Source organism: Podarcis muralis, chromosome 3 (genome assembly GCF_964188315.1).
Source record: "Podarcis muralis chromosome 3, rPodMur119.hap1.1, whole genome shotgun sequence".
Classification (NCBI taxonomy): Eukaryota; Metazoa; Chordata; class Lepidosauria; order Squamata; family Lacertidae; genus Podarcis; species Podarcis muralis.
Window position 1 is genome coordinate 52,951,895 of NC_135657.1, and position 121,896 is coordinate 53,073,790.

At 43.2% G+C, this 121,896-nt stretch overlaps 1 protein-coding gene across 2 annotated transcripts; it reads right to left on the reverse strand.

Moving 5' to 3' along the window:
• Positions 1-33,053: 33,053 nt before the first annotated feature.
• Positions 33,054-121,503, reverse strand: FNDC1 (fibronectin type III domain containing 1). Of its 2 annotated transcripts, none has more exons than XM_077925858.1 (19): positions 121,183-121,503; positions 84,193-84,397; positions 81,628-81,745; positions 80,084-80,271; positions 78,599-78,706; positions 75,363-75,551; positions 71,255-74,320; positions 70,147-70,265; positions 69,939-70,050; positions 68,918-69,274; positions 64,305-64,370; positions 61,532-61,678; positions 58,256-58,486; positions 57,005-57,113; positions 46,255-46,334; positions 42,308-42,337; positions 37,957-38,118; positions 35,828-35,950; positions 33,054-34,042 (listed from the first exon to the last, which is right to left on the reverse strand). In XM_077925858.1, the coding sequence occupies exons 2-19, from the start codon at positions 84,245-84,247 to the stop codon at positions 33,927-33,929; spliced, it is 5,376 nt and encodes a 1,791-aa protein (XP_077781984.1). In that variant the 5' UTR covers positions 84,248-84,397; positions 121,183-121,503; the 3' UTR covers positions 33,054-33,926. The 2 variants fall into 2 exon arrangements, with proteins under 2 accessions (XP_077781984.1, XP_028579648.2); XM_028723815.2 differs by having other exon boundaries at positions 84,193-84,402; positions 121,183-121,427.
• Positions 121,504-121,896: the final 393 nt, after the last annotated feature.

The following is a 121,896-nucleotide window of genomic DNA, read 5'->3' on the forward strand; positions in this document are numbered from 1 at the left end:
CTGTTTAGCTTGGCTTTGAACCCCTGCTCATTACTTATTACCTAGCACATTTATAAAGCAGGGAAGATGAAAAAGAAATACATGCTTGCTTCTCTCTAGGGTTAGGTTCAAATTCACCCAGCCAAGGTCATAGTTTGCACACCCTCTTCTCTATCAGGCTTACTGCTTCTCTAGCAGTAAATGCAGAGGGGCTGTAGCTCAGGAATAGAGCACATGTTTATCTTGTTGAAGGTCCTAGTTTCAAGCCTTGGCATTTCCAGTTAAAGGATCAAATCACAGGTGATACAAAACACCTTTCTGCCTGCAACCTGACTTGTTGTTGCAGACACTATTGAGTGAAATTGGATTATAACGTTTGACTAGGTTTAAGACAGCTTGCGTGCTCAAATGTAAATTTCTCTGCTGTGTCTTTCTATCTGGTCCACAGGGTACAGCCCTATGCAATACTTTTGAGTTCTTTCCCATTGCTCCTCATAGTCCAGGTCTTTCATTAAAGAAAAGAAGCAGTTAGCTTCTGGGTTTAATTCTCCAGTACCAAACAATTGCACAGATGCATTATTTGGTGTTCGTGAAATATTTTGGCAGGTGCTTCATGAACATCTGTGGTCTAGGGCCGGGAGGAATCCAGGTATTCTCATTAAATGAGAGCAGCAGTAGGCAGGCAGTCGGATATTCTGCTAAAGTTTTAACCATCCTCCACCCTCTGCGCAACGTCCTCAGTCAATGTCAGTGCCTCCTAAAATATGAAGAACAGAATAGAGACAAGTAGCTGTCATCCAAGAAGATTCAACAAGTCATCTGGGATTCAGTCTACCTCAGTATTGTCTATGCTGACTGACCAGGGAGATGCTTGGGATTGAACCTGGGACCTGTTAAAATTCCTGCTCCATGATTGCAGTCATGGGATTTTTGTCTATCACATGACGGTGTGTGTTTTGACTCCACAGAGTGGAAAGTGACGGAGACAGGATGTTTGTGTTACTGTGTTCCGTGAAGTGGGACTATTGTCCTTTGTTCTTTACGTCTTTGCTGTCTGGTGCTAGAGAGAGAGGGAGCCATGTTGCAGTGCTCTGTGTGTGTATATATGTAAATAAAGTAGATTAGCCAAAATGCTGAGTTGCTGAGGTCTGTCATGCAAGATGTGCGAACTCTGCGGATCCCTAAGTGTGCCAGTGTCGGTTGGCATCGGTCGCTGTGATGTTCGGGCTGAAGAAAGCTTTTGAAGCTCCCGAACGATCAACCAGGAGGGAGAGAACATGCCCGTTGGGCATGTGTCTCTGCCAGGGTCCTACTCGAGTGTAGGCTGAACTCCTGACAGGACCTGCATGCAAAGCAGATGCTCTACTACTAAGTTATGACCCTCCCCCAAATTTATAATACTGGCGTATAGTATAGCATTAATGTAAAGAGACTGAGAGATTGCCAAGCAATGCCAAGAACTTAGAGTTGTTACAAATGGCTGATAAATCATTGTTCTGAAAAACATGGGTGGAACATGAAGGAAGGAAGGTCTATATAAGAGGAAACAATTAGGTGCAGAGCAATGGAAATATATTTTCATGTTTAATGTAGGAAAGCAGTTAGTGAGCAAGGCAGAAATTTCTGTGCAAGATATTGTTATGAGAGTTTGGGCAATTTTGGTTTGAACTTCTTTTGACCTATTTAGTGTTTATGGTCTGCTCCTTCCTGTAATCTCACAGTTAATGAACATCTATTCCCACCCCCCTTTATGTTGATGCACACTGTGCCATACAAGGCTAACAGGCACAGCCTATACACAGGGTGGAATGAAGTGGCAGATTGGACCATAATACTTCAGACTGCAGGGGGAAGAAAATCCAGAGGCATATTTCACTGTCTCTTGAGACAGACGAATGCCAACAATCCAGAAGGTGCTGAACCAAATAAGTACTGTGTCCATGGAGAGGTCACTGAAATTAAAAAAATGAAATCTAACCACGTGGAATGCACCCCATTGGCTCCCTTTGTGCTAATGTAGCTAACACTTTTTGGACAAGAAGAGCAAACACATTTAGTGAAATAATGTTAGATAGTGGCATATCGTATATATGTTTTGCTGCAGATATTAAGTAAATGTTTGTTTCTTAACTTGTGTGGGTTCTGAAAGCCATTACGATTCAGAAATGGAATCCTGCAATACTTGAATAAACTTTCACCTAGGTCAACAGCCACTGTTTAACAAACTGATCCTATAATGCAAAATGTGGCAGTGTATAAAAATTAAATGGTTACAGCATGATAAACAGAAACAGTGCCAAGAATATCAAAATTGTTCTTTGTCTTAATAGAGCCAGAAAACTAACTTTTAACATGTTGTAGATTGGCAGGGGGAAAGCCTCACTGCTTCCTTAGGATTTTATGAACCCAGAAGCCTTTTAGTCTTAATCTGCCTTTCTCTACTTGTACAGAACTCCCACTGGGAGTTCAAGGACGGGGCAGACTATTTGTTCAAAATAACTGAAATAAAGAAAGTACTAAAGCAGCAGTAAGCAAAATGTTTTATAGAAAGAAATTCCCTGGTTGCTGCAGTCAGCTGATGGATTGTCTGTAAAAAGTGATGTGCTTGATTTAACTTGACCACTCAGTTATCAGAATGATATTTGGTATGCACATTATGTGGATGGTCGGCGGGGGGGGGGGGGATATATAGTTTGGCCTAATTCACACTTCCTGAAACAATATATGAACCAAAACAAATTCAATTCAAACTTCTCTGAATTTTCTAGTGCAGTTCTCCAACAAAAAAATTGTATAAAATGCAAACATTTGTGAAAATTAAATGCCATATATTAGGGAAACTTGCTTCCAGAAATATGTATATCAGGAGACTGGCACACTAAAATGAGTACAGTGGTACCTCGGGTTAAGAACTTAATTTGTTCTGGAGGTCCGTTCTTAACCTGAAACTGTTCTTAACCTGAGGTACCACTTTAGCTAATGGGGCCTCCCACTGCCGCGCGATTTCTGTTCTCATCCTGAAGCAAAGTTCTTAACCTGAGGTACTATTTCTGGGTTAACGGAATCTGTAACCTGAAGCGTCTGTAACCTGAAGCGTATGTAACCAGAAGCATATGTAACCCGAGGTACCACTGTAAACTTGGGTTTCTGAGTGATACTATTTGATTTAGGACAGATGTTGCTGGCACTACCTCTGGTGGCAGGGACTTTTGCATGCCATGCAGGTGCTGAGTGACAAGTAATTTTCTTTCCATTGATTTGTTGTGCATTACTTTCACACGAAAGGGAAAACTCTTTGTAAGGTATGGAGATAAGCCCGAAAGGCAACACAATCACTCAGGTTTTATTTTGCGTCTGAGTTTACAGAGGTGTCCAACACACACACACACACACACACACACCCTGAACTGGCACAAGTTCTTTAGGTCACTGTAAGGCATGCATGGAGCCTCACCTCAGCCCCACTCCCACATTTCTCCAGTGAATTGAATCTTCGACTGAATATCCCGATGAAAGGAATCTAACATGAGTTTAGCAAAGGGCTCTGCATTTTATTATTTGTCTAGCCATTGCGGGACAGGAATGAGGGTGTGGGTCATTTGTGTGGAGAACATATGAATCCAGTTCTCCATGCCCAGCTGTACAGTGGAAATGTTATTACTTCAGAATCATGTGTTCATTTTTGGTCAAAGGCATGGTCTGCAATGTGAACAGCCATTGTTTAGTTTGGAGTTGGAAAGAGGAGGGCGAGACTGCTTCATTTGTGATGCCAACCCACAACTGGCTTTCGCTGAGTGAGATATAAAATACTTCCAAGCATTTGTCAGGCCTGTATTCAATCACTCATTCAAACATATAAGAAGAGATACTCACATCTAAATATTATTTTCAGTCAGGAAGGCCACTCCCTACATGTGAGCCTACAAGCCTTTTGACTGAGCTGGAAGATTGCCTGCAAGGGAGTGTGGTACTTGGGCTCAAAATGGTTCACCCCCCCCTCCTGCCGATCTATAGGTGGCTGCTGACTGCTTTCATCATGGGGTTTCGACCTCTGTATCTCCACTGGATCCAAACCAGAAGAAGCTGTGTCTATGCTGAACTGGAGGCTGGAGGTATAATGGGCTGGATGAGGGCCATTAAATTCAAGATGAATCCTGACAAGTGGGAGGTGATGGTGGGTGATAGTTAGGTCTGGGAACTAGGTGTTTGGTCTGCTCTGGATTACCTAAAACCTCTCCTGAAGATCCTCAATCCGTTACTGTCATTGGAAGCCCACTTGGCTTCAATAGTCATGAGTGCCTATTGCCAGTTATGATTGGTTCAGACTTGAGATAGCTTGGCCAAAGTTTTGCATGCTCTGATAACTTCTCATCTCAGTTACTGCAATGCACTCTACACAGGGCTACCATTGAAAACAGTCTGGAAACTACAGCTAGGGCAGGATTCTACTGCCAGAGTTATGACTAGCAACTCATGTGGTGCCATGTAACACCTGTTTTCAGATTATGCATTGGTTGCCTATATATGTGACTGAGCTCAATTCAAGGTCTTGCTACTAACTTATAAAGCTGAAAGCATCCCCCAGATTGACTAGGGCCTTCTCAGCAATTGTGCTTTCACTATGGAGCTCCTTCCCTTTGGACGCATGGATGTTACTGATGAACACCATCACTTGATGGAAACATATCTGTCTCCGAGGCTCAGCCTTGTCTGGGGTGCAGAATTCTTTGTATGATATAAAAAAAGGTAAAGGTACCCCTGCCCCTACGGGCCAGTCTTGACAGACTCTAGGGTTGTGCGCCCATCTCACTCTATAGGCCGGGGGCCAGCGCTGTCCGCAGACACTTCCGGGTCACGTGGCCAGCGTGACAAGCTGCATCTGGCGAGCCAGCGCAGCACACGGAACGCCGTTTACCTTCCCGCTGGTAAGCGGTCCCTATTTATCTACTTGCACCCGGGGGTGCTTTCGAACTGCTAGGTTGGCAGGCGCTGGGACCGAGCAACGGGAGCGCACCCTGCTGCGGGGATTCGAACTGCCGACCTTTCGATCGGCAAGTCCTAGGCGCTGAGGCTTTAACCCACAGCACCACCCGCGTCCCTCATTTGTATATTGCTGCTGTAATACTGCGATCTTTTAGCTGTCCTTTTGCTCCATGCACTGTGTTATTTTGTTTATCATTGGAGACTGCTTTTGGACCACATCTGCGGTGAAAAGTGGCCAACAAATTCTATAACTATATAAATATGTAACACTGATGGTTTTGTCATGCAAAGTGAAAACAGCAGAGGACTGTAGAATCACAGTAACAGCCCGATCCAAAATATATTTTTATTGGAAATAAAGTTTCCTTAGTTTAGCAGGATGGATTCCCCATTTTAAGCCCTTTCCCCCGGCCACTCTAGACCTCACACAATCAGACTGGAGCGGGGGGGGGGGGGGGGAGAGAACCTGGGAGATGTTTGCAGGCCCTGCATCCTTTGTTACATCCCCAATGCTTGTGTTGCACATGCCAGGAGGTCATGATCTGCAGCAGGAAACCTGATGTACATATGTAGAGTCCCCACATGAGTCCTGTGTCAATAAGGTTCTAGGCATGCATAGAGCAGGCTCTCTGTGGCAAAACTTGACCCTCCAATGTGGAGGCCCACATGACTAGACAACATGGATGCAATGGGTGGGTGGGGGAACTTAGGGCAAGTGAGCATGTACCCCTCTCTTCCCTCGTTGCATGACAGATAGAACACTTCTTTAGCTAAAATGGCAACCTATCTGTTTTGCAGACACCTGTCTGTCCTATGGCAAAATCTTCTTCATTCATTTCAGTGGAGGAAAGAGGTCTGTGCATGAAAATGGATGTACACACAGCCAAATACACATGGGGCTCTCATCTGAGGATGCATGAGAGTTTCCTTCCTTATCTTGTGCAAGACCATTAGACAGATTGGAGAATCGGGTTCCGCCTCCTCCCCTGACCCCCCCCCCCCAAGTTAACATCCACACCATCCATTTAAAGCACATGGCTTCCCCCAGCGAATCCGTGGGACTGTGGTTTGGTTTGTGTGCATAGTTTGCTTTTTCTGCTGATTTGAATAAGCAATTGCTGGTGAAAAGAATCATGCCTGCAAACTCTGACGATAAACCCAAATCCTAACCACTGAGTATCATAAAACGTTTAACACTCAGCCCAGAACATTTATTTCCCTTGCATATTCCTTTGGCTGAACATGTCATTTTGCTGCTAATGAAGAAACATGGATCCACGGCAGTGATATAATTTCTTCTTAATTAAGACTCAAGCTGGCCAAGTGCTTCCTGTTGTTTTGTTTAGCCACTCTTGTCTCCAACCGAAAAAGTCGGGGTTGCCAAACGTTGTGCTGTTTTGGACCAGCAACTGGCACAAGGCATTGCTCTGTTGTCATGAGAGCAATACCTTTAATGAAAACAGAAATTAAATAGTTGACCCTCAGAGTCTTCCTTTTTAATGCCAGATATTGCATCAAAGACTTTTTGACGCTTATAAATAAATTAGGCCAGAATACAGTCTCATGTGTTTCTTTACTCATATGACATAATCTGCTTGTAAGAGTCCAACATATTTTGATCACTTGGGATTTATGAGAGTACAGTATGAAGAAAAACCTTCTCCTGCCCAGAAATCAGTTATTCCATTATTTTATAAAGTCAGATGGATTTTTAGTCTCCTCATCTGTAGTGTCCTCCTAAAAATAACTGTTAGTTTTTTTAGTAGTTGATGAAAATGGATTGATTTGTCTGGGCTGCGGGAAATGGAGTCTCTTTCAGTTTTCCATACAGAAAAGTGTGTTGATCCACACTATTACCTGACTTACCTGTGCTGCAGAAAGCTCCCCCTGCAGATAAAAAAGTGCATAGTTTAAGGTGGTTGCTACACCCAGTCTAGCTACTGTCTTGATTTAGTGTAATGGGGAACCTGTAGCCTTCATAACGTGCTTGTGGCTGCAATCTGATGCACACCTACTGGGGAGCAAATGCCATTAAACTGGGTGGAATAAACTTCTAAGTATATGTAGGATCATATTGTAAGTATGTTAACTATTTGAAACGTTTCTGAAACATACACATTTATTTGCTACATAGATGTCCAGCTACTGCTCACTTTCAGTTTCAAGGTGTGTAGCAGTGTATGCTCTGTTTGGCAAGCATGTTGGCTGCTATGATACAGTTTGCCACTGTTACAGAGCACTCAGCATTCACACTAGAGTTCTTCCTCCTTCAGTTAGTCATAGAGAGTATGTGTCTTTCATGCTGGATTCGGTACATGTGGAGCCCTGCAACACAATGTTGCAGTGGGGAATGTTGAAGATTCCGGAACCTCTTTTCCATTCCTTCCTCGAACAGTGTGTGCCCATTGAGCGTGCTCAGTCCTCATTTTGTAAAAAGCAGTGCCACAGAGACTTTCCTGCAGACCACAGCAATCCATTGGGCGCATAATGGATATGACTCTGGATCCCATTAAATGGGCCTAGATTTTTCAAAACATTTATATAGTCACTGTTACCTGGTATTGTGCCGCTCTACTATCAGCTGGTATGATTGTGGCAGCCAAGGTAGTTCTGAGAAAGTCTTAGAAAGGTATGTAAAATGCTAAATTCTCAGCACTGCCTCTATAAATTACCCAGCCCCCTTTCTGCAAATGATAACTGTGCCAGGGTTTATAATGGCCCGTCTCATATATGACACTGGCCCTTCAACATCCACATTTGAGTTCTTCCTCCTTCAGTTAGTCATAGAGAGTATGTGTCAATCACTCTTAAGCCAACCGAATTAGACACCAACGTCTCACACTCCCTGGAAAGATGTAGCGCTGCAACAAGCACTGGTTGTCTAGAGCTCATACACAAAAACTAAATCCCCTCAGATTTTCAGGATTTCCTGAACAGGGTTTCCAGCCCAGGAAGGGGATAAAGGATTTTCAGCGATGGCTGTGGAATCCCCACAATTCATCTCTTGCCGTCACTGCAAGTGTGATTAGAGTTTACAGTTCAATAGTTCTAAACATTTAGTCTACCATTTTTGTGTGTGAATAAGACTAATAAACATCTTAGCTAGAGTCTGAAATGGCCATCGTCCTGTGTGGCTGAGGTAGGGGATGGTCACTTGCTCCACCCACCTCTGGCCATGCTGAACCCTCCATTCAAGGTGGACCTTACCCACAAGGCCAATTAGGGCAGGGGCATGGGGGCTGGGCCTTGCCCACCCCTGCTGTATTTAAGAGGGTTACCAAGTATAGTCCCCCCTCTTTGCTGTATGTCATGGGATTTCCCACCCACCTAGTCTGTTAGAGGCCTACGGGGGGGGGGGGCAAGTTGGCGTATGGGCCTTGCTATGGTTTATTTGGTCACCATGCTCAGGGTCAGGGAGGAATTTTCTCCGGCAAGCAAATTAGCTTGCAGGTTTGCGCCTACCTCATAGCAGCTGTCACAACTTTGGTGGGCAAGGCATTGGGCTAGATCAGGGGTCCCCAAACTAAGGCCCGCAGGCTGAATAAGGCCTGAGGGACTCGTTTATCCGTCCCGCGGCTACCCCGCCACCTGCTGCTGCTACCTGCTCTTACCAGCACTGCTCTGCGCGGCTGCCCACTTCCAGGTTGAAGGAGCACCAGAAATAGCTTGTGTGCATGTGCAAGCGTTATTTGTGCATGCGCAAGCGTTATTTCTGGTGCACATCCGGGTCGCAGGAGGCCCATGCACATGCACACAAGCTATTTTCGGTCCTCCTACGAAATGGAAGTGCACCAGAAATAGCGTGTGCGCACGCATATGGGCACGCACTCCCTGCCCTCTGGCCTGCCACGCGCTCAGCGCTGGAGACACCGGCCTGAGGCGGGGTAAGTTTGCTGATCCCTGGGCTAGATCCTTAGTCGCAGGTGTATCCCATTAAAGGGGTCTAAGGGGGTGACTGTGTCTGGGAGTCCACACAGGCACCTCTCCCAATGATGAACTGTGCAGGGTTGTGGCACCCGATCCATGTTGTGGGTCAACTCCCCAGCACGGGGTTCCCATCAGGTAGCCCATGGGCTACCTGATGCTGCCAAACCTACTCTTACCTATAATCAATAAACTTGTGGCCTAGTTCAACCCAATACCAGCCTTCTGTGTTCCTTCTCTCAGCCATCCTTGCACTGGTCGCAGACATCATGTGCCTTTAGTGGCAAATATTATCCCCCGTCCAGAGCTCAGCAATAACAAATGAATATAATTCTGCATCAAAACTTCACCAGATTATAAGGGATGATCTTTTAAGAGGTTTTTTTAAAAAAAATGGCAAATAATCAAATAAGTCATGTATAAGCTAATGGGAATTTGGCCCAAGTAAAACACATTTTTACTGGCCTGATTTTGCAAGTTTTGGAGCACTTCTTAGGCTCGTTTCTCATATTTCAAAGTCTTGAAAGGACTCCCTTGGCCTCTCTGCCTTAAAAGAAATACAAATGTCTCCACTGAGCAGGCCGTGTATGGTTCTGGCTCCAAGACAGTCCTGAGTACGTCAGTAATCCAGAAAGGATCACTTCAATGGCCTGGCTTGGAGTGGATGTCCTTTGCCTCAAGTGGCAAAATGTTTTGAGCTGGCCCAGATGTCAAAGGTATACAGGGCTTAATATACAATTTGGCACAAGCCCTCTATTGTCATAACACACATAAATGTACTATTTGTCCTGTATATACATCTTTTGCAGCAAGTCACCATGTTGAATGTCTGTCTCTACTTAACTGCTCTGGGCCCAAGCAACAGGTGTGTCAGTACATCTGTGTGTCCGTTTGCAGCTGGCATTTTCAACTCCTTCATAAGAAAGTCTAAAGGATGCACTTCTGAAAACATGTGGCTTTAAACTGAATTAATATAATCTGTGTTTGGTTTCTAGTGAAATGAAGCTGTTCCAAAGGTAGGGGGAAAGCCTTGTTAAAAAATTTTTAACCAAAGGGCAGTATATTTGCTCTCATACCCTGATGCAAAGAGCCACAGGGAATAAATGGTGAATTGGAAACTCTTACATGAATATGGCTCAAGTCCTAGCTGTTCTTAAAATATACATTGAATGGTCTACCGGTATGGAAAACACATCACTGTGAACTGCAAATGCTATTGAAAACCTTAGAGAAATGGCTTTGACCATCCGTAAACGGACAACTCATTTTTAACAAAGAGTATTTTGAACTAAGCAAGGGTTGAAAGGCTAGCAAAGGGTTCTTTTGATCAATACTTATTTACATTTTCTATTTATTAAAACATTTCCCATTTCCTCCCCATCCCTACCTATGAATGCCATAAAAACAAGGTTTTCAAAAGCTGACAAATGGAAGGTGAGTAAGTGGAAGGGCACCAGAGATGCTCTTCACCTGCAGTGCCATTTGGTCTCAGACCAGCCGTGTCTTTTGGGAGTCAGACTGAGCCCCAGGCTGACAGGTGTCTATGCTTAATCTAGGGCAAAGCAGATAGCAATTACTGCAAACAAACAAACAAACAAACAAACAAACAAACAAAACAAAAAAATAAACCAGGAAAGTTTTAAAAGTATTCAGGGTTTTTGCAAACCTATTCTCATTTACCTAGAAGGAGGTTTTAACTGAAGTCCTTTGCAGTGGTGTCCAAACTTTTTTCAAAAAGAGCCAGATTTGATGAAGTGAAGGGCTGTGAGGGCCAACCAAGGGGCTGACCAAAGTTGCTGACGCTTTTTTAGGATTGAAGTTGTTCAGCTTTTTTTAGGGTTGAAATTAACTGCCACAGGGGCCGGATTACGCCCCCAAAATGGATTTTGGACATACCTGCCATACACATGTGTGTTTTTATAAGGACTCGTTGCAAGGACGGCATGACACAAGCAACACCACCATGTTGTGTGTGTTTTTGCCACTTAAAGAGAGCAAGAAATAAAGATTTGATTGCAACAGTTGTTGGCCAAGCCTGCTTAGGAGCTATTTAAAAGCAACACATATAACCAAGTTCCTGTTATTTTTCTTTCCAGCATTGATCTAGGAGAATTCCTGTTTGCAGAGATTATGAATGCAAAATTTTTCCACTCACTCCTGTGCACTATTTAATCCCATCCCACATATATGAAGTGAATAAACTTCCAGAGGGAAGTGCTTTGGAATGAATCAAGATTGCACTGCGGTATGTCCATTAGACTGGACACAAGCCCATTAATTAAACTGTCCTTAGACATATTGTCTTTGTCGTTCTATTTTATTTTCCACTTTAATCAAGTCCGAGACGGCAGCTTGAAGATAAATGTGTTTATAGACTGGATTTGGGCTGGTATTCCAAATTCCTTTTAGCTGTGAACAATGACATGACTTCACACATTGGCCACGCTGTCAGGCGGTGGGGTGGGGGTGGTGACAAAATATTGCCAGAAAGCTGCTCTGAGCAATGTGTACTGATGCATATGGAATATTCACTTTATCCACACTGAGAATACTTACTCATGACACATGCCTCCACTTTGTTCGGAAAGCTCAGAGTAGCTTACGTGGAGTTCCCTGGCAAGGCTGGGATCTGCTTGATCTCAGCAACATCAATTCTCACAGTGTTCCTTGGGCCCCCATTCAAGCTACAAAGCACTTTCAAGAAAGTGATGTGCTCAGAAGTGCAGAATCGCATTTTCAAGAGTACACTGAAGTTTATTTCAGCTCCTTTCAGATGCTGCTAGTTTTGTATTCGTATTTTTAACTGCCCAGTTTCAATAGATAACAGAACTCCCACTGAAATTTTATTTCTCCTAATTCTTCAGTCAGCTACTGTTCACAGTTCTCCTGAGCAGCTTCTATTTAACCTCTGTTTTTGCACAAAGTAATGCAAAAGGGGAAGGGTGGATTTGACCCTGCCAAAAAATAATATATATATATATCTCTCAAGTATTTCCAGACATTATGGAGTTTTGATTTTTTTGTTTGGTTTTAAAGATGGGGGGAATAGCCATGATATAAAGAATATAAGCAGTATACCTGCAAAGTAAATGAATTATTTAATTGTACAAGACAGTGTTTTTACATTTAGGAATATTCTGCATTCAGCCGAGATCCACTCAGACCAGAGTATAAATGATACAGCCAAAGTTTGGGGCTTTTAAGTCACATTGACTGGAAAGTTAAGTAGATTCTCAAGTCTCTGCCATTGAAATGGGATTTAAAACCTATAATAACAACTAAGCAATAATAGCTTTTTCTGTGGAGTAAGCCCCTTTGGATTCAGTGAGACTGAGTTCCAAGTAAGCATGCTTAGGATTATGTTGTCCAGAATAACTTAAAGTGCTTAACTTTGGTTGAGAAATGCTCTTGATTGAAATACATACATGCATACATACATACATACATACATAGTCTATTTTATTCATCATAGCAATAAATAGCAATAAATTCTCTTCTATTGGTAACCTAATGTTGGTCGCCTTAACAGTAATATTTATCACATTAAAAGTCAAGATAAAAGTAAAAAAACAAAAACAAAATACCCTTAGGTGCCTACAATACAGTTGGATTTATTTCATTTCTAAACAAAGCTAAAAATATCCCAAACAGATTTTCAGCCATATTTTTTTTATCATCTTGCATAAAAGCAGAGAGATTTATATCTCCAAATCCTATGAAATCTATTTTTCCTTGTGGTTCACCCCTGCTGAGATATAATAAAACAGGTGTTTAGATATACATTCTTTTGTGAAGGTTTGTATGATAATTTGCCTACCCTAGGGCAGCTAGTAAAGAGTGAATGCTGGTTTAAAGTCCATTAACTCAGAAAAAAAGGCAGCCTTTGCTTTCACACAAGACTCTACATTCCACCTTGGCATTGGTCAAATTGCCTGCAGGGTGAACTACGGACACCCAAAAGTACTTGATCTGCAGACAGCAATCTAACTGTCAATGCTTCCTCAGGTAGATCTGGGGGAAATGAAATGGTTAGTTACTCATTCTGTTATTCATCAGCCAAGGAAATGTTGGATAAAACTACATTGTGTTCATAAAGCTTTGTCACAGCCTCCTCTAGCCTATAGGCATTCAGGAGGAGTGTAAATGCTGAACCAATATAGCATTTTATGATATTTCCCCCCACTGTTAATTTCCTGTTTCATTTCAAAATGAGAAGCTACCTGGCTCCCCAAACCCATTTCAGCAGAGCCAATATGTTGTGATTTTCCTATGCATGTGACCATAAAATGCAATCAATCCTCTTGCTATTCAAAGGGGTCCCGGACAAAAATAATAGGAATTAAAAAGTGGCACTTCTGGTTTAACATGGAGGAAGTCCAAAATAAATTTCCTTTTTCTCACCACATTTGCAAGACTTAGAATGGAAATTATTCTCGTCAGCAGTTCTGGGTAAATGTTTTCATCCTGCAGAACATTATATATTAGGTGGTTTCTGCTCTTGTTTTTAACAACTTGACGACCAAGTACAGTAAGTTGCCATTGTACCGTAACGAGAGGCCCCCTTGGACACCACCACAATCCTACACAGGTCTATTCAGAAATAGGGTAAGTATATGTAGGATTGGAGCCTTAATCTGCTTACTACATGCATGTGTTACACACCAATCTGGTCTTCACATTTCTGCAGCAGTTTGCAATTTTTTTTAAGAAAAAGCTTCTCACGAAAATTCAACAGCATTTTAGTGCAAATTTCTCCTGACACATTTTTGTATACAGTTTTGTCTATTAGACATTTTTGCAAGCAATTTCCCCGTCCACAATACATTTTAAATGCTATTTTAACTAATAAATCTGTTGTTATGCACACTTTCCACTACTATATGCATTTTGTACACACTGCGTGTCAGGACCCTGAGGCCTTCCCTTTATGTTGAATAACAACACGTGGACGCCATATTTTAGGTTAATGGGGAAAAATTAAGCCACAAGTTTATTGGTTACAGAATGTGAGTGGTACAGTGGTACCTCGGGTTACATACGCTTCAGGTTACATACGCTTCAGGTTACATACGCTTCAGGTTACACACTCTGCTAACCCAGAAATAGTGCTTCAGGTTAAGAACTTTGCTTCAGGATGAGAACAGAAATCGTGCTCAGGTGGCGTGGCAGCAGCAGGAGGCCCCATTAGCTAAAGTGGTGCTTCAGGTTAAGAACAGTTTCAGGTTAAGAACGGACCTCCGGAACGAATTAAGTACTTAACCCGAGGTACCAATGCTTAGGCATTGGAATAGAACCAACTGTATCTGACTCCTGCCCACCTGCAGCAAGTCTCAGAAGTGTTAACCACCGGTAGGGGGAGCCCTGCTGATGCACATAGACTAGGATCTCCCTCAGGGTGTGACCGCACCCCTTGGACTCCTTTAACAAAATACCCTTTAGTATGGAGGGGCAGGTGATGGCCACACCTGCGCTCCCCCGAACAAGGTTTTACCAATGCCTAACCGCCAAACCTTACAAAGTTGTGACAATTGCTACAAGGCAGGTGAAAACCAAATGGCCAGTGCCAATTTGCCAAGTGGAAAAATTTCTACCAGGCCCCTCAACGGCGACCGACCGAGGTCCATAGCCAGAACAAGAGGGAGATCCCCTTGCTGCACTACAGTTTAAAAGGGGGTAAGCTACGCCCCCCGGCTGACCAGATTAGCCAGCCGGGGGCCATGATGTGGGGCTTCGCCAGCCCCCGCTGTGTGTGGAGGCCACGTGATCTGACCGCAACACCATCCCACTCGGAAGTGGAATGGCTTTCTTTGGTTAGAGAATGGCATCATTCAGAAAAGTACGAATTTAGAATGAATTTTGAATGATAGCCATGTTTCAGTTAATGGACTGTCTTTTGGTGAGCGTATTAGTTAGAAAAACACGAATCAGCTAGTTTCTCATTAAAATGCAAACAAAACCACATTCCTCATCCATCCTTAGCTGTAGAACCGTAGGGTGGAATTCAATACCACGTTCTTCCAATCAGCGCAAGCATTTCAGCTTGCCAGGTAGAAAGACCCCCCTTTTGTCCGCCTGCACACTGTTCTGGGGGTTCTCCTGACCCCCCCCAAGCCAATTTTGAGAGAAGCACAAGGGGGAGGAAAACCTCATTGTTCAAATGGAGAGGACTTCTTTTGATGAGACTGGTTAGGTGAATCCCACCTCTAGTGTATTAACACTAGGCCCTAGTGTGGTGACATAGTTCAAACATTATGCCAGAGCCATGAAACCCTGCAGAGGTGTGTGTGTGTGTGTGTGTGTGTGTGTGTGTGTGTGTGTGTGTGTAAAACACCCTAAGTCATGCTTAAACCAGGCCTTATTCACATATGATTTTTCTAATTACATTGCCACTATAGATTTGATTCCACTATCCAATGAATTTTGGTGCATGTCAGGAGTGCAAAGAAGTGAGTGGCTTGGAGAGGAAAGAGATAATGAGGCTTTCCCACATTGGATGTGGCACTAAATATGAGATGAAGCCTTCACAAGTCCCATCTCATAGGAGGTTGCCTTGCGTTATCCCATCTCAGACCATTAGTTTGTCTAGCCCAGTGTGGTACATTTTAATTAGGGTAGCCGGTACACACAGGTTAAACTGTTTTTAGTGCTGGATTTATGAGACTTTCATACTCATTTGGGGCATTTGTTTGTAAATACAGGATAGCATCCCAAGAGCAAAGAGTACTGGGGCCTCTCCAAAATGTCCCTTGCTTAATATTGGCTTCATTTAGGCATGCAAAGTAGAAAATTACAAAGTCAGTTTAGGAAGGTATAATAATGTCCCCATCTTATGGAATGGCAGAAGTGTAAACTGAGATGGTAATTGCTCCCTACCACATTGCAGTGACATGTACAGTGGTACCTCAGGTTAAGTACTTAATTCATTCCGGAGGTCCGTACTTAACCTGAAACTGTTCTTAACCTGAAGCACCACTTTAGCCAATGGGGCTTCCCGCTGCCACCGCACCGCGCGGAGTGCGATTTCTGTTCCCATCCTGAAGCAAAGTTCTTAACCTAAAGCACTATTTCTGGGTTAGCAGAGTCTGTAACCTGAAGCGTATGTAACCTGAGGTACCACTGTATTCAAAACTGGCAGGGACCTATAGCTCCTATATTTCATGAAGAAGGACCCAGGTTCAATCTCTGGACTCTGCAGTGTGGTTGCTTTTAAAGAATGAGCTAGTGACTGATACAGAAGACATCTGCCTAGAGATCAGTACTGGTCAGAATAGACAGTATTGGGTAAAATTCTGGTCTACTATGAGGCAGCTTCCTATGTATTTATGAATCCTTTGGCACACATGGAACCCTATCCTACACATGGTTACTCAGACGTAAGTGCCAGAAGAGTTTTCACCTAAAAGTGCATAGGATTTTGGCATCAAGCTTCTAGCTCTGTATGAGCAATCACTCATATTGGTTTTGATGACTATGGACACCCAGTCCACCTAAAATTAAACACATATAAGTCTCATTCATTCTAGTGAAAAAGATTTAGCCACATATTTAATTCTCCATTTTAAAAAAAGCTTGAGTTTGATTGGATTGTGTCTCATAACTGTCATTTTGGGCTATTTGATTTGTCAGCTGCATAAATGTTGTTATGATGAATAAAGCCCTTGGAACAGTGTTTCAAGTACTGTTGAACCAATGACAAAAAGAAAATGTCCCAGTACTGTAGATTAGGATCTGGACTCCAAAGTCAATTAACAGTCAGTGTTTTCCCTGGTGTTGGCTGAACAGACATGACCTCATGCTATTGAACGGCAGTTGCAAGCAAAACAGTTCAAAAATTATCAGACATATTACAAGCACATTCCAGAAATGAAGACAGTTGCCTTAACTGGACTGGGCACAGTTTAGTACAGAATGCCAAGTTCCTTGTTGCTATCCATGTTCTTCGTGTTTGGAGAGAAAGGGCCTCCTTTGCATTATTTCTGGATATCTTTGTCTATAAGACATTGGATCGGGCCAGCATTGCACTCACTTGTCCTTGATGGGGATGGGGAGAAAGCTGGTTTAGTTCCCATTTTAATGTGACCTTACTTAATTCACACTTCTTTTTTTTAATATTTTTTTTATTAAAGTTTTCACAATACAATAAAATAATATCTAGATCAGATAGAATCAAATAAACAAGAAAGGAAAGAGAAAGTGAAATAGAAACGTCCCACCCCCTCTGTTTCTCCTATTGTACCAGCTGATCTGTGCTTTTTGCCTCTGAGCTTTCTGTTCTACTACTCTTGATGCATGCCGGGTCCTAGGAGAAGGGGGTGTCAGGAATGCTTTCTAATGATAACGTGTCAGCCAGTTGCTCCGGTTCTGCTGCTCCCGCCTCCTCTTCCATTATCTCCCAGCTTTTTCCCTCTGCTGTCTCAGAGTCATGACCTTCTGCAAACCACCGTTGTAAATCTATACTGCCCTCCTCTTCTCAGGAAGGTTCGGGAGAAGGGGGGGTTGTCTCCACCATTCCTCCTCCGATGTCCAGTCCCTGACAGTGTATATAGATGTAAAATAAACCACTACAGTCTCTGACGTGCCTGAAATCTCAATGGAAACATGACCCTGGGTAAGTACCTGGAACCCCTTGGAATCTTGCTACCACTCGGCAGAGATTGGGCGTGGGGGTGGGGCTGCAACCTTCATAACAATAATTGGGGAGGAGGAATGCAGATGAAGCTGCACACAGCATCTTTGATGTAATGTGCAGTTGAGTCCTTTCTGAAATCTAGATTTTGCTCTTCCCGCTGCACTTCCCAGCCTGTTTCCCCTCTTCTCCACCCTTCGTTTTGCATCTACTCCTGGAACGAGCCATCTTGGCTATGCAATATACCAAGCCCCATGGGGGCAGCGGTAATGCTGTAGAAAATTTCCCTTTGCAGAATTATTATCAGTGTATTAAACAGGAGGGATATACAGCTTCCTCAGCAGACAGATAGGCTTATGTACTTTGTCTAGCTGAGATGAATACCCTGTCCTGTGATCCATCATGCCCCACCTGACCAGGCTCAAAGCTCTGACAACAGATGGAAGATGGAAAAATGCCCACATCTGGAATGCACATGACTGTCTGGTGCAGGTGTCTCTGTGCAGCTTTGCTGCCCTCTTAGCCTTTTTATACAGGTATCCAGATCTGCCAACATTAAATGCCCTGGAGCACTGGGAATTTCCTTCCTATCTTTTTTTCCATGCCTGGATGCAACTTTGTGTTATTGTACCATTCATTTTCATAAGGCAGAGCTTCATCTATAAAAAAGGATACTGTGGGAGCAGACCTCCCCTTTCTTCATTAAGTCTCATTATGTCAGCCCACTGATACTCTCTCATAGTATTTATATGCAATTTAGATGTTCATTGTATTTTAAAACCAGCAGTTGGGCAATGCTATTATCGGGGATAACCAAACTATCACAAAATACTGAACTAGCTTTCAGATTCTCCAGAAGTCTTATTTATCAGGCTAGTTGTTACACAAAATAAGGTGTGTGTATGGAAAACAGGAAACTAGGAAAACAAAAAATAGGATAGATATTCTTGCCATGAAGCCTGCATTTAGATTCAGTCTCAAAATAGAGTTTGAGTTAATCTCAGTTAGGTGCTTCAGGTATCAAGATACACCTAGGATTCTAGGATAATGAAGCAATGGCTGGTCCCCATTTCCCCCATTTTTTTTACAAAAAGTTAAGTCTAGCTGTTACCCAGATTCGTCCTACTTCAATCATTGTGTCCCACCAATTAGTATACACAAGGTTTGCTTCTACAATAAATCCCCTAAAGTTTCCAGGCAAAATATGTGGTGAAGTTGACAAGGGCCTTGCCAATGTCACTCAGTTCTGCTTTGAAACAGCAGCAATTTCAGCTCCAAGAGGAACTCCATACCTGAATGATAACACCGTAATGGTGGAAGGGGAAGCAGCTAATGCAGTAAGCAAGGCTACATACACCATCACCTCCCAGGTGACAAACCTCACCTCCAAATCAGATGAGATAATAGTATATGTTATTCAGATCTCCAGTCATGATGTCATATTTGTGTCCACTGCTAAAACCTAGCAGTTTTCATTTGTTTATATGAGATGGAAAAAACATCTGTATCTGGGCAGGAGGGAGTGCTATGGGGCACTATCAAACTGGGAGTAATCTAACTGATCAAGGGGTGGAGGAAAGGTTACTACATTTGGGGCCATTTATTTTAGAAATAAGGTACATAATAGAAGTGTACAAGAGGGTGGATAATAATAGCAGAACTCATAATACAGTGGTACCTCAGGTTACAGACGCTTCAGGTTACAGACTCCGCTAACCCAGAAATATTATCTTGGGTTAAGAACTTTGCTTCAGGATGAGAACAGAAATCGTGCTCCGGCAGCGCGGCAGCAGCAGGACGCCCCGTTAGCTAAAGTGGTGCTTCAGGTTAAGAACAGTTTCAGGTTAAGAACAGATCTCCAGAACGAATTAAGTTCTTAACCAGAGGTACCACTGTACCAGAAATGAGGCCCATCCAATGAAAGTGAATGTTGGAAGATTCAGGGCAATAAAAAGAAATACTTCTTCATACAGTCTGTAGATGCTCTTCCACAAGATGTCGTCATGGCTCCTAACTTGGATGTCTTTAAAAGACAAATTCATAGAGGATAAGGCTATCAGTGTCTGCTAGCAAGAGGTGCCAATTTGTGAGGGAGATTTGGGGGGGGGGGATGTTGCATCAGGATGGCTTGCGTCACATCAGGACATTACGCACGTGACACACCAACATTGCCTCAGGTCAGAGGAGCTAGAGATGCTGTGACAGGGCAGTTTCAATGGCCGTCAGCTCCTCCTCCTCTTGCCGCAGAAGGGAAGGAGGGGAAGAAGCAGCCCCTGGTCAGTGGTGGAGGATGAGGAGTCGGAGCCGGCAGCCAGTGAAGCCACACTGCCGCTGGATTCCCGACTCCTCTGACTTGACTTTTTTTAACATTGGAGGGGCTGTGCCTCCCCAAACAAATATGGAGGGAGGCAAAAGGGTTTGGCCCCTGGAGTTGGTGCCTCTGCTGCTAGCCAGGATGGCCATGTCCTGTCTCCACTGTTGGAGGCAGTACCCTTCTGACTTGGGTCCTGCTTGTGGGCATGTAGCTGACCATTGTGAGAACAGGATGCTTGGTAGCCTCTGGCCTGATCCAACAGGGCTTTTCTTATTCTTGGCCTTCCTGTGTTCATTCCTTTCCCTTTTTTTAATTGTTTCTGTTTATCGTAAGCCTGTAGGCAAGGTTTAGCTTCTTTCTTACCACTTAGGCAGTGGTAAGAAGTGATTTAAAAAGAGTCTAAATAATAAGATGGTGGGAAGTCATGCACAGGGATGGGACAATTGTCCTCTTCCGCCGAGCACACAACATTGGGAGGGACGCACATGGAGCGGTGAGGGAGGGAGGGGACATCTGCCTAGCCAGCTAGATCAGCTGAATCAACCCTGGTGATCAGTGGGGTGACAGATGTCACAGCCAGATCACCCTCAAAGGCATTTACTATTGTGCATGCTCAGTGTTTTGCTGCTCACCAAAGAGAATGTGGAACAGCCTGCATATGTCAAGCACCATGAACATGACCATCACTGGAAATGCCTGTTCACAGGCAAAGACTTTGGGTAGCCAAGGCCATTGCTGAGGGATAGTGGAGGAATTATAGAAGGAGGTGACTGTGAGATGGGGCTGCCATTGTTTTATTGCCTTTCTCATAGCATCAATTTCCTTTATCCGCCCTTTTTACATGCTTGGATTTCGCCCTACTTAATGAGCGTCATTCACTTTAATGTATACGAATAAAATAAATGATACCATGCAGAAGAAGATGGGAGAAATCCCTTTTGGAACCATACCACTTCATTTTGTCCAGTGTTTGGACAGCTAGAGGGATAGTCAAAATATTTAACCTCTTCTACTTTGTATTATATATTTTGATGTTTTAAAAAATACAATTTAAGCTCCACGGCATATTTGAGGAAGCCTTACCAATGAAATTCATTAGTGCTTTAAGAAGAAAAAAGCAAAGTAGTTATTTGCCAAGCACATGTTATAGATTATCCATATTTCTTCTTTTTTTTCATCATTTTTTCATTGTTCATAAGTCTCAAGACTGGAAACAAACCTTATGACATCTGGGCTTCAAGACAGAGGAATTACTGCATGTCTGAGACACATAACTGTTTTTTTGTTTTGTTTAGTTTTTTTGGTCCTTTGCTCATAATATACCTACTTTACTTAGCTTTATGCTTTAAGTAACTGTGTTACAAGCAAATCTGCTGAAAACAAGGAGTCAGTAAGGCAAATAGCTGATGCCCTTTCATGACCTTGTGGGGAGGGAAAAGGAAGGATATGGCTTAGCTAGGATGGAAATCAAAACTATACAATGACTGGTTCAGGTTGCTAGCAGCGAACGCTGGCTCTCTGCCACTGTGCTGCTTCTCACTGTGTATCCCAAGTTTTAATGAAACCAAGTCATAACAAATATTTCAGCTTATTCCTGTTAATATGAAGGTTACCAAATTCCCAGCTTATTTGCCCAGCAAGGAAGCACTTTCTCAGACATTTCACATAAGGTTCATCTTGGGGCTATAGCTGTCATCTGCAAGGTATGATCCAGTCAAAGTGAAACACTTTTGGGGAGCAGAGGTGGAACTAGCTGCCATGGCATGCTGTGTACCTGGGGGCGGGGCGGGGCGGGGCCATGGGGCAGGGCCAGTGTACCAGGGGCGGGGGCAGCATCCCAGGGGGGGCGCCGCCCACGGCAAGGGTCCTAGGGGGTGAGACGCCCATGGGGACAGAGTGAGTCTCCCATGGGGGGTGGAGCAAGCTGCCCATGGCAGGTTACTTCCTGGGCCCCCACCGGGAGGGAGCCGTGCCGCTTTGCCAGCAGCCTCCCTCCCTTCCCTCTTCCTTTTGACAGCTTGGGGGAGGCTCCCCCCCAGGAAGCAGCCTGGGAGCGGGGGGCAATGGTGTGCTGCCTGCCTGTCACTCTCAAGCCTCCCCTGAGCTGTCAAAACAAAGGGGGAAGGGGGGAAGGCCGCCGGCAAGGTGCCGTGGCTCTGCCCCTTCTCCCGATGGCTCGGGATAGGCTTGGGAGTCATGGGCAGGCGGTGCGCCGATTGTCGCCCCCCTCAGTGATGACACCCAGGGCAGTCCGCCCCCACCGCCCCCTTCCTCCGCCCCTGTTTGGGAGCCATTTATTTCAATGGGAGAGTTGAAACAAGTGATGGGATCTCTTTCATTGATATCCATGGGTCTTAATATATTAGTTTAGTATTTTGTGTAGCTCATACCTGTTCTTCTTCTCTGCCAATACAAAAATATACACTGTGCATACTGGTGTGTGTGTGTGTATCAATTTTCTTTTAATTCATTTCCGTGTCTCTCATCTAGGCCAGCCTCCTTGACTCACAGTGGCCAACCAGGTGTGCAAAGAAAGCCTGCAAGCAAGACTTTACAATTCATTAATTGCTAATAAGTAAGCCCGCATTTTGCATTTTTCTGGATGGAAATTCCAAGTGTAAGACAGGCAGTGACTGCTAATGGCCTATCAAACCCATACAAAGATGACACAATGTGTACTTTGGAGATGCTGGGTGATTACCAGGCCTAATTAATTTATTTTCCTTCTATAGTTCCCTATGTTCCTCTCTTGCTTTTTTCCAAGACAGAAATGATTTTGATTAAACCCTAATTAAATGAAGATATTTCTGAGGGAGGTTTCTTTATCAACACCAGATGCTTCTTGTCACCATCACTGATGGCGCTTCGTTCTAGGCTTCTCATTTAGGCTGATTCACAGCACCAGAAGGAGCCAAAGGGAATCTTCTGCTCCAGCCACCTGCCCTATGGCAGAGCCATGCAACCCAAACAGGCCATCATAAATCCATGAGATCTGGATCATGTTAGGATGCCCACCTTGCAAAACAAAGCTGCAGATGGTTAGTGTAGGTAGCTTCACACAGTGCAGTAAAGAAAAGGAAGAGGAAATGCCAATGAATTGCGCTTCCTCGTATTGTTCTCCTCATTTACAGTATGAAAAGGGCAAAGACTGGCATCTATTCAAAGGCAAGGATGGAGGTGGCAAACAAACAAAGGTTAGATCACTGCTGGCATTACGAAGGGTAGAAAAGGTGGAGAGGCCACTTCCTGATGAACGTTTTCCGGTCATGCTTCAAGACCTTGTACTCTCAAGGTGTTAACAAGCAGATCTAAGGTGATCCAGCTAGCTCAGAACAAAGGTGTTGACAGCTGCCTTGTTGGATATTAATAACACCTGTTGCACTAAGCCATTTACTATTTCCATTAAGTATGAAAAACACTGAATGCTTGACCTGAGCGTAGTGGGAGTCAGGCCAAGAGAGATTTAACTTTTGCTCAACAGTGATTCCTGCTTGAAGTGAAAAGCAGCCAGCAATGGTAACTACTTTGATTTCCACAAGAATTAGCAGTCACAACTGTGTTCCTATGAATATTGGGATGGAGGTTGACACAAATGGGTTATGGAGAGAAGGAGGAAGTATTAATTCTGATAAAAGCTCCATTCATGGGGAGGGGGAGGATGGAGAGCTTTCAAGCATGAATAACTTGTTTCATTTACTTTCGTCCTGTTTTTTAGGCATCTACAGCAAAAGTGCAGTGTAGCGGCTAGAGTTTTGAACTTCGAATGGGGAGACACAGGGTTGTTAGGGTTTTTTCAGGGGGAACTCACAGGAACTCAGTTCCGACACCGCTCAGGTGAGTTCCGGCAGCTCTCAAGTGGGCACCATTCTAAGAGAACGAGGGAGGTGTTCGTGTTGAGTTCCAGCACCTTTTTTTCTAGAAAAATAGCACTGGGACCCAAGTTCAGATTTCTGCTCACTCATGAATCTCAGTGGGTGACCCTGAGTCAGGAACTGTCTGCTTAACCTGTCTCACTCACTGGCTATGTGGTGTAGTCATGAAGCCAAATCTGAGGGAGGGCATTAGATTTTCAGTCTTTACGCTTCATATCGTGGAGGTAGAGAGTTGGGGAAATGGCACTCAGCAGTTACAAATGGGAATGTGGCAGCCCCCCTCCCACTGCAATGCCAAATGGAAGCAGCCTTTTTCATAACTTGTAAATGGTATTCGGAAACAGGCCTTGAGGTCAATAACGTCGGTTAATTTTTGGCTGTTGCTTTCTTCACTTTTGTTAATTTTTGATAATCTCCCCACCCCCCATAAACTTGGTGTTATCTTGGAGAAAGTCAAGCCTGGCTGTCATTCAGTAGTATCTGAAGAAGTAATAAAAAAAGATACATTCTGGAGTTTTTAGAATTCAACTTTTATTCTACTGCTGCATTGTATTTGGACTGTGTCTTATTCAATGGATGTATAACATTAGAACCATTTGTTACTTCACTCAGCTGATACATACTATTTAGACTATTTCTTACTTTTGTTTCTATGCCTGTTTTAGTTGCTTATTCCACTGAGACATGGCTTTCTATTCTTTTCTTCTTTTTATATATATGATATATGTATTTCATTACTAAGTTATTATCAGGGCTTTTTTCAGCTGGAACTCACCGGAACTCAGTTTCTAGAAAAATACCACCGGTTATTATTGTCACCATTCATTGGTTCGTATCTGCTTTTGGGGCATTTGTCTCCTCCAAATTATAGACTGTCAAATGGCTTGAATAAGGAAAACCAAAAGGAGACACTCAAGAGTGCACAAAAATGAACATTTTATCGGTGCATTATACAACCAGGGCCACCACAAATAAGAACAATAGGTGGATTTTCTCCCACTCTATGTATGCTTCTAAATGTCATTGAGTGTGACATTAAAGAAAGCATGTATGCACACATATGGAAAATGTACAGGTGTGTAATGTCGGAGCATGCTTTGCACACAAATTATAATCATGTACCACAGGGCAGTTCTAATTTCCCTTTTAGAAAGCCCTACCCCACAAACCATATTTTTAAAATGTTGTCTGCACAGGGTAAGATAGCAGTTTGATAATAGCTTGGCTTGTTCCCTTTTCTTACAATATGAGAATGGAGAATGTAAACAGGCAGGTCTGCGTAGGCTATGTTGGAGCAGTACTGGTCATGTAACAGAGTTCATGTTGAAGAGAGATCTAATGGATCATACTCAATATTGTATTCCCCCTCTCCATGTCTCCAGTGCTTCACTCTCAAATTACTTCAAGTTGGAGTGTGCCCTTGATTGGTGAGTGTGCACAGCTTTAGTTATAAAATCATAGAATCATAATTGTAGAGGTTCATCTAGTCCAACCCCCTGAAATGCAGGAATCTCACAGAAGACTATCTAATGCTGCAGTACTGATGTGCCAAGATACATTTCAAGGGCACTGGGGGAAAACCCAGTGGTTTCTGCATAATGCCTTTGAAGGAACTGCCAGTCTGCAGTGATTCCTGTATTTAGATCACTAAATGCATCCTTATAAGCTTTGCCATCAGATTAGAATGAACGAATAGAGGAGGTAGGAATTGCAGATTTATGGGGAAAATCCTTGCATCATTGTAACATGTGTTATTTGTTTAGAAGACATTATTAGGGCTACACGTGCCCTGCCAAAAAGAAGTCCCAATTCTGCTCCAAGAAAGTTCAGATTACTGTGTACTACTTCTATTCCCAAAATAAAATCTGCAATGTTTATGCAAATGCAGTTTGCTTGATATAAATCTGTGTGCTTTCTTTTGAATATGTGGAATGCCTTCCACAACTTCCCCAAGGAGGGGAAGAAAACAGCAGTGGTGCATTATGGGAGCAGCAGCTCACAGGTCAGGAAATATAGCTCGAGGCGGTTGTGAAAGGAAGTATAGCCACAGAAGGAACTGAATTTATGTCTTCTGAATAATGTGTGGAGACATTACATGTATGTATATTTCAATGACCATGTAGGCAGTGTTTTTTTCTGGGGTATGCAGAACCAGTACCTTTTTTCTTCTTCAAATGTTAAAAGTGTGGCACTTTCTGTAACAATTTAATGGTAAGTACAGGCACACTTAAAAAAAAAAAAAAAAGCAGTTCATGTAGGCCCAAGTCTTCCATTTAATAAATGCAGAGACTTTCACAATCAACGCTATGTATCAGATTCCTTGTGAAACTCTGCATAAAGAAAAATACCACAGCCAAGCATTATACATACATTTTAATGTACTGTAATGATAAATGGGATAATTCTATACTGTATTTGTCATCTGTTGTGTTCAACTTGTCAATCACCACATTTTTTCTTCTTCTCTTAAATTCATGGTTACAATCTGAAAGTAGATTGTACATGTGGCACAATGTGGAAATGAGTTTGGGGCTTATACATACTCCTACTGTGTGTGTGCATGGAATCTTCAATGATTTGCTGATGGGCAGTGAAATTGAGGAAACGTTATGCTGAATATTTAGAAAGGTGGGGAGATTAAATTCTTGAACAGCTTTTCTGAGAAAATTGTCTTCTGGAAAATGCCTTATCAGTGAATGCTGACTGAAACTGTTAGTTCATATGGGTAGATAAAGGAAGCAAAGGGAAGGAGAACTGGAAGGAACAGGCCATTGTTTCTGTCAAGAATTTCATTCCTGGCATTTCCATGTGGGGTTGAGAGAAACTCCTGTCTGAAACCCCAGAGAGATCCTAATTCAGGGTGGACAACCTGCGGCCTTCTGGAAGTTGTTGGACTACAACTCCCATCACCCCTGTTGGCCATGATACCTGGGACTGATGAGAACTGGAGTTCAACAATGTGTGGAGAGTAACAGATTATCCACCACTGCTCTCTAGACCAGTGTTTCCCAACCACTGTTCTGTGGCACACTAGTGTGCCGCGAGATGTTGCCTGGTGTGCCGCGGGAAAAATTAAAAAATTGAAAGATTTTTTTTTTTAAAGTCAAATTTTTGATTGGGGCGCCGTCACTAGATGACCCCTGGGGTTCCCTCCCTCCCTCCCGCTCTGCGCCTCCCTCCTCCTCCTCCTCCTCCGGGGAGGCCCTTCCTGGCTCTCGGCCAAGGCTTGGCGGCTGCCACTCACTCACTCGCTCGCCCACCCGTCCCTCCATCCCTGCACCCGGCCTCTCCCCCTCCGTCCCCGGCGCGGGGGCTGCCGGGATCCGTAGTCCCCTCACCCTTGGGCTCCGCGCCCGCGCGGGGTGCGCGAACTACGTTTCCCAGCGTGGCCTGGCGGGCCGGCCATGGAATGAGCACAGCGGCGGCGGCCGGGCGGGCAGGGGCTCTTCCGCGCAGACCCCGCGCAGCCTGCCTGCGCCCCCCGGAGATCGGGCGGCAGGATGGAGCCCGGGGATCCCCGCGGAGGCGGAGCGGCGGAGGCGGAGGCTGCCCCCCAGGTAGGGCTGCGTCGGGGGTTTTTTATTTTTGCAATGCTGCATCCGCGCCGGAGGGGACGCATCGGACCGCGGGGAGACCCCTTGGGCGTGCAAGGCAATGCATGCGTGCAGGCGTTGCATGGAGTGCAGTGCAATGCAATGGCAACGCGGCGCCCTGCATGCATGCATGCAACTTCCCCCGGCGCTCCAGACTTGGCAGGTGAGGGGGGTCCCCAGTGGGCGGCAGAGAGAGCCGGGAGGGCGAAGGGGAGCCGGGGGGGAGCAGCGCTGCTCCCCGAGCCGAGCCCGGGGGGAAACTTCGGCGTCGTTGCGCCGGGTGTTGGAAGCGGAGGCTGGCGGGGGCCCCTCACCTGCAAAACCTAGTCGCCTCTCATATATTTCGTGCATTGCATTCATCGCCCGCTTTCTCCTCCAAGGAGCTCCCGGGGGCACGCGTGGTTCTCCCCGTGTTATCCTTGCAACAACAGCCCTGCGAGGTGGGTCAGGCGAGTGGCCCAAGGGAGCACCCAGGGATTGTCCTGGCCAGGTGGGGTGATTTGAACCCTGCTCTCTGCCCGGTCTTCGTCCTCATTTAGCCCCCACATGTGCATGACTGTGCATGACTGAGGTTTTCCCCCCTCGTCTTGGCTATGGTGTGAGTCTGTGCTGTTAATTAATGGGGTTCTGCCTTCGGAGAAGATGAGCCAGCCCTCAAGGAGGTGATTATGTAATTTGCTAGCAATTCATGTCCCTCCCGGCGTGACGCTGCGCGCTGACGTCACGGGGCTGTAATGGTGGTGTGCCTCGAGATTTTTTTCATGAAACAAGTGTGCCTTTGCCCAAAAAAGGTTGGGAAACACTGCTCTAGACAATACTGAGCTAGATCCACTATTGGTTTGACTCATTATTAAGCAGCTTTCTATGTTCTATTATAAGAGCAAGACCCTGATGAAAACATAATTTAGGAGCTACTCTAAGAAATAATTGTGTACTATGAAAAGATTTAACTGCCAAGGCTTCTGCTGGAGGCACTCTACAAATTTGGATATAAATGGTGGAAAGAAAGCTTTGATTCAGACACAGGATAATGAGAACACTCTTCAAAAATGTCCCTTTTTCTTAAAAATCTGGACCACATCCCTGGGACATGGATTCTAGAAGAATAGGGAGGTGCCTCTGGAAAACTGTTTTGGAGGGAACTCAAAACACTTGAAGAAGAACATCACCTTTTGGATGCTCATTTGATGAGCTTCAACCACTATACTCAGCTGACAGTTACCACATCAAACTTATAGACTAACCTCTTGAGATAGCTGAGTCAGGTACATCCAGTAAAATATTTCCAGCTTGTTTTTAAAAAATAAAAAAACCTCTTAAAATGAGTTTTCCAATGTTTCCAGATGAATTTCTTAAATGCCAACAGCTATTGTTTGCAGTCATGTTATTTTCCTACCGGTGAAGCAGTGTAGCTTCCCCTCTTGTCATTATTCAGTTGGACCTGTGGGTTTTTTGGGAAACATGTTTAGTCTTTCAGCTCTAGGAAATACATCCAATACTGCTGATGAAGTACATGCACCTCGACATGCAGCATGGCTCAAACTGTATTGATTATTGTAACATGTTCCTTGAGGGCAGAACCAAAATGAAAAATTTAACTGGTGCAAAATATTGATGCCATGTTGCTGTCTAGGACTAGACAGTTGGAGCATATGATTCCACTGCTATCTAACCTGCACTGGTTGCCTATTCACTTCTAGGTACAGTTAAAGGCGTTTGTCCGCCCCTATGAAGCCATAGATGAGTTGGGACCTGGGTACATCAACGATTGCCTTCCATTCAATTTCACAGGTCTTGCTTCAGGTGTCCTCACTGTTTGAAGTTCAGTAGAAGCCTACCAACAGCAGGGCATTTTGGGTGGTGGCACTAACTGGGTAGGATGCCCCCCAGGTCCTAAATCATGTAGGAAGCCTACCAGCCAGTGGTGGGGCAGAGACATCCTTCCAACACTTGTATCACTGCTGCTTACCTGGGGCAGAACAGCAGTGAGGTTGGAGCAATGTGGGCGCACTGGTGGGAGCACCAGATTTGATGGTGGACCTCCTACTGCCCCTCCCACATCCAGGTAAGTAGCAGTGATGCTGGTATCAGGAAATTTAGTGTGCTCTAATACATGCCCCACTACTAACATAGGCTTCCTTCTTCAGACCTCCCCATGCCAACATGTGGACTGGGGAGTGGGCAGGCTGAAAAGGATGCAATAATGGAAGTGAGGTCAACATGCATGGACCCACTCCCCACCCCTTACACAGCTGCAGTCTTGTTGGGGTAAACATTCATATCAAGCTATTACAAGGATTCCAAGAAAAAGAGATAGAGAAGACCACCTCAAGGTTTCTGCCACTTGAACTCCATCCCTGCCCTAGCCAGGACAATGTACCATCAAGTGCTCTGTGGGAAAGATCCTGGTGGCTTTTCAATATATTTAAAATATGTAATTTAGTGCTACTTGCAATCCATCTTTGAAGAAGTTGTATTCTGAAAGGTGGGGTGTAAATAATTGTAATGATTCTATAAATGGCAGAAAGCTGTTCTGAGTTATTTACATCTGAGCTAGGCCACAGGTGGTGGACATTATGCTAGCACAGTGATCATGTCGGATCCTGAACATGCATTTCCTGGCGCAACAGCTAATGAAATTTGGCCTAAAGGGGACGATATATTATAATGAACACTCCCACACGAAGAGCTTGACTATCCAACTCTGAAAGATTCTTGGATACAAATAAGAACATACAATCAAAAAACATTCCTTCATGAGCTTGTAAAACAATCTCAGATTACATATTAGAGCAATTCAAAGTGGAAAAATGTTTATGGGAGAGGTCTATTAACTTTGCCTTTTAGTTTATTACGAATATTTGGAGAAATTAGTTTCACATTTCAGTCACAGTTTGGATAAAGCTGCATTTCAAGGAAACTAAAATGAAAGAGTCCAACTCTTTAAAACAGTAGAGAAGGAAAGCAGAAGAGGTGGAAATGCAGGGTGGGGGACGGAATATTTGTAAGTCCTACCACACAGATCATAAGGTTTCTGTGGGTTATTTTGGACAACACAATGACAGCCACCCAGTGCTCATCAAACTGTTGGGAAAGGGGGCCTGGGGTATCAGTAGGTCTTTGGCAGTTGCTTGAAGATGCCAGACCTGAAAGAGCCTGTAGCATTGGCTTCAGCTACTAAAACTGTTTGGGTGCTTCCAGATTGTTGCTATTTTCCAGTGAGATTCAATCAAATACCAGCAAGTTCAGGTTGTGCATACATAGCTCATAGGGAGGTCTTGCAATATGGAAAGGGAGAACACGAACACACACACACACACACACACACAGAGAGAGAGAGAGAGAGAGAGAGAGAGAGAGAGAGAGAGAGAGAGAGGAAAGTGTGGGATGATGCTTGTTTTGATCCATCATCTAACCATCCCACCAACAAATCAGAATGAATGCTCATTAACTGTAAGAACATAAGAGGAGCTCTCATGGATTTGGCCAATGGCCCATCTAGTCCTGCATCCTGTATATGCCTGTGGGAAGCCAGCCAGCAGGACCTAAGCGCAACAGCACTTTCCCCTCTTCTCACCTAATCTCCCTGCAAACAAATCAGGATGAATGCTCTATAAACGCCTGCAAAAGGCTCCTCCCCCAGGTACCTACTGAGAAGCTCCATTAGAAAAGCAACTGTACCAAGAGGAATCATCTAGGGAAGGATGCCAGATGTTGTCATTGCTCAGGGTGCCTTATTATCAAAGCCTGCCCCTGCTGGAGATGGTGAAAGATCTGGGGACCCAAGGTCGAGGAACACTATTGCAGGCAATAGGCACAGCCCTGAAGGAGAAGATGGTATGTACAAGCTTAAGGACATGTTTGTATTGTTTGGTGTGGTGGGAAGTCAACACTTATAAAGTTTATTTTGGAAAAGAAAGTATTGGGAACATACGTTGTCCATTTGTTTGTTTGTTTTTAATGCATAGATTTTACTGTATAAAGTAAAGGTAAAGGGACCCCTGACCATTAGGTCCAGTCGTGACCGACTCTGGGGTTGCGGCGCTCATCTCGCTCTATGGGCTGAGGGAGCCGGCGTTTGTCCGCAGACAGCTTCCGGGTCATGTGGCCAGCATGACTAAGCCACTTCTGGCAAACCAGAGCAGCACACGGAAACGCCGTTTACCTTCCCGCCGGAGCGGTACCTATTTATCTACTTGCACTTTGACGTGCTTTCGAATTGCTAGGTTGGCAGGAGCTGGGACCAAGCAACGGGAGCTCACCCCGTCACAGGGATTCGAACCGCCGATCTTCTGATCAGCAAGTCCTAGGCTCTGTGGTTTAACCCACAGCGCCACCTGTGTCCCTTTTTACTGTATAGAGCAGGTTATATTGGGATGAATAAAAATAACATGAAGCCCTGTTCCTTATTTAACTTTCCACTCACTGAGTGGGCTGTCTTTTCATTTCATAGTCCATAGAGGGCAGAGGTATATGCTGCTTTCACTATAACAACATTGCAGAGATGGGTATATATTTCCTTAGGGAATGCTTTATCTCCTTTTGTTTCAGAAAATCAGTGCACCTTCTTTTTGAGTACTCAAATAAAATATAACCAACCCACTTTCCTGTTCCACATAAAACATTTAAATACTAGTTTTATGACCAAGCGTTTCTGATGTATGGGTTGCATGAACTCATGCTCTATAGACATTATCCAGAGAGATATAACCAAAATAAATGCAATTAACAAATACTATTACGTGCTTTAGGAGAGCAATTATATGTTGGAGTCATCTGGAGCTGTGCTGAATAAAACGTTTCAACCTAGCTAAAACCACGTTCTTGGATTTAAGGAAACATGCAGCATGATCATCTACACTGAGGGCTACACTGGTCATTACAGACCCCTCCAGGCATCCTTTTTATTGTGAAAGATTTGTGCTCAAGTTGGTATTGGGGCGGTTATTTGCAATCCTGCTTACAACGCTTGTCTGTGCCTGCAACAGTTTCAGGGTGGACATCCTGCTTCTTTCCCAACCAGTGCGCAATCCTGCTGAAATCCTGTAACTTTTTATTCCACAAATGTTCCAGTTTGGTTTTTGGTTTTTTTAAAATCCCACGTTTGCTGTGTTACAGTGCAAGAACACTGCTCCAGAAGGCAATAATGCCTATATCCACTCCCAAGCCTGGAAGGGCCCTATGTTAAACAATGTATTGTATTTAATTGTTGTTGTTTAGTCGTTTAGTCGTGTCCGACTCTTCGTGACCCCCATGGACCAGAGCACGCCAGGCACTCCTGTCTTCCACCGCCTCCCGCAGTTTGGTCAGGCTCATGTTTGTAGCTTCGAGAACACTATCCAACCAATTGTATTTAATATGCACTTCTAAAAATGAAAAAAAAAAACCACTAGGGGTGGGGAGAACAGCATGATTGGGGCCGCAGTGTTCAGGCAAAGTGAACAGAACCATTCTACACCCCCCTGCAATCCTAATGAACATTGCCCCACTCTGAGGCATTTGTCAATGGCAGCTTTCCACTGGATACAACTGAGCAAATGTGGAATTGCACCTGAAATCACATTTGGTTCCAGTAAGACCAGCTTTTCTTTGTATTTCAGCTTAACTCATTTGTGACACTACCTCTTAAGCTCTAAAGACCATTGGGCATGGCTTTAATTCGCACACTGTTATATTGCTGGGCTGCATCCATATTGGGATATTAGTCAGATTGATAAATGTACCAAATAATTCACCCCCATTGAAACATCACTTGCTCGGAGTCCGGTGCTGAATTCTTCTATTTTATACAAACATCAACATCATTACAGTTCAACAATACTCACAAGAAGAGAAGCCTGGTTCTTTACATGGTTAATGTATTGTGCATAGTATATTTTTCACAGATTTTTTTTTTAGAAGACTTGTTAATTAATAGCACCTTTTACATAAAACCATCCCATACACATAGTCATCTAAATCAACAAGAAAACCTCAGTTCTAAGAAATACTTCTGCAAGCATACAGTACTGGTGGTTGTTGGCTGCTTTTTATAAGTTGAATTTACATAGTGACCTGGTATATCGTGCAGCAATGTGCAAACCCACAGGAGAAGTCTTGAGTAACATTGATCGGTTCTCATGGGCATTTAAGTAACACGGCATGGCTGCATAGCAACATTCTGAAGCATAAGACTCTGCCAGTGGAAGGCAGCAGAGAATCCCGTTAATAGCAGTGGAAAGTGGTTAGCATTCCGTAATGCAAGCAAAGCATGCTTAAGTCATTCCTTGCAAGATACATCACCATTCCGATTTTTCGTGGCTAGCCGAATATATGAGGTTTCAGTGAGCACAGGTAGCACCCATTGTAGATACATCTCCATGCCTTTTAGAGGCAAGGAGATGGAAGGCAGGACTCCTGTCTGCGCTCTAAAGCAGAGTAATCAAGCAGCACCATAGACTTAGGTTTACAAAAGTCTACACAACATGGAGTTTCATCCGTGTCCATCGTCGACTCTTCACTAGTTCCATCCTTTCCGTGTTTCAGTTTTTTCCTTTCTTTGCCAAACCAACTGCTCAGAGTCCTCCGATGACAGTCATTCAAAAGGCACTGCTGGCTGGACTGCGCTGAATCGTTGCAGGAAGACCTCGGCACAGTTACCATTTCCCTGGAATAGGCACACCACACTCATACCAGCCCACGTAGTAGTAAGGCGTCATGTATCCAATGCGTCCAAACGATACAGGCTCTTGCCGATACTGGCGATAATAACCTGTAGGAGTCAAAATAACGGCATTTAGTATCTTAGCATCATCATCATAGGATGTCAGTTTGCATTTCTTAGTGCAGAAAGTATTGATCTGATGTGTAGAGAGCTTTCCTATTCTAATTAATTCAAGAGGGTTCTGGAAGCATCACTGTCTGAAAGAAACAAGCAGATGGTTCATGGTGTTTGGGTTATTCCTTTAGAGAAGCTGAGTACAGCTAGTTTAAACTGGTTCTGTTTCAGTCAAGGTCATGCTGACTATAATAGTGATCCTGGGTTTCACTCTCACTTTCTATCTCTCTTTCCTTCTGGTGTGGTATTCTGTATATAGTGTTAAGGTTTAGACTTATCATAAGTTATTGTAAGATTAAGTTGAGTCTGCTGCAATTGGATTTCTTATCGACAGTGCTAATCCTGAATGTATTGGATTTGTGACCATTATGCTCATTTGCCTTCAGTAGGAGTAAAGCTCTGCTGGATGAAATATAATTGCCTCTGGTCTACTTTGGGGGTCCTGCAATGTGCTTCCGTTTTTGCTCTGCTAACTATACGTTGGAGTTCTGCTCTGGATCAATATTGAGTAGAATTTCATGACATAGGAATGTTATGGTAAAGTGTGGTCTAATCCTGCTGTCTGGGAAATCACCTCAAATGCCACATCCTTCCTCACTGGATTGCCATTGTGTTATTGCATATGGCACACAACTTTCTGTTGGCCATTCTTGGAACAGTTGCATAGAAAAGGATACGTAACTGTTCCAAGAAGCACCTTAGATGACCAACAGAAAGAGTCCCCTTCCTCTTGGGTATTAAGTACTGTTTCTAGACCTACAATTCCTTCACACCCAATACCCAGCTTTGTTCTGCACATATTGTTCCATATTTCAGGTTTCCTGCATCTCCCAGTGTCGTGGCACAGAAACTGGTACTTCATACTTCACAAAGCAAAAACAAGAGTGGCACGGGAAGATCCAGCCATGTAGCTTACTGAATTTGACAGGCATGAAGAAGTTCAGTTACTTTTGATGATGCTAACTGCATTCTGCGTAGCTATGAGTGTGCTAGCTGGAGAAAAAATAACTTTTTGTCCATGCAATTTGAGTGCTGGGAAAATGAGATTTCCCTACAGCAGATGCCCCAGAATAATTTGGTAATTTGGATAATTAAGTCCCCAAAATATGCTTACCTAGGAAAGGACTTTAGTTTCCCATAGAGGAGTAAGGAAAATGAGGGAGGCTGGAATATCAGCACTCACAATCAAAACAGAAGTCAAAGGTATCAGGGTAAAAGCAACATCAAAAAAGCTGTTTGTAGAGGAAAAAGTGGCTGCTTAAAGCATTAGCAGACTTCCCAACATTGTTTTCCACACATGTGGTGTTCTATCTGATCACTGTGCCAGTTCCATACTTTCCTTGTGTCTCATATTTCTGCTTTTTAGAGCCAGCGATCAGGCACATCTGGATTAGCGGCCCTTGCTTAGATTGCAAAGCACAGCATGATCCTGTGACTTCTGCATTTTCTGCCCTCAAAACAAAAGGGTTATAAAAACACCACCATTCTCACAACCTGTGCCTCAAAACCCATCAAAGGTGAGCAGACAATTTATAGCGCAGAATCAATTCAATGCATTTGTGTGATGATTGCTTTGCTTGCAACTGCAATATGTGAGTTTGTTGAGAATCATAAATGCTGAGCACCTGCAATCTGCAAGCTGCCTACAGTCCATTCCACCACTGCTGTGTAATGTAGATTTCTGGTACTCCATACTACCAATTTTGCTTTCTTTTTTACCTTGAATTGGAGGCAGGGCTTCTACATATGACTGCGGCCCTGTTCTTCCATCCAAGTGTGAGTCCACAAACTGGCAATGATCTTCACCTCTTCCCCAGCTATCCCCGATGCTGTAAAACGTATCTGAAAAAGTTGCACATAGAGTTAGAACTTGCAACTGCTGCAACACAGCAAGGGCAGGGGGTAATGTGCAAGAAGAGGCATCTGAAAACATTTGAAAATGGATGGGGGTTGTTCCCTGTTGAGCTCTTTTAGATTGGAGCCATACACTTAACCAGGTTACTCAAACCTGAGTATCTATGGGTTGTAAAGATGAAATATCAGCAGACTCTATTGAGACTGGCAGAGGCATCAGACTTTCAAGTTAGGGGCCAGCTCTGTTTAAATTTAGCAAAGACAAAAATTCTATCTGCACTCAAAAATTAAAGGTGAGGAAGTGCTTTAAAATGTCAGTCCAAAAGTCCATACATCCTCATCCAGGCACCCCCATCCAGACATTTAAGGGTTTTAGAATGTCTCTGGTTTAAATAGTTTGCCTAAGCAACAGATTATGGTTGAATTTTCGGTCTAATGAGAGGGCAAGGAAGGGCTCAGACAGAAGTAATGCTAATCTAGAAATGAAGGGTACAGGTCTCGAAAGTGGGCTTATTTGCTATTTTTGAATATAGCTGAAATAATAGGAGCGTTATGGTAAAAGAATCCACTGGCACAGTATGAAAGGAAGCCAGTGGTCCTCGCCAACATTCCTGAAGTCAGTAAAACAGATTTTTATGTCTGCTATTGGCTGAGAATCCCACTTGAAGATCTCGTGTCTTCTCCTTTTTTGAGTTCATTTTGCCACTGTGCTGGTAGCTGCTTTCAGAGGCAAAGACTCCCTTCTCATTGCATTAAGTGCAATTAGTTGATGTACAATTAAGAATGCACATCAACTAATTGCACTTAATGCAATGGGAAAGCTTTGCCTCTTAAAGCAGCTACCAGCACAGTGGTAGAATGAACTAAAGAAGGAGTGATTTAAAAAGTGTAATTAAGAATGCAGTGACCAGAGAAGGAATGTCCGCTGGGAGTAGCGCAGAAAGAAGAAACGCCATGGTGCATCTGCAGCAGCACAACTGGGCGTCTTCATCTGTCCCAGCTACAACAAAACATGTCTCTCCCATACCAGTCTCTACAGCCACAGCAGGCGCTGCAATTGTCCAACAGCTTGACTTCAACCCCAAAGGAGCACTCCTCCATTGTCTCCCAAGACAGATGGACACCAACAATTAAGAATGCACATTATTGTGAAGTAGCAGCATATTCTTATCAGAAAAGGGAAGCACACACTTCAGAGCGGGGGAGCAATACTGAAGTTGGCTTAGAAAATTGAACTGAGCTTTAGCAATTCAACTAGGATTGGATGAATCTATGAATTTCTGGCCCCAGTCATTTTTGCATGTGTTCCCTAATAAGTCTTTTTATTTCTGCTATAAATATTTTAAATCTGCCCAAGAAGCACATTCAAATATGCATTTTAAGTGCATTTCCCTCTCAAAATATGCATTTTTAGTATTTTCTCTCATGCTACATATGTCTAAACTTTGCAAACTGGTGCCTGAGCTTGTTTCCCCACCACTTCCTCCCTTTTCCTTTTGTGTCATGTCTTTTGGATTGTAAACCTGAGGGCAGAGATTTTGGGGAAGAAACACCCAATCAACCAACTTGGGCAGTACTTTATATCTTTTAGGTTACATCTAAGGCTCCATAGGATGCAAATGGAAGGCTCTAAATCAGGCTGGGGACAGAAGTCACAACATCCACAAGCCTAGACACTATTTCACTTTTAAGTAAGATCATCAGCCACAGTTACCCCAATGTAAGCAAAAACAGAGAAAGAATGGCCAGCCACACTTCATGTGATTATATGCAAGACCCCATTTGAAAAAGCACGGCTTCTTTTTACCACACTCAATTCCTCCAATAACCTAAAAATCACCCTCCCCTGCAAAAGTGGGGCAGCACTTCCCTACCAATTTCTAGGAAAGGATAAATTCTTGTTATGTTGGAGGGATTGGGGTTTACCAGCAGCAATGTTCGCACTAAATATGGAATTTTGGCTCAGCCATAATTCTGTTGACCCAGATACATACCTCTTAGGTCATCGCTGAGGTAAATCTTGTATCTCAATGAATTGCAAAGAACAACACCTACAAATTTTCTGTACCATGTCCGTTTCACATATTGCTTGCCACTGCATTCGGAATATGTGGGGTCATATTTAAAACTGAATGGGATCCAGATTGGTTCACCACCTAAGAAAAGAGTTATAGTAACAGACTTAAAAGTTCAGTTATCAAGTTTCTTAGCTTTTTTATGTTAACCATCATATCTTAATTGATGTTCTATTTTCAGAGGCCATAAAAAGTCTTCATAACCAACATATGAATCCATTCCTAAAGACATTTTCTTGGAAGTGTATTGATTTTATCTAATGGAGCTGACTTACAATTAAATATGCTTAGGACTGGAGTCCAAGTCACAAATGGCATAAACCTGATATTCTCCACCAAGCCTTCAGGGCAGTTGTCAATATCTTAGAATGAAGTAATAATATATTGTAATATAGCATCATGTCATTGTGTTAGTGAAATTGAGATGTGTTTTGTTTCCTTGGTACTTAAAAGAATGGTGTGTCCAACATTACCACCCAATGCTTTTAACTTTTTAAAGTATATTAACTTTATAATCTTAATACAGTTTAATGTGTTTGAAATCCAGGACAGCTGTAAAATGATACTGTTAGGATAGTTGCAGCAATGGGCATTTTAAAGATGGTTTCTTGTCAAAACAAATATTTAAGCACTACTTTATTTTTGTGGTTCTGTATTTCTTTTAAAAAGAAAAAGAAAATGAAGAGAGCGAAAGCCAACAAATCATAAAAGGGTTATTGACTTCGGTGTGCATTGTTATTCGGTGTTAACTCGATATTTTAAAATGAGACTAGAAACATAAGCACTTTTGAGGGGTTTTTTTTTCCTGAACTGAAATTCTGTTTTGTTCCCCCTCCCCTAAAGCTAACATTAAATCAAAACAGATTGCACAAAAGCAAGAAAGCCAAGCAGGTCTTTTCTGAACAGCAACTGTTGTGAGCCATTTCAAACTATGTGGTGGCAATAAGTAAATGCCGCCACTTATTGACAGCCCAATCCACTATCTAGTTATACAGAAGCACTTGGATTTAAAAAGGCAAACTCACATGACCCTTGTATTATGATGATGCTTCCAAATGAGGGAGTGGGTCCCTGGTTCCTTTCCCGTGGCTGTCTATAGTCTATACCACTGCAAAAGGTCTCAAAGTGATTTGAGGTGCAACGAGCTGTGGTGGCTGGCATGGTGGGAATGCACTGCTCACTTGACCGCCACCTGGCTGAGTTGCTGCAGCACACTGGGATTGGAAGGGGCGCAGTAGTGGCATGGTGGAAGCTTACCAGCAGGAGTGCCTGACTGGCTCCACGGTGCCATTGGTACCTGGCCAGCCTTGCCACCACATCCCTTCCTGTCCTAGCATGCTAACAGAGGTCAAGTGAGCGACACAGCCTCACCACGACATCTGCCACTGCTGGTAAGACAGTAACCACAATCAGGGCACCATGGATCAGAAAACTACTTCAGTGTGCATTCAAAGGCCCTATTCAAGGATTGACCCTCGCCTGCTCTGTGACCTCCTCACTTCTCTTATGTCTTTGCTGCCCAGTTCATGTGCCTCTCATGTGCTATAAGGGGACCTTGTGGGGAGCATGCTGGGTCCAGTGACCTTTTAAATGCATTTCTGGGAGGAGGGGCTACTGGTTTGTTTTCATTTTCATTCCATTTTGTATTTTGTGTTCTCATTTATGTTGTGAACCACCCTGTGGTATTTGGATAAAGGGTGGTGAAATAAATGGATAAATATAACGCAAAGAAATCTCATACAAGCAAAGCATGCTCTCTCCACTGCAGAAGCTGCCCTTACAGAAAGAGGTGCAGAGACTGGGCAACAAGAACGCAACAGAGGGAGTGGAGCTACCAAGTGTCCCCGCCTCCTCATGTAATCATACAATGGGGGGGGGATGCCTGAAAAGGGTTAATGTTCACCACCTCTATAAGCTTGTGAGAATTTGTAAAGACTCAAGCTGACATCAGTTGTCCTGATTCAAAGTCCCATGAGCTCTGGTATGTAAACATAGGCAGCAGAGCGCCAACCGGATCATTTCAGATGTAAATTGTAGTTTTGTGAATACGAAAGGGTTATGTAGGGAGCTGCCCCATTGACTGAAATAAATAGGGCAGTGTCCATGTGGGGGGTAGAGTCCTGTGCCTGCCCCAGGGCCCCCATGCCTGCAGTAAATCACTTGGTCGGGTGATAGGCACTAAATACTTGGACTTCATATGTGTTGGATCAGACTGTAAAAATATCAGCACAGACTGAACACATAAAAGAATTCTCAGCTACAAGCTGTAAATAGATCAAACAGTAAAATCTATGTTGCTTCTATAATAACTGCTACTCTACCCACGAACGGGACAAGGGAAGGTTACAAAGTGAAAGTTGTTGTTTCCTTGCTTTCACGGCATTCTCCCTGTGCTCTGTCTCCCTTATGCTGTTGGCAACTGTTCCATGGGATGGGAACCACATTTTTAAAAGGAGAAAAGACAAAGCAACATTTGGTCTTTTCTTTAATCGATTCTTTTGACTCCAAAAGAAGCACACCATAATCCTGTAAACACACATAAATTCGTGAATAACACGCAGGAGTAGTCTCATTGAGTTTGGCTGAGATGGGCTTCAGTACAACTGACTTGAGTTTAATGGGACTTCTTTTGTGCCCAAAAAGTTTTTTCACATGTGCCATTCTTTCCAGCATTTCAGCCAGAATATTCTCAGTGTGGACAAAACAATGAACTGTTCGTGGAAAGAAAACTACACAATGAATGTGAATCAGAGCACTCAACATTCCCTTGCTATTCATCAGCATAGTGTCTCCCCATGAACAAATCTCAGTGAAACTGGCTATCCTTCGCCATAGTTGGTGCTGTGAAGCATGCCATGTGGTTTTCATTATACGTTCAGTTCTGCTTGGAAGAGTTATTTGGCACCTCTGAGTTATCAGGCACAAAACTCTGGGGTAAATTATCATTCCAATAATAATTTTAAGCCTTAATAGTAGCAGATAATCACATGTAAACATATCTTAGTTCACACTTCCCATTAAAGTCCCTTAAAAGACAGTGTGGGGAACATCAGAGGCTCGATGTGGCCCTCCAGACCTATCTATGTGGCCCTCAGAACACCTATTCTCTCCAGGCCACACCCCCTCAGTGGCCTGCTTCAAACCCTGAGTATTTTTGCATAGCTGGATTGTGTCCTTGAGCTCTGAGACTGCCACTTTCTTGTTAGGGCAGAGGAGAAAGAGGGTATGTAGAAACTAGCCTAGTCTACAAAGGTAAACTACGTTTGTTCCTCTGCCCACTTTCGCCTCCAGCCCTGCTCACCCTGGCATGTGGCTCTTGGAAGGTTTCCCATGAGGGAAGGTGTCCCTCAAGCTCAAAAAGGTTCCCCATTTTTATGCAAAAATATGTTTTGGATATCTAGCATTTTTCAAAATGCTTCGAACTGTGTGGTGAAAAGTGGGGTATATATGTTTTTAATCAGCCTTGAAAATATCCCATGAAAGTTACTAGCCTGCAAAATCTTTTAGTAGCCTGCCGGAAGCTGGCAGAGGAGGGGAAAAGAACTCCAGATCGCCTTCAGCAGCCCCCTGAACTTCTCTTATTACTAATGCACATCTTTGCAAGGTGTCGAAGCTTCCTACCTCCAGCAACCTCCCTGGTTTCTATGCTGGGAGCAGAGGAGAGACAGGACACTGGTAGTGGCATGTGTGGTTTGATGGATCTGCACTCCCTGTTGCTGCTTACCTAGACCAGGCTGGGGCAGCAGCAATGTCTGGGCTTGGAGGACACACCACCCCATCCCAGAATGGTCCAGGTAAACAGCAAAGATCTGGGTGTTGGGTCCTGCCCCAGTATGCAAACCACTCCTGTAGAGCGCTCTGTCCCCTCTCCACCTATCCACATGCAATTCCTTGTCACCTGTGCTTACCAGGCCAATGCATAAATGCAAGGCTGTTCTAAATAAATAAATGTAAATGGATATATAACATGGTTAAAAATGGACAGCAATGTACTATCCAAAACTTTAAATCTCGGTATCCTGTCTCCAGAACTTGACTGCCCCAGAAAGCATAAAGGAAGCAGATAATAGAATCAGGTGAAAGGGCAGTTTTCCGCATTCTTGTTTATTCATAAAACTCTCTCCTCTCTCCCTCTCAAAGGAAGACTCCCTCTCTCCCTTTCAAAGGAAGTCAATAATTTTAAATTTCTCTGTCAGCTGCACAATGTCACAACATTAGGTTTTGCAGTACTCAGGACAAGATAATATCTGAAAACAGCAAGGAGACTTACCCGGTGGTCTGACAATAAGTAGAGGATTATCTATAAAGAGGGAACAAGAAAATGCATGAGTGGCTTACACTGAAGATTTATATCCCCTGAAGCCAAAATAAAAACCAAAATGCTACATCAAAAATGGTGGGTTGCAAAAGTTAATTTTCTTATTCCTGTTTATTTCGAAAGCAAAACTACTCCCACGCAAGTCAGTCTACAAAAAAATAGTTGAGTATGCAATATTCCTTTAAAAAAAAAAAAAGTATTTACATTATGTTTGCTTTTATAACCATCTTTTTTCATTTATGTGAGTGAAATTAGCATATTTGTTTATTATGGATTTGAATTTTTGAAACGTGGCAATGTTTCGATTGCACGTCATGGGGAAGGTAGAGAAAACCATGTTGTGTTGAGCAGTAACTTAGCAACCATGAAATGTCAAGCTAGCCAACCATTTGAATAATAAGCCAACCATTTCAACAGGGGATGATGATGGCAAATAACTCTTGCATCATCTGCAACGATAGCAAGCTGTAAAGAGCTGAATGGGGATCAATGAAGAGAAACACAATTACAATATGGAACAGGGACAGGTGGTGCTTCAAATTAACCATTCAGAAAACTCTACTCTCGTGAAAATGTGAAAGAATGTGCAAAGAGGGCTAGGCTTGCTTTTTGCCATCACTCCTGGTTGCTAGCCATGTGTTGAGAGCACTAGATTGGATAGACAGTCAGGATTCCTTTCCCCCTTGCAGGGAGGAGCTCTTGCGCATAGATTGGCATGTGCATAAAGCCCTTTCCAAATCTGCAGATGGCAGTGGTGGGGCAAGCCTGCCAGATTCAGCAGGTGACATAGCATGGCTAGATCATGCTGCCCTGTAACACACAGACAGCCCCACACATACGTGGTGTGATTAGCTACTGCTTTTCAGCAAGACAAAATTATTCTTAGGACTAAGCGGAATGCTTTCATCCATTCCCGCAACACACTTTAAAAAGTAATGCAACACATTCCTTACTTACTAACAAAACACTAACCTGGCTGTTGCCCAATTTCATAACTCTCAAGACTGTTCATTGTAAGAATTCTAGTCTATTAATCAGTTACCGTATTTTTCTGTGCATAAGACACCCCCATGTATAAGACAACCCCTATTTTTTTTGAGCCCAAAATTAATTAATAAATATTTTAAATACCAAACAGAATAACTTTGATATTTTATTAAATATTCAAAACAGTGGTATATTTAGTACCGTATATTTAAACATCAAACAGTGACGCAAGCTGTGTAATGGCGGCTGCTCCTGACAGCTCCGTGCAACTCCACTGTAGCTGCAGCTCCAGCTCTCCAGACTGCGTGTTGCACTTTCGTCTCAGTATTTACGGTATGTACCGTATTTACTCCACAAGCGCCGCTGATTGAGGAGCTGCGACTGCCAGAGCTGCCTGAGTGAGTGCGCTTGGGGAATGGGGGGGGGTCTGGGTAGCCAGGGGGTGGCTGAGGGAACCGGGTGGAAGGGACAATGTCCGGAGTGGGGGCTGCTGGGGGGGGGGGAGTACCAGACCAGGGTTTGTCGTGAGGCCAATAGTGAGGGGAGGCTGTGGGGGGGGGGGGAGAATATGGATGGCGGCATGAATTTATTTATATATTTAATTGCAACATTCCCTGTATAAGACGACCTCCAATTCTAAACTTAAAAAAAGTGGGGAGAGATGTTGTCTTATACACGGGAAAATACGGTAATTGCTCTATTAAGTCTGCATGAGCAAAATCAGTGATTCTGAAGCAAGAAGCATTGCTTTTGGATGCTGCATACATGTGTTGCAGTGGACACAGACAATCCCTCCAATGTAAGAGAAAAGGAGGGACGTCTTTTTAAAGTTAGTGCTTGCCACCTTCAGTTTTTATACCTACTTGTATTAAAAATTATGTGTTTTAAAAAATACACTGCCTAGTTAATCAGCAACATCTTTTAGCATTTTTTTTTAAATTCTACCTGATTAAGGCAGCAATCCACCTACCTGGGGGTAAGTCCCACTGAACTCAATAGGACCTTCTTCTAAGTAGACAAGTACAGGACTGAACTATTAATCGTTTAAATGTTACAGCCCTCCTATAAATCCATTATATAAAACGCTTTACTTGATTTTGAAGTTTTTAACTTCAAAAATACCATTTTGATAGCTAAAAGTGCCTATAAATTCTATGGCAGGAACTCTAGAATCAGGTTTAGGGGGTGAACGGGAATAAAAAACAACTTATTGGAGGGCCCAAGTCTGTGGCAGTAATGGCCAGTGATTATCCTGAGTTTGTTAAGGGATCAACACATTGTATTTTGATATTTAACTGTGCTGGCTGGCCTTTGAGCAACCATCTCAGCAAAAATAAAAGAAATAAAATATTTAACTATGCTTTAAAAGAAAAAGCTCTCTTTAAAAAGCCTTGTCATAGAAATATCGCCATTATGAAACGGGAACAAGCTTCAACCAAAAGAGTAAAAAACTGAAATGGAAAATTGTTTCCCATATTCCTTCCAGACAATTACCTCCAGCTGCTCAGCTGCTCACAATTAAAAAACTAATTTTAAGTGTCTCGCCAATTTAGCAAAGGCACACTCAACATCCTTTTTAAAAAAATTTAAATTTAACCTCCCAATTCTCAGGGCAATGATATCCAAGTTCACACCAGGCAGCTCTGAAGACAACTGGCCTGCACAAGGAACTAGTCAGAAATGTTAGTTAAGTGTTGGCTTCCTCTACTAGAAATGGAAAAGGCCACATGACCTACTTCCTCCCATTTGGCAGAGGATGATTGGAACCCTGACATGTCATCTTGATTCTGCAAGGTTCATGCTGAACCTCTGGATTGTACAAGCTACTGCTTCTATCACCTGCTGAAAACCATGCTTTACTTTTCTATGCATGCTTACACCATTTGTCAGCATGCAATCAGGAGGAACAATCTATGAATTAGCCACATGCTTTTGAATGATCCCGGGAGATTCCTTTCTGCTCTGATCCCCCATACCACCAAATTATCTTGCTCCTGGGTCTTCTTTGTCCCTGTTCTCTGCTTTATTGCCTGCCCAACAAGCCTGTCTCCATCCAGCCTGTCTCCATCTTTTCTATTTCAAAAGATAGAGCTGGTTCACACATCCAGCAACCTAATGTGAGCACTTCCTGTCTGTGGGATTAGCACAGAGGTGGGATAATGGCAGCCATCAAATGTACTGACTGACCCATATTTACCATAAAGGTTGACTCTTGAGCTTTGATTCTTTGGCAGAAATTCCAAACACATGCATGGTTTAATTCGGGGGTAGACAACATAGTGCCCATCAGTCCCAGCCAGCATTTCCAGTGGTCAGGAATTATGGGAGTGCAGTCCAAAACAACTGGAAGGCACCATGATGGCTGCCCCTGCTTTAATTCCTTTGACTTTGCTGCTAGATTTAGTTACCTCTCAACATGACCTTGAAATGCAACCTTGTTTACAATACATCCCACCTCCAGTTGTCTTCTTTGGGGCTAATTCTCTTTTCTTCAATTCTTTCTTCACCTACACTCTACTATTGGGGCCTATACTGTATATTGGGTCCTATAGTAACTTGTTCCTTAACCACTTTCTTCCATCAAAACCTAGTCTTCCTTCATTCCTTCCAAAAATCACAATGATTCCTGCACTCTTTCTACTCACTTGGTTATATTCAAGGGGCTTAAACAATATTATTCTATACATTTCATGGTATATTTTTAGATTTTCAACTATGGCAACCTGCCCTTTAGCTTCAGGCAGAGTTGGGAAAACATTAGCAGGAAGGAACACTGCAAGAATGTCAGGTCATGTTCTTTACAAATATAATTAGTGAAAGTCTGGGATTTTCTGAAACCAATGGACGTTTTTAAAAGCAAGAACATAATTCCATAGCATGGAGGTAAAATGTTCACATTTGTGAAGCCATACCTGATTCTGTGATGTAGGAGATTGAGGAGCTTATCGGTCCATAACCATATGGATTCTTCGCTTGGACTCTAAAGTAATACCTAAAGAAGAGAAAGAGAAGGGCAGGGAGAACACAACGGTCCATGAAAATGGCACTAAATCCATTTATGATTAATGAAGTTACGGAAATGTCAAACAGATAGTCGCTGTGTGACATAGTATCTAAAGTGCATTGGCCCTTGCAGTTCACCATACAAGGAAATGCCACAATTTACATTGTAGTAAGGTAGCTTATCTAGATCTAAGTCCACAATTCTGATGAGGAAACTATCGTACTGCACCCTATAGCTAGTGCAGATCAAAATTTGTACCTAGCCGGACTATTGGGCTTGAAGGAAGGTCAGGATGCATTTCTTTCCAAAATGTAGCAGTAATTGCTTCATACCAGGTTCTGGGAAACTGGGTAGACTATCAGATACTAAAGGTAACCAGAGAGAGACAAAGGCATGTGTCACTTTACAGACTTTGGACTCAGCTAGACTGCTAAAGAAAAAGCAATTTATCTGTGTTGTATATGCGATAGAGTGGGACGCGGGTGGCACTGTGGTCTGAACCACTGAGCCTCTTGGGCTTGCCAATCAGAAGGTCGGCGGTTCGAATCCCCACGACGGGGTGAGCTCCCATTGCTCGGTCCCAGCTCCTGCCAACCTAGCAGTTTGAAAGCACGTCAAAGTGCAAGTAGATAAATAGGTACCGCTCTGGTGGGAAGGTAAACGGCGATTCCGTGCTCTGCTCTGGTGGCCACATGACCCAGAAAAACTGTCTGCAGACAAACCTCGGCTCCCTCAGCCAGTAAAGCGAGATGAGCGCAGCAACCCCAGAGTCGTTCGCGACTGGACTTAACTGTCAGGGGTCCTTTACCTTTACTTTTTTTATATGCGGTAGAACTTTCCACCACCAGATGGCGACATAAAGTCCCATTTTTCTCTACCTATTTTCCCTGTTTAAATTTACAACGTGTTTAACTGAAACACTTCTCAGTCCAGGCTGAGATTCTGAATAGTGGACCACAAGCTATCAATTTAACAAACCCCCAGTTTACCAAAGATTAGGAATTTCGCAACACGACTACTTCCCTATACAACAATCAATTTCAATGGAGCTGAATCTGCTGTCAAAATTACAAAAGAGCTTAAAAAGAAAACATCAGAAAATACACTACAGCATGTAACTTGTGATCCTGAAGTGGAGAAATACTACAACTGTAGATGTAAACACATGCTCAGTGCAGAAGAATAATTCACAAATAATCAGAAACACAAAAGGTACAAGCTAAAGCCAACCACAACAACCACACTGGAGAAGCCAGATTTCCTCAGAACATGAATTTTTACAATTGGAACTAACACAAGGCAGGTGAACCCCATGTTGTGCTGATGTAAATGGGTGCACATAATTGACAAGAATCACAGGTTCATTTATCCAATCAAACACCAAGCAATCAGAAACACTTCAGCTGGGGCAGAATATGATACTGGTTCCTTCTACTACTGACCGCTCTGATAAAGCTTCCACCTCACACAGGGCAAGAGAAGATTAAGCAGCATGCAGAATACCCCACCCACCAGGAAACACTCAAAGAAAATGACAATTGAAACAAGAGTTTCCATTGTGTTGTCACTACAATTGCATATACTACTAGCCATGTGAAACCCTGTAAATGGTACAGAGGCCATGGGCTGGATGATCTGCTCATTTTATTATTGTACCATAACCAAAACGTCAATAGTAAAAATCCCCAACCCTAATTGCTCAAAGCACATATTGCTTGGAGAACTGTTTAATTTAAATTGCATTTTTTAATATGAATAGAGCATTGGGGGTGCTATGATAAATGGCCCTCTGATCCAATAGGGGGAGGCTGCAGAAAATCTATTACCTGACATGCATCAAGGAACTTGATTTGCAACTCCAGGTGATAGGTCAGAGAATTGAGGGAGGAGTCAGAGTAGCAGCGCAGGAACCACCTTCTGCTGCATAGTCAACAGAGACCTGGATACTGTGAGTTCAGGTCACTGGGTGCTATTAAAACAAGTCTTGCTGGATCCTGCACTTGCAGACACATACACACACTTCCCACCCCAACAAGAAAAAACCACTGGCATTCTCTAATTACCAGCATCGATTTGGCCACTTCATTTGCTTCATATCCAAATGCAAGTCTTGCCAAAAGAACAGCATCCCCTGAAGGCTTCAAACCACATGACCTTCCTAACTGACTGGCTCAGGCAGGGAAAATGCCACCAAAACTTGGATTATTTCCCTTGGCAATATTCCTTTCAGCGTCTAACTAGGTTAAATGCTGCATTGCCTAGAAAAACCTAAGACAATTACCGTTCCGAGTGCTAGGCCTCTAGGCTATTACTAAGGCTGGAGACAAGGCATTTTTCAGAGAGCTGAAGGTGGTATGATAGAGGAGACAATGCTTATGGCACGTGCTGCAAAAAACACACACAACTCAGTAAGAATACAAAATATATTATTGTTTATGAAATGAGTGTGTAGAAGTATGCAACAGTGGTCCTATCATGCCATTCTCAACTATCTGAAAAGCTAATCCCCTGCCTATTCTTATATCCCCAAAGAAAAGGACTAACTTGCTATAATAACCAAAAATTCCATTGTGTTCCATTGTGTTGCTTCTAGTGCCAATGGAAATATGACAGAAAATCCATGGGGTTAGAAGTGGTTATGCAAACCCTGGGAGGGCGACTTTTGGTGGTCTCACACCAGGATCAACCTGTGCGTGTCTTATAGACATGCTCTTTTCCTATTGCTGTATATTTCCTCTTTCCTCTCAGGAACCTGCCCATACTTTAGGGCCTTCATAACCCTGTTCTGGGTGTCTTTGCCCTTCCAGAGGTTAGGAACGTAGAAACTGACTTATGCTGAGTTAGGTCATTGGCCCAAAAAGCTCAATATTGCCTACATCAGGGTTTCACAAGCTTCTGCATTCATTGACCCCTTGTCAAGCATATAACATTGTCATTGACCCCTACCCCACTTCTTAGGAATGTAAATGAAATGAAATAAAAAAATATCAAGATATAATCTACATTTATTAATCATCCATCACCATTACTAGGAATAATATAATGCAAAAACTAATGAATACTGTTGTAATAAACACAGAGCTTCCTCACTGGGAAGGCATAGGTGTTCTGTACATGTCTATGCCCTTTTTTTATTAGCCTCATAGCCACTGAGTTATAGTCCTGGCATGTGGTGACAGGGATGCTATCCTTCTTGGTGATGGGGCACCAAGTGTGGAATATTCTTTCTAGAGATGCCCTTCCTTAAGAAAGCATCTGCCATACTCCACTCAGCAAGGGTACCTGGAGAAGATAGGCAAAACTTTAAATTCCACTCAGTGCATAGCTCTGGTTATTTGATTTTTAAAAATATTGCTATACAGCGGAACCTCGGTTTTTGAGTGTCTCAGAAGCTGAACAATTTGGAACCCAAATGCCAAAAACCCGGAAGTAATTGCTTCCATTTTCAAACACACCTCAGAAGTCAAACGGCTTGCGAGGCACGTTTCTCCATTTTTCCAATCGATTTTGCTGATCATCCATTGATCCTCGGTTTTTGAACGTTTTGGAAGTTGTACGGTCTTCTGGAACAGATTACATTCTAAAATCGAGGTTCCACTGTATTAATTCATTACATATGCCTATGGGTGTTGTAAAATAATGAAAAACAAGCTATTTGTTTTCTTCTTCATCAAACTCTGACCTACCTGCAAAGGATCAGTAGCCCTCAACCTTTTCAGACCTGAAACCCAGCTTTAGCCCTAACAATGTACAGTATTCTGGGACCCACTCCATTTTTTTCATTATGCATTTCTAACGTGGTGAGAACCACTTCAGATGAAGCCAAGTTGAAGGCCAATATACTAGAATCAAGTTTCACTCAGCAGCAGCAGCAACAGCAATTCAAAAAGTGTCATCAGGCATGTGGTTTGGGTGTGTGTGTAGACACTGTTTACTTGGACTTTTAAAAAGCTTTGGATAGACTCCCTCATGTGCAAAACTAACGGTTACCGGAGAAGAGGAGAAATCTTCTTATTGACTGGTGACTAGTTAAAGAACAGGAAGCCAAGAGTAGAAAGAAATTGGCATCTCTCACAATGGAGGGATGTATTCAGTTGGGTCCACCAAGGCTTGAAAAGAGGGTAGACAAATTCATAGAGGACAAGGCTATCATTGACTACTAATCAAGGATAGATAGGATTTCCAGTGTCAGAAGCAGCATGGCTTTGAATATCTGTCGCTAGGGTTCAAGAGTGGGAGAGTGCTCTTGCACCCATATCCTGCTTGCTAACTTCCCATAGGCATCTGGGTGGCAAGAAGAGGATGACAGTTTTGTACTGATCGAGCAGGATTCTTCTTATGTTCTCACAAAGAAGAAGGGATTACTTAAAGATTTGTTTGTTTTTTAGTAGATGGTGTCATCTGAATTATTCCCCTGTCCCTATCTGGCACACAGTGAAGATCAACAGAGTTATAGATCTTTATGCCACGAGTCTTTCTATCTCCTTTTCTCATGACCAACGTTTAATTATTTTTTTCCACTTGTCTGCAAACTGATCTGAATGTAATTAAGGGCCGTGTGATGCCTGCAGGGAAAATAAAAACAACCCCCTCATAACTTTCTTCTCCATGTAATCCTAGCTGTGGCAGACGAAAACCACATAAAAGCTTGGAACGGAGGAGAGCTATGTTTTCTTTTCTTTTCTTCCCCTTTGTTTTCCCTGACACAGTCCATTGCAATGTGGAAACATTCACCAGCGGTTTAAACATAGGCCCTCATTCTTTTCTGCGGCTGAACAGGCTTTCCGCAGCTCAAGGAGTGCAAACTGGGATTCAAAGCAACCAGCTATATCCCCTTAACGTCGGGATGGGAGCCCACCACAATTCATTTCTCTATCAGATTCATAGGCTGCCTTGCCCCCAAGGAACTCAGAGTGTTATATAGGGGATTATCTCATGTTATCTCCACCATATTCCTTTGAAGTAGTATATGGCAAGAGAGGAAAAGTTGCCCAAGGCCTCCAGTGCCACCTTTCATGCTCCCCAAATCTGGGGTAGTGATGAGAGATGGCGATACGGCTCTGTGAACTTTGAATTCAAAAGCTACCGTATTTTCCACTCTATAAGACGCACCTAGTTTTTGGAGGAGGAAAACAAGAAAAAAAAATATTCTGAATCCCAGAAGCCAGAACAGCAAGAGGGATCGCTGCGCAGTAAAAGCAGCAATCCCTCTTACTGTTCTGGCTTCTGGGATAGCTGCGCAGCCTGCATTCGCTCCATAAGACACACACACATTTCCCCTTACTTTTTAGGAGGGAAAAAGTGAGTCATATAGAGCAAAAAATACGGTACAAAGGAGCAAGAGCTGTTGAAGTGACCTAGGAGGATACTTTTTGCTCAGAGTGGAAGGAGCAGGTGCACCACCAGCACCACCGCAGACAGCCTCTCTCTAGCAGCAGCTTTTGCCGAATGATTGTCCACCATGATGAATGTCTATGCTGGGGGCGGGGATCATGTCGCCTCCCAGTTGCTGCAGAGCCACACTTCCTATCAGCTCCAGAAAGCATGGCCAACAGCTAAAGTTGATGGGAGCTCAGCCACATCAGGAAGGCCACAGGTTGCCTGCTCCTGGTCTAAATTATGACATATTTACTGCAAGAATCTCAGGCTCTGGTACAAGACAGAGCCAAGATGGTTGAGTTGAATAGGATCCAAAATGCAGCAGTCTGATTGGTCCTAGAACAATAGGCTCCAAAATGCAGCAGTCTGATTGGTCCTAGAACAATGCAGCAGTATGACTGGTCCACAGGAGCCACCCAATCCAGCTCTAGGTGGAAGTGAATCCACAACCTGATTGGCCTACAGGAGAATCCTGGAATTAGCCAATCACGTGCAGCCCATTGTGTAAATAATGTATATAAAGCAGATATTTTGGGGGAACTTTCATTCCTCCTCATCACTATGAGCTGAATAAAGAGCATGAAATCCACTCTCGACTCTGAGTATATTTCAGTTGATTCTGACACGATAACTCAGAGGCAAAGTGTCTGCCTTGCATGCGGAAAGTCAATCCTGGGGAGTTCCAGGTGAGGATAAGGAAAATTTGAAACCCTGGAGAGCTGCTGGCGGTCAATGAGGACAATACCAAGCAGCTTCCTACATTCCTAAGAATGGACACAATATTTTTTAAGGGGAGAAAAGAGTGCCCCCAAATTTAATTTACAAAAAAGCCAACTCAGGTTTATTTGACAGAGCAGTTTAGCCATGCCCAATGGGAATCACTATGGGCCACAAACACTTCCTCATGGTGTTCTAAATGGATGTGAAGATGGGCCACAGAGCTTTGTGAGACCAGAGACTGAGTTGATGAGAAAGCCGCTTGGCAGCTGCACAGCTGCTTAATTTCCATGCATGAGAGCACAAAATTAAGTGGTGTGATTATGCAAACACTTGGGTCTGCTTAAATCCTAGAAGAGAGCTCCAAGTCGCTCGTAGAAGTCTTCAGGCTTGCCAGGAGCTCTTAACATCCAAGTCCTATGACTTGCCCACAACAAAACAGGAGTCTGAACTGCCAATGGACTTTCTTTTTTTTTTTTTTGAAATGGCAAACAAATAGCAATCCCATGCTGCTTTCTAGGCACTCAGCCATGCACTTATTTATATTGCTGCTTTGAAATCATTGCTTGAAGGAGGAACTAGGCGTCACAAGAGACACAGAGCTGACTGCTACTGCTGTACCTCTTCCCCTTTTACCATCAAGCTTGATGCAATGTGTGGCGCAGGTAACATCATTGCCCCGCATGCTGCTCCACTTTGCTTCATTGGCTGTTGGTGGGAGAACAAGCAATGCACAAAGTGCTGACGACTCATGGCACCTTCTGCTAATGTTTTAAGTAATTTGGATGGAAGGGAGAGACACAGAGAGTGGTGGCAGGTCTCATAGCATCCAGTTCCACCCTGACAACCATTTCACACACGCACCATTTCATACACTCCTGTAATCAAAAGTTTTGCACATTTTCATGTGTGTCGATAGACATGTGCACTATTTTACCCCAGGGGTCCTTATAGGCAAATGGGAATTCATCCTGATTTGTTTGCGCCCCAAGGGCTCTTCTGATGCAGACAGAGGCTGGACAAAAAAACCACCAGAATCAATGTAGATATTGTGGCTTAGAGCTGTGGGTTAATTTAAGCAGCCAATGAAATGCTGAATGATTTACGGTCATATTTGGCAAATCACATTCTATTTGTATACACTTTCCAATTCTAACAACTGGAAATGAATTATTTTCCGGGAAAGTCAGAGAAGACACCATCACAAATCTTCCCTTCGAAGCTTTCTGTCATAGACCAGAATGTTGGAAAGGCAAGGCAATGTTGTGTTTGAATGTGAACACGCAAGTGGTAATATAATTAATTCTCCTATGAAAATACATCACCACACAACTGTGTAAAACAAGTGCTTAATTTAACTGCAACTGCTTGAATTTATTCCAAACAGCAATGTTCTACCATGGCTCCCTCCAGAGTCAAGATGTTAAAAACATCACTCAGCTTAATTACTGTTTCTAAAAACACATTTTAAAAAGTGATTTCATAGCACCAGAGAGAAACTAGGAACTGGGCACAAAAGGAGCCCTTAATTTTAGTTGGTGAGAGTTGAATCAGGTACTAAACATACTACAGTGGTACCTCGGGTTAACAACTGAATTCGTTCCGGAGGTCCGTTCTTAACCTGAAACTGTTCTTATACTGAAGCACCACTTTAGCTAATGGGGCCTCTTGCTGCCACTGTGCTGTCACTGCATGATTTCTGTTCTCATCCCGAAGCAAAGTTCTTATCCCGAGGCAATATTTCTGGGTTAGCGGAGTCTGTAAGCTGAAGCGTCTTTAACCTGAAGCGTATGTAACCCGAGGTACCACTGTGAAATCATGCTGATTTATATAGTTGGATATATGGCCTTGATTTCTTTTCTTAAAAAAAGATTTCTGCATTGCAGGGGGTTGGACTAGATGACCCTTGGGTCCCTTTCAACTTTATGATTCTTTGCTTCTATCTCACCTTGCTATCAAATGGTAGTCAAGGTAGCTTAGGTAAAAAAGATCTAACAGCATAATCCTATACATGTCTACTCAGAAGTTCACTTCCATTAAGTTCATTCCCTGGTGAGCTTAATACAGGAGTTCAACTGATATTCCCTTCAGACATAACATGCCCAATATTTCAAACCAAATACAAATATGAAACAGAAAATAATCAAAACCCACCTCAAACAGAAACCACCAGAATCAATGGCATAATTAAAGAACTATCCACAGTTAAGTCCCACCCAAAGCTCAACTAAATAAAACAGCTTTCATTTGGTGCCTAAAATATATTAAATTTGGTGCCCAGTAAATATATATGGGGAAGGTGCTCCATAGCCCGGATGCTGTTACAGAAACAGCTGCCAATATGACAGTTACCCTGTTAAATTCCAAGTAAGTGCTCATCCCTTCCCTATCCTCAACTGGAAGACTGAATGATGTAGTTGTCTTGCTCACAATACAGGATCACGCCTATGTTTCAGAGGTGAGGAACCTCTAGCCCAAGAGCCTAACTATGCCCCCTACATCTCCCCATGATGTGATATATGTTCCCAGGTGTGGAGCAGGTAAATATATGGCTCAGCCAAAAGCAATGTGCAGGCACCTGCAGAGTCCTGTGCAAATGGCTTTGCAAGACTTGCAGAATTGTTCAGTTCCTCAGATATAAGGTCTTGCAAACAGATTAGGATTTACAAATGCAGGACAATAATAAGCATTTAAATCTTACATTAAAGCAATGGAAATCCATGCATCTACCTATTGTTGTTGTTGTATTCCTTTTAGCATATATTTCACTAAATCATCAGCATTTGAATGCATTGAAATATATCTATCCTAGTTTTCTTAGCTTTACTTTCACCTAAACGATAGCTTGGAAATCCACTTTGGAGAGGTATACATATGCCCAATCCTAAATGCTTGTTATTCAGAGCTACAACTGGCCTTGGAAACTTGCTTTCCCCAAATCAGAGTCCCCTCACAATATGGACATAATCATGAACACATGGTTTTAGTCAAGCTCCATCTTCCAGTTCGTGTTTGCCCAATTACAGAAATGTTGCCAGTGGTTGAGGAGCTATTTTTATGATATGTATTTATTTCAGCCTGTGGGGTTCAGAGAAAACACAAATGATATTGGCTGGTGGTGCACACGTTTCTGTGCCAAAGAAAAATAATCATCCCACCCCTATGTATTCCCATACCCATGATTCTCTATTAAAAGCCACTTGGTTCGTAAGGAACAGCTTGACATCAGTAATCTCTGACTGAAGCGATGATACACTCACTTTAATGGAGACTTTAATAAACCCAGTGGACTATCATATAAAGCCCCATTTCCCTATATTGGGTGTCACTGCTTTTGTTTGAACAGATTAATGAAGTGGGAGTTGCTTTGCCAAGATCTTTGCTTGTATCTCCTCCCAGTATGGGTGTGTTATTGCTATAATTCAGAAGTGCCAAAAGGAGGACAATTCCAGTACAATTTCAAGACTGAACACAATAATTCTGCCCCAGCTATACTGAGAGATTGATTTTAAAAAAATGATTTGGGTAGTTGAGTTACCAATTAAACTCAGTAGCAGCCACCAGATACTTCAAAGGTTTTTTAAAATCATTTTAACCACCTAAAGGATTCAAAAAAATGGACCTCTCAAGGAAAGGCATACTGTAAGATAGGTATTACAATAGGCAAGGTCCTTCTTCTCAAATGACAACAGCACCCAAAGCAGGACTGCCTCTGATGATCTTAGCATCTAGGGAAATGCATATGGAGAAATTGGTTATGGCGGCTAGAAAAAGCCACACACACAATTGACAGCAAGGCAGCTGAAAGCCTCTCCAGCTTTGTAGCATTAGTAGGCCTCTCATCTTCCAGTTTTCTTTCTTCCTCCTACCCAACCTATAAGTCTGGGAAAGTATGGAAAAAGAGCAGCCGAGAGGCCCTCCATAACTTTTTCTGCTCTCAGCAATGAAGGTTTCTGAGCATGCTTGGACCCTCCACACTCAACAGGAACTCTGGAAATCATAGAATCCACCCCACCTCCCGGTAAATGAATTAGAAGGAATTTAAAATATGTTTCCAGAGTTCTCATTGGAAGAAATTCTGCAACGGTTTGTGAGCAGCCTTCAGCTTTAGCATAGACTGCTTCCCCTCCACCCCGCATGCATATATCTCTAACAATTTGGTACATTATGAAAGGAAAGGGGAGGAGGGGAACTGGCAGATGAGAGAGTTGGTGCTGAGCCATTACAAGCCAAGGTGAAATTTGAGGGTGACAAGGCTAGTTTTTCAATGGCTTGGTGACTTCTGAACTCTATTTTCGTGAAATTATTTTCCATTCCTAACACTAACCTACCGTATTTTTCCATCTATAAGGCACCCCCATGTATAACAAGCCCCCTATTTTGGGGGACTCCGATTTAAGAAAATGGGGGGAAGATACTATCCATGTATAAGACGAGCCCATATTTTTAACATTATTTTACAGTAAAAAACATAGTCTTATACATGGAAAAGTACGGTACGTACCTATTTTATCATTAGGCCACAAACAATTTCAAACTACATTCTGAAAACATATCAGTACCTTGTATTTGGCTTCAGGTTTTCAATGGGCAAATTAGTGCTTCCTGCAGTCTTAGTTGACCACTTGTTCCTGATGAAGTCGTCGTAAGATGCACTGTAAACTAAATATCCTGCCAAGGAAAGGAGATAATATGTCCATTATCCACTTGAACACTCACCTGCCCTTTGTCTCCATCCCCAAGGGGCAAAAAGAACCTGTTAGGGGAGAGGGTTCCTCTGGAGACAAGAAAGGCCCATCAAGACTTTCCTTCTTTTCTCAACTATTTGAAAAATATCACTCAGCCAAAATTTTATTTGAAAAGAACTTTTAGTTACAGAATTGGGGCAGGGAGCTGAAAAAGATGTGAGAAGAAAGGAGAGGGTGTTTTTTAGCCTCTCCTTTAACTTCTGGCAGTTTCTTTCTCTTTCTTTCTTTCTTTCTTTCTTTCTTTCTTTCTTTCTTTCTTTCTTTCAACTCTTTGTAGGAGAGGAGTGATGTCAGCACAGGAAAATTCACACCCCATCCTAACTTCTTTCAACAGTACACTCTTTGACACTTCTTCTACTTCTGCACTGAAGCAGAAAGCTAAGCCTACTGGCAACTCCCAAACAGACACACCTTCACACAGGTTATCAGAATTACCTTGTAGGTGCTCCACCTGTCCATGTCCAGCAGCAACCTTCACAGCTTACAATACGCTCTTTATTCACTTCATTGGGATTAGTTGTTTACATTCCACATTGCATTTGTGATATGTTATTTTCTCTTCGGCTGGCTTTGAGCCAATGCACCTGGTAGTCTTTTCTTGAGCTTTCACAAAGCTGGAAATCACCAACCCACTAACCTAATCTTAAACTAGATCAATCTATTTTCAGAGACATTGACATGTGGTCATTAATATGTCAGCAAGTTTTAAAACACCAAATAATATAACGTTGGTGTTATGGAAAGGTTTTGTAGTCTGCAATTTCTTTTTGCAGCCACTGGACAAATCCGAAACTGAAACAGAGCATCGGTTGCTGTTTCATTCAACTGTAGTATTAACAGCTAGAAACATGTTTGATTCCAAATACTGCTTCAAACCCGCACTGTGTTGAGCTCCCTGTACCTTGCACCTGATCAGAATCCAGAACTGGTGCTCAGAGTTGCCTCATCTACCACTACTGCCTTTTACACTGGGCAAAATGACTTTGCTCTGGGTGGGCAGTGCAAGACAAAACAACCATCAGTTCCCAGTCCAATATTAATGGCCAAGAAATGGAATAACTGTACCTGTGACCAGATCCCCCTGAGTAGGCTTAGCCCAGTCGACAATCACAAAGGAATGGCAGCCTTCCACCGCTACTATGGTGATATTGTGAGGGGCATTCTGAGGACGCATCTCTATGCCTTTTAGGTCACTGGGTATGAGCTCGGCCAGGCTCTCCACTTGGAAGTGTTCTAGTGCCTCTGTCAAAGAGCAAGGAGCTGCTGGGTCTTTGTTTAGATAAGTCACATAAGGAGCTGGAAGAGACAGAGAAAGAGAATATTCACTCCAAAAGTCTGTACAGACAGATGGATTATTAAAAAAAGAATTCCTGACGTTCAAAAGAATTTTTTCCAGTGTACTAAAACTGCAAACCAGATAAAGTATACATTTGTTTTTTAAACACTGTAAATTAGACATTCATTTCCTGGATTTAGAATTTGTGTATTTCCCTACCATTTGCTAAAATTTTCAAGGATACAGAGTGATGCCATCTGGAAAGCTCCTAGAGCGGTATGAGAAGGCACATAAACCTAGGGCTGAGGAAACCACCAGCATGGCAAATATTCATGGTGACTAAGCCACATTCTGATGGCAATAGATGGAGAGCAACAAGGAACTGGTGCGTATTAGAGTTTGTTTCTGACGCTCAGCAGCAATGCGAGATGCTGCACTAATGCTTTATACTAAGGATCAGCAACCGGTGGCCCCTGGGATAATTCTGGCCGCTTTAGGGCCTCTATTTGCTCCCCCGGCAGTTGCCAACCTAGAAGCAAGAGGCTGTATGAAATGAGCGTGATCATTTGGGGAGTATTCTTTGGGGAATCGTAGTGGGGGTGAGACTCTGCACCTTCTAAAGTGGCCTGCTAACTTAGAGGATAAGCAACCTGTTCCTGTATCATTTGGCTCAGCCAAGTGACCTCTGTAGGGTGCACTGACTTCGCTCTGCCTCAGCTTCGTCTGCATTCAGCAACACCACTGCACTTACTGACTGGTTGGGATCATTTCAAGGAAAGGAGGACATAAAATGGCACTGAAAATGCAGTAGTCAGGGGAAACAGTGGTAGCAAACAGACATTAGCCACACTAAAAAGAAAGAAAAAGAGAGAGAAAAGGAATACAAATTGGTATGGAGGAGAACCATATTGGCCCCCCTCAAAGCCTATTAATGTCTCCCCCCCCAAAAAAAAAAACAACAACGCCACACACGTGTGAATGAACATTTGGCGTACAATCTATAAATTGTATTTCTATTTTATAACAACATGATGCTCACTCCAACGTTGCTCAGGAATTAACATTTATTCCCTCAAAGGTCATCTTCAAGTTGAAAGATGTTTTACTGTAGTCACTGGAAATGTTTATTCAGCGACAGTTTACAGATTTTGCTAGATGGGTAATTTTTTCCTCTTTCTCCCCTTAAATGCCTTGAAATGTTTATATAAGAGCAATGTTCTTAGTTTATCTTGTTAGATTTCATGCCCTCCAGGGAGCTATTTTCCAGAATGTGTCATGTATTTATCTTTAGACACTCCAAGGGCTCTCTATTCCCAAATGACTGAGAAACCCTGTCCAGGAGAGGAGAGGGAGGCCAGTCAACTGCTCAAAAGAGATTAGCTGAAAGTCTTGATTGGTATAAAACCATTTTATGACTATATATATATTAAAAAATACTAATTAGGTCACTAACTCTGCCAAGTGACATCTAAGGACTCTGGGGTGGACATTTTACATCATTGTCCCTGCAGAGCCCTCATCAATCACCACTGTCGGGAAGAATCAGGGGCTGCAGAATGTCTGTCGTCAGTTTGAGGAGGAGCAACACCTCAAAGCCTATCCATAACATTTCTGTGATCATTTCCATTTCTGTGAACAGCACACCAGAAGCAAGCCTCGCTGCTGCTCAATTCAGTTGTGAATTGCCAAAATTTACAATAGAAACAGATTGATAGCCCAAAGCAGAATGCCCAGTTGGGCCTTCAAGGACACAGAGGCCTCCCTTGGCTATTTCCGAAGCGGGTGAGGAGGAAAGGAGACAAAGTGCATACTTTGCAAGCACCTGCCCATAAAAAAGCACATTGAGCTTTGTGTAAAATGCTTCTTTTTGTTTTTACAATCAAGTGGTATACAAATTTTATGAAATAAAAATAAAGCAATGCCTTCTCACAATTGAGAACTCTGAGGAATCTGTAACTGTTACCCTTGTTGGGAAATTTTATTGTCACCCCAATGTTTACTTCCTTCTTTGTTTCTTCAGCTACTTTTCTTTTTGTACAATGGGACTTTTAACCCAGAGATAAGATTTGTCCTGACCACTGTTGCAAAACCTTAAGATTTCTCTCTCCTCCCCCACCTTAAAAAAGGCTTTTCCTTATAGGCCTAAACTAGAAATTCAAAGGAGTGCTTTATTCCACCATATGTAGCAAACTTTAATGAAACAAATACACATCATTTCAAACAACAGGGGATCAGATGTTTGCAATTACACCAAGACGCAGAGTGTCTTAATATCTTAATATCTCTGACTCTATGTTTGTTCTCTCTCTCTCTTATGAGTATGGTTTGCTTTCTGTTAAGAAAATCTAATGAAACTCAGTTCATTACTTTCTAGCTTCTCCCTTCCAGGAAGGTTGACTTTGGAGCAGAAGTGTAGCAATAAAACCTATTTAAGTCCAGATGAAGCTGAATCAGTTTCAAAAGAGGGGAAATGACTTGCCTGGTGAAGTGCAAATGTAGGACTGAGAATCATTCATACCTTTCTTTCTGCATAGACCATCTCTTTTCCTATAAGTCAATAGTTTCTGCATTTGCATCTGGCGTGATTATTGATTTTAGGAAAATATTTCCCTATCAGAATGTGGGAACATGCACACACTCACTATTTCTAACTTAAGTGTCCCTATTTGGACCATTCTTCTGCATTATGTGTTTCCTTCTTCTTAAAGACAGCATTTCTTCAGCTGATTTCTCTTCCAAGTAGTGTTAGAATTTGGCATACTGACCAAATGATCAAGGGGTGAGAACAACACCCTTATAAAGAAAGGTTAATTGTCATCAAAATCTTTTACCATGTGTCAGTCTGCTTGTGAACATAATGTGTCTTTTCCCCCTCAACGGTTCTTAAACTGAGGGTTTGTTTATCTTTTGAGAAGGGGGACTGCTTCCATAATTTAGCCACTAGATCCTAAGCAATAAATAACTCATAGCCACTTCCCTCCTAAAACACATTGCTTAGTGACAACATACAGGATACAGTAGTAACATGATAACACGTGATTCTTTGAATCGTACTGATTGCTTACCAGTGAAACGCCTCTTTCCAGCAGCGTCATATTCTAACAGAGGATCCGAGCCCACCACACTGAACTCAGGCAATGCTTCTGTGGTGGTGGTCGCGGCAGTGGTTGTGGTGGTTGTGGGCGCCAAAGTGGTTTCAAAAAGCTCATAATCTAGATAAGAAAGAGGATGAGGAGCATCAAAGGAACATCCTTATGAAAATTCCTCAGTGAATTTTTCCCAACATACATGTTTGTATTATGGGATCATTTTTGCAAAGCATTTCCCCTAATATAATGCATGTTAATCTTTTCTACATTAATATGTGGACTTTTATGCACACTTGGCTGGAGAACTGCACTGCAAAATTTGGAGAAGAGCCAACTGTGAAGGCTAGCTGTGTTTCAGTTCGCATATTGTTTCCGAAAGTGCAAATCAGGTAAGTTCTCCTGTAACAGGCGCTCACCGCTTTCCTGGTGGGTGTCAATTGCAGACCCTCGCTCTGCGCGTCCTTCCCAGAAGCTGGAAGGCACATGGTCACTGGCTGGTGGAGATTTCCCTCCACTGCCCCCGTGCCAGCACAGTTATGGGGGCGTGACTTCCTGCACAGTAAGCCAGGTTCAAATGGGCCAATCAGGACCCAGGTTGTGAGGGAATTCCTTGCTGGCCAGCCAGCTACTGCCCACTGCCATGCCAAGCCGGATAGTAACACATAAAAGGTTAGCCGTGCATGGCTTCTGCAGCGCAGTGTTTGCCTGAGTCTAGTTATCTAGTTATCGGCGATGGGAGGATGGCACTGTGACTGGTTCCGCAAATGTAAACTGAATCAAGTTTCTGCTGCCTCCCTACCCTGGTCCCCTCTCTATTTTCCTTTAGATGCCAAACAAAGGCTGTCCTGTGTACCTGGGCTTTTGGCATTTCCTTTCTCATTCTGCCCAAGTTGTGTCTGCTTAGGTTTGGCAGCTGGGCAGCTGGGACTGTTTTAATTTGTGGTGACTTGCTTTATTGGCAACATTACTTTCCAGCTGCTTTGTTTTGCATCTCTTAATCCACTTTTTCCTTTGAGCTCGTTTGAATGGCTTGTCTTAAGCACTTGTTGTTAATTACTTCAAATGTTGTTCGTGGGGAGGAAGGCAGTGTACATATGTTGCAATGAAATAAACAAAATTGGGTCATGCCCAAGGATACTATTCTGAAACAGGGTGACCATGTGCCCTACTTTACAGAGGGCTGTCCTCTATTTGAAGACATCCTCTGCATGAGGCCTGCCCGGTTGAAGGGAGAAAAGGAGCCTTGAAGTTGCCCATCCACATTTAGCATGTGGACAACACACTGAGCAAGTACACATGGCCATAGTCTTGTGGTGAGATGTACTGTACTTTTATTCATATTATAGTACTTCTAAATGTTAGTATATGCACACTTTACGCGAATGTGTGTCTTTTTTCACACTTCTTTTGGGTGATGCATGCCCTCTATTTGGCAATATTTAACTGAATACCTACTACAAAAACTCTGAAAGAACTAGGATTTGGTAAATAAGGCTAAACTGAGAAACAGATAAATCATAAGATCAGGTTTTTTATTTAAAAAAACAACAACCTGGATCTTTCCCCCTTATGCAGAAAGAAGATGTAGGTCAAATGTTGACAGCAATTCTTGTAAATCGCTTCAGGGCTGTCTGTTGTGGGTAGCAATTCAGAAATTCAATGAATTAGCTAGCTAATTAAACTACCCACCTGCTACCCCCAAGCCTAAGACTTACTTTCTTGCAGTCTGTCCCCCACCTCCCTTTCCTCTTTGGCCAAGTTCTAATATATGAAGTGAGCTGGGTCGAAAGAAAAGCACTTGTAGACAAGGTTACAGAAGAGTGAAGCCATGGATGCAGCTAGACTTCAGTAACCCTCAGTCATGCATTCCTTTGGCTGCTGGAATAAGCCCAGTCCTTTCTACATCAGAGCAGATCCTTGTTTCAACATGAAATCCATCAATCAATTTCAGGTTTGTTTGTTTTTAAATAAAAGCTCCTCATTACACAAGTGGACCTGCCACCATCACTTCTGATGGTGCTCACTGAGGCAAGACAATTTGAACATATTTTTCCAATCCTGGCCCAATTGCACTGGCTGCCAATTAGTTTCTGAGACTAATTCAAAGTGCTGGTTTTGACCTATAAAACCTTAAATGGCTCAGGACCTCAGGACCTCTAGGACCACCTTTCTCCATATGAACCTACCCAGACCCTGAGATCATCTTCTGAGGACCTTCATCATGTGCCTCCTCCATGAGAGGTCTGGAGAGTGGCAACATGAAAACGGGCCTTTTCTGCAGTAGCTCCCCATTCGTTGGGTGCTTTCCCCAGGGAGGTTTGGCTGGTGTCTTCATTATACACCTTTAGGCGCCAGTAAAACATTCCTCTCTTCAACCAGGCCTTTGGCTGATTGACATCCATCCAGTACACTTTAAAATGTGTCGTGGGAGGGGGAATTATTGGTTTCTTTTTATTCTTTTTTATTACGTATTTTGTGTTCTTTATCTGGTATTTTTATGTTGTGAGATCTACTGATGAAGGCCAGTGGTATAATAATAATAATAATAATAATAATAATAATAATAATAATTAAATAATAATAATAATAATAGGTTGTTGTTGTTCTGAGAGCCTGAGAGTACTAAAAACAGAACAGCAAGCTACACTTTCTTGTTCAGATGTATTTAGACCTGAGTGTTGGCTCTATGCTATCAGATCACAGTGCAGAAAGGAAAGGGATTCAAAGCACTTCAGAAAAGGACTTTTACCTCCATCATATATCACATATGACTCTGTAGTTCCCGCCACATCTGCATCAAGCCCTGAGAATGTATCTATGGAAAGAAGAAGACATCGGAATGATGAAGCAGGTCCCCCTTTGCCCTAGAGATTTCCTAACAACAGTGCACCCAGTGCAAAGCTTTATTTTTCCTATACAAATGGATGACAGATAATCACTTGTATGGGAGCTAGTAAAGATGCTATGCTCATGAGCAACTTGCTCCTATCTGCATAGTTCTATTCTAGTATATTCTGTCCCTTGGTTATGTTAGAAAGTGACAGAATGTTGGGCACTGGGGCTTTTACATATAGATTATTGTTAAATGGATGCCTTCCTTTAAAACATTAATTACAGATATTGTTCTGTAAGAAGCGCAACTGTGCAAACAATTAGATTTAAACCTATGACTATAACAGCCTAGTAATATTTGCCATATTTTTCTATCAAGTGCTATCATAATACATTTTATAGTTATCCTTAAACAAGTTAATATTTTTTGATGTCAACCAGATTCCCAAATATTTCACTTTTTTAAAAAGCCTATTTATGGCAACTCTTCATAAAACAGACTCTAATCCACTGCTTAAAAAATGTTAATATTAATCTGATTCATGGTAAAGCAAATGGTTAATGCCTGGCTGATCAAGTTCAATTTTAAGTAGCAAACAAGCAGATGTAAAGGATATCTGAGCAATAGCATTGTTTTTGAAGCATAACCAGTATTTTATTTCCTGGTTCTGCCCTTACATTTTATATATTTCAAAAGCAGTTTAATTAATGTAACTGTTGTTTCCATGTCAAAGCAAACCCTGGGGAGCAGGGAGTAACAGAAAAATGGTTCATTCTTCTACAAAAGTGTTGCCAGCATTTCTGCTTACGAGCATATTAACCACATCATTTTCACTTGAAGCTTGTCCCCTGACGGTACACCCAACCACTCACTTACCCCCCCCCCCCACAACAAGCTTACAGAAAGTCTATTGGGCATCAATCCAGTGAATTCTGAATGCACTGAACAAAGCTAATTGAGAAAAACACTAGCTTTACCAAGCATCTTTAAAAGAAAAAAGAAAAATTAACACAGCCAGCAAATTACTGAAACTCAGATATGCAGGAAATATGAAAAGACGGGTCCTTTAATACTTTCATGCTTATTACTGTTCTTCAAGTTTATAGGCCTATATTTTCCAGTAATGTGATAGCAGCAGTTATAAAAGTGGCTTTTAATGGCTTTGTTGACTAAAGTTCCTCAAAGAAGTTGAGCCGTCTGGAGTTTCAGTGCCACATAAGCTTGGGCTCCTCGTGTATTCTCTGACTATAAAATAGAATTATATCTGGTAAAGTCATCTTTATAAATCCTGAGCAGGAAATTGGACCAAAGGGTTAGTAGAACCCACAGCAGCATTTTTCACACCACATTTTCTTAGCCTGTTTGGAAACATGTCAATATATCGGATTCCTGAGAAATGACAGTGTATTCTATTGAGTATGCTGCTTTGTTTTTCCATCTTGAGAGAACATTCTGGAACTTTCTTAGCAGGCTAATTTTTACTGCATTTGGTAGCAATATACATAATGTAAGACTGCATCCATCTTCAGATGTGGTTCTTGAGTAGTGGTCTTTTTTGCAATGCTCTCTCCATTATTGCTTTTGTCAACCAGCCAGCCTAAGTTCAGCAGAGCTCATACATTTATCCTTCATGGAAATGTTCATAACACTCCAGGTGCCTTGTTACACTGCTCAGGTGTTTCAGTGTGTAAGAAGCAAAAATAGCTCAGGCAGCATTCTGTTTTTCCACACTTCCATCTGAATTACAGGAAGAAGAGCCCTTGAAATCTTGGACTTCTCAACAGGGACAGCTGTTTATCTTGCAGAGCATCAGTCCCTCAATAGATTTGCTTTACTCCATAAATGATATTGTGTGGTTAGCAATGCTAAGGCCAGGCCAGCTGGAGAAGTGGTAGCTGAAAAGAATACACACAGAGAGAGAAATCAAATTCCAAAATATTACTTAGGCAGATATCACCCTAAGCACGTACGTATCCAAAGCAAGAAGTCTTTGCATGCTTATTCATTAATTTTGGTTTGAGGAGCAGCTCTGATCACATGTGTGCACTTACACAAACATTGTGTTCCACAGAGCAGACTCTAACAATGCAATATATGTGGAAAGCCCCTCACTGATATTGGAGCTCCATATATGCCTCAGAGCTCCCATGGGGCTTGAGATCAGGGATGCAAACAAGAGAGAAAAAAATAATGACATAGACTTGGATAACATTTAGCTGAGAGTCCTGTATGACCCGGTCCCTGTTTTCTGTCTTGCTCATTCCCACCTGGCCTGAGAAAATGTGGCTCTGACTGACTCCAGCTACAAAGGCAGTGGCTGCGGCTACTGATTTAAATTTTGTTTAAGTTTCGGTTTTAGTTTATTTATATGCCATCTTTCCACAGTGAGCTGTGCCAAAAGCAGCTCTCAACACACACCAATATACATCAGAATACATAACATGTAAAAAAAATCCAATTCCAACAAACTAAAATAAGACAAAATCAACAATTCAATTTTATAATAATATTGCAATGTACAGAGAAAATCACAAAGGTATTTACTATAACTTGGTTTGGTTCAGATACAATATGTACAAGGGCTCATGCAAAGCATTACATTTGAAATACTAAAGGTATCCCTTGGTGCCGGACAGCTGGCTGTTATTTAGTTCCTGGAGAAGAGGAATTGCTTGTTAAACCACTGTGGGAATTGTAGCCCTCTGAGTGGAATAGGGGATCTCCTAACAACTCTCAGCATCCTTAAGGAACTACAGTTCCCATGATTCTTTGAGGGGGGAAGCCATTACTGTTTAAAGTGGTACGATACTGCTTTAAATATATAGTGCAGATAGACCCTAACAGGCAAAAGAACAAAAGAACGTGCCTGGGCTTGTTTGGGAGGAAAGGTGGGGTAGAAAATTAATAAATATTTTTCCTGCACACCAAGAGGCAGGGGGCTGGATCTTCTCACCAGGCTAGGTGGTTCACAGCTGGCTCCCTCATCTCTCCTCCAGAGAGCCCGGCCAATAGTGCTAATGAACAATAGTAATTTCATTCAGATCTATTTATTTTTAAAACACCTTCAAACAGAGATTACTCACCTAGTAGAAATTTGAAGAGAAGGGGAGGATCATTCCCTTCTTGTTTTTCTTGCTGAGATTCTGCTTCCTCTTTCAGGTTCATGGTCAGTCATTTTCTTCTAACCTCTTCTTTGTTACCCCAAGTGCTCCATCCTCATCCCGTTCTTGTTCCTTGATACTAAATCCATTTAGTGGCCATTTTTATAAGTAATTCCTTAAGAGTCTTTTATTATCCGGCTAAATGCAGGAAGCCATTTCATGATGTGGTGTTCCATGGTGAAGGCTTTGAAATTCGAATGGGTATAATACGGATGGTGACAAGATAATACACATTCAATGTCCTGACTGCCTTGATATTTATGGAATGGTTAACCTACCATACTGCATCTTTACAATCATTTATTTGATTCATTGGTCATTTCCCTTGAAGTCTCAAAGTGACTTGCAAAAATAAAATTTCAGTGCATAGTACAAAAACAGTCAAAACTAGATTAGAAACAGTAAAAATGATAAAGAGACCACTTGGTAAATCAGTCATCTGTACAGACTTGCCAAATCTTACCACACTTCTCCCCACTCCCCTCGGCAAGAAATGGGATTCACCAAACTTCTTAACATCTGGTAAGTAGTGACATGCACTCCATAGTAGCTCCATGATGGTAGTGGCAGGGATACAATATAAAGCAGAGGATGCTAACCTCAATATCAGGCCTGGGGAATCCATGGCCCTCCAAATGCTGTTGGATTCCAACAACCATCAGCTTCAACCAGCATTGGTCAGGGATAATGGGAGCTGTAGTCCAAGAACAGCTTGCAACCATAGGCTCCCCTGCCCTGTTCTATATGATAAACGCATCATTTAGGTCAAGTCTTTACCCTAATGCGGTGGTTCCCAGCCTTTTTTCTTGGCCACGCCCCACCTATGCACCTCTAAAATCCTGATGCCCATGACATATAAGTCTTATTATTCAAAAAGAGAACTCCTGTTCACGTGGAGGAAGCCTCAAAGGCCATTCACTGTTAAAAACTCATTCTCAAATTGCCCCCCTTAAAAATCAAATTGCCCCCCTGTGGAGCGTGTGCCCCACGTTGGGAACCACGGCCCTCATGTCTTATCAACAAAGCAGCCGGCAGGTTTGTGTGCTATTTTGGCATACCCACCCAATACTCATTAGGAATGAGATTTAGTTTTACACAACTAAAGACCAGGATGTGCTTCTCCTCCTGGTTTTAAAGGATGGTATGCAATATTCTTCCATCTCTGCTAACTCAAGCAACATGATGATTCATCACAACAGAAAACGGGAGGAAATGGGAGGGGGCACATCTTGGTTTGTTGCTTCATCCATGGCCAGTGTTCATATAAGGTACCTGTCACCCGAATCGTACCTGTCTGCACTGCGACTGGAACTATTTAAATAGAAATACCACATACATATACACATAAACTAGCATAAAAGTCAGTACCTTCAGAATTGCATTCAGGCAGACCGTCAAATCCTAACACAATATTCCCCTCTTCATCATACTCTGCGTAAGTCCCAGGCGGGCAGGTAGGCTGTGGTTTCTCAGTTGGTGGCTCAGTAGTTGTTGGTTCAGGAGTGGTAGGTTCAGGAGTGGTAGTAGTAGTGGCAGTAGTTGTCCTCACGGTGGTTGTGGTGGTGGAAGGAGTGGTTGTTTTTTTAACCATTTCAAGGCCTATCAGCGGCTTCCCTCCAAGGCTGATGATTGGTTTATCTTGTGCATTTGCTACAGGTTTGCTAAATCTCCCATGCCCAAACAACGGCAAACCATCTGGGCTTACTACAGGAGCTCCTTTGGAATCTAAAAGAACAAAAGAAGGCAAAAATTTACCTCAGATACAGTTAATACCATGACGTTTTGCTTCGTGGCCTTTGAGGGACTACTGGGGCAGGGGCAGAGGGATTGTTAGGAAAAATAGGTACATACTTCTGTTGCAACAAAGCTAGCAAGATGTAGGGGCTGCCATGTATCTTAAGAAGAGACACGCTGGATCAAGCCAAAGGCCCATTTAGTCCAACATCTTGTTCTCACATGGGCAAAGCATATTCTCATGTGAAGCCCACAAGCATGACATGAATGCAGCAGCACTCTCCCCACCTGCAGTTCCCAGCAAATGATATTCATAGGCATGCTGCATTAGTATCTAGAGAATACCAAACACACACACAATTTCCCATCTTCTCCATAGCTTTGTATTGTATAGATTGCTATGCCAATGGGTTCTCTTCAGCTCATCAGATAGAAAAAGTATCAAGTAACTCAATAGAACAGGGATGGGGAAGATGCTGCCTTTCAAATGTTGTTGAACTCCCAGCAGTCCTGGCCAGCATAGTCAATGGTCATGGATAATGAGGGGGTTTGAAGTCCAGTGACACCTGCAGAGCCACAGGTCTCCCCTCCTGTGTTACAAGAACCCATACTCTGAATAACCCACATTCCGCCCCGTGTTCATATTGCTGCTTACCAACAATAGTCCGGCCATCTCCTCCTAATTTCACTCTGAGAGGTTTCCCCTGGGAATCTTGGAGGTACCTTCCTTCAACATTCAGCACCAGCCCTCGGTCAAGATCTACAATCTAAAAGCAATGTGTAGATTGAAAGGCTCTCCAACGTGAAATAATATAACGTTAAATCTTAAAAGTATTTTGTATTTTCAAATAAGGTCACCCTACCCACTTTATTCCTTGTGGACCATTTATTATTTTCTGTCCATTTCGCTTTCCATTAGTACCAGGGACTACTTTATTATTTTGATCTGGTTTTGTAGTTAGATTGGGCCTGCCACCATTTCCTGAAATATATACAACACAAAGCATGCATTATCCATTACTTTGTCCATACTCTGTCCACTCAGTAAAATTATAGTTCCAAATATTTATAATAACACAATATATATTTATTTAATAAAATTGGTATGCTATAAAACTATAAAAAACTATAAAACTATAAAACCCCAAAGCTGTTTAATAAAACATATGTTAACATATAAATGTATTTTATATACATACTTGTACAATATATTAATTTATGAAATAATGCAGGTATTCCATTGGGATGCAGGTTTAAAAATCAACTTGCAGTGATTCTAACAGTTAGCATACATACACTGATTAAACTATACAAGCCCAGTTATATTCAGTGGGAATAAACTGGATATATGTCCAACACACTGGTACAGATTTGTGATTTTTATGGTCTGACATTAGGGACCACTACGATTTTACTATGCGCTTCTTTACACATTATATTTAGGCATGGGATATTCTTATGTCATAGTAGATTTCACCTGCGGATGTTTTTTGTCTGTTTTTCATCAAAATTCTACATACTAGCTAGATATACAGGATTTGTGTGACCAATAAAAAATCAATTTAAGGAATAAAATTCAGTTGACCTATCAGGTCATACCCTGAATAAAACTATGAAAGTCTCTGAATACTCACCCACTAGTGATCAGGTCTACCTAATATTAGGTTTGAATTGAATAATCTTCTGCAGAAATAGTGAATTAGGACACACTAGGGAGACATTCTGAGAGAAATGGCCAGCTGGGAGCAGTGAGATTTGGGGATGGGCCAAAATGAGGCAAGGAATTAAAGAGCCCCTTAGCGAAGTAGGTGAACTGATAGATAGTTTCAGAACAAAACAATTTCCACTGATGAGATCTCAAAGCACAACGTTTGGGAGCATCTTATAATAACACATATTCTCCATAAAAGGATTAGGATGGGAGGAACACCCAGTTAACAAGCATTAATACAAGCATCACCAATGCATTACCTTGCCTGTTAGGAAGCCTAAGCTGCTGTCGTTGAGAAGGGTTGGATAACCTTGAGTTTTGTGTTCGTTGATTGGAGGACACTGAGGATGAAGAATGTGTTGGAGAAGCAGAGTGACTGGGATGAAGCTGAGAAGATCCAGAAGTAGAACCAGAGGAACGTGGTGAAGCCAAGTTCACTTTAGGCAATGTATTCAATTTGTTAGAAGACTGGGAAGACCTGGAAGTTAAAGCAGTAGATCTACTCAATGCAGTGTTCGATGTTTTAGAAGTGGGCTGTTCCTGTTCCTCCTCCTCATCTTGTTTGTACACTTCCTCCTCAGCAAATTTTGCTTTGGGGGGCAATGCAGGGCTTGGTGATTTACTTTTATCACCAGCAACATTGTTATTTAGGCTTTGACTGCCCCCAGAAACCGAAGAAGATGGCCACTTTGCTGCTGGAGATGTTGGATTTTCCTCCATTTCTGACTGGTCATAATCCTCATAATCATCATCACTGTTTATCAACTGATGTGTTTTAGAGGATGACATTTTGGGAGAAAGTTCAACTTTTGTTGGGGCTGGCTGCAGGAGTCCATATTTTTTGTCTGTTTGAGATCCTGTCCTAGTAGGGACTCTGGAGCCAGATGGATAACGGGGCACTGAAGGATGAGTTTGTCTCAGAGAAGTTGAGGATGATTTTGAAAATAAAGAAGTTTCTCTGCTGTAGTGATGGTCTTTGTCTAGGTCTCTGTTAGAGGTAGATGCTGGCTGAACAGATTTGGATTGATGAGGAGATGCAGGCAATTTATAGGCATCAGATGTATCTTCACTAGATGCAATAATCTTTGACCCAGTATGTTTTCCTGGTGACAGACCTAAACCTCTGGAGGAGGTTAAAGACTCTCGCTGAGTTGAAGATCTTTGCCCAGATTTACTGGTCTGAGACTCAGAATGCTTTGAAAGAGAGCTGGTTCTTCCCTGAGATATTCTCCTAGATGGAGAGACTTCTTTGGCAGGTATTGAATAAGAACCCTTCTGTTCCTCTTTATCACTTGCCTCTTTATAATAGTTTGCCTCCAAACTGTCATCATCTCTGTCTTCTAGTTTTTCATTACTCTGGTGGGATGATAGTGTAAGGTGGCTTCTTGAGTGTTGCGTCTGATCCGTTGATGCTTTTGAGGAATAGCTGGTTTCTGGATGAAGAGTTTTGCGGGATAAAGCATGTGACCTTCCCATCAATGGTTTTTTAGACAAAGGTGAGGCTTGCTTCGACTTAGGAGGTGTATCTTTGCTCTCAAGATGGTCAGGTTGATATTTAGACGCAGGAGGCTGTAAAGGAACTGACTTTTCCATAGATGTCCTTAATAAAGAATCAGAAGATGGAGATGAGCCTCTGGACCTTGAACTATGGCCATTTGTTAACTGAGAAGAAACACCGGAATGATGGTTTGTTCTGCTTAATGAAGGGGATTGGCTAGACACTGAAGACACAGCATCAGAGTGTTGAACTTTAAGTGAAGAATCTATATCTGTAGCTTCTCGTTCTTTGCTATAGTTTTCTTGTATAACTCTGTGATGATTCTTAGGTTCAGCCAGAGAACTCCTCCTTTTGGTATAGTCCACTGAAGAAGATTGTTTAGAAAAGGATGGTGAATAAGCATTAGGAAGAGTTGAAGGCAGAGGACTTTCATCTTCATCCTCCAGTTCTTTGTCTTTATTGGAATTGGATCTATGATTACTGCCTGATGCCAAACGTAAACTGGGCTGAGGTTGAACCTTTGAGGACTGTGTAGTAGAGGGGCTTTTCAGGGGTGGAGTCCTGGTACCATATATATTACTGCCTTTGTTGGCAAATCTGTTGGCAGTAAGGGCTGATCTATATTTGAACAAATTAAAGCGTTCAGATGCAGACAAACTTGAAGAGGACCTAGAACTGAATCTAGAAGATGGCCTTCTTCTGTTCTCTTCATCTTCTCCTTCATCATTTTCACCAGTATTAACATCAGAACCTTCTTTTCCCTCAGCCTTACGTTTAGCAGATGAGCTATGTGAGTGAGGTAAAGTATGAGTAGCAGCAGCAGCAACCGCAGAAACTCTCGGATCTCGTGGCACATGGCGGTTAGAGTGCAGGAGAGGCCTCGTTTGCACAGATGCAGATGAACTGCCCTGAGGAGAAGAGAGCCTAGAACCTGGTCTTTGCTCTCTTTTTTCGGTTTCTTTGCTTTTATCAGCGTCAAAAGCATCACTGGTATCAGGGGGAACTAGTTTATAAGAGGGATGGTGTGAATGACTTTGAGAATTTGAGGCTGCAGATGATACAGAAGGAAGGAATGGTTTTGTGGGATGATTCTGAACCACCTTCCGAGATCCAGATGGCTGCTGATTTGAATGTGAAACTGAATGCTTAACTTCTGGAGGTTTAGGTTTTTCCTCTGAACTGTCAACTTGATCATTACTTTCATTATCAACCGGCAGATTATCCAGCGTGACTTCATGGGAAGAAGGTAATTTAGAGCTGCTCTGTCTTAGATTTTTTGTTTCAATTTTGGGATAGTTAGGAATGGAAGATAATGAAGGCTGTGGTGAGAGGGAGGTTGGTGATGACCGATGCTTATCAGTGCTTGCCTGCCCTGTTCTTACAGGTGTGCGTGACCTATGAGGTGTTTTACCTGAGGAAATGACAGAGTGTGGAGGTTTAACTGGGGAGTGTGACTTCACACTGCTCTTAACATCCTGATTTTGTGGCTGCACTCTTGCAGCTTCTTTGGGGGGATTGTGGTCAGCAGTGTCTTCTCTGGAGAGAGAATCAGTTTCTAGCTCTGCTCCCTTTCTAGAAGATACCTGAGACTTGGTAGGGACTCTGCTCCCAGCTAGGAGTTTATTCTTTAAGTCAGAAGCAGAACTTTTTGAATCTCTGCCACCAAGAAAAGTAGATGAATGACCCAAAGTTTGCTTAGAGGAAGAGGACGGTGATGAGGCAGAAGAGGTGTGAACAGAGGAAGAAGGTGCAGAATTCTTAGATGCTTTCGGTTCCAAATCTGCTTCAATATTTGTTTGTTGATCAATACTTGATTCGCCTATATTGGCTACAACAGAAGAGAGGGGCAGGGGGAAGGAAGGAGATTAAATAGAAATCTATAAAAGTAACCAACTGTTATTAAAAGAAAATGAAAATAGCTTGCCTAATGAAACATTCTGGCAGCAACCCCAAACCATGTTTTAAATTATGGTGATTCAAAGCCCTGTCCTAAATCTACAGTTCTCGTTCACATAGCCATGGAATAAACACAGTAATGAATATTCATAAATAGTCAAAAATGGACAATTTGAAATGTTATGAGGTTGCATTTTAAGACAAAAATTTAGTTTGAAATGTGAGGGCCTAAGACTTGTAAGCTTTTTCATTTGTTTTGCTTCTTGCAGGAATCAGTTGTGAAATGTCAAAAATTAAATGCCACTGCAGATCAAATCTATCCGTCTCTGAGACAAACAGAACAATTCAAACCAGGAAGCAGTGAGGTTCTCAATCAACCACCACATCCCAAGCCCTGCAATCTCATGCCAGCCAGGGTGCAAGGACTCTGGCTCGGTGCCTGGAGAGACACTGCCAGGCAATACACAATAATGAGTGAGATGGACCTTTGTCTTGGTAAACCGCCATTTCAAACATTCAACAGGATTGGGAAGCGCATATATATATGGAATACTTTAAAGCAGTTATGCCAGTAGCAGTCCAGTACCCTCACAGAATCTGCAGGGCTTTAGACTTTAGACACAGTAAAAGAAACAATAGTGGTAGCTTCCTACCTAGCTGGCCAAAGCTAGGGCCCCCATGGGTGGAGCCACCCCACCTTCCAATTTGGCAACAGGCCAATGTAGAGGTGACTATGCAGCATCCGAACCAGCCAACAACACAGGATTGCACTCTAAAGGCAACTGTAGAATTCTGATGAGAAGGTTCGTTTCTACACTGAAATCTAATATACTTTAGCCAACTTGTAGAATGTTTACATGGCCCACCCACTCCAAAGTCACCACTCCGGAGCAATCCAATGGCTTTTAATGGAACATAGGGCAAAATAGCAAAGAGGAAACTGGCTGGTTGAACTGTGACAACATCATACTTACTTGCTGGCATCGCAACACTGAAGGCTTTAGACTGAGGCCCTTGGCCCCTCCTGTTTGCGGCGCGAATTTTGAAAATATAGCGCTCCCCAGGCTGCAGATCTTCCACTAGGGCGGATGTCGTATCTCCCGGGTAGGAAATGGACTTTGCTCCGAAGGGCTTGAGAGCGGGGGCGTATGAGAGAATGTATTCTGAAATGATTTGGCAGACGGTTGGAAGGAGGAAACTGAAAACAATCCTGTTTCCAGCGGACAGACTGTATGGGTAGGATGAATTAGAACGTGCATTACTAAAATTAATACACTGGCAATGCACGTCAAGTCAACAGCTGGGGCATCAAAGACATCATATACATAGTAAGTTGAGCAAACATTCCGTCAGCCTTTTTAGTTGCAAATGTCCAAATATATTTAACTAAATACCCAACTCTCTCACTCACTATTTATCCTTTATATTACCACCCCTACCTTGGACATCATAAGATTTTGCAAATAACACAGTGAATCAGCTGTTTATTAAAATAATAAGAGTTGATAAAAGGCACATAGTCCATGGCTATATATTAATGCTGATGGACCTATGGCCCATGGGCTTAGATAGGCTTGCCAGACCTCTGAGGTTGGCCTGCCATGCCATTTTCAGTGAACCATGCCCACCTTTCCCTGGTTCAACATCATATGCCATCAAGCATGGGAAGGTTTAAGCCAGATGTGCACTCTTAACTCTTCCAGCTATTGCTTGAAATGTTAATCATTTGATATCTTAGAGCCTTACACCTCAACTAGCTCTAAATGTAAAGATAACCAAGAACGGCTCTATGTCATTTTTCAGAGTTGCATTTAGATATTACTATTACCTTTTAAAATTATGAGTTGTATTCAGTGAAGTTGTCCCATTCACACAAGTACTTCTGCTTGCAAAACAGAACTTTTCTTTCCTCTTCCCTCCCAAATCTGTTGTAGGGGTTCCACCAACCCTCTGGAGCAGATTTGCAGGAGGGAGGGAGGGAGAGGACAGGGAAGAGAAGTTCTGTTTTGCAAGCAGAAGTCAATGTGCAGACGAGATGACTTCACTGGATACAACCCAGTGCCAATAGCAATGAAGATGTGCTCCTTTCTGCACTGCCAAGGTAAGGCAACAAACTACAGGCAACATGAGAGCAGCCCACACCATAGTTGCTGGCTCCTCCTCATGCCAGCATCATCCCTCTCAGAAACTGGGGCACAGCTGACACAAGGCATTGGCACTTCCTCAACAGCATGGGAAGCAGCAGGACTTCAGATCAGGAATCAATGAGAAGAGATACAGCTAACTGGAGAAGGAAGGCAATAGGTAGGTCAGGACAGTATTTTATCTTGCCACTTGACTCATCTGGAGCTTGTGCTCACAATGCTTCACTTTGGAGTTTGGCTTCATACCAGAAGGATATGTCATTTTGATTCTCTCTGTTTCTTATTTTTCCGATCTTAAATTCTCCAGGTTTCTGCCACAATCTGTGTTTGCTTTTAATCCTCATGAAATTTCATCAGCATTTTGATAATAAACGCATTTCTGTATGCAGTTTTGAGTAACGTACACATTTTTGCAAGCAAACCATTTTTCTAATAGAATTTGGTTTTGTATGTTATTTTCACCTATGTATTATTTTTTATACACACTCCCCAATATATGCATTTTTGTAAATGCTAGTTTGTTGGAGGACAGAACTGCAAAATTAAGAGAAGTGTGAATTTCAAAAGATTACTGTATTTTGGTTCCCATATTTCGAAAAGGGAATATTTGACAGATTTCCCTTTAGATTCAAATTGAATCAATCAGTTTGTAAGAGACATTAATGCCCTCCCCCAACTCTACATTCACCCCAAAGAAAGATCACATGAGCCCCTCCACTCCACAACTGATTTGCTGTGTAAAAAGGCTTCCTCTACAGAATTTAACTCTGAATTCTTGATCCCAAAGCATCAGTCCCTTTTCTGCAGTACCAGAAGTGGAGCAATTGCTTTGCATGAGCTGCTGTATTCAGAATTTGCTTCTGTATATATAAAAAGTGGTGCCTATGGTGATAACTCAAAACAACAGAAAATTCAAAATAAGACAAGTGGATAATACTATCTTTGAAAAATATAGACTCTACCAGCCATTTACAGGACACGTAATATCACGGCTTGCCAGCAATAGCTACACGGGGCACGTGTTCTTCCAAAATAGGCAATATTTGGATAGATGAACAAAATTCATCTAGTGTTAACAGAAGGAGTCAGAGTATCTGTGCAAATTAAAAATAGACCTCTCCTGTGGCTGCTTTCACCGCCCTGTATAATCCAGTCTCTTCTGAAGAAGTGTGCATGCACACGAAAGCTCATACCAAGAACTAACTTAGTTGGTCTTTAAGGTGCTACTGGAAGGAATTTTTTTTGTTTCGACTATGGCAGACCAACACGGCTACCTATCTGTAACCAGTCTCTTCCAGTTCAGCATTCTTGACCCATACCTTGGTTCCATGCTGGTCTGTCTGCACAACCTTCCCCTCTATGTGGGGTTATAGTGCAGAATTTGGAACTTGCCTATAGATCATGCTGATGGCTAGAAATGTCTTGAAAAAAGGTAGCAAAGAGAATCAAGCAGTCAAAGAAAATCTGAGGGACTGTGGCTCAATGAAAGTTACAGGAATTCTCTCTTATTGGTCCCTCACAAAACTAAAATCCATGGGAGAGAAGGAAAATCTACCAGGCCATTTTAGATCTGTGGTATAGCTGAGCACTCAGGAGTCAAGGTCAAAATGTTCCACAGCTGAAAGTCCTCTGTTTGCAAGCACTGCGAACAACCGAAGACATTTCAGCCTGCCAGCAGACCACCAGGCAAGAAGAGCATATTACCTGAAACAGGGCTAGAGAACCAGCAGCCCTCTAGATGTTGTTGGACTATAACCCAATCAACATTGATCCTTGGCAATTCTGGCTGTGGTTGATGGGAGTCAAAGAAGATATGGAGAGCCACAGATCCCCCAGCCCTGGACCTAGAGCATAGCAGCAGGATTTTCAAGCCACAAACAGAAGCTGAGTACATTATAGCCACTGGATTTTCAGGATTGAATATGTGGTTTCCTTCAACTTTGCTCAGCTGCTCTACCTGTTAGTTTGTTAATTTGTTAATGTATTAATTGCCTTTCATGTTAATTTCAAGGTGATTTACAGTTCAAGGTGATACATACAGTAATTTCTCTGTGGTCGCCACCTACCTTTCACTTTTCCTTCACTCTCTGGAAGAGCATCCCAGGTAGCAGCAACAGTGGCTGTTTTGCCTTTGATTGGCCAAACATTCAGGTTTTCTGGAGCACCAGTGGGAGCTGTGACATATACAACAGACCAAAAAGAAAAAGGGGGAAAGGAGTAGTGAAAATAAGCAATGGAGTTGGGCGGTGGGATCCAGGCATTTGAAAAGAGGTAGGTGCCACCTGAAGCAAATTGAAAGCAACCACATTTTGGGTGGATGGTGTTGGTGTTGTTTTTTAAAAATCCAGATTCTGCAAAACACTTTGGAAATGGACTAGAGCAGGCTTCCCCAACCTGGTTCCCTCCAGGTGTTGTTGGACTCCATGATCCCTGAGCCAGGATGTTCCATGGTCAGGGATGATGGGAACTGGAGTCCAAGAACAACTGGAGGAAACAAAGATGGGGAAGACTGGACTAAAAGAACCTGAACAAAACCAGCCTCTTTTTCTTACTTGTGTGCATGGCACTGACACCATCATACACAAATGTTCATGTGAGTTTAGGGCCCAAATGAGACGTCACAGTAAAATGTACACCTTTCACCCAAAATAGTAGAAGTGCATTTACCTACTCCTCATTCTCTATTATGCCTGTCAAAACTTGCCCATGCTATGAAGTTTCCACATTTTCTGACCACTTCCAAGGGGCAATGATGTAGAGTGAGTTGGGGACAGAAACAAAGAATGGTGTGACATCACAGCACAAGATATGTGCTATTATCTTGAGAGCCAGTGTGGTGTAGTGGTTAAGAGCGGTGGACTCGTAATCTGGTGAACCGGGCTCGCGTTTCCGCTCCTCCACATGCAGCTGCTGGGTGACCTTGGGCTAGTCACACTTCTTTGAAGTCTCTCAGCCCCACTCACCTCACAGAGTGCTTGTTGTGGGGGAGGAAGGGAAAGGAGATTGTTGGCCGCTTTGAGACTCATTCAGGTAGTGATAAAGCGGGATATCAAATCCAAACTCTTCTATTAGATATTACAGTAGAAGAGAGGGGAGCAAAATGATTGTGGCAGGATTCACCTGACGAGTCCCATCAGTGGAAGCCCTGTGCAATGACTTCCAGGTGTACAATGGGGCTTTCCCCTTTCCCTCCCCCGTGCTCCCTCATGCCCATCCCCAAATTGGCTCAGGGGGAGTCAGGACAACTCCCAGAACAGTGCACAATGGGAGAAGAGGGGGAATTGTTCCATCAGTCAAGCTGAAAGACTTGTGCTGATGGAACACATTGAATTCCTCCCATGAAATCCATCTGGGCAGCATGTACCCATATGGTGGAACATCATATATGGCCCTCAAACACAATTCTTTTCAGTTGGGTAATCAATTGCTGAGTCACTAAGAAATGAGATGTTGAATGGTGTAGAATTCTGTGTAAAGCAGCCCCAAGTAGTCGCAGATCCAACCCCAAGCAATTAACTCGTATAAATCACATTCTTAAATATAATACATACCTGCTTCTGGGGTTCTCTGATAAACTGAGGCACTCCACTTGCCTTCCCTTTCTCCCTGTGAGATTCGAACTGCAAATTCATACATGGTGTCTGGAATCAGTTTATCTACCAACACCCTTCTGTTGGGTATTTGTTTGTAATCCCACCTCGCTGATTCCCCTTTCTCTCGATAACGGACAGTGTACTGCCTTAGAATAAAACACGGAAGAATGCACTGTTAACCACAGTCACAAGATATAAAGCACAACTATAACTCTTCAGCTCATCACAAGTCCATTGGACTATATTCAGCAGAAGGACAAGTTAAATGTTTGGGGGACATAGAAATTTTGAGTCACAATAATAAGGCCATGATCACATTTCCTCAAACACAGGAGTGTCATTAAAATTAATCGTGTGTCACATGATCTTCTACACTAAATCATAGTGTCTGGAATTTCCCAGACACACCCAGAATACCACAGTCAGAAGCAGTGTCCAGGCGGAAAATGGCAAAATGTCTGGGGAAATCCGGACGTATGGCAGCACCCATGCTGGCAGTGTCGTTTTTGTTGACCTGAACTTCCTGAAAAATACCTCAAAAATGTCATTTTTGTGATTTTGCCAAAAAAGCTCAGCAACTTTGACCAAAAAAAGCTCAAAACCTTGCCCAAGAAAGCTCAACAACTTTTGTGTCCAGATTTTCACTTTTTAAAATATGGCGACCCTAATGGTTCTCATGCTTCTGTAAGAGCTTTCACAAGCAGCTCTAACTAAGTTTCACTGTCTTTGCGCAATGCTCCAGCATGAGGTGTTTGAAAAAACGCTTCCAAATGGAAATGCAAGAGTGATTCACCCAGTGGGGTAAAGCCAGAGCAATAGCCTCCCAGCAGCAGCATCACTGCCGCTTACTGGGAGGGATGTGGTGGTAGCAAGATCAGAGCTGTTGCAGGTGCACCAGTGGGAGTGACAGACTCACTCCACAGGTGCTTGCCTAGTCCTGGCATTGCTGCTGCCTTGTTCCTAGAGCTGTGGCTCTGCCCTGCCAAGCAAGCCACTCCTCAGTAAATGGGCACTGAAGAAAAGGGCCCTCAGTGTGGCAAATATACCTAAGGAACCCCCAATGTGGAGCCAGCACTGGTAAGGCAACTTCTGTAAGGCCTTTTATATATCTCTCTCTCTTCCCTGTCCTCATCTATTTCATGTGCTGAATTAAAAACAATCCTAACAGAAGAAAAACAATACCACTTCTGGAAAATGAAGGCGTGACCATCCACAACAATACTTTTCACACCTTATCTGCAATGAAAAAGGGACACCAGTCTGCTAGGCAGTACACTGCAGGCTGTTGAGGTCAGATACCCACCAAGATGCGCCAGACATGCTGTGGATTGGCACTAGTACAGGTCAGCCTTATTACTCATGTGCAAAGGAAGGTATGAAACCACTCGCTTTATTTTATCCTGAAGTGATCCCCTGACCATGCCATCTTTCAGTAGCTTCATACAGGTTGGACTTGGAACACCTCTGGCATATCTAGATGCAAACAAAATAAAGTCTAGTACCTAGAGGAGACAGGCTTCTTCTGTTTCTCATAGATGGGATCTGTCCAGGTAACAAGCACGGACTGAGAAGACATTACACGAACAGCAATGTCTTTTGTCTCCTCCAGCTCATCCTCTTCTGAAATGCAACCACAACAGTGAGTCAGTAATGAGAATTCTGGACATCATCATTATTAGCATTGGCCTCTTATTGCAACAGAACTACATGATGCTTCTATATTGGGCCAGGCTTAATGGTCCTGCTTACATAATTATCCTGATTAGCCCCTTAGCCCACTCAACCTCAGATGGGCGACCTCAATCAGGGCCTTCTTTCTTTACTATCATGGCCACTTACAGGCTGGCTACTCATGTTAGTAAACCATGATCAATAGCTCAAATGGCTGGAGTTAAATACCGGTAATTTATAGCAGGCATAGTCTCAAAAATATAGAATACTGTGATTCATTTGTTCCCCCCCCCCCCCCAAACCCTAAATTAGAAATGTCAGTATCAATCTTAAAATGCAGTAAAGCGTGGGATGGAGAAGCCTGTGGCCCTCCAGATGTTATTGGACTCCTGAGTGAACCCAACTAGCCTCCTCACATCTGGGAACAGGCTGCAAGACTGGTAGAGGGCACAGTATCCAATTAAGTGTGAATCCTAGCAGGTTTCTTCTTTAAAAATATTGAATGATGGTTCCACGCCAGCCTTCTTTAGTTTCCATAGCCACCCACAGATGTGGCACAATTCCCTGTGACCAGGGCCATGGGCTGAAGCCAGTATGAACTACTCAACACACACCAACACTATACAAGTCAACCAGCTAAAACCAAAGTCTCTGCTTCCTAGCTTGCACCACCTGTTCCCAATTCATCACTAAGTAACTAGGATTTCATCTCTTTTCCCTGGGGACAAATTAGATCAGATAGTTTAAGACTGTACCACATGAAGATAAGATTATTCCATTACATCTGCATTGGCTATGCTGCAGCCAATATGAGTTTTGCTTTTTAAGATTAAGCTGATTGTCATTTCCTTCCTTCAAGGCAACCTCCTTCACCTTGCTCCGCATATTCCTACATGCATTGGCGGACTGGCAGAACAGCCATCTTGAGGTTAGAACTTGAACAAGAGCCTCTAACCTTAATTTCCCACCAGTTGCTCTTCCCACCTCCGCTTAGGGTGACTTCATTTGCCATTGCTCCATCTTGAGCTAGCAAGTTACAGCTGGATTTCCTGCGCTGTTTACACAGAAATGAAACCAGCTTCTCTTCTGAGTCTCAGTTTGAGTATGAAGTAGCAGTCATGCACTGTGTAGTGAATTATAATGCCATACCTCACATGCAATTCTCTCAAAGAGGAATCACCTTTGGGGTTTCCACACCTGTACGCTTTCCTGTAGGAAATTCCTCAGCTGTTCTACTCTGAAATTCCTCTACATTTTACCTCATATGGAAACACCAACCAAGGGGCTATGCAAACCCATCGGACAAATTTTGATAACTTCTGTTGGTTGGGATAACTTGTGGGAAGAACATGAGATACTTAATCTCAGAATCATGGGTTCAAACCCCGCATTGGGCAAAAGATTCCTGGGTTGGACTAGATGATCCTCACAGTCCCTTCCAACTCTACAATTCTATGATTCTGTCTTCTCTTTGTCTGGCGATTCAGTGAGCAGTTTGTTGATGTTTTTTCTTTAAATGTGGCACACAACTTCTAAAGATGTGGAGTATGTAACATCAGAACCAAATGAGGCTTAAACAAAGTACAAGTTTGCCCTTAATTTGAAGCTCTTTTGCTTAAAATTGACCCCTAATATTTGAAATTGGACCCCTCTGACTAATTAACTGAAGCTTGGGTCAATTAAACCAATGAAACCTACTGGTTCTAATACTGTTGCCAAGTTTTATCTCCACTAAACTGTTGTAAGTGGAGTAATACTTGGCTTGCTAACGCTCAATTTAGCTGAAACATTACAAAAATTATAAGCTACCTCTTCTATGAAGTTACTGCAACTTAGTTTGAGTAATTCAACATAATAGTAGTCATACTCAGAGTGGACCCAGTGAAAGTAATGTGCATGATGATTTGGGGCTCATTAATTTCAATGGGTCACCTTTGAGGAGAACTTAGTTGGATACACGCCATTGCCGTTTTTGTCCTGGTCGAGATTTTCCTTTTGCTTAATTAAACACCTATAACTGCTTACATAGCAGATCATAACACATGCAGTCAAATTCTAGATATAAGTGTATTAGACACTTTCAGGAATCTGCTCTAATGAGTGAATTAACCCACTGAACCAAATTACTAGGGAGAAGGAATCAGCACAAATGTTTCCACTTGCCCAGCAGAACACACACCCACACCCCACTGTGCACTGTTCTGGGCATTCTCCTGACCCTCTAGAGTGGCACAGGGGATGGCACGGGGGCGGGGGAGCCCTATTGCACTATTGGGTGCCCTTGCATTGGCTTCCGCTAGGGCGCCTGGTTAGTTGAACCCAACCCAATGCTTCATCATCCCAAACAAAAGTGCCAAACATTATTTTGTGCGAAATAAACTTTGGCCTTGACTTACCTAATCTTTTAACCTCATGACTTCTTTCTTCTTTTGGCAGTGGTTTATAACTCATCTTTCTGCTGCTCTCTCCATATCCCAAGAGGTAACCTGGATATCTACGTAGGCTCCTTGAACCTGAAGAATGGGGCGGCCTCCACCGAACAAACGCCCTGTCAGCTGACGATGGTCGGCCGCGCACTCTTAAAGGTCTGCTTGGCACTTCCTTCTCTTCAAAAAAACGTAAAAACACACAAACACACAAGTCAAGAGTTACTCTTAAGCGCTCTTCGTGTGTTAACGATTCAACATAAGTGGCACCTTTTTTCTTTCTTTTTTTTACCTTCGCGATTTATTCATTGAGCAGACAAGCTTGACAAATGATGAATCTGAGATAAGGCTAGAGAAATGAAGCAGTTGTGCAAGGAGGATAAATAACCAATTCATCATTTTAAGGGTCCGGTGGGGCTTCCCGATTCTACACTACTCCCAAGAAGGCTTAGGGTTCACCAGGCTGACAACCATTGAAGGGATTAGGAGGTGCCAGCAGCCACTGGCGGAGGAAGAGGAGTGCGGGTGGAGCACCCCGCCCCTGGCAGTGCGATCCCAGTGGAGTGCCATCGCAGCTGCACACCCATCCGCGCTGGGTGCCACACCCCTGCAAGTGGCATGCCACGCCCCCAGGACGTGCGCCAGCCCCATCCCCACCTGCTCTCTGCCCCCCGGTGCTGGAGCATGAAGCTCCACCACTGCCAGCATCTCATTGCTCTGCTCCCTGAGAATCTGAGGATTCAGCAAGAGCAGCTACCATACACCCACCCATCATTGAAATGAGTTTGGTTGTTTAGCTTTGATAAGGCCTGGCTGTCTATAAAGAACTGTAAGATTTTGAGTGGTTGGGAAGGAAAGGGCTGAACGCTCACTTTTCTACCTCTTCCCTTCCCTTCCCAACTGAAAATCAACTACAGGTGTTTTACATGATTTTTTAAAAAAATCATACATCCTCATTTTCTGGAGAGTACCCATGCTATGTTACTCTAGAGGAAGGAAGTATAGAGAAAAAATCAGGGAGGAATGGCTACAAAATGCAAAAGGACTGTGACAATTCTATAGAAAGCTTAAGGTAAGTAAATTGACTATTCAGAACAACAGCTGAGAAACACCAATTATTGCTGTTGCAAATGGTCACAGTGCTTCTTTTAAGCTGTACATAGAATGGTCCCACACAATTATTATTTTTACATTTCAGAGTCATTTGGCCCCATTTTTTTTCTCTACCCTTGTATATCGCATGCCAGCTGAAGATGTGGGTTCTAGTTTGCAAAATCTTACTCCGTAATCAATCTGTTAGTCTCTACAGACTTTTTGTTGTCAGAGCTATATACAATATGTAGCTCTGCCCTATCATAAGATATGGAACAAGATAAACAATCACATTCCTTTAGACCAAATATGAAGAGTCTTTGGCCTGCATGAGGAGGGGAAGGCTTATCCCTTCCTTCTCTAGTCATAACATCTCCCCCCCCCCCCAAAAAAAAAACCCACCATCATGGCTATTATTGTTGTTGGCATCTGTCTGCCTTGAAAGCATTGGTTAAAAAAAAAATCAAGGCAGTACCCTTTGGTGCCAATGAGAACTTTTGTACAAAACTTTGTAGCACTGCAAGGGGGGCGATTGGTGCTTACGGCTAGGGAGGGAAGTGATAAACCTTCTCTCCTTGTGCACTGTGGCTCCAGTAACAACTGGAATCCCTCTATGCCTGTAAGTGAGTCAAGAAAAATGGAGATGGAGCTTCATGCTATGCATAAAGCACAAGGTATAGTTTGGCCCCAAGAAAGCAAAAACGGAAAGAATGCTTGCAGATGAATTTGCAGATCTAGGCTGTGTACCAAACCAGTGTCAAACAGAGTTGAAGCCAGATGCATAACCAGTTATTCATGCACTTGGAAACACTAATCTTGTTCTCAAAGAGAAAAACTGAAATGGAACATGGTGCAAACTGGAGTACTGGCGAGTGCAGACGAAGTGGCAGATTGGGTAAACTCTTTGGTGGCTGCAGAGTTAACGTCTTCAATCCAAGAGATTTAAATTTGACAGCACACTACAAGCTTCTTACATACAAGCTGTCACAAGCCAAATACTTAAATATATTGAATGCACAAACAAGATACTGGCAGCTGATGCTAGATTAAGAACCAGCCAACTGACACAAGTCAATGCACTGAAGGCTGATGGAACTTCAGCAGGGTGCCTTTAGGAATTTCCTCCACCCAGGAATCTTTCAAAGGAAAATCCATTGATTATTAGAAGGGTTACAGTACAGATGGGGAGCTTATTGCACTCCAGGTGTTGTTGGACTCCAACTCCCATCATGCCTGATGATTGGCTAAGCTGGCTGGGGCTGGTGGGAGTTGGAGCCCAGCACCACCTGGAGGGCCATAGGTTCTCCATCCTTGAATTACCAGGTGTCAAAATCATTACTGTTGATACACTAATGCATGGCTCTATGTGGAAGAAACAAAACCAGACAACACAGCTGCAAAAATGCAGAAAGAAAAACCCAGAAATTAAATCAAAATAAAATGCAGATAAAGATCAGCAATATTACTTTTTTGGCCTTATACTGGCTCCAAAAGAAATAAAACCAGATCTAAGGCAAAACTGCAGCAATATAACAACTGGAAACCTCAACATCCATATCAGAGATGGAAACTATATTGGGAATGTTTAACTGTTTAGTCAGATTTTCTCCAGGGTTAGCAGTGATAAGTTAACTTTACACAAGTGGTGGAGGCTTAGGGATGAGAAGAAATGTTTGTAATTGTGGTAGATTGTGCAAATATCCATCAATGCATCTATGGTGGAACAAGAGTTATGGTGAAGACAGACCACAAGCCACTGGAGAACATACTGAAGAAGCCTCAAGTTGAGGTGCCAACTTGAGCCAGATTGTGCAGCCAGATTGTAAACAATGTTTTCCCCTGCTTCTGAAATATCATCTGAAAAACTAGCTATAAACCAAGGACAGAAATAAATCAAGCAAACTTTTCAACCAAAACATTTCTACCTAGAAAGAATGCTATACAGCAGTGGGTGGGAAACTCATAGCCCCCCAGGTGTTGTCAGGATAGACCTCCCATCAGTTAGCTGGGACTGATGGATGCTGAAGTCCAACAACCGTTGAAGGGCCATAGGTTAACTGCCTCTGCTACAAAGGAAGATGTTCTGGACCAGCAAGTACACTTGATGTCATGGACAGGTTGGACGCAGAGGGATGGTGGGAGGAATCAGCCATGGAACCACCAAGGGAAGAAGGCTCAGAGCCTGGGGTGGGAGTGGTGTTACAATGACGAGTGGTCAGAGATAGAAGAGGGAGAAGACTGGGAAGAGGTAACAGGGCTTAGTGAGCTGGGAGAAGTCCACAATCAGAGGCAGAAGCTGAAACAGGCGAGTGGGAGAAGGGAGGCCAATAGGCAGAGATCAGTCAGGCTAGTGAAGAGCCATGGGTCTCTCCCCATCCTGCTGTGACAAGCTCTCTTCCCCCATTGTCTCCCAGAACCAGAAGAGAGCTGAAATGGGCAGAGCAGTGGCAGGCTGAACACGCAGGGGCAGTCTCTGATTGTTAGGAAACCCCTGGAGAGGAAGGGACTTTGACGGCTGTGGTGTGGCGAGGTGAGGACTTTCAGTCTCGGCACCTGATTAATGTGACCAGACCTACCAGAGATGAGCTGCTGTGCTCATTAGGCCTGACACTCAGCCCAGTCTGTGAAGATTGTGTTTTTGCTAATAAAGCGTTAAATCCAACTTTGACCGTGTGATTTACTGCCGACTCGCTCTTTGACACATGATATTCACAAGCATTCCAGCCACTGAAGAGAAAATGGAAGAAATAAGAAACAAAGATGAAACTATGAAAAAGTTTATTAGGATGATAAAAGGAGATTGGCCCAAAATCAAGTCTCAAGAGCAATGGGAAATTAAGGACTTCTGGAGCATCAAAGCAGAGTTAACAACAGAAAGGGGACTTGTACTCCAAGGAGAATGAATCGTTATTCCAAAAACCACTGACACCAGGCATATTAAAGAAGATTCAGACAGGATGCTTTGGCATTGTATTGTGCAAAAAAAGCAGGGGGAGGGAAATGACATACTAAATTGGCCAGGCATGAATACTCAGATATGGTGTCCAGATGTTCCACGTGTTTGGAATATCAGAAGGAAATGCCAGGAGCCAATGACACTTAGAGACATCTCTGACAGTTTATGGCAAGGAACTGAAACTGATTTGTTTAGAGGTGAACAAAACAAGAACCATACCCTCCAACATTTATCCGATGAAAATAGGGATATCCTATTATTATTATTATTATTTATACCCCACCCAGGCCATCTGACTGGGTTGCCCCAGCGACTCTGGGCGGCTTCCAACACAAATAAAAACATAATAAAAACTTTAAACATTTTAAAACTTCCCTGTACAGGGCTGCCTTCAGATGGCTCAGGGGTCAGATAACTCCATACCCGGCAACATTTCTCCAATGAAAATAGGGTCATCCTAAGGAAACAGCAGCCACGAAATTAAAAGACGCCTGCTTCTTGGGAGAAGGGCAATGACAGGCCTAGACAGCATCTTGAGAAGTAGAGATGTCACCTTGCCAACAAAGGTCCGTATAGTTAAAGCCATGGTTTTCCCAGTAGTGATGTATGGAAGTGAGAGCTGGACCATAAAGAAGGCTGATCGCCGAAGAATTGATGCTTTTGAATTATGGTGCTGGAGAAGACTCTTGAGAGTCCCATGGACTGCAAGAAGATCAAACGCATCCATTCTTAAGGAAATCAGCCCTGAGTGCTCACTGGAAGGACAGATCGTGAAGCTGAGGCTCCAGTACTTTGGCCACCTCATGAGAAGAGAAGACTCCCTGGAGAAGACACTGATGCTGGGAAAGATGGAGGGCACAAGGAGAAGGGGGCGACAGAGGACAAGATGGTTGGATAGTGTTTTCGAGGTTACCAGCATGGGTTGACCAAACTGCGGGAGGTAGTGGAGGACAGAGGTGCCTGGCGTGCTCTGGTCCATGGGGTCACGAAGAGTCGGACACGACTAAACGACTAAACAACAACAAGGAAAAGTGGGACATTCCAGGATCAAATCAGAAACCAGGACAGTTTCTGTAAATCTGAGACTATCCCTGGAAAATAGGGACAATAATATGCCCATTGTGGCATATTATAACAGATACCCTGAAATCATGGTTGCAAGATGTTTCGAAGCATGGTAGTTCTAGGAAGGCACAAGTTACATAGTACAGTATTTTTCCGTGTATAAGACGCCCCCCATGTATAAGACGCCCCTATTTTGGGGGACTCCAAATTAAGAAAACACCCCTCAGCACTACCTGTGTATAAGACGAGCCCCAATTTTAAACCTACTTTTTGGGTAAAAAAAACCAACCCTAGTCGGAAAAATACAGGATATATCCAACAACAACTCTCAGGATACACCAGCCAAATTTGCATCATTTGTTAAACATACAGTCACCAGCCATTACTTCCAACAAGCAAATAGGTTATGTGATGTGCAGATAGGAAAAAGGGGGTTGGGGAGACAAAAAAGAGAACAAATGTCAACACACATTCCCAAGTATTTTGAACTACGGAGACACACAAATTGTGGCAGAAGCATCTCCAACACAGGCTGCGAATGGGTAGAAGATGGAAATCTCACTTTGAAGTCACAAATAGACCATCCATAAAGGAAATGGAATAATAGGAAAACATAATGAATTATAGACTGAAGCAAACTCCCCCCAATTAAGGGGAGGAGAAATCCCTTAAACAACCCAATGAAGGCTATGCATGCTCAGTAGCCATGCATGGAATGCTAGACGGGGCAGGGGGGGGGGGCAAACACAAAGCCTGATGAAGACTGAGCATGCTCCATAGCAATAGAATGCTCATTGACTGTAAGAGGAGGGGGGAATAGAATGGAGCGAGTGGAATGCTGATCAGGCAGTACTCCATACTGCAACATTTTGCTGCAGGCCTCACCTATATTTACCCAAAGCATTCTACCCTCTCCATATCCCCTTTAAAACTACAAACTGATGTTCTAGGCAGCTATTACATACAATAAAGTACCTGGCAAACAGATTGCCCTTTCAGCAACCACTGCCCTTTCTTCAATTAAAAACCTTTCAGTCAGCCTTTTTATTTCCTGTATTTTCTTTTAAAAGTTGTAAATTGTCTTTGAAGAGTGCAGCTAACTACTACAGTATGTTCATTTTGTATTCCTCCAGCAACCCATAGAAGTAGTTATAGGCCAAGGTTTACCAGCCAGTTAAGTCTAGATTACAGGCACTGCAGCTTGTAATGCAACTCACAAAGAATGCGACAGTAGGCATGAGTCCTATGAACAATAATGCAATTTTGCCAGCAACGCAGGGCTATTCAATATTCTATTATGTAGCAGGTTTTATTCTAAGGTTTTTAAATGCATCACGTTCAAGATCTACAGACCTTGCACATCCACATACTGCTATCTCTCCTGGCTCTTCATTCTGCAATAAATGAGTCTTATTTACGAAGACTGAATACATTCCTACTGGCCACATAATATCACTGAACTTTTGCTAGCTTGGTTTGGCAGGAAGGGAGTCTGCAGTTGATCAGTTTTGCCTCCACCAATAAACGTCACAGCTTTCCAACTGGAATTAGTATAAAGAGTTTTCACGGGACAAAGGATACAAAAGGAACCAAATCAGCCAGAAAGTCATATGGAAAGCATTGCATTTAAAACAAATGCGGCTTTAGGCAAAGAACTGCTTATCTGCTCAAATTTTCACTGCAGGCTCTCCTTTTTAAAATAAAAAATAAAAACTAAACACCATCTGTGTAGGTCTTAGCAGACATTCTTAAATCTGCAGAAGACTACTGGCTGCACTTGGGATTCAGTCCTGCTGCAGCACCTTCTCCCAGCTGAAAAATATAGACCCATAATAAGGGAGAGCAGAAGAAGCCCATCAACAGCTAGTGCTTGGACAGCATATTAAGCAGGTACACAGGTCACATGCTCATAGATTTCTTCACTAGAGTGAGTATTCTATATGATTTAAATTAGGGCAATTATTCCTAAATATGCATGGGTACATACATGAGCATATGTAAATTTTACGCAAATATGTGCCCTCTTTTTTGGTGATGTTGTCTGCTTTTTTTGCTTTTTTTGGCATCTGGCCACCCTACTAAGAGAACCAGTTTGCCCAAATGGGCCATCAAGAGAGCTGCTGCCTCTCCATTGGCCTCCCCTGCTGTATTCACCTGTTGTGGTCAGTGATAGGTGGTCCCCCTATCTATCCAGGACCTATGCTCTTACAAGCAAATCAATGGAGGAATAGATTTATCACAGACTACAAGACTTGGTGGCTATATGCTGCCTTGAGGATCATGGACACCATACCTCTGAATACCAGTCATTAGGAAACAGCAAGGACTATTGCCTCATGCCCTGGTTGTGAGCTTCCTGTAGGCATCTTGCTGGACATTGTGGTCCCCCCACCCTTTATCTTCACATAATTGTGAGGTAGGCTATAGACTGAGAGTGGGGCTGTCTCCCATTCTGAACCTGGGTCTCCCCGGCCATGATTTAATGCTCTATACCACATTATACTCACTTACAACCTCAAAGGCTATATAGCAAGCTATGACAATATTGCCAAAAAGGCTTATCTGGGAAACTATACAGTCATACCTCATGTTACGTTTGCTTCATGTTACGTTCTTTCAGGTTACGTCCCGCGGCGACCCGGAAGTACCGGAAAAGGTTACTTCCGGGTTTTGCCACTCACGCATGCGCAAAAGCGCAAAATGACCTCGCGTGCATGTGCAGAAGCAGCAAATTGCAACTTGTGCACGGGCGCCACTGCGGGTTGTGCTCTTTTCATGTTACAAACGGGCCTCCAGAACAGATCCCGTTCGCAACTAGAGGTACCACTGCATTCAAATTAACGCCATGTGACATGATTCCTATGCACCCTTTTCCAAGAGTAACTGTATATAGCACGGCTAACTTTTTAGAAAATATGCACAGGATTTTTATGCACAGATGTGAGAACCTCAAAATAGGGAAGGCAGGCTAACTCACAGCAGTCCCATAGAGCAAGCATTTCACTAGACCCCACACACAATGCGAGATGCAGTCATATACAACTAATCCCTTAAAAATAAGGGGTGGGGGAATGGCTGAATCTTGTTGCCTTTCTAAACTTTGCACAGACTTGATTCATCTATTATTTATAGAGTACACTATGCATCTGACTGTTCAAACATATATTTTGGAGAAGAAGACTTATTTTTTCTTCTTTTTAAAAAAGGCAAACAAACAAACCACTCAAACAAGCAGTCACACCACAGCTATTCTGTTATAATATTCCAAGGGTCTGCCAACCCAAGAACTTCCACCAGTGGAATCCAGGACCCAGAATGCATTCTGTGCAGAAAAACTGTGGAGCTAGCAAGTCTGAAAGCCAACCTAACCACTCCAAAGTGGCTGCTGAGTTGCAAAGACCACCAGGTTTCCAATGGCAGAAATGGTTTGCATAAGCAGAAATGTGTCCTGATAAGACAGCAAAACAGAATTATGCTTGCGAAGAATGGAAGAATGGAAGGAAGATCGGAGTGGAAAGGAAACACATTAAAATGTGATGTATACAAAATAAATAGTACAGTAAATAGTGATGCAACTATGAAGTGTCCAGGCCTACACAGAAGCAAGTAAATGCCACACAAATAGCAAAAAGACAAGCCTAAGATGCTAGAGACCAGGGTGGTTTCTATACCAGGTTAACCTGTGTGTCTTCCCCCAAAGAATCCTGGCAACTGTATTTGGTTCTGGGAATTCCATTAAACACTCCTGTCTGTCACATGTACATGACCTGCTGTAGCATAGAGATGGCATTTACAAATCCCAGGTTACGTCTGAAGCATAGGTATGTCAAAAGAAGTTTATTGGAGCATGACTTTTCACTGATAACTCTGTGTTTATCTAGAAAAGTTCCTGCAGCATTAAGCCAGGGATGGTGAGACTCCCGACATCTGGAGATCCACAGGTTCCCCATCCCTGAGTTAAGCTCTTTTTGTACTTGGGTAGCAGATCAAAGTATTCAACAAGCTTTTGAACAGATCTCAAACATAATAAAAGAGATTATATTCCCAAGCAACAAGAAAACTCTCCCCTCACGCTAAGATTGATCCCGAAGTGTGTTTAAGCCAGGGCCTAACTACACGTTACATTAATGGTGTGATTTAAAGCCTTGTGAGTTTTAAAGAATAATAATAATAAATACCAGATGAAGGGGAAAAGATTACCCTCAGCAACACAGTGTTTACATCTCCTCTCTGAAGCTACATTATCAGCAAAAATCACTGGAGTTCTGTCTTCTTTTCCATCTGACTATACAGATGGAAATGCTATCTATCTATCAGATGGAAATTTTCTATCTGCTCAGTGTTAACTCCTATAAAAATCATGAAAGCCATGCCATGGGATCTCTCAACTATTTATTTATTTAGTTATTTATTTATTTGCAAGCCACTGCAGGGAGGAGAAACTGGATTGAGACCATGTTGCTGGGTGGAGTTAAGCCTTCTCCTGTTCTGTTTTTAATGATGTAAATGCCTCCAAAAGCTTGCCCTGTTGTAAGATATGACTGTGTTCTCTATTGAGGCAAATTATAGCAACTTTGGGAGGCGGATTTGCATTAGGGGAGGGGAAGCAAGGTGAAAAGGGTTTAAAAATCCACCCCTCAGCAATGCAGTCCTGATCTAACTCCATCACTACCTCCCTGGATGCTTGTTACAAAAAAATAATAATAATAAAAAGAAAAATATAATCACACATCATCAACACCTCATCCTGCTTAGTGCTAAATCTCTCCCAGTAGCTTTAAATGTGCCCTTTGTTTTACCCTACGTTTGGAAATGGTGGGGTAAAAGTGAAGCTTTGGTCTCACTTTCTGAAACTTTCTTGATAGCCTTTAACTGCTGTTAAACCTTTCTTTTTTTGTTTGAAGGAAAGGACGCGCTTGGGATGAGCCAATCCTGAGAGCAGCTGCAGAATTCCAGCTGTCCAATGTCAGCCCAGAAGATAGCTGCGACTCTCCTTTCCGAAGCCAAGAGCAGCATTCCATCTTGTTCTTTCAACATATTCTGTATCCCACCCCTGATCCAGAAAGACTGATCTATTTTGTGGGCAGCAGCACAATCTTCCGCATGCAGCTTGCCTTTCAGTCCACAAGGGCAAACGCTCACAGAGGGGCAACCCATGCCTAGCACCCAGAGGGTCTCTGCATCACCAGACTGACTGTCAAGGTTCCTTCCAGATCTAAAGTTCAATAGTTCTGCACAGCAGAAAACTTGCCACTACTGCATGTACATGTAACATGGAGGTGCAACCTATCCCAGCTCCCTGGCATGAGTAACTGCATGATGCACAGGGTGGCAAGCCTACATTTGTTACATGCACATGTCATGCTATTATATGAGTATGTAAAACTGTAGCACCCTGCTTGTGGTTAACGCTTAGCTGGAATGAAATATTCAACGCAGCAATAGAGAAATTAAAATAATAACTTATTCTTCAGACAAATAAATGAGAGGCACAGTGGTATATGGTTACCAAAAGCTCTGCCCACTCCAGCCCTGATGGCCAGCACTTATATTTCCTCAGCCCAGCCCCCTTGCGCCTCCTTTGGCTGCCTCTGTCCAATCAGCCTGGTTGAAATTCCTATTGGCTGTTTGCTAGAACCAATCATAAAAGATACACCCATTTCCTATTACCTTTTATGGGAGACAAAGAGCTATATTTCCTTCTATCCATAAATGGCAGACAAGTAGCCATATATCTTACATTTGCCTCGACAAGGCACCTTAATTACCAGATCACCTTTGCCCTGTTGCCCCTGCACTCCAAAACAAATGGCTAAAACAGATGGCTCATGGTTTTAAATTCTATCTAAACAGAGATCTTGGGTTCACATTCTCACACACCATCAATGAAATAAGAATCTAACATAAGAATCTAACATTTCTTACTTCCTAAATCCTTTGCATAATTACATTAAGCCAATAAATTTCATACATAACATAGATAGCTTTTTAGAAGAAAAGGAACTCAGTAAAAACAGCTTCAAAAGCAGCCTCTTCAATTTACACCCCCCTTTCCCAGCCAGCTGCTTTTCCCATTAGCTCTTGCCCTTTAACCTTAGGAAAATATGGCTCGAGTCTGATGGGATGCACATGGTATTATTTTCTGTTAAACAATAAATCTTACTATTTACCAACTCTTAATTAGTGTTTTTGCAGCTTGATTGTATTCTGTAATTTGTAGGGTCAATGTAACATTTGCTCCCAGCCTGTATTTCCCTTTTACAACTTTGAGAAACTTGTCTCCTGGTACTGCTATAAATCAGGGGGGCCCTTTCCAGGAGAGCAGGAAGATAAACAACTGCCAAAGTACTTAGCCAGCTGCTTTATGCCTGGCATGAAACATACAAACATTTGCAAATATATCTTTAAGCTCATTTTAAAATACAGGCCTTGATCAGATGCCTCAAAACATCGGAGTGTAATGTACATGGTAAATATATACTGTCTCAAGTAGAGCTGGGGAAGAAATTTGATTCAGTTTGCATCTGAAGCCGAATCGATCAGATCTGCTATTTGCGGGCCTAGGCACAGTGTCCCCTGACAACCAGAAAGGGGGGCAGTAATGTAGCAGCAACAAAAACGACATGACAAGATCTTGGGATTAAATTGGCCACAACCTTATTGATTACAGATGACAGTAAGCTTTACTGGGGTACCCTGAGAATTTTACCGTTCAACTTTTTCAGTCAGCAAACCTGGACATGCGCCTTCCAGGGCATGTTCCCGAGTGAGTCCCAGGACCCATGCCTCATTCTTGCCTGGAAAAAACCCCACTTTTTTAGGGGGAGATCTCATGTGGCACCCAAAACCATGAGTTTTTGGCACCACACAGTATCACCTCCCCCAAAAAAGCACTTTTTCAGGGCGAGACTGCAGTGCAAGGGCATGCAAGGTTATGGTACCCAAAATGGCCGCCACGATCTCACAAGAAAAAATGGGATGTCCAGTTTTTTCCAGGGAGCTTGGCAGGTATGAGAAGGGTAGGGTTCCAATATTGTCCTTTGTCCCAGGCAGCAAAATACCCTGGGTTGGCCCTTATGCCTGCCAGGGTACATATACTTGAGAGGATATCTCCACCAAGGGCCCCATCAAGCCTTTTAAAAGCCAAATTGAAAAGGAGGACATAATTAGCTACAGCATGCTTAGCTTGCGGCCCATGGTGTTTATTATGTTCTTCTCAGTTTTCTATATTTCTCAAAAGGCAACCTATTTCATACATATGTTTTACACAGAGCCCTAATTCTGGCTTGCCGTCTTAAGTTTTCAAGAGTTTGAAATGTGCCGGTTATGAAAATATGGTACATTTGAAAGAGAAGAACGCTGACATTTAAAAGCAGAGCACAGTATATAAAAGCTTGCATTAATTTACAGAGTGCAAGGTTTTTATATGAGTCTGTTATTCATCCAGGAAGAAGTCTGCTAGAGGAGTCTATTGCCCTTCTAGAGACTAAGGGGCAGGGATAAAAGAAAATAAGTCTAAAAAATGAGACTTCTAGTTACAAGAAAGAGGATATAAGCTATGCTTTCTGATGGTAGGAGCTGCTCAGCAGTGGAGCACAGTCCCTCAGAAGGTGGTGGTCTCTCCTTCCTTGAAGGTTTTAAAGCAACCTCTGTTGGATGGCCATCTGTCATGGATGTTTTAGCTGATATTCCTGCATTGCAGGGGATTGGACTAGATCAGTGTTTCCCAACCTTGTGCCTCCAGCTGTTTTTGGACTACAATTCCCATCATCCCTTGCCACTGGTCTTGCTAGTCAGGGATGATGGGAGTTGTAGTTCAAAAACAGCTGGAGGCACAAGGTTGGGAAACACTGGACTAGATGACCCTCAGGGTCCCTTCCAATGCTACAGTTCTATTATTCTCCCCCATCCCTAATCCAGAGTTAGGGCAATGATTCCTGAACAGGCATTGCCCTCCCTGTCCTAGTGATGGTGGCATATAGCAAAAGCTGCCTGCCTATATAATGACATTATGAGGAAGAAGGTGCTGTAAAAACAAGCCACAGTTCCAAAGCAGCAGACAAGCAGCACTGCAAACATCAGTGGACAGGCATGAAATCTAGCTTTCTGAATAAGTGTTTGGATTCCTCTCACCCTCCCTTTCACACACCTTTTTACTTAAATTATTTATTCGTATTACATCTGCCTTTCTAAGCAAAATGCCAATTCAAGGCAGCTTTAAAAAAATCCCTAAAATAAATAATAGCAAAGTGGGGTAAGATAAACAAGCAGCAAAGCAATAAAAAGAGCAGAAACCTACCAGAGAATTAACAGCAACCAAAAATGCCCACCAAAAAACAACACAGTTTTCAATGCCTGCTTAAAATATATTCATGGCAGAACTTTCAACTCAGCCGTTATTGTTCCTATTATTTTTCCATGGCAACAGTTGCATTGGAGAACAATTAATCTTGGCAGCTGATTTCTGTGGAAATTGTCCTTAATAGAGCCATTTTGAGCCCGTTCCCACAACCATTTTAGCTGGGGATATTGTCCTCATGCAGCAACCGTGTGTTTACAGGGAAGCAGCCAAGTGAGTTTTCAGGACCCACCCGATTCTTGCAACTGTAATCTGTTTCAAGACTGAATTTCAAATTGTTGTAAGCCACTCTGCATAGTTAATAAAAATAGTCATAATGGCAAGGCTGATGATGCAGGTATCTTTTCAAAGGGTAGTTTCACAATTCTTGCTATGCGCGCAAATGGGGATAGGTTGTGGTGACGTTGCTGGGATGCATAGAGTGGATGTAGCATCCTACAGTCGTGAAGATGGTCTCTGGTCTTTCAGAGGCCCTGCCAGGACTGTCAGGGAATGCAGAACAAGAAATCTGCAGATCTGAGTCAAAGAGGTCAAGGAGATTTTCCAGCCCCAAGCTGTATTCCCTCCTGCGCAAGCTTATGGGAGCCAACATATCAGCGAGAGGCAACAGGGCAATAAGTGTAAATTTTACCTTTGTGCAATAGGCCCATTTTTAAACACACACACTTCTATCCTCCTTTCAGGCAAGAAAGGGCTGTCATCAGAGTTCGGGGACAGATTCCAGCCAGGGGAAAACCCACAAGGAGGATATGAAACAAGGCCCTTGATAGATGTAGCCTGCAGGGGGAGAGTGTGGATGGGAAGGGTTGTAACCTGAGGAAGAGTCTGGGCCTGAGGTTCCCCACCCCCTGACCTAACCTTTAATAATACCTGAGAAGGTGTGTGCAGAAGATTTAGAACTCCCTTCAAGCTCACCAGGAAATAGAAATTCTTACCCTCAGCCATTCTAACAGGCAGGCAATTAGAAGCCTCTGCATCAGCCTAACTAGGTCCAAATGTCATCAGCCTGGTCCTTCCCAATTAGAGGGGCTTCTGGTGGGGTGGCTGAGAAAAACCTTATCCTGAGACTAGGGGGGAGGTCTTTGCCAGTCAGAGTAGACAATGCTGAATTAGACTGATGGCATGATAAGGCCACAAAATGCTTGAACAGGAATAAACAAGCAAGCATTCAGCCAAAGCAAATGAGCAAAATGCCTTTAACTTATAGATAGGTAGATTTTCTAGAACAAATTAATTGAAACTCTGCCTGCCACACGCCATCTTCAGGAACCCACTGTCCTAATGCTTTGCTATGTAGATACTGCCATAAAGAAAATACATATCTATGTCTGCCACTGATGATTAAGGAAGTTGACCTCTTTTGGAATATAGCCCATCAGTTTAAAGGATTAAGCCAACCTCTGTGTAAATTCTTTGTCTGTCGCAGAGCAATTACTTTTTTTGCACAGAAAGAGGAATTCTTCCATTGGTTGCCATAAGACAATGGGAAAGCATGCCAGAATTCACCGAGCTGATGCCAAGAATTTTGGGCAGCACATCTGTGGCCAGCGGTAAGCCTGATTTATATGTAATTGTTCATTATAAAGCTTGAGATCCGGTTGCCTGGCTTTCCATATTACTTTTTTAAAAAAGAGTTTTTGCAAAATTAAAAGATTTGGAAACCAATGCAAAAGTCTCTTTGCAAGGGCTTCTTAAAGCTAAGCACAGTAGTGCCGACCTTTTTTCCTCATCCAAATAATAGATGTGGTCAGTCATTCCAACATTAGTTAAGAACAATTAGGAGAGAACAGAATGGGAAGTCAATTAACTTCTCCAGAATCTAGTTCATACCCATTCCAGTGTCTAGCATGGCTGTCACTAAAGAGATAACAAACAAAAAAAACAAAAAAACAAAAAACCCTTATACCAGTAGTTGGAGATTGGTCATTCTCTTATTTCCTCATTTCCCACTTATGAGTCCAGTTCTTTACATTTCCACATCAGTTTATGAACTCAAAAACAAACAAACAAGTCCTCATGAAAATTCAGCTACATTTTAGTGCAAATTTCGCCTAACACACATTTTTGTATCAATTTTTGCCTAGTACATTTTACAAAGCGATTTCCCCTTGCATAATGTAGGGTTGCCATATTTCAAAAAGGAAAATTCCTAACACCTGAAAAGTTTTGGAAAACAAACCCTATTTTTTATGATTTTCAATTTTATACATTTAAATAATTTAACAATCATTTTAATATTTCAATGGGAGCAATCCCAAATTGTTGAGTTTTTCTATCTTGCAACAGATTACAGTTGCGAGAATCGGGTGGGTCCTGAAAACTCCCCCCCCCCCATGTGATTTTAAGCTTTTGGAGCTGTTTCCATTGCATTTTCCAACATGTTGCCATACATCCGGGTTTTCCCTGACATTTTTCATGATTTGGCATGCGCAGGAGCACTGAATTGCATCATGTGCATGCGCAGAAGCGGTGCTCTACTTACAGACTTTTCGGGATGCGAACGGCACCCTGGAATGGATCGCATCTGTGAGTAGAGGTACCACTGTATATGCAATTTTGTACGCATTACTTGGCTTGAGAACTACACTGAAAAGTTAAAGAAAAAAGTATGAATTGTGAAGGATCACAGTATTGTTCACATATTGTTTTATAAAGTGCAAATTAGGTATATTTGCCTATAGATGCAAACTGAATTGAATTTTTCTCCCATCCCTACTTGTAGTAATGGAGAGGCAAGAATTGAAGGGCTTTCAGAGGATTGTCCTCTCTTTGAAAGCATGTTCTCTTTGAAGGGCTATCTGGCCCAGCGTGGTTTCAAGGGAGGGAAACAGAGGTTAACAAGTTGCTCTTCCACAGTTAGCACCTGAGCTGGTATGCACATAGGACCCTCGGACATGTTATCCTCACAGCAACCACGTGAAATGAAGTAAGTTAGGTTAGTGCTGATTTGGAAGCCCCACCAACTTCCACAGCAACTAGGTCTGCAGTCAGAGATGGAGCGATGGTGACTGGCTGTCCTTTTAAGTGTTCCAAGTAACTGATTGAAAATGCAGCTACAGAGTCTCCTGCCTGGTGATCACATCAACCCCTCTGCCCTCCTCTTCTTTTGATGGAAGTCCTGGTGGCTACAAGAAAGGCAGAGCAGAGGAAACTACAGGTGCTTCCTCTCTTAGTACCTCAACCCATGTAATCAGACATACACTTTTGAATGTACAGTGGTACCTCTGGTTCCAAACGGGATCCATTCCAGAGGCCCATTCGCAACATGAAAAGAGCACAACCTGAAGCACCGTATCTGCGCAGGTGCGCGGCGCGGTTTAGCGCTTCTGTGCATGCACAAGTGGCGAAACCCAGAAGTAACCCTTTCCGGTACTTCTGGGTCACCATGGAACGTAACCTGAAACAACGTAACATGAAGCAAACATAACATGAGGTATGACTATATTGATAAACCATGTTTTTTTGTTACAGAAAAGGGCCTAGGCAGGATCTGCTGTGGGGTGAGGAGAAAAAAGTGTGTGCCATGCAGCCTACCCTGCACTCCTGAAGTGCATCATCAGTGCTAAAGTAAGAATCAGCTGCCATTCAGATTGGCTTCTGGATATTAAATAGGGGCAGACCTCTTGTCCACCTCAGGCAGTGAAATGTCTTGGAGCCTGGCAGGTTTTGCAGTTGCTCCTAACCTTCCCCTCCCCCAGCACAGCCACAAGGAGAAGACTGGGAACTTAATTTATCTGAGTTATTTTGCGGGCCAAACTACTGGGAAGTTTATACCAATATGGGGAAGGTAAAGATGCTGCTCTTGCACTAAGCCAAGTTTCTTCTGACTTCACTCAGAAGAATTTCAAAGGTTGACCATCACTCTCAGGGAAAACTACAAAAACAGGAGTGCACAAACAATAAAAACAGGGCAAAGAAGGAGAAACGGTAAAGTGAATGATTAAAGAACTCTTCCACCTCACTTTCCACACACATAGCCAAAACTGGAAATCTTATTAACTGTACCTTTCTGTGTAAGATGCATGTCATTTTGCAATTCAATGCAGACTTCCACACTGCCAATTTTTCCAGTCATTGTTCTACAAATGCAAGTATTGCTTATTCAGCTAATTCACTAAAGTCTCGTTGGTCCCCCCTCAAAAAAACAACAACTAGGTCTCACATAAAACATGGGAAGTGACAAAATGCCACAATCAAGACAATCACATTGAAGGCACATCACTTTTCATTTCCTTGGGACAGACCACAGCTCACTGGTACAGCACTGTTCTGGCTCTGACTTGCAGACTTGATCCTCAGAACTCCATTATGATTGAATACTTTATTCTAAAATTCACTACAGTGCCCAGAAATAAGTCAAGTGACAGGCTATGCAATCAGAAAACACAGAAGGGCTCTGGTACATGGCTAGGAGTAAGACATTTTCCCAACACTTGACACACCCCAATGACTCTCCTTTTGAAGAGAGGGGTGGGCATAGTCATTCACGTGGTTGGCATCCCAAGCCTTGGGACTGGGCAAGCCAATGAATGCTTGCCCATGTAGGCTGAGTGCATCCTAGGAGGTGGAGACAATGGGGAAAGATCACAGCCAGATGTATCCTTAGCCCCCACCCCCACCCTGAGAAAGAAGGCTGTTCCCTGACAAAGGGCAGGGCTGGAGCCACATCAACCAGCTGGGATGTCACACCAAGGCCATCCAATGATTCTGTGATGGGTTGTTCTGACAACCCACTCAATCCCTCCCCTGGGTCCAGCTGGGTCCACCACCTGCCAATCTGCTGAGCCCCTTCCCAGGGTATGAGTCTTCCAACATGCCCTAGTCACTGCCTCCCACTTTGCTGGGCCACTCTCCTCGGCTGGACACCTCCAGTTCCCCAATCTCTTCTTACTCCTCTCCATCTGACTTCTGCCGGGAGAGAAATGAAGGCACAGACCCATTACATCCAAGACAAACGCTTCGAACAATCAAACAATCAGATGCAACTGATCACTTTGAATTCTGTGAATGCATTCAGATGCAGAATTCCTCCAGGATTGTTTGCAGCAAAGCACAGCTTATCATTACAGACTATGGTTTGTGCTTGCCTGCAAATTTGGTTCACATACCTGGATTGAAGTTTGGCTTGCAGGAGCGGGCAAACAGTTTGCCTTTTTGCACCCTCCACAGGTCACACTATTGTTTGCTTTAAAAAAAGTAAAGACTGAAAGAAGGTAATTGTCATAATTAAGGAGTTGAGGAAATGAAAGGTAAGGGTGTGTCAGTCCAAGACTCCTTGGGGCTCTCCACATAACGCCAAACCACAATTTGGGATTATGTCTGAACGCATTCCTTCAGTTCTGTAAAGTCACTGTTTGTGTAAATTGGTTCTTAATCCCATTGACTTCCAACTAAGCCATTTCCTTGGACTTTCTGTTAAAACAATGAGACTTAGTTAACTGTGCTTGGGGCTGGAGTGTCAGCCAATAATAATACAAATACTCAACCTTAAATGACTTGCAGATCAAGCTGTTTGTTTCCACTCCATAAGTGGAACTTGGTTCATGTCACCCATGCCATAAATATTACACACATGGTTTTAATTGAAAGCTATGCAGGTTCCCATGTGGCGTGCAAGATTTAATCATAGGCACTGTTCCTTCAAGTCCAATCATAATAAGAAATATATAGGTAAGATTTTTATTTTATTCTTTAAACAGCCTTCAACATTTAGATTTACCAGGTGAACTCTCAGCTCCGCCAACTGGGCAGCTCACTCCACTGTGGTTTTATGCTGTAACCGGTTCAAAATACATGGCCCCAGACTCTGAAGCATATGGTTTGCATCAGGCCACTGTTTCAATTCTCAAGGGACTTCAGTAGATGGTTTGATTTAGCACTGAGTAAAACAGAAACTCAGCTGCAATGTATAGCTGATCTATGACTTCTAATAAGGAACCATATAGATGTAGCTATAGATAGGTATGCTCTCCAGAAAGTGGAGAGTTATCCCTGGGCTTTGGTGCAGGCTGGCTGGGGGAGATAGCTGCTACCACAAAAGTATGATTTCACAATGCTCCAGAGTGACCCAACTCCCAAGGCATTGAGGGAGGCAGGAATTCAAGACGTAGCAGAAACGTACCTGGTGCTAGAGCATCAAGGGAAAAGGTTGTTTGTTTGTTTGTTTTATTTCAAAAATGGGACCCAGGATTGGGATCAAGGGGAGAGCTCCCCCCAAGTCAGTTCTTAACCCTGGAGCTGGCCCCACATTTGCCAAACATCTTAATGACTGATTTAATCTATTGATCAATTTCATCATACATCAGGCCAAGGGTTTTACATTAGTGTTTTCAGTATAGGTAAAATATATTCATTTGTATTGTTTAACATCCTAAACTGCCCAGTCCCAAAGCTTTGCTAAGTTGGTTTTATATTCTTCCACTGTAGTAGATTGTGTTTGCATTCTGCCTCCCCTTTCTCATTAGAGTGCAGTAACATGCTAAAAATACAGCCAATTCCTGATTAGCAAGTTGCAGGAGGTTTTTAAATGGACTGAGACACCTTGAAACCTTCTCCTTTTATGTTTCACAAGGAAGCTTATTGTACTGGGAGGGATGATCTGCTGACAATGTTTCATCACCATGAGCACAGGATGGTCCTGAGACCTAATCCCTAAATGCGTGTTTCTTCGAGAGCATCTTGGGGCAAGCTTGACACATTTCTGTTCTGACTAGTCCCAGGTGAGACACATTTCTATTTAATGTGGTGAGATGTGTTTCTATTTCAATTTGAGTGATAACTCCTGAATTTCCATAAAGGTAAAGGTAAAGGGACCCCTGACCATTAGGTCCAGTCGTGACCGACTCTGGGGTTGCGGCGCTCATCTCACTTTATTAGCCGAGGGAACCGGCATACAGCTTCCGGGTCATGTGGCTAGCATGACTAAGCCACTTCTGGCGAACCAGAGCAGCGCACGGAAACGCCATTTACCTTCCTGCTGGAGCGGTACCTATTTATCTCCTTGCACTTTGACGTGCTTTCGAACTGCTAGGTTGGCAGGAGCAGGGACCGAGCAACGGGAGCTCACTCCGTCATGGGGATTCGAACCGCCGACCTTCTGATCGGCAAGTCCTAGGCTCTGTGATTTAATCCACAGCGCCACCCGTGTCCCTGAATTTCCATACATGGATTTAAATTAGTATATTCTAATTTTATGCTAGTCTGTGCCCTCATTTACATTGCTTGGTGATACATTTCCTCTTTTTTTAGCAATGCTCAAATGGCCAACCTATTTCCAAACTACTCTGAATCTCCTCCAAGTCCCTTGCAGAAGTTCCCATTTTCATTGCAACAATGAATGCAAGAAAATTGCCAGGGGAAGAAGTGAAAAGTAGCCTTATTTTGTTAAGATGATGAAGACCTCATTGGGCATTGGGCTGGAAAGCATGTTGCTGGTTTTTATGGTAGGACCACAATCACACAGATACCCAGATGCACATAAACATCTAACGGTGTCACAGTACAGAGCATTGATCTGTGCTTCTGGATTACATTTCAGCTCTCGTCTTAAGAACATGAGACTCTCTCAACCTACAGCACTGGAGCTACTTACAAAGGTTAAGACCGTCTACTGAGGTTTTCTACTTCACTGATTTTGTAAGAAGACCCTCTGCAGTGATGAGACCAAGACTAAACATTTGAGACCAATTGCAAAGGGGTTTTCTGACTAAGTTGTAATGGTGCCTTGCTGACTCATTTTTCACATTTTTATGTTGAGTTTTAATGTTGTAATCCAAACTATCTTACACTGGGCTGTGTGTGGTGTGTGTATTAAGCAAAGAGATCCCTCCAGTCACTTCTGCCAACTCAGACAGCCTCCTGCCAATCACTGCCAGCAGAGTGGTGCAAGGGTGGGGCTGAACTGGTACTGGCTGGCATCAGGCTTTACCAGTCTCTGCCACCACCTTATACCACTGCCATTTTGAGAGCTGGGATACAGATGTGGTGTGGCTCCATCACTCCCCAGAGCCCTGATGTTGGCCGCAGGGAGTTAGAATTCATTCTCCTTTAAGTGGGGATAGAAGGGTCTGTCCACTTCAGTTCTCAGTTTCTCATTTTCCACATTTTGCAGCAAATTATGAATTTTTTGGGGGGGAGGGGGACCCCTAACAAATATTCATTAGTAACTTAGTGCAAATTTCTCCTAACAAAAGCACTTTTCTACTGAGTTTTGACTTGAGTTTTGACTAACACACACATTTTTGCAAGCAATTCCCATCAATAGAATGCATATTTGCTTGCTATTTTCTCTAATACCATCATTTTTATGCACATTTCCCCCAAACAAATGCATTATTGCAAACATTGTTTGGTTGGAGAACTGCATCGCAACATTCAGATAATGTTGGAAGACAGCTATGTTTTCTTCTTCACGTATTGTTTTGGAAAGTGTGGTTTGGATAGATTTGGCATTAAATGAATATTAAATCAAATTTCTCCTCCTTGTCTAAAGATAAGTGAAATGAAAACTATCCACATGGCTGCCCCAATGGCAGTGTTCTTGGTGTGCAGCAGAGGTGGGGAACTCCAGGTATTGTTTGAGTCCCACTCTCAGCAGCCCCAGCCAATTGGTCAATGGTCAGGGATGATAGGAGCTGTAGTCCAGTTTTATCTGTTGTGCAGGATAGATTTTGTCTGGTATAATGGAAAGGGGAAAAGGAATTGAATCCATTCAGTCTCTGGGCTGGGCTGAATGCTGCTTCTCCCTGGGAAATGATGCCAAACCACCTACCGACAGCTGCTGCATCTATGCTCAAAGTGCACCCTTCTGTGGGGAAGAATGGTAAGTACGGATGCACCTGATAAGATGTATCATGACAGAAAATATGCTTCTGATGCCAAGAAAATGTCACCTCCTGCTATTACAATTCTTCTCTGTTGAAATATATTATAATTCATGACCTAACTCTTAAAATATGATACCAGAGAAAGACAGGCATGCTGGTTTTTACCAGGTATTCTCTCATCTTGCCTCTACACGAGAGGAAATTCTCTTTTTGCTCAGTGGGCTCTGGGTTTAGCTCTCTCCACACTAACCACGAGCTGTAACTAATAGCTGACAGCACGTGGTTTGTCTGGTTTGAACTAAACAACACACTAAGCCAGGCTTCCTCAACCTTGGCCCTCCAGATGTTTTGAGACCACAGTTCCCATCATCCCTGACCACTGGTTCTTCTAGCTAGGGATCATGGGAGTTGTAGGCCAAAAACATCTGGAGGGCCAAGGTTGAGGAAGCCTGCACTATGCCAATCCATGGTTTAGCTCAGCAAAACAGCCAGGGAGGAGCAAAGCAGCTGTGATCTCCACTCCAGGAACCCATTCACACTAAACAATGGTTTGCCCTAGCATGATGTGCGAACCAAGCTAAAATACTCTACACATGAAGATAAATCAAATGGTACAGAGTTCTGGAGTTCACACTGCAGAGATGTTTAGATGCACAATTTTGTTTTATTAAGAAAACCCTCCAAATGCTGACATATGTAGCATGGCTGGGCAAAGGAGTGTCAAATGACATATAACATTAAAAACACAGTTTAACACTATGCAATTATTTTAAAGCTATAAATAGCAACTGTAGAGGGGAGAACTGATGCAGGGGGTGGATTTTTAAACTCTTTTTCCATGGCGCTGTCCCAATGAAAATCCCTCTTCTCCCAAAACTGCTATTGGTGTCAGGAGAAACATACCATTGTGGACTGCAAGGGAGCATCTCTCTGGATGGAAAGAGTAGCTTCAGGGAGATTTAAATCAGGATGTTATTATTGTTATTATTATTATTATTATTATTATTATTATTATTATTATTATTATTCTGCCCTTCATCTGAAGATCCCAGAGCAGTTCACAAGATAAAAATACAGGATAAAACAAAACAATAACTCCCCTCCCACAAACACAGGGTAGGTATAAATGGTTTAAACACCTATCCATCACCATGGTTCCAGTCCTGATGCTCTGACACCTGCAGCCACTACTTAAAGCTGGGCTGGGGATCCTGTGGCTCTTCAGATGTTGCTGAACTCCAACTGTCATCAACCCCAGCTAGCATGGCCAAAGGCTTATGGGAGCTGTACATTTGGAGGGCCCCTGGTTCCTCATCCCCAATTTAAAGTTCAAAAAAGAAGCACACAACACCAACCTAAGTTGAATATAGTCCATCTCCCTAAAATGCACTCGGTTTCTGAAGGAAGCTTTCAAGCTTGCAACCCTTCAATTGTGACTTGAAATGGTGCAGTCTGAGGAACCAGAAGTTTTCAAGAACTTCTAAAAGCAGCAGGTATTAAATTGGGTCTCCCCCAAACATTCATGTGTCTTGGATTACAATGATTAGGCCTGACTGCAAGACGATTCTTCCACCCAGTGTTGCAACAACAAGATTTTTTTTTTCAATCCAAGAAAGATTCATATGTTTATGTAAAGTCTTTCCATTCCATCTCTAAAGTGCAAGTTTAACTTTCCACTGGGTTCTGCCAAAATTCTCTTGGAGGCTGAAGAAAAAGTCAGGGCACACAAATTCAAGCTTTAACATGCATTCAGCGAAGAAAGCAAATATATGTCCAGCAGATCATCAAAAATCCATGAGCTTTAACCAGTGAAACTTTGCCAAAGGTAACAGTGTTAGAAACAGCATTCACTTTTAACACTTCCTCCTTTATAAGCAATTGTCAAATATCATGCTGGAAAATGTCAAAACTGATACCTTAGACAGGCTAAGGGAAAATAACTCCTCTCTGTTTCTGTAAGACACAGACTGAAGTGCTTTCCCTTAATATCCATGTTATCAATACTGTTCGTGACTCACGTTGGTTTGAATTAAATTTGTCACTTGTTTTTTTAATCAGGCATACCTTCTCACACATGCTTTCTCCAGGTGCAAAGAAGCAAGCTACTTTTTTATTTAAAAGTAGATAGATGATAGATAATAGATAGATAGATATAGAACTTCACAAATATATTAATGGTGCTTTGGGGCCTTTGGACACTGAGTGACAGCTTCTCCCTAGAAAGTAAGAGGCCAGCAGGGTTTTAAAAAGGTAAAGGGACCCCTGACCATTAGGTCCAGTCATGGCCGACTCTGGGGTTGCGGCGCTCATCTCGCTTTATTGGCCGAGGGCGCCGGCGTACAGCTTCCGGGTCATGTGGTCAGCATGACTAAGCCACTTCTGGCAAACCAGAGCAGCACACGGAAACGCCGTTTACCTTCCTGCCGGAACGGTACCTATTTATCTACTTGCAATTTGACGTGCTTTCAAACTGCTAGGTTGGCAGGAGCAGGGACCGAGCAACGGGAGCTCACCCCATTGCGGGGATTCGAACCGCCGACCTTCTGATCGGCAAGCCCAAGAGGCTCAGTGGTTTAACCCACAGCACCACCCGCGTCCCTGTGTTACCACTCTCCAAATGCCTGGGATGCACAAAGGTCATTGATCTCAAGCAAGCTGTCTCTCTAAATAGTAGAGCATAGCTTGGACAATTAAATACAGGGGGGTTCTCCTTCCTTTAACCTTTTATTATAAGTATATATTTTGTCGTATATTAACAAAACTGGATCGATCAAAAGGGTCATGGGTAAGGATGGATACAAATGCCAATTATATCATTCAGTCAGTCCTGCCCAGAATGTCTGTCAAAGAAAGATAGAGGAATATGCAGTCCCTCTGTGCATTATTGTATACCACCCCCTCTCTGGGAGAGGAGCAAAGATTCAGCTCCTCAAAATTCAGACTAGTAGTTGCACCACTTGGAATTCAGAGCATTTGCTCACTCTGAACTGTAACTGGGAAGTCTTAAAGAGAGGAAAAGAGAGAAGCAAACATGCCCTCCCTCAATTTAGTTCAGAATTCCAACTAGCTCTGATTAGCAAAGATTAGATAATTGTTCCCACCCACCCCCAAACGCTCCTTCTCCATGACTCATCTGGCTTCCTATTTTCTCCACACCTTAACAATTTTGGGAAACTTTCTGAACAGAGCCTGCCTGTGAAACCCTTGCTATCTCTTCTGTCACATGAGTCAAAGAGAAAGAAAGGGACAGCCACCAGATTGAGAAGAGGCAGTTGCCAGTGCCAAACGTATTTGTGGAATTCTGCTTATTATATGGTTAAAGTAAAAAGACTTTGGTTCAGGGAGACCTGGGCTGAAATTCCTATATAAAATACGGAACTTATTGGGTGGATTAGTCATCATTGTTCAGTCTAAACTATTTTGCAGTGTTCTTGCAAAGTTAAAATAGGATAGTCCTACATGCAGAGGAATGGAAAGTCTCCCTCAAAAATAAATTTGCATTCAATATTATATGCTGTGGCAAGTGGGAAGGATATCAAAGACCATCATGAGTAAAAAGTCCTTTTGTGAGTACCTGGAGAGCAGCAGTGGCACTCGAAGTGGGTGACGTAGCTGCAATACAGTCCTCCCACCAGCTGGGGCACTGCACCTACCAGAATATGGATGGGGCCAGGCGAGCTGGCTGTCAAGGTCAGGGGAGTTTTGGTTTGCTGCCAATCTGGAGATTCCATGTTAAAAAATATTTATTATTATTATTATTATTATTATTATTATTATTATTATTATTATTATTTCTTTTTGATCTATGTGAAAACATTATTTCACAACCTATTATATTAAACGAAGAGATAAAGATGAAACAGTTGCATCAAAATGAAAATTAAACCCACACACATGCGGGTACAATAATTATTATTATATTGGCACACTCTGACTAGAAAGAAAAAAAGTCCTAATTATATGCTATTTAGATTTCTGGTGTCAAACCCACCCTTTTAGAATGATGGGCAGAAATCAGAGGTAAGCAATGTAACACTCCACTTAGAATCAATAAGAGATATTTAAGCAGGTGCAACACTTTCCTGTGGAAATTAATAGCCAGCAAAACACATTGATTTCACTTGGATTGTGGCCATTCATTTCATCTCTACACTGTGCCTATTTCCAAACACATGTTGTGAGACTAATTAATTCCATGTAAACAACACAACTTTCGCCTGCCAGTTTTTCAGACGCTTTCATTGCAGCGAAGAAACTGGAGTTAGAATGCAGCAGCCTTGGCCAACCTGGTGTCATCAAGATATTTTTGAGTAAAACTCCCATCGGGCCCAGTCAGCCCTGTACACTGGAGTTGGACTCTAAAACAACTGGAGGGCACTAGGTTGGCAAAGGCTGGAATACAGGTCACATTCATGTTTATAATTGCTGCTTCTGCTGTTCCATTTCTGTAGCATTTTGCACATCTGCTGTTTTTTGGGGAGCATCCTCTGGTCACTGCCACCAGGCATGGTACTAAGGACCCCTGGGAGGTTGCCTTGCCCCACCCCACCCCACCCTACCCCATCTCCCAAAATAAACCTCACAGCAAAGAGAAGAACCTTAAGAAGAGACCTGACAGGTCAAAGGCAAACAAAAGCATGCAAACAAAACGCTGTTATTTTAGCATCCACTGCCCTAAGAGTTCTACTGAATGGGGTCATAATTAGAGACCCACCAAGTGTCTCGATTTTCCAGGGACAGTCTTGGAATTACAGAAGCTGTCTTGGTTTCTGATTTGATCCTTGACTGTCTCACTTTCCCTTTGGGAGTCCCTATTTTCATCAGAGAAATGTTGGAGGGGATGGAATAGGATGTCCCTATTTTCACCTGAGAAATGTTGGAAGGGACGTAATTATACGCTCCCCCCCCCCGCCCCGAATAATTTTTATAGTTTTCCATGTAAATTCAAGATCAACATATAACTACAGTAACTTGTCCAGTGGTACATTCTTATTAAGTTTCATATGCAGTACACAGTACACAAGCAATACGTTTATTTATGCATTATCAATTCAAGTATCTTCTCCACAGAGATTCTGGTTAGGGTGGTATAATTATAATCAGGGATTTGGCCCTCCAGATAAAGTTGAATTCCAGCTCCTGTCAGCCGCAGCTTGCAAGGTCTGGTCATGGATGATGGGCGCCAGCAGCACACAGAAAAGGTGGAGTGGCTTTGTGGCCCTTCAGGTGTTGTTGCCCTTCAGCCAGGGCCGTCTTACCCATAGGCACTAGGGGTGTGGGGCACCCAGGTGCCAAGCTCTCAGGGGCACCAGACCGAGAATCCAGGGCCCAAGAGTTGAGTCCATGGAAGAGCCCGCCCGTCGGTCGGAGTGCCAGGGTGGGCTCTTCTGCTGCAGGCAGCTCTGCGCCGCGAGTTTAGGGGCGACCGAGCCAGCAAGAATCTGAGGCAGCTGGCTGGCTCCAGCCTCCTGCGCGCCTGGGACTGGGCAAGCAGGGGGGCGCGGGCGGATCTTTGCACCCTGGTGCTGAGGAGAACCTGAGCTTACAGGGTTAAACAGCTCAGAGTGTGCGTCCTACCTACTGTGGGGCGGGCAAGTATCACCACTTACCCCAGCTCCAAACCACCACAGAACTCCCCATGACGCTGGAATTATCTCAGAGGTGCTGCATATGCTTAAGAAAAGCCCTGCCTTCAGCACCTCCCATCATCCCCTTTAGCACCACCAACAGGGGGCAGTGTGACACACTAATGGAGATGGGAAAAGAAAACTAGATTCACACATATACGGGGGGGGGGGGATGATTGCTCCTGTACATTTTGCTTCGTATCTCAGGTTCTTTAAATGCTAGAACATTAGTATTTTTATATCGTGTATCCATAGCAGTGACCAAAGGAGGAATGACCGCTGGGAGGAGCACAGAGAAGAAATATTGTGATGTATCTGTAGCAGCACAACTGGACACCCTCACCTGCCCCAGCTGCAACAAAACACATCTCTCTCACATCAGTCTCTACAATCACAGCAGGAGCTATAACTGTCCAACAGCTTGACCTCACCCCCAAAGGCACATGCCTCCATTGTCTCCTGGACTGCAGACTGATGCCAGCAATCCAGTCCTTTCAAAAAGTTAAACCTGGCAACGGCTCATAGGGGGAGAGGGAAACCGCTTCCCTTTGCCCACTCCCCTTAGAGAGAGACACACAGTCTCCGGTACAGTGGGTGGGAGACAATATTGGGACAATATTGGAAATATTGGGAGACAATATTTTCAGTGGTAATGTGTCGGCTTTTCTTTGGCTTTTTTATTTTTGCTGACCTATTTTATTGGATCACTTTGATTTCACATGTATGCTGCTTTTATACATTTGATGTTCTTATGCATCAGTTACTTTATGTTTTTTAACTGTGATCTTGTGTTTGAAGGGCAGGGTACAAATCTTAATAAACACACAAGTAGGCTGTGAAATGCTGCGGCAGATGGGAGAATTACCCTTTGCAAGCACTCCTGCGCTTCCTTTTCTAACAAGCACAGCTTCTAATAGGAGACAGGGCTTAGGTAGAAGACTGTTCGGTTGTGCAGAGGTTTGATTTGAGACACCTAGTGGCAGCCCGAGTGCAATGCTAAATTGTTCATTTCTTCTGGGTTTCTTCATTTGTCTCCCTGTATTTTTGCAAACTCGTCTCGACCCTACAGCTACAGTAGACTAGGAATCAAAATGACTTAAATCACATGTGAAATAATAGTCATGTTTTTGCAAGGTCAGCATCCGCTTAACTTTACACAACCTAATTAGCCCTACACAGGCCAAGTATGAACCAGCCTTGCACTGGGGCAAGATTATTTTCCAGTGCTGGGGAAAAAAACCTTTACATTTGAGCAAGGTGTAAGACTGGGGTGCGGAAAGTCAGACCTGGGGTCTAAATGTGACCATCCAATCCTCTCTAATGGGCCTGCAGGACTCACGCACTCTCCCAAGGCCATGTCCCTCACTTCCCCTGAGTGTTTTGTTTTTGTTTTTGCCTAGTCTGGTAACACCTCTTGCTTATTTGGATGGAAGATGGGGAGGGTTGGGCAACTCTGTGTAGAAACTAGCATCCTGGGCAAAGACACAGTTCATGTTCATTGCCCTGCCCACTTTTGCCTCTGACCCCGCCCACCACTGGCCTGTAGCCTGCTGGGAAGTTGCTCAGAATGGAATGCAGCCCCTGGTCTGAAACAGGTTCCTCACCCCTGGCATGAGAGAAAAAGTGGGAATGAAGTTACTATGGAGTGGAACTTTTATCCCCAACGCAAGACCTTTACATAGATAAGACCTGTGCACATCTATCTCCCCTGGGATATCCTTCCACTCACTTCAGTCCTCCAGCTCCTGTCCCTCATCCTGAGGAACCCTGAACTGAGACAAGCAGGGAATTCCATAGCTATAGCACTGCAACACAGAAGGGAAACTTCTGCAGAGATCTGAGAATTTGTAATTACACGATTGCAACATGGCAGTGTTTAACAAACAAACAATAACCCTCCCCACAAAGTGAAGTGTTCTAGTGTAAGAATCGACTCAAATGCTTTCAAAGCCGTGTGTGATGAACTGCAGATTTTAACATTTTAGGCAGAAGGAGGGTTACATAAATTAACTGAGGTTACGTAATAATAAGAATTACTCACTCTCTGCATGAGCAAAGCAGTGCTCTGAAAATCTGCTGTTTGCATTGAGCAAAGGGCACAACCTAACTTCCAGCTGAGCAAACTTAGCAGCATGATCCTATGCATATCTACTCAGAACTAAGTTTGACTAAGTTTAATGGAGCATATTTATTTGATTGCTTAATGTAATACATTTATATACCACCTTCATAATCCAATAATCTCAAGGCAGAGTACATGGTTCTCCTCCTTCCCATTTCACCCTCACAACAACCCTGTGAGGTAGGTTAGGCTAAGAAATGGTGACTGGCCCAAGGTCACCCAGTGAGCTTCAGGGCTGAGTGGGGATTTGAACCCTGGTCTCCCAGGTCCTAGTCCAACACTCTAACCATTACGCCACACCGGCACTTGCAAGTAAGTGTGCAAAGGAATGGAACCAGGCAGTGCAATCCTAAGTGGGGTCAGGAAAGAGCAGGATGGCACCAGCCTGGGTAGAAGATGAGGGTGCAATTTCTTATAAATTTTCATTATTCCAGCTCTAGGATGACATAGCTGAGCGGATCCTATGAGCTGGCCCTTCAGGGTATCTGGACCCAACACTGCTGGTGCCCCACCTTTAAATGCTCCATGTTGCTACAGCTAACAGGATAATCACCAGTAGCAGCTTTCTGACAACATAGGCAAACCTGGGGCCTGCACAGTTGACCCATCTGAACCGGTAGTATTCCTCACTGCCACCAGAGGCCAGTAGAGAGCCAACTATGTGATCCTGACCACAAGTCAGTCGTCAGCATTGGGTTACTGGAATTGCAATCAGTAAATTTTTAAAAAGACAATAAGCTCTTCTGTTATTGTTTCAAAAATCAAGTTGCTGTATTTTTGTAGCGTTGGCATGACTTCACTTTTTATTTGTTTATTTGTTTATTCAGACAACTTATATACTGCTTGTAGTTTAGCCGGGGAAATTTCTAAGCAATTTCCAATGTAACTTAAAACATAAATGAAAACCAAATATAAAAGATACTTTTGAAAATCCACATAAAATACCAGTATTGACAATGAAATAGGGCATCCTCTAAAGCTTGATCAACTTCATCCTTACAACAAAAAAATCCACATTTTAGAACACAGTTAGCAACGAAAATTATCCTCAGAACAACCAAGTGAAATATTTCAAGGGAAAATCAACTAGAAAAATAAAAATTGCACATTTTAAAATCATGTGATCAATAACTAAGAAAAAGAAAAAGAGACTCACTCTTTCCAAATTTCTACTCAACAAACCAATCCAATTAAATTCACATCTCTACAATGATAAACACAAATTAATCTAATGGCAGCTAAATATAACACTCCACACAGTTCCACTGAAGCACACTGTCACACCAGTGCCCACACATCAAGCACTGTACTCAAACTTCATTCTTCTCACACATTTTCTAATCACACTATCTAAACTCTGAAACCACTAAGCTTGATTTGATCTCACATTCTCAGTCAACAGTCCACTCACATGTCTACACCAAGAGACACAGACAAAACCTGGACAAACACTGGAATACAAAACAAGTGATAATACACAAACACCCGGGGGGGGGGGGACTATTAATTCCATGTGTTCACATCCAATAAGTGTAAAAGTAAGAGCTATGATTTAGACATGAGTTTATTGGCATAATTTGATCCTGTTGTCACTCTAGTTTTCTTTGATGATGAAGAAGAGTGTGATATGAAATATTTTTTACAATAAATGCAGTAATAAATAATAGCAAGAGACACCTGAATATATTTTAATGAGCACCACAGACCAAGAATTCTAGAAATTCATAGAAAATTAATTTTCAGGCATCCTCTGCTTTACTTGCTCATGACTCACTAAAGTCCTACTAGTTCTGTCCCCAAACTGTCAGTTTCTGCCCAATCTCACCTGTCCTGGCTCCACCCATGCCCAGGGAGCCAGAACTTTTTCAATAAAAAAAATAGCAACCCTATTGATGACTTGCTAGCTACCAAGGTGCAAGTCCCTGTGCTGTTGGGATCTGGTTTTAGACTGACATGCTCTCAAGCAGGCGGAGAAGGGGAGGAGGAAACAGAGGGGAGTCTTAATAGGGGAGCATGGACAGCCCCTTTCTGCCCCAAATTCAGCCACTTGGGAAAGGGGAGCAGGGATGCTGGCTCTGCCCCCTCCCTGCCAGACCTAGGGGCAGTTTTGAGCTGCCAAGGGAAGAGGTGAGACAGGAACCTGACCAGGAGGTTGTGGTCTTGTGACCTAGAACCAACAGCCACCTTTGCAGATGGGAGCCAGCCCACCTGCCCTGAGAGAGCATGTGTTTGCAATCCTGATATTTCCATATGGCAAGCACGTCTCATGAGTGAGCATGCCAGGGCTCATCTTTAGAAGCTTGGAGGGTGGAGCATGGAAAGTTGTTGGGACATCTTCATTGCTTCCATCCAGTTCTGAACTTCTTGTTCTGCTCTTGAACTCTTGAACTGGGACTTCTGAGCCTTGTGCCTGCTGCTGAGCCTGTACTGTTACATGCTTGAATAAAGATCCCTTTCTTACTTACAAGTAAGAGCTTCTGCTTACATGTTTTGGAGCAGGAGGTAGGGAACTTACTTCTACGACTGAAGCAAAATTTGTTTGGTAGCATCAAACCTATGTGAGCACACAAATGCAAGTGAAAACTATGGGACTTTTGCATGCCTGGCTAGCAGGACTGAAACATAACATAACTGCCATTCCCGTGGAATTGCATGGCCCATAAAGAGATACCAGAAATATTCTGTGATGAAAAGAATGCCATCCCATTCTGGGAGTCCAACATTTCTTAACAGCAGCACGGCCTGAAGGAACATCAGGTAGGGCTGCCATATTTCAAACAGTGAAAATCCGGACAGAAAGTTTGTTGAGTGTTTTTGTGCCGTACATCTGGATTTCCCCATACATTGTTTTCTGTGCTACCACTCACCACAGTAATTTCAGCTTTTCATTTTTACTTTTGAAAAGGATGCTAATATTTTTCAGAAAGGAAGTGGAAGCGCTGTTGTTGCCAAACTACGCAGTGTTCTTTCAGCACAGTGAAGGTCTCTTGAACTTTGTCAGATACAGGAAAAGGAGTCGAGGGAAAGCGTGTGAAGCTGGGCTTCCTGACGTGCAGATCAATCTAACAGCTCAAGGCGGTGCTTTCCTCAGTGGTGTCCCGGCGTGTTGCTTATTGCCAAGAAGCAGAACTGCCTTGGAATGTCTTTGATGATCAAGTGTAGGCAAAGTGGGTGAAGATCAGGCCCTCTAGATGTTGCTGGACCAACTCCCATCAGCCCCAGCCAGCCTGGCAGGTGGTCAAGGATGCTGAGACTTACAATCCAGCAATATCAGGAGCGCCACAGGTTCTCTATGCCTGTATTAAATGATGCCAATACCAGGTAAAGCTCATGTGGCTCCCCACTCCTGCCACAACCTATTCCTGTGTTAGCCTTTTTATTCCCCGGACAGGAATCTTGTGCTACTAACTGCTGCCCAACAGGTAGAAATCCACAGGAGAATACTGTATTGGCCCATCACTATGCAGCCTAATGAGGACTGATTGTGCTCAGTGGTCACTGAATGCAGAGTGTCTGCTGCAGGATAGCTCGGTCAGTAGAGCAATTGACTCTTAATCTCAGGGTTGTGGATTAGAGCTGCACTGCAGAGGGTTGGATTAGATGACCCTCGTGGTCCCTTCCAATTATACGATTCTATGATGGAATACAGTAGAGAGAATGAATGCAGTCTAAACCTATCTAATCTGGATTTTCATTTCAGCTAGATCTTAAACAACGGTGGAGTAGAGGATAATTGAGTAAAACCCATCTGATGAATTAACAACTAAGATTTCCTAAGTAAGAAAACATCTTTACCAAAAAAAGAAAGAAAGAAAGAAAGAAAGAAAGAAAGAAAGAAAGAAAGAAAGAGGAGGGGTATTAATTTCTGGATTTGTCTCCAGCAGGGATCAGGAAACTACGCGCCCAGATATTATTGGACCCCAATACGCCAATGTTCATGGATAATGCAGGTTGTAGTCCAACAACATTTGGAAGGCCACAAGTTCCCCATCCCTGGTCTGCAGTAAAGGAGGCTAAAGTTGCAAACCTATAGACATTTACTTGGAAAGGCCCCTCCACACACATTGAACTCAATGGGATGTACTTCTGAGTAGACATGCATAGAATGGTACTGTTAAACACTTAAGCCATCATCCATTATAACATATGACATCTGCTTTGAGAACAATCAAGACTACCCAGGAAGGCACCCAATACAACAGGCAGTAATATATAAAAGTCAGTGATTCATGCATGTTGTTTTGCACGGAATGCTAAATTGCCCATCTTTCCAACCAGAGGAAAGGGCTGCTTGCTTCAGAGCTGAATTCACCTCCCAAGCCTGATGGATGAACAGAAAGTTCTGGGAAGCAAGCAAATATTTTACACAGAACAGATTAATCAGACTCCTAAATCCATCCAAAGCAAAGGCAGAGCACTCCCCCCACCTCCACCACCTTGCTAATCTCTCCGGTTTATCCAAAAGTATTTTATCTTTGATCTGCCCATCCATGCACTACAGATCCTGTGTTAATGTGGTGGATCTGAGCCTCAGCGCAAGACTCTCAGGCTAGAGCTCTCCAGCTAAAACATTCCATCAATCTCTGGAGTGATTTATAGGCTACGGGGTGAATGGGAGGGGCAAAGGGGAGGATACACCAGTGGGAAGCCCAACAGAAGCTTGCAAGCCACAGCAAACAACCCTGATTCCAGAAAGGCAGCAGGAGCCTGGAGGGAGGAAGAAAATATCTTTGAAAGGGTTACAGGTGTTTTAGCCATAGGCTCCCCAAACAGGACATTCCATATTATAGTATGGCTCTCTGGCGCTCCCCTCCCTGGAAACCAATGTCCTGTTGCTCACTTCCAAAAGAAACAGTTCTCAAGGAGTTGAAAAAATGCACAGGGAAAGGTTGTGTGGTTTTTTTCCCTTGCCACATTTATTCGGTCCATTATGATTTAGGACATTGTGTCAAAAGAAAGCAACTACTAGCCAATCACACAAACTTCTGCCTTAGGAAATCAGTCATGGTGCAGATCACGTGACTCATTATGTTAGCATCATTGAATTATTGTTCATTAAAAGCAGGGGAGGAAAAGTCTGCAAATTAGCTGGGGTGGTTCCCCCCCCCCCCCTTTCCTGACATAGACATAATGAGCCTGCGCTTATTTTCTTGAGAATATGCCTCGGTGCTTCGACGAAACTTGCTTCCAAGCAAGTAATCACGGCTTCAGGTTCAGCCCCCTTGTCTTTGCAATTACCATCAACGCCTGCCGTCAAGGAACTGGCCCCGTGGGCAAGTTGGGAGCTCAGAATTCCTGCACTTGGCTGCGTGTGGAACTTGTAGCAACACATACAGCTTACTTCTCCCATTCCTGTAAGGCAGGAAGGGGGGAGCAGAATGCACAGACCCAGGGGAAGAGAAAGTACCAAGGAACAGAGGGAAGGAACCACATTATAAACACAAACAGAAGCCAACGCAGGGAAAGTGAGTTTACGCAGGAGTTTCTAGAGAGTCACGCCATTGGTGCATCAAGCTCAGCATCACCTACACGCGCGGGCAGCGCTTCTCTGGCATCTCAGGCAGGGTTCTCTTCCAGGTAGGGACCTGGACATGCAACCTGGGACTTTCTGCAGGCCACAGCACTGAGCCACAGCACTTCCCCTCTGCGATGGCAATCGAGAGGGCAAGCCTCCATTTGCCACGCTAGTTTCTCTGCAAGCATCCGGATTGCATTTCTCATCAGATGCTCCTCTACAAAGGAAGCTGCCTTGTACAGAGTCAGACCATCTAGCCCAATACTGTCCCACACTGACTGGCAGCAGCTCCATGTTGCCTGCCTGATCGTCTGCCTGCTCCTTCCCCAGAGCTCAAAGGGAACTGCTCTCGAAGAATTGCAATCTTGGCATTCCAGGACAAGGCAGTTCCCTTCAGACGAAGGGCTGGGATGCTCTGCGGCAGCCTTTGCGAACCTGGCACACGCACACACCCCGAAACGCTTTAATAATAATAATATTTTTATTATTTATATGCCAGCCATCCGACTGGGCTGCCCCAGCCCTGGTGGGAGTTGTAGTCCGAAGCCTCAGGAGGGCGCCAACTTGGCAAAGGCTAAACTGTAGCAGATTCCAGTTAGGGTTTTTGTTCATTGTGTCGCTGGGCGATCAGCGGCTGCGGGGAACCCCGAACCCTAAAAGAGGAGCAGGAGGCATCTGAGGGGCAGGTGGGGATGAGGTTCAAGAGCGAAAAATGCCTCGCCAGTGGGACGTTTCGTTTTGCGCTGAAGCTGTGGTTGACTTTCAACAGCGTTCCCCACGTTTTGTAAATGAAAAGATTTTCCTGGGGAAGTGAGGCTCTGACTAGATCCCCTTTCCCGGAATACACAGACAAGCGCGACGGCTGAACCCTTTCCCCCCCTCCGCCACCGAGGTGCTTTTACAGGGAGCCCAGGCTAGACGGGGATCCCTGCCCCGAGGGCTTCCCAATATCAGGAGGGGAAATAATCGAAGATGGAAAGTAGATAAAAGAAATGTAGACGGGGATCCCTGCCCCGAGGGCTTCACAATATCTGGAAGGGGGGAATCAAAGGTGGAAAGTAGATAAAAGAAATATAGACGGGGATCCCTGCCCCGAGGGCTTCACAATATCAGAGGGGGGGGCGGGAATCGAAGATGGAAAATAGATAGAAGAAATATAGACGGGGATCCCTGCCCCGAGGGCTTCACAATATCTGGAAGGGGGGAATCAAAGGTGGAAAGTAGATAAAAGAAATATAGAGACGGGGGTGTGGGGTGGTTAAAGTTCTCCATTTATCATGCTGGATATGGGGAGGGCTGTCCCCAGCATTAAAACGCAGAGAGCACCCTCATCGCCCCCTTTTCGAGGATGGAGACCCCCTCACTGGGGAGAAATAAATGGGATGGGAGGGGGCCGTACCTGGTGCCGCGGAGTGGAGCAGAGCAGCCAGGAGCAGGAGCAGCGCCCAGGACGACAGCAGGAGGATCCGCGGAGCCGGGCCGGCGGCGGCGGCAGCAGCCATGGGTCCGGGGTGCGCAAGGGTCCGGGGTGCGCGGGGAGGGGGCTCCGCAGTGCCAAGCCCGCGCCGAGATGGCCGTGCAGCTCCCCTCGGGTCCCAGCGGCAGCGATCAAGGCACGCTCCGTCGGTGCCGCCGTCGCCGCTCGCCGCTTCTCTTCATTGCTGCATCTCCCGAAAGTTCGCCGTTCCCGCGGCTGCGCTGCCTCCCGCGGGTCTCTGCCTTGCGCTCGCTCTCCCCGCGCCCATGTCTCCCCCTACTGGCCGACGGCGATATTGCCAGCACGGTGAACAAGATTACCGCTAGGTGGTCGTAGGATTCTGGGCTGTACCAACTCAGGCCGCAAGGGAGGAGAGGATAGGCTGGAGTGTTGCTCGTGGAAAAATAAATAAGCGAACAAACAGACGCCTTGCAGTTGGGTAAAGAAGTATATCGGAAGAGGGCTGAACCGCCCTGAGACCTCCGGGTATAGGGGCGGTATATAAATTCAATTAATAATAATAACAATAATAATAATGCCCTCCCCCACTCTCAAATGCTGACACAAGGTTAGCAAGTGAGCAGGAGGGAGCAGGGATTTGAACCTACGGTTTCCTGATCTCACCTCTGCCACTGC

Excerpts from the sequence above, each read along its gene's own strand:
- FNDC1 (XM_028723815.2), bottom strand. The coding sequence starts at position 121,285 with ATGGCTGCTGCCGCCGCCGCCGGCCCGGCTCCGCGGATCCTCCTGCTG. Across the intron at positions 69,275-69,938 it reads AGATGGCCGGACTATTGTTG|ATTCCAAAGGAGCTCCTGTA; the intron begins GTAAGCAGCAAT and ends TTGTTCTTTTAG. Across the intron at positions 57,114-58,255 it reads TCAGGGGGATCTGGTCACAG|GATATTTAGTTTACAGTGCA; the intron begins GTACAGTTATTC and ends TTTCCTTGGCAG.